Below are 111638 nucleotides of genomic sequence, written 5' to 3' on the forward strand. Positions count from 1 at the left end.
CTACACTATACTTTAAACTGGTACAGAAATTTGGATTTTAATGTCAGCAAACTTAAAGAAAATTAAAGTATTTAAAACCAAATGTTTAAATGTCATGGCATAAAAGACAGTGATCTGTTTTAGACGGTTATTACTTGGTATGGGTTTGGCTTGGAAAATGGGTTCAATTGGAAGCCTTTGGCCATATTTGAATTTTAATAAAAATGCTGCCTACTTACTCTGCGGAATTAGTAGGCAGAAACAAACTGGGAAGTGCCCCTGGTCTGATGAGTTCCGCTACCTTGTCAATATGTCCTGCCATAGTATATTTTTATACGTAAAGTTGAAGGTAAAACAGTAGGTGAGAGACTTTGATAAATGTAGTGTATCAGAAAATGCTGCCTACAGAGGTATAAGCTGGAGATATGCAGAGCCTTAATCCCCTTATTAAAGAAATTATAAAATAATTACAGTGATAAGAAATGTTTTTATAGTTAATTACATTAATTTGCCGTTTTGAAAACCTCAAGCAAATAACAACAGTAAACTGTTTTTGATTGTGTAATGCACCTAAGAAAAACTAACACGTGAAACACATGAAAACATTAAAATGTTTGGGCATGTGCAGAGATGCTAAATAGGACATTTCGACAAGGCAGCAAAACTCATCAGTACCCCCCACAATTATATTTTAACAGTGTAGCTACCACTCTGTCATAGTTTAATAGGGTTTGATTTTGGTCAACATCATGCCTGAGCACTTCAGTGTTCCAAGGACATGGATTTAGTCAGCTATGGTTTCTTATGTCACAAACCTAGGGAACCAATCCTGTTAGCTTGTGGGGCTTTTGAGCTTCAGGTTAGTGGTGACAGATGTGAGGACTAGCTGTACGTTCACATTCTGTGAATGTGCAGAGTTATATCTAAGCCACTTCTGAGGTAATAGGGGAATCTTTTTTATTTTAAATATATTTTTATTTTAATTAACAGAGGTGAGTTTTTAGGGGTTTAATCGATGACCAGGGGCAGTCTCCAGTGAGCAAGGCAGCATACTGTTGAATTAGTACTTGACCCTGGTGTCGCCCCCTGACGGCGGAGCGGAGAAATGCTGAGAGCCGGAGACTCCGAACTTTTCTCCAAGACATTTGCTCCTGGAGCTCCGGGAGAGATTCGGGCCGCTTTATCTCTCTCTCTCCTTCTCTCTGAGACAAGCCGGGGGCTGACGAGTGGAGCTCTTTAGACGGTGAGAATTTGTTTCTCTTGGTGGCGGCGAGCTTAAATGTGTCGGAACTTGTGTTTAAATCCATTAAATTGTGTTCTGCGTGGGGAAGTCATCAGGACTGTTAGCTGAGTGGCTAACGTTAACCTCAGTGCTCGGTCGCTTCTTTAGCAGGCGTTTTACGTATTATTTCTTTTCATTTCGGATGTCATCTGGATTTAAGTGGCTTAAAAGGAGTTAAATAGACCGAGTTAGAAGAAGAAGAGCGAGTTTCTCTCTTAGCTGAATGAAATAGGGGGAGGAATAAAAATGAAGTCTGAGAGTAAACAGGGATTTGATGGGATTCAGGTGTGTCCTCCCTTCTACGGCTCACTAATCGACAGTCACCAGATTTATCGGGCTCTTAAACTTGAATAATGTGTCTTTTTACGATATTTATTTATTTTTATTTAACCACTACTTTTAAAGTATGTAATTAATGTTTTCTGTGCTAGAATACCCGATTTGTCACATATAAACCGTATAGTTTCCAACGGTGCTCTTGTATATTGGTGCTCATGATTCTCCTGCCAGCGTGTAGAAACGAAAGTATGTTGTCGTGTGTTGTTTTTCCATGGAGTTATGCTGGTGACATCTCTCCAAAAGTAGATTAAAGCATGGGTATTACTTTATTATGCCTTGAATGATTTATATGGGAATGAGATCTTAAAACTAAGAAGATATTATTATTATTATTATTGAACTAATACTATTTTAATGCTTGGGAATTGCTTAATAAGGAGCAATTAATGAAATATCTCATTCCCATACTTTAATAACATGACTCCAACGTTGTTAGGCCATTACCACACTTAATTAATTAGTTCCCCCACAATGTTCCCATGCCTTCTGGGCTTATTAAGGTGTTCACATGCATTATTAAGTTGTTTCCACGCCTTGTTAAGTCATTCACAAGTGTTAGGGTCCAGTTTCCATGCCTGCGTTTTATTATGTAGGTGTGTCACTATTTGAGCACCGTTTTCCCCCTCTTTCTAAACTGTTAAGATGGACAGGCAGATTTCACTTTCAGTAACCTGTACTCCGCGCTCTCTTTCTGTAGGCAGCTTTAAATCAGTGTCAAATATAGTAACAGTGCACATGTTTTCATTGTTTATTCCCCCCCGGATGTTACATTACACATACACCTTTCTTTAAAAGTGGTTAATGCACCTCTTCTCGTTTGGCCCAGCTCCAATTTCACAGCTCAGTTCAGGAAAGTTGCCACCCCTTCCTGTTTTTGTGGAATAAACCAGATTATTTCAACCATTCTTCTGCTTTCGGTTGACACTTTCAGTTACAGAAGTCGGGCTGAATGCTCCAGGCACACTCCAAAGCCAAAATTTTTTGGACCCTCCTTTTAAGCCAGCGTTTCTTCTACAAGGAATGGTTTTAATAAGCAGCTTGTCCCACTAGTCCCTCTTTTGGAACGACTTTATATTATGTGATATTGCTTTAAAAGTTTGTGTTTTTTGGCCCTGGGAGCATTAGTGAGGTCAGAAACTGATGTTGGGAGATTTTAGCTCTGGATCACACACTCCAACTTAACAACTCCAAACACCACTCCAACTTAACCTAAAATTATTGGGTGGAGCTCCATTTCTGCAGAGAAGGCAGCTGCATTGCTTGACAGCAAGGGATTTATACCTCTGTAGCCCATGCTTGGATTTGAGCATGGGGAGATTAGGCTCATGTGCATGTCATTTCATTCAAGTCTTACAGAAGAGGAAATGTAAACGACATTTCGTAATATGTCATTGTAGGGGGTGTTTAAAAAATGTAGACGAAGTGTGTGAGGCTGGGTGTGAAAGCTCAGTTGCACTGATTGAAGAATTTCACTGTTGCACTGTTTTTTTTAAAAAAAAAAATAAATTCTGGTAGTCAGTGCTGAGTGTCCGTGAGCCAATAAGGATGCTCGCTTCAGAGTCTCGACTTCTGATTAGCTCAGGGCGTTAAGATAAATCACATTGCAGCACAGAATTTTGTTCTCTGTCATTTTCCGCATGTTGTGCGTAATGTATATGGGTTCCTTTAAAAGGCTTAGTGTATGTGGATGTGATATATATGTGTGTGTGTGTGTGTTTTAGGGCCCTGAGGGTTGAGTTAAATTTAGTGCCACAGCTGTTGGGATGGAAGGAAAGGGGATGCCCCTTAATGTTTTTTACTCCATAGTTTTTAATGTCAGTTACTTTAAGAGGCAACCCTACAGTCACTTTTACTTTCACTCTGTTTAGGAGATCAGAAACCAAAAGCTTAATAAATCTGCACTGTTTCAACAAATATCTTCAATAATTCAAACCCATGAGTGTTTTACACTTCAGTGTTTATGGCTAGTGCGATTTGTGCCAGAGCTTAGAACGAGACATACTCTGCCCCTTTTACACAATTGAACACAGTTCTGGGTCTTAATGAAACATCTGTGACCTGCTTATTGTCAAAATAACACAAGGATCCCCACAGCAGCGTTTTCAGTTTTTACTCAATGCTCTTATTTCTCTGCACTCTTTGTGTCTGTTTTGCTGTGTTTAACCCCATCTTTGCGCACTCATATAAAACTCAGATCCAGTGCCGTGATTGGACAAACTCAGACGAGGGGGCAGGGCAATAAAATCTTAGCCCTTGACGTCAGAAGTTGTTTCACATGTAATCAAATTTAATGTAATAACTTGTCGCCTTTTAAAATCATTTTCAGTATCACGTCTAAACTAAAATTAAGGAGGAACAATGCAGTCATATTTCCGGTGGTTAACATCCAAGTGTGTACACTTTCACAATTCAAGGTTATTAATGGGAAGTTATAAGGTATGCGTGTGATAAATGTTTCCTGGTCTGGTTTTTGTTTCTCTGTATACTATTTAATGTTTTGACATTTCCTTTCTTCACAGGATTTAAGCCTGGACACTCCACATGTGTTGAACCTCCTCCAGTGCACAACGTGAAACGCTTTACAGAGGAGAGAGAAATGTAAACCAAGTGAAACGGAATGGGAATCATCTTCCTCCAGCCAGAAGAAGAGACTTTACATTTGTTACTGACTTTACTGCACCTTTACTCCATCTCTGATGCTCTCACTGCTGCTCGCCACTTAACATATCACTGAAATTTAATGATATGGACAGCACTTTGCACTGTCACTCCTGGGCACACAATTACAATTGTGAGGAAAGCCATATTAAAATAAAGCTCCAAATCTATTTTAGTTAAAACAGGAGCCAAAGGGACGTTTGAAAGGTCCAACTTCACCTATTTTTGAACCAATGACAGCAGAAAAACTGATAGTAATGATCTTGCACTGGATATAGGCTTTAAGACTGTGAATGGAAGGTGATTGTATATGAATCAACAGCCTCCACCTGTTGGTGAACCTGAGGATTTAAGCTGGGATTACCTAGATCAAACTGGAAATTGCCCTGAAATCAACTGGAAAGGCACAAGCTTGCTGGGTTTATGATGAGCATATTATACCTGCGTCAGCCAAAGCTCCCTAAGTTTTAATGTGAAGTGAGTGTCTGACGTCACCGGTGACGGCCAGAAAAGCTCAGCTTGGTCAGTTTGGACATTTGTTTTTCTTGGACAGTTTGCAGGGGGTGGAATGGCAGGAAAGGACTACAACCATCTCTTCAAACTACTCATCATTGGAGACTCCAGTCAGTACTTTTCTTGTTTTATTATGGTCTCTGTTAAAGCAACAGTGATATTCAGACTCAGAGCCTGGATTGCTCCACATATAGAGCATCAGAATCAGGCTTTAAACGGGCATGATCTACCACTTTTCCAGAAGTGAATGCAGTTCTGGCGTCTAAATGAAATACTAGTGAAATTTTTGATCTCTTGCTTTGATCAAAATACCACAGGGATCAAACTCCACAGCAACATTCTCCCCCTGTCTATACAGATCTGTTCAGAACAGCTGGCTTCTGTTTAAGCTCATTTTTGTGCTCTCACATAAACGTCATAGTAGGGCCAAAAGTTTTGAGAACCTAAAAAAAGCAGAATCTATAAGCAAGAAATTAAATTTTGAAAAGGAGAGGAATGTTATAAATATTGAGAGTTTAAAAAAATGGTTTATAAAGAGTATAGAATGTATTCAGCGGGCGTGGTTTATCTCCAGCAGCCCGTGGTGGATTAGATCCTGCCTTTCAGTCAAAACGGCCAGAGCTGAGAAGCAACATGCTTTTAGAAGCGGAAGTGAGAGAGTGGAACTCAAATACGAGAAAGTTTTGGAACAGAAATTGATACAAATTAACAGAGTAAAAACGGTCCTTCTTTCCGAAATGTAATTTCTTGGTTATGGATTCCGTTTTATTCCAGGAGAGGCTCTGAACAGGGATCAGAATGGCTTGTTTTATCCCATGTTTTCAGACTTAGGCAGGACATGTTTCACAGTGAGTTTGTTGGTGGGTTCCAGATCCCCATGATAATGTGCACGTGCACTGAACGAGTGAAGGTTTTTCATAATCTGTCCTGTTTTAAAGTGCAAAGTTGACACAAATTTCAGACTTGTCACTAACAAACACCAACATGTCTCCAACGTTATAGTCTAAGGCTTTCTTTATGAATTTAGTGTCACAAGGGTCACGGGGTTCAAAAAAAGTTGAGAAACATCACTTGAACCGCAAGGCTGAAGTGAAACGTGTGTGTGTGTGTGTGTGTAGTTGACCTGTCCCTGAGCGTAACACCAGTGAGTCATAGTTGCTATTAAGTTTGCGCTTTAGGAATATGAACCTGGGTGGAGCAGGAAAACTTTGCTCAGTAAGTGACTCTAACAGCATGACATGATACGAACAATGCCCTAGTGCTGAGACTGTATCACTGCATAAACTACATAACCAATGGTCTGCTGGCGCTCCTTATTCAGAATGAGTTCACCTACTTTAAGGTGCACCCTCATTGTAGGCAAAGCTTTCTGTAGTCTACAGAGTTTAAACTGAGCATGCTCAGTGTCTAACAAGGGCCAATTGGGTTTGAAGCCCCCAGCACTGAGCTGTGGAGCAGAGAAATTTAATTATTTGAGTCAGACGAGTTTGGGGGTTGGTTGTGATCCAGAAGTGGAATTCACGTTAAGATTTATGTGACTGAATGCCATCAAACCCTCTCAGAAATCTTCCATTATTTAGTGTTAAGCCTTCCCAGGAGAGTAGGAGTACAGAAATTGATGAGCATTGTTTTAACCAAGGCAGAAACTATTATTGTTATCAGTATCAGGATCCTTTCTGAGGTCAGTTAATCTGGCTTAAATGCTGTTTAGATAATAGTAAGTATGTAAAGTAAAATGTATTTATACAGATAAGAGCAACAACATGAAATACAACACAACAAAGGGCAAGAATGGCAGTGACATTGTTGCGGTGTCCATTATCCAAAAGCCCGCTTAAAAAGGCAGGTCTTTAATTGCTATTTAAAAGAGTCACAGTATCAACCGATATTATCATAGAAGGCAATGTGTTCCACAGCTTAGGATCGACGACCTCAGATGCTCGATCTCCACGAGTCTTTAAATGAGAACGTGGAACAGACAGTAAATTTAAATGACTCGACCTAAGAGAATGTGCTGATATGCAGTGGTGAAGCAGACCAACGACAGACAGAGGAGCCTGGCCATGTTTAAAAAGTTTAAACTGAATCCTATATTCAATATGAAGCCGGTGCAAAGATACTAAGAGGGGTAATATGAGACAGGCTATTGACTTAGTAAGTAATCTCGCTGCTGCATTCTGAATCACCTGCAATCGGTCACGAGCAGACAAACTCGAAGAAAAAAGATCATTAGAGTAATCAGTATGAGACTAAATAAATGCATATATAGATACATATGTCAATGTCCATAAAAGCACATGTACGTGTAAATCATGTTATATTCATTCAATCATTCACTGTCTGTAACCTTTATCCAGTTCAGGGTGGCGGTGGGTCCGGAGCCTACCCGGAATAACTGGGCACAAGGTGGGAACACACCCTGGAGGGGGCGCCAGCCCTTCACAGGGCTAAATCACGTTATATCAGAACTAGAAAAACGTGTTGAAATATAGATGGTAAATTGAGGCAAGATTTGACAGCGCAAGGTGATTATTCTTAAAGATTGTAATTTTTGGTTATTTAAAACAAAACTCTTGACTGCTTCAGTCTATTTATCTTACCTGCAGTTAGGTTTTACAGTAAAAAAAAAAAAAAAAAAAAAAAACATGCAAAATCATCTGGAGAAGACTGTAAGTTAATATAAAAAGTTTTTATTTTTTGGTCCATTTGTCACTGGTCCATTTTTACACATTGTAAAGAGCAGCTGATGTCATCAAATGATGCAGATATGCTTTATTCATGTCTGCACTGTTTAAAAAAAAAACAAAACACATTTTGAACACAGCAGCTGTCCTTCACACTGTGAACAATTAATGATGAATGGACCAATAGAAATGCTCCAAAATTACTTTTAATAAAATCTTTTTACATTGACTACCAAAATTAATATGCTATTTTCCTTCTCTTATTTTGAAGATGTGTGTTTTTCTTTGGACAGTGATGAAATGCTGTGGTTGACATTGTGCAACACTGATTGTCTCCACACACATTTCTGTAAAATGCACTGTCCAGGCCTTTGTCCCTGCAGTCTGTTTCCTAAGTGTTTGCTTTGGCAGAGTTTAGCGAGCGTCATTGATTAAATGGATGGAATCTGTTGCATAAGGCGATGCCAAGATCTCCACTCTAAAGCATGGTCCTGCAGAACAGAGTTTCTGTGCTGAAAAAGAGGAGTGTGAATCTTGCTCTTCTCTGCAGGATGTTATTCAGTTCATCAGAAAAAAGCAGCATAAGAAAATGTGACTGGAAAACTAGTAACACATTAAGAGTGGAATAAAAAATGGTTGAATAAAATGGTGTTAAGCAGGGCTGTGCGATATCGTGTCATTTGCGATAATATGGTCATAATTTTTTTTGAAAATCAGTATCAGTGAAAAAAAATCAGTGATTAAAGTGATATTCTGACTTGTTTGTATAATGACATCATGCAGTTACCCATAATATGCCATACACTCTTTACACGAATCGTTTAGACACAGTGGAGAGTGGCGGAGGCATCTGCTCCAAAAGCGGAGTGACTTCAGTTGTGTGGAGGGGTGTGGTTACTCAATATCAGACATACAATAAACCACGGAGTTATGTGAGAAATGAATCAGAATTAGAATCAGAATAACTTTATTGGCCACTGTGCTGCACACAGGCGAATTTGTTCTCCGCATTTAACTCAATCCCTGCAGTGAAACACATTTACACACACACTAGTGAAAATTCTTAAATGTGTTTTTTTTTTAAATGTTCAGTTGCAGGTTGGAGCTATACAATATTTGGCCAACAGTGACGAGAATGAGCTAATCTGGCTCCTCACTCTCTTGTTTTACAGATGTTGGGAAGAGCAGCCTCCTCTTGCGATTTGCAGACAACTCCTTTTCTGGTGAGTGACTTCATCAGTTGTAGTTTGCAGAGTTGCAGATGGGTGTTTTAAGGCAGTATTGTGTTTATACCTTATTACTATCATTTCATTGTTTCTGCAGTCACTGTCCATTCTCTCAGCTCCACTGACCATACAGGAGCACTATGTAGTTCTACGGTTACAGACTGGTATCTGGTACAGTTTGGAATGTTTCGCTGCACACTATGCCCCTGTTAACCCCGTTCTACAATGGTCATGATTTGGCTAGCTCTGTCACACTAGTTATGTTACTGTCCACCTAGAACTGGAATTCTGTGAAGCCGCTTTGTGGCAACTTCAGTTGTGAAAAGCGCTATATAAATAAATTTGGTTTGATTTGATTTGTACAACATATGGACATTTCTGAATATTTTTGCTGACCTTAATATCACCTGTTGTGTTTGTGTGGTTGCTTAAATAAGAACGAACATCACCAGTACTTTATCAGTCTCTCGTTCTGTTCTCTGGTTTTCTCTGGTTTTTGGGGCTGTTATGTCAAATGATTTGAGAACAGTGGTTTTATTTAGTGCTGGACAATAATTCAATGTCAATATATAATTGCAATGTAAACTGTTTCAATAAAAAGATATGATATTTAAACTCATTTTCAATATTTCAGTGCACATTATTTACAGAATGTGTCACAGACTGACGGTCATTAGAGGGTGCTGTCATCCGTTCAGCACTCATTTTAAAGTTTAAAATATTAATATTGACAAAGGCAATAGATTGATGTTTCATGGTGATGTCGTGTATGTTGTTTGTTCTTGGAAATTTTTCAGTGGATTGTATACTGATATTGATATCGTTATTATATTGGATCGACCGAAATTGAGTAATATGTTGTGATATCATTTTTGGTCGTATCGTCCAGCCCTAATATATTTTTTTTTTAGTTTTTAATTAATTAATTAATTTATTTATTTTGATATTCAGATTTGAATGTCTGGGCGTTGCTCTTTAGAAGTATGTAAGCACTTATTATGCTTTTTTATTATCATTATATTGGTGGCAAAACATTTTATTAAAATGACAAAGACATAATTTATCACAGTTGTTTCTGGGACAATACGTTGACCACAAAAATGGCTACTGTGACAGGCTTAGGTTTGTCTGGTCATCTGTCATCTTCTAGTCTTACATCAGTGGTCACAGTGGTGTAGCAGCACTGCTGTGTCTGATCCACATGTACAACACAAACACACAATCACGTCAGTGTCACTGCAGCGGGGAGCGATCAATTCACCAAAATCATTCCTGCTCAGAGGTGGTCCTGTGTGGATCCAAAACAGAGAATGGACAGTAAGTGTAGAAATAAGGAAGTGGTCTCGATGTTATGGCTGATCTCTGTGTGTGTTAATATGTTTTGTCTTGTATCTTCTGTAGGGAGCTATATAACCACTATTGGGGTGGACTTTAAAATACGGACAGTTGATATTGACGGAGAGAGAGTCAAACTCCAGATCTGGGACACAGCCGGTCAGGAGAGATTCAGAACCATCACTTCCACGTATGCACTAACCACATAACCGCAGTGTTCATAAAACTAAAGGTCACAAGGCACATATTAAACTTAAAATGAGCGTTTTGCCATGAATCATATTTAATCACATGTAGTCTGTGTGACTTTGTGGCAGTTTAAATTTCTTCTCAGTAATGTAGCTAATTTGATGGAATAATACATCATACTGGGTGAGTGTGTGAAACTGTCCACAGGTGTGTGTGTGACAGGGTGAGGGTGTGAAACTGTCCACAGGTGTGTGTGTGACAGGGTGAGGGTGTGAAACTGTCCACAGGTGTGTGTGAGAGTGTGACTGGGTGAGTGTGTGAAACTGTCCACAGGTGTGAGTGTGAGTGTGACTGGGTGAGTGTGTGTGAGTGATACGGTGAGTGTGTGAAACTGTCCACAGGTGTGAGTGTGACTGGGTGAGTGTGTGAAACTGTCCACAGGTGTGAGTGTGACTGGGTGAGTGTGTGAAACTGTCCACAGGTGTGAGTGTGACTGGGTGAGTGTGTGAAACTGTCCACAGGTGTGAGTGTGTGAATGACCTGTGGCTGTAAGATTTAGATCTGTACTTTACTAATTATTCATGAAATGACAAAACTTCTACTGAAAAAGATCAATGAGGACCATGATCACCTTTTTACTCAATCACATTTTAGACATTAAGAGTTTTTCTGTTTCTCATTGAGTTGCATCAAAGTCATTTTAGACCAAAATGATCCAAAAGGAGAACATGACTTCAGTTCCTGTCCTGACAGATCAGCTAAAAAGTTCCCCCTCTGTTATCTTTCTAGTTGCTACTTTTGTTTGTACTTCCACTCAAGTTGTTTTTTAGCTCCCCTGCTGTTACTTTTACTCGAGAATAATCAACACCAGTCTCCTAGCCTCAGGGGCAAACTGTACGTATATTTAATTCTAAGTCAGCTTTTCAGGTTTGTGTTTCCTCCCACACAGGTATTACAGAAACACCCATGGGGTCATCATTGTTTACGACGTCACGAATCCAGAGTCGTTTGTTAACGTTAAACGATGGTTGAATGAGATCTCCCAGAACTGTGACAACGTGTGTAAAATATTAGGTGGGTTTTTTTTTAATGCACACAGGATATAATCAAAGCCATAAAACAGAAAATACACACATGGCTCCTTCGGTTAAAGATGGCACATCCCACACTGTTCACTGTGTGCAATCATAGACTGTCTCAGTGGAATATTAGGCTTTGTGTTTGAATTCTCAGCCCAAATCTTTCACTCTGCTGTTTTTTTCCAGTTGGGAACAAGAATGATGACCCTTCCAAGAAGCAGGTGGAAACTCAGGATGCTTTGCGTTTCGGGGAGTCAGTAGGTGTTAGAGTATTTGAGACCAGCGCAAAGGAGAATATCAATGTAGAAGAGGTAATATGTTTTTTTATAAACTGTGACACTAAATCCCAGTGGCTACAAGTCAAGGCAAAGCAATTTTTTTTTTTATTTTTTATATATATATATATATATATATATATAAATAGAGCACCTTTCATACAAGGGCAATTCAAAGTGCTTTACAGAGTCAAAAGAAACACCCAGTTAAATTAAGAGCAAGAATAAAAATCATAAAAGTCATTTAAAACAATTAAAGGCAATAAACGAAAATACATAAAAAGAGTAAAAGAAAATGACTGAAATTATTTAAACCATTAAGATTATACAATGAAAGGAAAAAACAATCTAAAGTGTCATTGCAGTATAAAAAGTTTTAAACTGAGCTGTAGCTGCTCAAACAGGAATGTCTTCAGTCTTAATTTAAAAGTGTCCAAAGTCCGGGCTCTTCTGTTGTTCTCGGTCAGCTGATTCTGTTTAAGAGCGGAATAGTAGTTAAACACTGCTTTTCCATGTTTAGTTTAGAATAATGAAGTCAAATAGAGCTGGACAATACGGCCAAAATTTATAATCACAATATATTTCTGTCAATTAATTTTGGTCAAAACGATATAATTCGCATATTCATATGAACAATAAATAAACTGAAGAACTGCCAAGAACAAACAAGAAACATGACATAACCATCAAACCAACAACTTTGTGTTGGAACAGTTTGGTGAAAATAAGAGGTCATTCTGGGAAACATTTTATTGACACATTTTATTTTATTGTTGTTATTATCATTTACACGTCACCGCTATTGGGAAAAACCTCCTAATCCAGATGTTATTGCTAGCGAATTTTGACCATTTTTATTGATCATTTCATTCATTAAATGTTGACACGTTGTAAAGTGGAGCTTTGCTTTAGTGTTTGTGTCCTTAAAGACGTTTTTATTGTATTCACTTTGATAAACAGCAGGGAAATGAAGATTCAACTGAAAAAAAAAAAAACATTCAACTGAATTGCAACGTCCTTTAATTGTCATTGAACAGCAGTGCATTGAAATTTGGCCTCCACATTTAACACATCTGTAGCAGTAAACACACACATATACCTCTTCCGCCTCTATTCTAAAACGATATATATATATCTTTATTTTGTTATATATATATATTATAATTGTCCTTCTCTGAGTTTGTTTCTTAAAAGTTAAAATGTCCTAGCAGCTCCAGCGCAGAGCTAATGACACTGGAACAAAAAAGAAGGACTGTGAAATGTTACTATGACCTGGATTTGTAAGACTTGTGTGCCTCTTCTGCTCTGTCCAGATGTTCATGGCCTTTACACACATGGTTCTACGGGCGAAGAAACAGAGCCAGAGTCGAGCGGAGAAGGAGAGGGAGAGAGAGGACACCGTTCACATCAACTCTCACCGGGACCGTGACCGGAGAAAGAGAGGGAAGAAATGCTGCTGAGAAAGAGAAGAGTGAGAGCGAGGGAGAGATGGAGGGATGGAAGAGTACAGCGCCTTCAGTCAGCTGGCACATTCTACCAGAAAAATTGCTTAACTTTGCACTGAAAAAAAGAGGTAGAGAAAAATGAGAGGTAGACACAGCCACTGTCAAGTGCCGAATATGTTTTTTATGTGTCTGTTTGTCTGTGTAATTTTAGTACTAAAAGGGAGTTGACAGTCCAATGTATTACGGTCTTTAGATATCTACTAAAGGAAAGACACTAACAGACCTGAAATGATCTACTGTGATTACTCAATGGGGGGAAAAAAGACCTGTTTTATGTCAAATAATATAAAAAGAGATGACGAACCAGTCATGTGTCCAAATTAATAATAAGCAATAAAATACAACTTTTAAATTGCAAATATCTTTTGTTGGGTTTTCTTTGGTTTATTTATTATTTTGTATTAATGTATAATAAATTATTGTATTAGTTTAAATTATAATATGATTTTATATAATATTTAACAAAAATATGACTGCACCTTCCATATATTTAAATGTGACATAACCTTTTCCAGAAGTGAGCACAGTTCTGGGTTCTTAATGAAACATCAGTGACCTGCTTTGGCCAAATTACCACAAGGATCAAACCCCACAGTAGCATTCTCCACCTGTTTAAACAGCCCTTATCGGAACGGCCTGTTCCTTTAAATGATAATGAGCTGCTTCTTGTTCACCCTGACCCGAGTGCACAGCATTGAGGAGCAAAAGCTTTAATTTTTCCCTTCTCAGTTCTCAAAAATATTCTCTCTTGATTTTGGCTTTTATGCTCAGTCCTCTAATTTCTGCTCGCATATTTTCATAATTTTGGCTTTGTTCTCATTTCCCAGCACGTTTTTCTCTGTTTTTGCTTTCTACACTCTTGTGTTTGCTGTTTTTGATCTGTGGTCTTATTCCTCCTCCCACATTTATTCTCAGTTCTCTGATATCTTCATTCATGTCTGTTTCATGCAGTTTAACCTCATGTTTACGTGGGCCCAATGCTGTGATTGGAGATGTTTATTTGGGGGGGTGTTTTCTGACTGAGACTGGGTGGTCTTTTTTACTGACAATTTGGTGTGAAAAGGTGGAACCTGTTGGTTAGTATTTATTTCCCCACCCTCTGAAGCATGATGATGTTGTTCAAAACCCTGTTTGGGAAAAGCCTCTACATTTCCTTTCCAGTTTGTGGATGTTTTTAAATTATGTAGATTGATGAATCAATTTTAAAATGCTCAGAGCCATTAAATAAGAGAGATATTTCAAACACTGCCTGTCCAAAACCTCTCAATAATATCCTACGCTCACTGTCCATTGTACCTGCTTCCCTTAACGTACAGTATGTTTTTGTACTGTTTCACCTGTTCTTCAGTTCTCTGGACCCCCACAGAGCAGGTGTGATGTGGTGGTGGATCATTCTCAGCACTGCAGTGACACTGACGTGGTGGTGGTGTGTTATTGTGTGTTGTGCTGATGCGAGTGGATCAGACACAGCTATGCTGCTGGAGTTTTTTTTTAAAACACCTGAGTCACTCCACCACATCTCTGCCAGCTTTAGACAAGCAAGTGGGATGGACAAACACAGGAAGTAGGAGGATAATGGCAAGTAGGAGGTTAGGGTGGTGTGGTGCCTGCAACGATACCCTTCTATCGCTGCTGCACTGAAAATAGTCCACCGACCCAAATCATCCGGATGACAGTGTCCTGTGTCACTGATGAAGGACGACCGACACACACTGTGCAGCGACTTTACATATACAAGGTGGAACAACGAGGGAGGACTGTCTCACAGAGTGGATAGTGAGTGTCCACAGGGTTTAAAAACTCCAGCTGCACTGCTGCGTCTGATCCACTCACACCAGCACTACGTCAGTGTCACAGCAGCACTGAGAATGATCCACCACCACATCACACTTGCTCTGTGGGGGTCCTGTATTACAAAACAACAAAGCATACCTGCAGTGGTTTTATCAGTGAAGCAGATAAAATGCACAATGAATGAGTATTACTGATTTTATTATTAATCATACAATATAAAAATAACTCGTGAGTATTTTTACGGTAATTAAATCATAAATATTTATTTAATATATTATAATTATTATATTTATATAATACTTAATATTTAATTAAAAAATATAATACATAGCTTTTATTTATACAGACAATTTGATATAATTGTAGTGACAGCTTCTCGGGGTATTAATTTTTCTATTATTATTATTATTATGATGATGATGATGATCTGGATGAATGCAGTGTGTGCTCTGCGGAACTTTGCTGCGGTTGTGTGTTTCTGAAAGCGGGGGACAGAGAGGGCCATGGCGGCGGAGAGCGAGTGAGTACAGAGCTTCAGTGTCTGATTTAAAGAGTTATTTTAATCATTTTTCACCGTAATGTTCATCTTTAAACACCTGACACTTACCCCAGTCTGTAGTTAGGTGTGTGTATTGTCATTAGGGGAGCGTTAGCAGGGCCAATGCGTTTAAATGATCTCCACAAATAAACTCTTTAACCGTGTTCTCGATGCGAATTTGTCCCGGTGGCTTAATTTAACACGATTTTTAGAATATAAATATAGCTGATCATTTAGGATTCACTTCGGTTTATTTAGACTGTAATATTACTAGAACCTGATGTTGTTAAAGCTTCCAATTGGAATATTCCGTTCCACCTTAAATGGTGCTTCAGTTTCCTGCACGATTTAAGGTGGAACCGATAATTCCAATATGAGGCCAACTTAAGTCCTACAATTGCTCTATGTTGGTGATTCGGGACTTGTAAGGAGAGGTAAATATAATGGAAACATATATCGCTACGCATCTAAACTAAAGCTAAAAAATAATTTTCAGCACATTTCCATGTCCCTGTCAACAACAGGGGTTTGTGTTTCTTTGCTTACCTTTAATTTAACCAGGCAAGTTATTAAGAACATAGTTTTATTTAATCTTATTTAAAACGAAAGACAAAGGCTACTTGAGGAAAGAAAGATTAAAAGAGGGTATATATATATATAAAGGGGAAAGGAAAACAGATAAAGTATAAAACGTTTGCTACATGATTACATGCACAGGAGTAAAATTAATAAACTTTTTTTGTAATAAAATATTACAAAATAAATAGAAGAAAAGCAAGTACATGTATTTAAAAAAACATGTCTGATGTAATTTTTTGAAAGGTGAGATTGACATAAAAGTCTTTCATTTTAGTGTTTGCTGGAGTGTATTCCAGTTTTTGAGGCAGACGACTGGAACGATAAAGAAGTCAGAAGTGGAATTTGTCGTAGGGACGTTCAGTTGGATGCAGTGATGAGTTCTAAAGGGGGCATTTGTAACAAATCTGAGAGCAGAATGGTGCAGAGCATCAAGCTTCTGAAGAGTACTTTTGCATGCCGTTCAATAAACAGTGTCACCGTAATCAAACAGCGGGAGTATAGTCTTAAAGATCTCCTCCAGTGTAAATCAAGTGTTTAACTTTGTGGACATGCTTGTGTTTGTGTGATGTCTGTGATTGTGGTTCTCATGGTTGTGATGTCTGTGATTGAAATGAAATTCATGCTTTATATATAGAGCGGGACGATACGGCCAATATTGATCACAATGTATTTCTTAATATCCTTTCAATATGATATAATTCCGATATCGATATGAACAATAAAAAAGCTACAGAAAAACTGCCAAGAACTGATGTGACATCATCATCAAACAACAACCTCTTGGCTTTGTCAATATTAATATTTTTAAACTAACTTTAAAAGTGAGTGCTGAACTGATGACAGCGCCCTCTAATGACCGTCAGTCAGTGACAGACGCTGTAAATAATGTGTAAATGTGAAAATGTGCTTAAAAATCATATTTTAGTGAAACATTTAATATTGTGATTATACATTGATATTGAATTATTGTTCAGCCCTATTTATAGTCACTGTAAAACATTACAAGGGAATTTTACCACTGCCTTTAACACACCCATGGCAGTGAATTAACACACTGATCTCACAGAAAAAAAATCAATGCTCATGTCGCTGTAAGTGTATATAATGTCTGACTTCCTTTAAGTGCAGTTTGTGTTCTTTAACAGTGTGCTGTGTGAGATAGAGGTGCTGCAGTCCATCTATCTGGATGAACTGGAAGTCACACAGAAAGATGATGGGTAAATCTCTATAAATTATTTCCAGTCATAATCATAGCTTCACTACATATCCTGCTTTAGTTAGCTAAATCTGTATTATTATTATTTAAAAGTGCGCTCTGTAGATGATGCCTTTAGGGCACTCCAACTTTTACATACAGCCTTAAAGATGTTATATTTTTCTCTTTCTTTCTTTAGAGGATGGCAGGTCAGTTTGGTCCTTCACCCATCCACCGGAGAGGACTGTCTCTCCCAGTTCGTCCGTCTCACTTTGACACTGGACCTGGACTCAGAGGCATGTGCTGGACATTTACGTGATGTATAAGGAGTTCATAATTAAGGGGAAAACCGTAAAGCTGTTCTGTGTTTCAGTAAGATCTACCCTTAGACTTTTCGTAACTACATCAGTACACAGGGCCTTAAGCTGCAGTGCAAAGCACGCATACAGTGTAATATGAAAGAGTGACTGTTCCTCAGGGGGCACAGTGTGGGAATGCAAGACTTGACCAAAGTGTCTGTAAGAACAGCCTGTCCACAGTAGGTTTTTGTAGAGCTGCAGTGTATAAGCACCTGGTTACAAAGACAAACATACATTTTAGAGGGGTGTAAGCCTCATAAAACACTTCTCTTTTGCTTGTAGTATCCTTCTTGTCCTCCTTGCATCTCCATCCACAATCCACGAGGCCTCTCTGACGACAAGCTGCTCAGGTAATTATATAAATGTACTTAATTTATGTGCAGTTATATAGAATTGTGCACCGTTGAACTCACATGGGGTGCGTTCTCAGAGTACACAACAAAGCTGTCTGGGTCAGTAAATGTAAATGCCTTTGTTCTTCTGCTCCACAGTTTACAGCAGAGTTTACAGAGGGAGGCTGAGTCCTGCTTGGGGATGCCAGTGCTGTATCAGCTGATTGAGGTCTGTGCTGTTTGTGCTGTCTCACTCTCTCTTTCTGAGCAATTTCTCCACCTTTCACTGACTCATTATCAATCACCTTTTCTCTGCTTCGTCCTTACCACAGAAAGCCAAAGAGATCCTGACCGAGAGCAATATTCCCCATGGGAATTGTGTCATCTGTCTCTATGGTTTTAAGGTGATGATTTTATTGTCATCTTTATTAGGAGCATGAAAATGCACCAGGAACACAAGGCTTTCATATTATTGCCCCCATAACAACCCTTTAACTGTAGACCAACATGACTAATGTTCAGTAGTTTGCAAGCACTAAGGTTTTAGTAACATTGTCACTCTCAGGATTTCAGGTTGATGTCTGGAATACGCTTTGACACTGAGACTCTGTCACTGAGAAAACAGCTCAGGATTTGCTCTGTCTGTCTCTTTATATATTTGTGTAATGAACCTGAAAGAGATTTCTTTCAGGGAGATACTACTACTCTAGTGTAAGTTACAATAAAATTAACATTCATAACCTCTCATATCTGAAACTCTCATATCACTAAAAGTATCAAACTATTTGTATGGCACTGTGGAGCAGCAAGTAGTGTCTCTGTCACAGCTCCATGGTCCTGGAGGTTGAGGGTTCGTGTCTCATTCTGGGTGACTGCTGTGAGGAGTGTGGTGTGTTCTCTCTGTGTTGGCGTGGATTTCCTTCGAGTGCTACTTTTTCCTCCCACGCACCAAAAACACACTCAAAAGTGTCCATAGGTGTGAGTGTGTGAGTGAATGTGTGAGTGTGTGTCGCCCTGTGAAGTACTGGCGCCCCCTTCAGGGTGTGTTCCCACCATTTGCCAAGTGATTCTGGGTAGACTCCGGATCCACCTCTGCCCTGAACTGGATAAGAGTTACAGACAATGAATGAACAGTAATACATCGTGGTGCTGTAGGTAATATCACTACCACACAGCTGAGGTTGTGGGTTTAATTCTTGCCTTGCGTCACTGTCTTTTGGTGTTTGGTGTGTTCTCCCTGTGTCTGTGTGGGTGTCCTCCCATGGTCCAACAACACATTTGAGCTCTTGCAACAAATATTCATATATGTGCAATTTAAAAAAAAAAAAAAAAAAAACTTTTCAGTCTGAAGTGACATTGTTGTATTTGTTGTTGTCTTTAAAGTAAAGTAGTCACTAAACACTCACCATATCCAAAAAACTCTGAAGATAGATTAAAATATTAATCCCCTGCATTTGGAAGAACGTAGTGTTATTTTTTTCTTCTCTTATAAACAATTTCTGGATCAGGAGGGAGAGGTGTTCACGAAGACGAGTTGCTACCACTATTTCCACTCTCACTGTCTTGGACGCTACATCACACACTCCGAGCTGGAGCTGAGGGAGAGAGAGAGAGAGCTGGAGGAGGACAAGAGTCGAGACAGAGGAGAGGAGCAGGTAGAACCAAAAACCCATTACAGAACCAATTGAAGAGGGGAACTGAAAAACAAAATTTAACCATGGCATTCCTGAAAGAGAAGTGAACGCTTTAATAGCAGAACTGGAATAAAAGTTTCATGCCTGTTTCTGATAAAGTACGGTACTCACTGTAATCCAGAAACACTCCAAACAAATCTGCAGAAGCTGATGCTAAGAACATAAGCCTCTTTATTTCATATAAATCTAAGGAGATGGGTTGTTGTGGAGAGTACATAAAATTAGTGGTGTATGCATTGTGACCCCTGGTTCCCATCAACACCACTGCAAAGATAAATCTTAACGTCTCTAAGATTCTCTAAATTTAAGCGACATGGAATTATCTTATTTACGTCCCAGTATAAGTTATGAGGAATTCCACTGTTAATTATTCTAAAATGTTTATATTTTTCTGGGTTTTTACAGTCAGTTTGTTTATGATAGATGTCTCACATCGTGTATCTTAAAACACGTGTTGTTTAACGAGTAGTGGAAAGTAGGCTAGTTTACGTCGATTTAATTCTCACTACACTATATTACAGTGTCGCAGAATCCACTGATGTAGACTCTGATAATGTTATACTTTTATATTAGAGTTCAGAGAATGTTTTGGGCTGATTGGTTTTGATTAGTGTTCTCTGCATGGACTCTGATTGAATAAGAGTGCGTTAGGAACCTCCCCGTGTGTGGGAAAGTAGGGAAATGTGAGCTGAGTTAGAAAACGAGCTGTGAACAAGTGAGAAATCTACAGGTGTATGGCATGAAAGTGGTCAATAACAGCTAAAAAACATAAAGCTCCAGTGGGTTATCAATATAATGCATTATTATTATTATTAGATTAATAACACTGCCTATTTTATTGGCAAAATTATTACAATATACCCTACTGAAGCCAATGAGGCAGCCCTGGGTGACCGTTATGAATTACCAGGCCGCAGGTGTTTCTTTCAGACCTTGTTCACAAGCATCTGGATGTTCCTGAAAATGTATATTTTTTCTCAGTTTTTAAAAAACAACATCAACACCAACCATCTGCATTTTCACAAATCTCTCCTTCCACACCAAATACGACTAGAAAACACTTTGATATGCAGCAGGGGGCCACCATTGAATCTGAGATATTTATCAGATGAAACTCAACAGCACCACCAACGTGCATTTATAAATTTGTGTCAGATTTAAAAAATCTGTTTCTAGGTGATTAAATCATTAATTACATATTTTATAGTGAATTGTGAGCATTTTACAGTGTACAATAAATAAAAAAATTGCAAGTATTTAAACAGACTGTTTCTATGGTGTGTTTAGGAGCTGTCTGTTGTTTGTCCTGTGTGTCGGGAGCCGCTGTCGTACGACATGAACATGCTGCTTTCATCACCTGCTCCAGTCTCCCCTGAGGTATACACACACACACACACACACACTCTTCACGCCTACAGTGTCACAGCCCCGTGTGTGTGTGTTCAGGGATTTGTCTCAGCTGGAAATGTCACAGAGACAGAGTCTGTGTTGTGTCCAGTGCTGAGCGGTGGACTCTAACACTGTGGTATTGTCTTGTATAGACTTTTCTGTAACTTTGGAGCATCAGCTTGCTGAGATGCCTCAGAGTCTGACTGAGTAACTTGTGAGAGCACGTGTCTTAGATAGTCACATGCTGTGGTCACACGAGCATGTTTATTTGTGCTCGTCTAAAACACAGGCCTTTCTCTCTGGCAGCAGGAGGACGAAGCCCTTGGGGCTGAGTTTAAAAGAAAGTGGGAAAAACTCCAGAAAATTCTGGACCGTCAGAAAGAAAAGGGTGGTGTCATTGACCCGGAGGCGGAGTCTAACCGCTTCCTCATTCACATCAACGAGGTAAGGCGTGAACTATTAGATTTAGTTCAAACTTTCATTTTAGTTCAAACTTAAACATTTTCCCTTGAAGGAAGTGGAGTTGATCAGTCTATAAATACTTATATTAAGATTGTTTATTTATGTTTGCCTTTGCACTTTTGGTTATATTTTAACTACATATTAATGTCTATGAAAGTAATATTTATTTTGATCTACAAAATTAGACAAGTAATTAAATGAATTTTATCAGCCTGTATTTTTGTTTGTACACATTTTAAGCACTAATTATTTGTCATTGCCAGTTTCGTCTGTTAGCTAGGACTGTCCCATCCACACATAATGCCCCCTAATTGGGAGAGTGAAGGCAAGCGCATGCTTCCTCTGAGAAGTGCGAATCCATCCTCTTTTCAAATTACATCCTCTTCAATCCATACTTTTTTGCCACTAACCAGACAACATAACTGAACTTCGCAACTTAAACATTACATTTTTGGGAGAAGGAACCTAGTGTAAATTCAGCTTTTTTCTTTGGAGAGGAGATCTTGTGTAAGTTAGATGTTTTGATAAACTTGACAAACTGTTGCAGGTTTATGTCCACCACAGTCTGAAATCTGAACAGTCTTTTTTTGTTCTTAAGGCACCTGCCTACTCTGAAACCACTCTCCCTGAAGACCTTGAACCCAGTCAGCTTTTAGACCCTGTTCCCCCTGAGATCCCCAATCAGATCCTCACTCCTCAAGCCCGGAACATCTCAACCCAGCCCCAGCTGCGAAATCTTCATGGCCGGAGGCAGCAGGGGGAGTTCAGAGGAAGAGGGAGAGGGAGAGGGAGAGGCAAAGGAGGAGGTGAGAGGAGGGAATGTTCAACTGTCGTAGAGAACCTCACCAAACTGAGCCTCTCGTCAGTGGAGTGTGACCGACGTTTACCCCAGAGTAGTGTACACCCTCAGAACAACGCAGAGTGCACAGAACAAGGACAATCACTTGAGGTTAAAGCTAATGAAGACCATTCCTCCCCAAACCCAACAAGTGAGGAGTGTGTCTCCACAAGCACAAGCTTCCAGGACTCTTCAGCAGATAAACAAGAACAGCCAAACCACTCCAACACAACCACTGCAGAAAATGCCACTGAGATGATCGTAACTGACTCACATCCCGAGCGAGGTCTTCGAGACAGAGGAAGAAGACACAGCCAGAGGCCGCCGCAGTACCAATGGCATGAAAGACCCCCTAGAGGCTCAAATCAATGGGATAACCCTGGGAATCCATACCATCACCGAGGTGGAAGGGGCTACAGAGCCAGGGGTGGAGGCTTTAGTCATCATCATCATCATCATCATTATTATCATTATTACAAAGGAGGTGGCACTCACAGAGGAACTGGGAAAGGGACCCACCCGAAAAGTGAAACTGATTTTAAGAAGGAAGGGGTTCTCTGACAGTGGCAGAAGGGAGGAGTGCAAACACACACTCTTCTCCCTCATACTCCAGCTGTACCTCCTCCTTCAGAAAAGTGTCATAATAAAATACTGCACAAGCACTGCACTTGAACTCTGTCTCTGTCTCTTTCTGCCAGCATACTGCAAAAAAAAAGAAAAAACACAATCACAAGATTTTAAGTGGATGGTTAAAATAGTAACCATAAATTACTAAAATTAGCAGAAAATTTAGAAAAGCAAAATTCAATTCTTGTTGATGCTGAAATCACTCTTTATTCAAGCCTGATCAAGATGAAAGGGTTACAGATGATGAGTTGATGGATGAATATAAAGGTAAATTATTTGCCTATTGACTGCTATTTTGTTAATTTATTAACTGATTTGATTTGAATATTTGGGTTTTTTCCTGAAATAAATAGAAAGGATTATATAAATACATACACATATATATGATTTTAAAGCGTTAATATATTAGTTTTTTTCTTTTTGTGAGTTTATGTTGTATTTTAGTGCATTGTTTTTCTCTCTTGGCGGGACACGTGTTTGGTTTGTTGGGGAGGGGTGGGCTTGGTGTGTCTGCGCATGCGCGAGTCTGGAGCGTTCTAGGCAGTGTGTTGTTTGACGGAGCTGCGGCCACGGAACAAACCGCGATATTTTTCCTTTTCTGCGCTATTAATACCAATATTATCGATCCTATTGATTCTACCTGTGATCTGATGGAGGATCGGGATTCGGCGCGTACTCGCGACGCTGAGGCGGGAACGCGCGCCTCTTTTTGCTCCAACGGCAGCGGCTGCGAGGAGGAGGAGCCCGAGGCCGCGGGTGAAGCCTCGAGCTCGAGTGTGCATCGACATGGCGACGTGGGCACCCACAGCGCCTGCAGGGAGCAAGAGGTGTCGGTAGAGATCGGAGAGACTTATTTGTGTCAGCGAGCGGATAAAACATGGCGTGAGTTCGGTTTATGGATATTAGCCTTCAGAACAATCACCGAGCTACAATATGCGGGGATTTTAGTGCCTTATTTTGATGTAATATTATCTAAGATCTCGTGTTTTGCTACTAAATCGCAGTAATAAATCTCTGTAGATGGATAATGAGACAACCACAGCTTTTATTTGCAGTTTAGACCCAAAACGCCAGTAAAAAAAACATTTAATTGCATTTTTACCTAAAATGAACGAATTGTTGATACTTTGAACCTACTTCTGAATAATGGACCTGTTTCACACACCAAAAATATTCTAAACGCATTGTGCATTTTATCAGCTCCACAGAGAATTTACGTGCAATGTGCAGTTACTGACTAGTCCATTTGTTACTTGTTCCATTTACCCCTGTTCTTCAGTGCTCAGGACCCCCACAGGTGTGATGTGATGGTGTGTTAGTGTGTGTTGTGCTGGTGCGAGTGGATGAGACTCACTGTACACTCCAACCTCATTGGTCCTTCTTGTACATGTAAAGTCAGAGACAGTAGCTGATCCATGCATACTAGCGCAACACAAAATGATGACAACACTGCAACTCTGAGAATTATCTTCCACCCAAATCATACCAGCTCTGTGGTGGCCCTGTGTGTGTCCTGACTACTGTAGAGAAGGTTGAAAGCAGGCAAACGGTATGCAGAGCTGGACTACTGTCTGTAATTGTAAGTGCTTCTGTATGGTCAGTGGAGCTTAGAGAATGGAGGTGTAGTTATTTTTTGTCCAGTAAGTTTATGTTAAGTTTCAGAGTTTAACAGTTTTTGCATACTAAATTAAAGTTAAATCTCTCAGACATGTGCCTCCTTTATAATGAATTCTCACTATCCCTTTACCTTGGTCTGTTGACAGTTGACATACTTGTCTTTCATCACTTCTGTTCCTCTCTGAACCTTACACTGTTGCTTTAATCTTCTCCACGTAGACTCGGCGGAGGTGATCCAGTCCAGACTAAATGAGCAGGAAGGCAGAGAGGAGTTCTATGTGCACTATGTTGGGTGTAAGTTGTTTAAACATATGCAGTCGCATCCTGCTGCAGTGGATATGCTAAAGTCACACATATATATTCTGTATATGGTTCATCTTCATTATTATTTCATTGTAAACACTTTTTGATACTTTAAATGAGAGGCATAACAGCCACTAGTATCAGAATCAGACTCTCTTTCCTTTTTCGAAGTGTGATGAATATGGTCTCTGTTTTCTGCCACTCGTAAACAGTTAACAGACGGCTGGATGAGTGGGTGGGGAAGGGGCGCTTGGCGCTGACGAAGACAGTGAAGGATGCAGTGAGGAAGAGTGTGGAGGAAGGTGGTGGAGAGTTGGGGGACCAGCCAGAGAGGAAGATCACCCGGAACCAGAAACGCAAACATGACGAGATCAACCATGTTCAGAAGGTAGACACAGATGAAACTCTATATATTTAGTATCTTCAAAACCACACTACAGTTTTGTTTGGAATCATGTAGTGTTATATTTCTGATGTGTTTTAAGTATAAGCTGTATTTTTTTTTTTTTTTAGTAATCATAGTTCTATTTGAATATTTTTCTTGATCAGACCTATGCAGAGATGGACCCCACGACAGCCGCCCTGGAGAAGGAGCATGAAGCGGTAAGAGTGAAGCGGCTCATACCTTCAGTCACACAGAAAACCTACCTCTCCATCAGCCTAATGTTCTCCTCAGTTATACCTCGTCTTCTACAGTTCCATTCTTTCAGTGAATTTCCCTGAATTTAATGAATCTTCCCTGAATAGAAACACAAAACACCCTCCCTCAGGTTTCACAGATACAGTTCATACACTGCAGTAAAGAAATTATTTATTTATTTATATATTTTCACGTTTACTTCAAACTTTCTCCATCCAGATCACCAAAGTTAAATATGTGGACAAGATCCAGATTGGAAATTTTGAGATTGACGCCTGGTACTTTTCTCCCTTCCCTGACGACTACGGAAAACAGCCCAAATTGTGGATTTGTGAATACTGCCTGAAGTACATGAAATACGAGAAGACATTCAGATACCACCTGGTCAGTGCATATCCTTTATGCCGTGAGTGGTTTTGTTGCTGTAGTGTCACTATGCGTGCACACCCAAAGCGAAAAAAATCGCTCAGCGTCGCCTGTGCTGTTGGGAGTGTCCAGCAACCTGTGAGCAGGCAGCGCCCCCTAGTACAGCAACCAGTGTATGAGCATAGGTTTTATTTATTCACAAAATGATCACAACCTTGACTAGACTTTTATCAGAACCTTATATAATAAAAACCCCTGAAGTTACAACCCTACAGCTATGTTATTGTTTATGTAACAGTCACTGAACATTATTTTTTTACTCAAATGTCAACTGTAATTAGGGCATAATGTAATTTATCAAAAATGTAGCTCTACTTTTTACATCTAAAGCAAATAATATTTACACTTTCAGTTGTAATAAACAACAAAACACACTGTAAACTTGAACTTTAAACAAGTCTGGACATTTTGACAAAGGAGCAAATTTTCAGCAGGAACCAAAGTGAGTGGAGCGGTTCTAAGGGAGCGTGAAGACTGCTTTCTGATTGGTAGTCGCTGCCACGCGTCACTGCTCATTGACTCTGCCGTGTTGCTTTCAGTGTGCACACACAGGTAGAAAACCACAGTGGGTGCCAGGCGTTCTGGTCTGATGCTTATTAGTCCAGCATTTGTGCATTATAACATGGGTTATTGTCCTGCTTGTCCTGCAGACCCAGTGCCAATGGCGGCAGCCGCCCGGAAAGGAGATTTATCGCAGAGGCAATATTTCAGTTTACGAGGTGGATGGACGCGACCATAAGGTAAGCTGAAGTTGAAATAAAAATAAACTACACAAAAATACACAATCAGAAATTTAGTTTTGACCTCAATTTTCTTGTCAAACCTTTTTTCTTTTCGTGCCAAACATTGGTGTGTGTCTGTTTAAGATCTGGTTACTGACTGTGTGTGTGTGTGTGTGTGTGCGTGTGTGCGCACTGTGTATGCAGATCTATTGTCAGAACTTGTGTCTGTTGGCAAAGCTGTTCCTGGACCACAAAACACTTTACTTTGACGTGGAACCATTTATCTTTTACATTCTCACTGAGGTCAACAGACAGGGGGCGCACATCGTGGGTTACTTCTCAAAGGTTAGGAGTGACTGTCCTTTCATTTTATTATTTCCTATACATTTGTGTGTCTCTGTCTGCGTGCATCTCTGTCTTTGTCTGCGTGCATTTGTCTCTGCCCGCGTGCGTCTGTGCGTCTGTCTGTCTCTATATGCATACGTGTCTGTCTGTCTGTCTGTGCTTCTGTCTTTCTGTCTGTGCGTCTGTTTGTCTCTGTCTGCGTGTGTCTGTCTGTCTGCATGTGTCTGTGCGTCTGTCTGTGTGCACACTTTAGTATGGGAGTTTATTTTTTTTGTTGTTGTTTTTCCTGTTTTTAAACAGGAGAAGGAATCTCCCGATGGGAATAATGTTGCATGCATCCTCACCCTTCCCCCGTACCAGCGGCGTGGATACGGGAAATTTCTCATTGCATTCAGTACGTTTGAGCTTCTGTTTTAAAATCTGAACTGTTCCCCAAATATGACATGACTCACTGTGTAGTTAATTTGATTGTTTGGTTATTTATAACCTGTGTGGGTATAACATATAAAAATCTTGTCCTGCAGGTTATGAGCTGTCAAAGTTGGAGAGTACAGTGGGCTCTCCAGAGAAGCCTCTCTCAGACCTGGGGAAGTTGAGTTATAGGAGTTATTGGTCGTGGGTCCTGCTGGAGATTCTGCGAGATTTTAGAGGAACACTGTCCATCAAAGATCTCAGGTAGACTCTTCAGTGCAGGAGTACCAACAAATATTGTGTGAATATTGAAATAATATGTAGATATCCTGATGTTCACATGCCTCAAACTAAGTATGTGTACAGCAGAGATCTTGCCAACAACATATAGGATTAATAACAGGATTATAATCTGCATATTGAACGATTTCTCTCTTCTGTTTTCTCCCCTATAACGTGCAAATAAAATATAAACACACACATGCATCATGAGCTGGAACCAAAAGTGACTTCACTCATCCTCTGATTGTGGATTCACATGTGCATCTTAAAAAAGCCCTTTATTTCTACAGTCAAATGACAAGCATCACACAGAGTGACATCATCAGCACACTGCAGTCTCTGAACATGGTGAAGTATTGGAAAGGGCAGCACGTGATCTGCGTCACCCCCAAACTCGTAGAGGAGCATCTGAAAAGCGCACAGTACAAAAAACCCCCCATCACAGGTACAGCTAACAGCCAGCTCACCTCATTCTGTCTTTCTCTCATGTCTTATCGGTGTTCATGAAACAAAGTGCACCACTTCTTCTGGGAATCCGTGGCCACATCTGTCGACCTGACTGTCTGCTGAGTTCCTTACATACTATAATGTGTGGCCTTTAAGAGACCTGCAAGTGCAGCAAACAAAAGACTCAGAAACAACAGCTCATTTTCTACTTCAGGGAAAGTTAGCCTTTATTGTAGTTTAAGAAAAGTATACAGCAACATGAATACTGAATCTGATAAAGAATGAACATGAATGACATAAACATGTCTCCAACCGCTTGGCGACTCAAGTGTCCGTAGTTGTGAGTGTGTGAGTGAGTGTGTGTAGCCCAGTGAAGGACTGGCACCCCCTCCAGGGTGTTTTCCTGCCTTGCGCCCAGTGATTCTGGGTAGGCTCCGGACTCACCGCCGCCCTGAACGGCATAAGGGTTACAGACGATGAATGACTGTTTTTTCTATGTTTATGAATATAGTGTCCTTCAGTAATCCCTGTGTATTGTCTCCCTACAGTGGACACGTTGTGTCTTAAATGGGCTCCACCTAAACACAAACAAGCCAAGTTCTCCAAGAAATGAGAGCATTAACCACAGGCAAGTCTCTGACAGCATCAGGACAAAATATTCAGATGACAACCAATAAACACAACCTCACTCTCTGTTTCAAGTGTTGCAGAGGGACAATGGAAAACTGTATATTGATTTTTTTTTTAATAAAAGAGACTGATATTCATTTGATTGCATCTCTTTCTTCTCACACAGTTACTCTTTAGGTTGAGTTATAGACCTCTATAACCTTTTCACATTAAAGTCCACAGACCCACTGTTGAATAATTTATTACACAATATGGAATTACCTATTGCTCAGGTAGCGGCTGCAAGGTGTGAGCTGAAAGCTGAGACTTCGTTTCTTGCAGGAGTTAAAGGATGCATTTGCGGACGAAAAAGGAAAACGAGTGTTGAATCTGTAGACCTCCCATTTTTATTTTTTGCTACAACAAATCTCTCATAAGAACATGGTTGTAGTGATACGTTGTTCTTAGTTGGATTGTTAATTCTTTTTTTTTTTAATTTACATTTTTTCTGCAATGGCATTACCTACTGAAAGAGGCTTGTGACGGGTCTTTTAATCTGAATAAAGATATTCCCACATTAGATTAATTCCTAAACTTATTAGACTACATAACAATGAAGCAAATAAGGATTGACAACAACAAAAAAAGGTTAAAAAGAAAATGAGGGTTCTAAAAACTACATGACCTGGCAGATCATCAAACCTGTGACTGTCACATGAATATTGCTTAGATCTTTTCTCAGTGAAAGATAAAGAAAAGTCAAGCTTCCCTCTTGCTTCAGATCTAGACAAATGCATAGCTGCTGGTGTCCAGCCTTACACTATATTAAAAGCTACTAAACACTGGGTGTGAGATCTGCAGAAGTCTTTTAACTCTTTGCTAAGGAAAAAAAAAATATATGAACTTTATTGTTGCTGTCCAATTAAATAAAATATATATCTCCCAAAATAGTAACTTTAAAGGAGAAGGAAAAAACTTTTAGTGGAAGTTAATGTAAATGATTTTGCTAAGATTAATTTTGAAGCGTTTCTAAAATTCATCATGAGATTTTTTCACAGTGTGAAGGACAGCTGCTGTGTTTAAATGATGTAGTAAATAAACATCCACAAACACAGAGATAGAGGTTTTTAATTGGACAGTGATGATATGCAAACCAAGTAAAACACCCTGGTTATTGTCCAGTGATAATAAAGATGCTGAATAAATAAAGATGCTGTTTTTTTAGGCAGGACTGGCCACCCCAGAGCCCCGACCTCAGTGTCACAAAAAATGCGCTGGGGATTGATTCCTGAGAATGAGAAAATGAAACCAATTTTTAAGATGGAAGTCTGAAAGGAATGGAAGCAAAGGAAGGTTATAATTTTCTGCTCTAAAGATGTAATTTTATTATTTAATAGGAATTAAATAAATGAATGTGTGGACTCTGAGGGAAAAAACATCAGCTGAGGACGAGTTTGAATATGATTTCTGGAGTTGTTCTGGAGTTTCGTATGAGCTCTTTAACGGCACTGTTGGACTGGAACAGAGGGGCCATTTGGGAATTCACGGTTGTGACGTGGCATCTTTTTATTGGCTGTTGGAACCAGGTAGCCCCTCCCCTCGTTTTCTCGGCCTCTTCACCTGTAGCATCAGGGGACCTCAGAGCACAAAGCCTGGAAGACCATGACGGACTTTTCTTACCAGAGAACAGACTCTAACACAAAACCTCTCCCAATTTCACTTCATTCCGGGGATAAATGCTAATGAAGGACTAAAACTCGCTCCCGGGCTGCTTTTAATCTTCTCTGGGTAAGAAAAACAACTTATATCTTCACCGTTTTAGTTTTCTTTAAAAATGCTGAGGTAAAATCTGTTAGTCTTCTTTGTTATTTTTTCCTGGAATGTATAACTTTAAAACTCACCATTATATCGCACACATCGCTTAAATAACCTTACAACTCATCTATATAACCTTAAATCACAGCTATAAAATATTATAACCAATCGGTATACCGCCAAACCTCACCTATACAAGATCTAAGATCACATAAATTAGATTAAACCTCATATGTATAACTTTAAAACTCACCTAAATATGACTCTAAAAAAAGCTTAAAACCTCACAAATTTAACCTTAAAAAAACTACCAAAAAATCTACATAAACCTTACTTAAATAACCTTGAAGCTCAACAGTACTTTAATACTCAGCTAAATATCATTGTGAATCCCCTGTATAACTTTAAACTTCACAAATATGAGAATATAGCTCACCAATATAACTATAAGCCTCACTTATATAAGATTAAAGTTCACTAGTATAACTTTAAACCACAGCAATATAACAATAAACCTCATATATGATCTCTAGTTACTGATGATTTAAAACTAAGCTAAAAAATGCTAGATATTTGCCGCTGATCAAATCCCTTGTGCAAAAAGAAAGAAACTTAACTGATGTTAATTTGAAACCACTACTTTTTACCAAATCATTACTAATGTGTAATTTAAATTATATTAAATTACACTGAATACACACTGAGTGAACTAGTCGTATGTTATTTCTGTCACTCTTCTAATAAAACTGAAATATATTTCTCTGAGCTGCCACCTCAGCTCTAAAACACATTAAAATGAGGTTATATTATTAATGAAATATAAAATAAAAGTCACTCATATAAATAAACAGACAGTGTCAAAATAATAATCACGAAATAAAAACGATGCAGTAGCACAAAAGTTCTCTCTTTATATACAAGGGATGGTTTGCCACTGGCCACAGTAAAGATTGTTATTTAATGTACAGTAATAAACACTGTGGACCCAAAGATCGCAAGCACTTCACTTTATTTTTCTATATTTCAAAAATTCTATTAACTGATGAGAATATAATGTAAATTAGGGCTGTGCGATATCATATCCTTCACAAAAATATTGTCATCATTTTTAAAACCATAAAAAAATCTATATTGTTATGGTGAAGTACAGTGGAGTGTGGCTTTGAGTTGAAGGAAAGAGGCAAGCTTCAGTCATATGGAGGGGGTGTGCTTACAGAATATCAGACGTACAATAAACCACGGACTTAAGTGAAAAATGACAGAAGCCTGTAACAACAGAAGGAAACAAAACTGATCTGTTCCACCTCCTCAAGCAGAAGCCCTCGGCTGAGGACAAGAAAAATCAAAAACGCTGTAAGAGTTCAACAGCCAGTGAGCTCTAAAATAGTATATGTAAATGTAGTCAAATAAAACTATAATTTATTAAATTAATAAAAGTATGTTTCTGTGTTTTTTTTTCGTATCGCCAAGAATATAATTTTCGCCAAAAGCACCAGAAACATCGTGATATTATTTTAGGGCCACATCGCCCAACCCTAATGTATTTACATATATTTGCATATACCCTCAACTGACCTCAACTTTTGGATTTGGATCAATAAGACCTCTTCTAAAACTCTTCCTCAATCGGAACCCAAATTTATCCCCTTTTCATTTTCCTACGATTTGAATTAGTGTCTGAAACGAGCTAGAAACCTGCTCTAGAAACCCTGAAAGCACTGAAAGCTATAAGGGATATCGTAGTTCTGTTATATTGGTTTAAAGTAAACTTTTTTGAATATGCTGATAATATACATTATGAAAATTTACAGATAATCATTTAAAAGACATAACCTGATGGTGTCGTCCACAGAGATGTCGTCCTCTGGGAGACAGATGCTCTTTGTGTTGATTTTTACAGGTGAGTCAACTTTATTTCATCAGGTGTTCAGTTCAGGCGTAACAGAGGGGGGATAACCTGCCAAGTCTCAGTATGGTGCAATCTATAAGAGAATGAGTTTATTGTTGGTTCTTGGCCATAATATTTTGAATTTCCGTGAAAGAGAGAAATCAACTAAATCTCATACAAAGCATTAGATCTGCTCTGTTACACCAGCTCAAAAATTAAAGCCTACACTACACTACACTACACGTCAGACTCTGCACCAGACTCTGGCATAGCTAAGAGCTAATGGAGTGTAACTGAAGACAACTAATGATTGAGGGATTTGGCAGAAACCAGGGCAAAAAAAAAAAAAAACCAACAATCCATTTTCACAAGGCCCTCCTCGGTGGCTTTGCTGTAGGCTAAAACACACAGTGCTGTAGGATTCCTGGATTTATATTGTAAAAGACATGAATTCATTCATTCATTGTCTGTAACCCTTATCCAGTTTAGGGCGGTGGTGGGTCCAGAGCCTACCCGTAATCACTGGGAGCAAGGCAGGAACACACCCTAGAGGGGGCGCTAGTCCTTCACAGGGAGACACACACACACACATTCACTCACACACTCACACCTACAGATGCTTTTGAGTCTCCAAATCCACCTACCAATAAGTGTTTTTGGAGAGTGGGAGCAAACCGGAGCATCCGGAGGAAACCCACGCGTACACAGGGAGAATACACCACACCCGGAGCAGGACTTAAATCCACAACTACCTGCAGTGCCAATGTGCCGGCTCTTGTAAAAAACATATGTAACTTAAATTGGGCAGCTGAGGCCTAGTGGGTAGGGAACTGGGCGTGTAACTGGAAGGTTGCGGGTACGATCCCCAGAGCCAGCAGCTCATTGAGCAAGGCACCTAACCCCCAACCTGTTGGGGGGTTGTCCACTGCTCCAGGCATGTGTGCTCACTGCCCCCTGGTGTTCTCTAGTGTGTGTGTGTAAATGTGTGTTTCACTGCACGGATTGGGTTAAATGCGGAGAACAAATTTCTCTGTGTGCAGCACAGTGGCCAATAAACTGATTCTAATTCTGATATGATTTGATGCAGATGTTTATAACTGATTTCTCACAGTTATTCTTCTCTATTACAGGTTTGTGTCTCACACAGACAACTGAGGCCCAAGGTAATGATCACTACTTATCTTCTTCTTGTCTGTAGCTATGTCTCTTTACCTTTTCTTCAAACCTGGGGTCTGTATTTAACCTTACAGGGGATAAATTATGAAAAACATATGAACTTTTCACTGCACATGTGCATTTATTTTGGGGTCTGGAGTTCACTTTATAATTGCCCCGCCCCCTCGCCTGAATCTCTTCAATCACAGCGCTGGACCCATGTTTATATGAAAGCGCAGAGACAAGGTTAAACTAAGCAAAATTGCCACAATGAGTGCAGAGAAATAAGAGCACTGAGTAAAAATGGAGAAGAAAGAGAACCAAGTAAAAACAGTTAAAACAAGAGCTTCTGCTCCTGGGTATGCAAAAGTAAGTTGAGAAATGATGTGTGGATCCGTTAGGTGTAATAACCACTTTGTGATACTGTAATAATTATTAATTGCATTCATAGCATTTGGCAGATGCATTAATTCAGAGTGACTTGGTGTTAAATCAGGTTATAAATGTAGGTGAAAGCAGTGTTAGGAATAACAGTAACTGCCAGAGCAAAAATAAATGGCTAGAAAAGGACACACAGAATGACCACATTTTAAATTTAGCCATATGCATTTGTTCATAAAAGCATTTAATGTTCTTCAAAGAAGGAGTGTTTGGGAACAATGTTTATTGTTTATATCTAGGGTGGCCATGGAGTGTAAAATTTCTGATAAATTTACAGTAAATTACTGATAATTTTTCCATGGGAACTTTAGCTCGGGATCTTTGGAAATATTGCAGAATATAAACTTTCCATGGAAATTTTGGGAACTTGGTAATTTATTGGAATTTATACTGTTTTTTTTTTTTATCGACACCGACATGAAGGCATAACAATACAAATAATAACTGACAGCTGTGATGTCATAGTTGATGCACGTGGCATTTATCTGTTGTGTCTCAGTAGTGTCTCAGTAGCCCTTCAGTGTGTAATGTTAGGAGCTTTGCTATTCATCTGGTTTGGAATCATATCTAATTATTTTAGCCAAGATTATGTGTCAGTATATTTTTTACCAACTATATGTAAGTTTCTCACCTTTAGCTTTGAATATTCCCATTAATTCCCATAATTACACTTTGATTCCCATGGTAAATCCCACTGTGAAAATTCCTGGAATTATGCAACCCTATTTATATCTTTATATGTCAACCACTTTTACTGCCCTTCCTTGGTATTTGGAGATGTTTTATTGAAGTTAATATTCTCCTGACTGTATTTTTCCCTGCAGTGTGTGGAAGGCCTCCTCTGGGGACCCGTATCGTGGGTGGCTCTGAGGCTCGAGATGGAGCATGGCCGTGGCAGGTGGACATTCAGATGGGAAAAAACGGGCACGTGTGTGGAGGATCTCTCATCTCCACAGACTGGGTTTTATCTGCTGCTCACTGCTTCCCAAAGTAAGCCCAAAGAGCATTACAGTGTTCCCCAAAACACTCTTTAACTGTGGTAAAAATTACCTTAAAGGGGACATCCACTGGTTTCTCAAACTTTGTGCATAGTTCAATTTGAGATGTCAATTTGAGGGGTCAACATGTCTACACCATTATTGCATTTTATTTTGGCCTCAAATAAACAATTATGGCCTTTAAAAAACGTGTGCATCATAGTGAAATATAACATTTTAAAATTGATGAAACCATTAGGGTTAGGGTTATTATTTTTTAACCTTAACACAAGCTTTGGATGTGGCTCGGTGAATCAGACTTTAGAACCAGAATCATTCATTCATTCATTGTCTGTAACCCTTATCCAATTGAGGGCGGTGGTGGGTCCGGAGCCTACCCAGAATCACTGGGCACAAGGCAGGAACACACCCTGGAGGGGGCTCCAGTCCTTCACACTCACACATTCACTCACACAATCACACCTACGGAGTGTCTCCAATCCACCTACCAATGTGTGTTTTTGGAGTGTGGGAAGAAACAGGAGCACCCGGAGGAAACCCATGTTGACACGGGGAGAACACACCAAACTCCTCACAGACAGTCACCAGGAGCGGGACTTGAACCCACAACCTCCAGGTCCCTGGAGCTGTGACAGAGACACTACCTGCTGCACCACCGTGCCGCCCTGTACTGGATAAGAAATATAAAAATAAAAGAGATGGGAGCAGCTACTTGATTCACACACTGCCGTCACACTGTGTGGATCAGACAGAGCAGAGCTACTGGAGTTTTTAGACTCACAGCTGTTTTGAGAACAGCCTAAAAATATCCAGCCCTCGATGACCTTATCTTTTAGTAGTCTTTCATAACAGATAACGGGCGAGAAGACAGCCAAACCTTAACTAACCCTTCACACAGTTATTAGAACTGATATTTTAAACAGTTTAATGGTGACTTAGAGTAGGGAACATGTTAATAATAATATTTACGGAGGATACTATTGTGCAGGAAACCTACCTACAGCTGCCAGAAATGTCTCTTCACTGATTGATCCTTCAGGTCATTGTGTGGATTTGATCTTGGTGCTTTGTTCAGCTGCTGAACTTTTATATATTCCACTACACACCTCCTCTAGCTCCGGATGGGATTAAAAACCTGGGGTTATTTTTACTGCTCGTTTTACAGAAGGTAAAATGCTCAGGAATCTTTCCTGAAATGGGAGCATGCACTCCAGGAAAATGGCTGAAATGGTCTGTTCAGACGAGATTAAAACTACTTAGATATTCCAGTAATAATCACTTTACGCCATGTTCCACAGGTAAAACTAATCCCGTCCGAACAGGGCTTTAGAATACTAACAAACCATGTCATTTGACCATGGGAGTCCAGGTTTATGTTTTCTATCTCCTCTCAGTCCTTCAGATCTGTCGCTATACCATCTCTATGTGGGCCGTTATCAGCTGAACGGTTATAACAAGTTTGAAGTGTCCAGAGGGGTCAGCCGGCTCGTGGTGCCAGACGGTTACTCAGAGCCTCAGAAGGGCAAAGACCTGGCCCTTGTCCAGCTCAGTTCTCCGGTCAGCTGGAGTGACAGAATCCAACCTGTCTGTCTGCCCCAAGCTGAGCTGCAGTTCCACAGCGGGATGCTCTGCTACGTCACAGGATGGGGGGACGTCCAGGAGGGGGGTGAGTAGGGATGAGCGACATCATCGAATTACTGTACTATCTACTGTTTTATGCAGAGCAGTATCAGTGTGTGTACTGTATATCACCACTGTCTAAGAAAACCACACAGAGCAGCAGACTACTCTAAAACTAAATATGAATTCAGTCTTGTGTGCATTGACATAACACCGAAAAGAAAGGAAGAAGAGGACTTACTATATGATTAACACTTTTTGATCAGTTACTTTCCACTTCATTCCCTGTTGGAAAACAGGCTTATATCTTCAATTTGTATTTTATTTTTTCTTAAATGAGTTTTGAAACATTGCCTTCCATTAACCTTGTGTCAGACCTTTATGGCAGATCATTAGAAACTACTTTACCTGAAATCAGAATTAGATTTCTCTCCCAGTGTATGTTGAGCTCTGGGAATAAATTAATTTTAAAAATGAAAAGGTGCTTTTTCCTTCCCCAGAAAAGTCTCTTCTTTAAGTATGAAGTTTTGTACCAAAAAATAAATAAATAAAAATTGAAACCCTGCTGAAGGAAAACAGTTTATATCAGTAGTGTATAAATGTGTGGATTTGGTCTCAGAAAGAAGCCTCAAGGATGTACATATAGATGGTTTAAGGTTGACTGAGTAAATACAGCAGAACACACTTGAGCTGAAGAGCTTGAGGTCACTGTGTCTCTGTGGGAATGGTATCTGTTGCTAACTGAGGCGCGTAAAAACAAAGGGGTCATTTGGACAGAGCAGGGGACTCATGTTCTTGAGGGCAAAGAGGTCAGCGCAGAGACATTGCTGAGCAAAGATGAGCTGAGGGAAACTTAGAGCTTAATCACAGTGTCACAGGTTGGAATGTAGAACGATTTCTGTCATTTAATTCTGTAAAGGAGTCTGATCTAGTAAAATGCAAGAGATGGGAACATATAATCTCTGTCCAGATAAAAACATGTATCTCCCAAATTAGTAACTTTAAAGGAGAAGGGAAAAAACCTTCTAAACTTTCAATGGAAATCAACGTAAAATGATTTAATTCAGAGTAATTCTGGAGCATTTCTATTGGTCATTCATCATTAAATGTTCACACACAGTTTGAAGGACAGCTGTTGTATTCAAATGATGTAGTAAACTACACACACACACACACATGTAATATCTAAATTTACATTGGAGCTGTGTGACAGACACTACATGCAGCACCACCGTGCACCTCTAATATCATAATGTTATGTTATATTATATAATAATAATATTATGCACACTCTTAAATATAAATGTGCTACAAATGGTTCACAGAGCGATGCCATAGATGAGCCACTTTTGGTTCCATAAAGTGGAACCAAAAGTGGTTCTTTTATGGCATCGCTCAAAGATACTTTATTTTAGCAGCTTTATTTTTAATAATAAAAGGCAAAAAGAGACAAAATATAAATGTAAAACATTATACAATTCAAGACCAATATGAGGGGTCTTAATTTAAACATCGTTTAGCTCTGACCACTGTCTGATTGGGTGAAATGTTTTATATGTGATGTAATTAGTGGTAAAGACATTTACATTTTTTTCACTGTAAATGTATGTAATCACTGTAAATGTAGCAATGGATATTACACTGCAGCTGTTACTAACTCTGTACTTTAGCTCTCACTCAGCAGCAATGAAACAGCAACTGAACAAACTGGAATTCACCAGAAATGAACAGAACACAATTTAGCCAAAAAAGAAGAGCGGTAAAGGCCTGACACGTCGATGGAAAAGAAAACTACACTGTAAAAATAAATCTGTAAATTTTACGGTAAAAAGTGGCAGCTGTGGTTTTCAAAATTTCACTGGAATATATACAGTCATATTTTTGGCAGTTGTAAATTTTACATTCAAGAACTGTTTTGTTTACAGTAATTTTCTGTTAAAAAACAGATATACACCCTAAAACCCCCATAGTATTTACATAAAAATAACAAAAAAAAAACATTGTTTTGACATAAAATTAACATGTAAAAATTGTGACAAATGAGAGAATGGAGACCGCATAGCCAAACCGCATCCTATATTCAGCCTTTAAAAAAGAGGTATTTCCAAAAGGAGCAAAGACATGCAGCATCTGGTTGCTACACTCCAGCACTCAGACACAGTCTGAACACGTTCCTGACCAAGACACATCTCCTCACAACATGCACAGACACACAAATACAAAATAATTGGCTCAATAAAACCCAAAATCAAAAAGTCTCAAAGAAAAACAAACACAGAAAATCACAGAAAATATGGAGGAGCAAGGCATGCTGGGAGCTCCCTAATGAGTCTGAGTTTCTCCCAGTCATTGGTCACTTGTACCCCCCCTAATGTTTGGTGCATTTAACAGTAAAATTAAAAATTTTTTACAGTAAAGGGATGTAAAATGTGTTTTGGCTGATAAAAGTATTTATAGCATTGCACTGTTACAGAAACTGTTTAAACCTTTTTAGAGTTTATAGCTATTTAATTTCATGGTTTTACAGTTTTTCACCGTAAAATTTACAAACATTTTTTACAGTGTACAGTACAAATAATTAAAAAGACTGGAGTCAAGTAAATGTGTGTAGGGCTTTTATCTGAGTGTGTACTCCCTTCTCCATAGTTCCTCTCCCTGGTGTTGGGACTCTGAGAGAAGTTCAGGTTCCCATTATTGATCAAGCATCCTGCAACAGCATGTACAGTGTCCAGTCGTCTAACTCTGATCGCGTGGAGATCCTCTCAGACATGATCTGTGCCGGTTACAAAGAGGGAGGGAAAGACTCCTGTCAGGTACCAGCTTGCACACTTGATCACACATTTCTTCAGGAAAAATATAAGGCTACAAATAATTACTGAGTACTGTAAATGTATCCAAATTATTTCTATACCAGCGCATTCAGAGCCTCCTTTCAACATTAATCCATACTCGAGTACTAGTATTATTACTTATCTTCATTTTTTCTTACTTATATTATTAATATCTCCTCAAAAACTAACTCTTAGAGTACATTATAAAAAACAAGTGCAAAAAAAACAACTGCTTGAGTACTGAGTCATTTCTAGAAGTGCAGGGTAACGTCTTGGAACATCCCACTGGAAACTGGAACTAAGAAAGAATAAACCTTTGAATGTAAAGTTATTTTGTTCTAAGCAGCTTTGATCCATTTTAACCCATAAAAGCCTGTGATGACATATGTGTCACAAGCCTTTTCTAAGGTCTGGAAACTTCCCTACACAGCTTCATCCTTCAGTTTAAATCTTGACCTCCCTCAGTGACTTTTACTGAACGTCCTGGATGCAGTCACATAACAGTGTGTGAGTTTGTGAATGTGTAACTGCATTTACAGAATGACGGTGTGCGTGGTGAGGACATCGAGACCAGAGAATCGCTTATTTTAAAAGTATATATTTATGTCTAAAAGGTGTGTTCCAAAACTTTTAAAAATCCAGATGCTTTAGTCACCGTGCCTGTGTATATATGACACTCAGATCTCATTTCAAGAACAAAGTATTGAAATACAAGTAATAAAATGGTTGTTGTGATGTTTATGACACAGTAATATTTTAACCCAAAAATAATTACATAAGCAAGAAATGTGGAAAACAAATTTTTGTTCCATGTTTCTTTGGTCTGTTTCATATTTCTGATAATTTGGCTTCATGGTAAACTAAGTCTGGGCTGTTATGGGTATAGTAGTATATAGTAGGGCGGCACGGTGGCACAGCAGGTAGTGTCGCAGTCACACAGCTCCAGGGGCCTGGAGGTTGTGGGTTCGATTCTCGCTCCGGGTGACTGTCTGTGAGGAGTTGGTGTGTTCTCCGCGTGGGTTTCCTCCGGGTGCTCCGGTTTCCTCCCACAGTCCAAAAAACACACGTTGCAGGTGGATTGGCAACTCGAAAGTGTCCGTAGGTGTGAGTGAATGTGTCTGTGTTGCCCTGTGAAGGACTGGCGTCCCCTCCAGGGTGTATTCCCGCCTTGCGCCCGATGAATCCAGGTAGGCCCTGGACCCCCCGCGACCCTAAATTGGATAAGCGGTTACAGATAATGGATGGATGGATAGTATATAGTATGGCTGCCGTGTTGCGAGCTCCCTCTAGTTTTTTAAAAGGGACTATGCACTTAAGATTTTCACTCACCTTCCACACCTGTATTAATGTGATGTGATAATAAAAGTGAACTGAATTTAATTGAATTGAATATAAACTGATCTATTTTTCAAAACAACTTTTACTGGCGAACGATAACAAATGTTCTTACATTTAACATATGTTAAGGTGACAGGATTTAACTTTAAGTAACCATTGGATAATTTCTGTTGTTCTAATCATGTTTAAACATTCACATATTAAAAAAAAAACATAAATTGTACTTTTAGATGATGTTAGAAAAAAGAAATTAGAGAAAGGGGGTTTTCAGAACAGTGTTTAAGTGCTATACAGTTGTTTTAGTTTCATAGTTCCATTGTTTTATTTTATATATATAATGTAACTCCTTGTTCCAGGGAGACTCTGGAGGACCACTGGTTTGTCCAGTAGGGAATGGGACGTGGATCCAGGCAGGGATTGTTAGTTTTGGACTGGGTTGTGCTCAGAAGAATAAACCTGGCGTATATGCTAAAGTCTCCAGCTTCGTGAACCTGATCAGCTCCACGGTTCCGGACGCTCAGCTTCTGGGTCAAGCCCACGTCTGTAGAGGTGAAGAGTTTTTGGTGCTGAGTGTCAGTTTAGTGTTATTAACCTTCTGGACACAGTAGATCTGAGTGGATGAGCACAAGGAAGTATGTCTGGAGTCAGAAGATAACAGGACACTACTCCCAAAAGAAAAACTAATTATTTTTAATAAACCATTTTTCATTAGGGATACCTGTACCTTAAAGATTAACACCAGTGGCTGTTGAGCCTTGCCTCTCTGGTGTTGCTGTTTAAGATATTGAAAGCTAGTTTATTGTTGAGCAAAATTTTTCTTCTTAATTGTATATGCTAACAGCATAATAATCACCCCCTTTCTGGAAATAATGATTAATTGTGCTTAATATGAACTGAGACAACAAGGATACAGATCAATTCTGACTGTAAAAAGGTGACACCTTTGAGATTTTATATTGAAACATTTGGAGTTAAATATATGTGAAAGTCTTTTGCTTTGTTGTTCATTACCTATTGTTTAAATAATCAAACCTCAAAAATCAGGCCTTGTCTCCAGTGTAAACTCCAATGTGTTTTTTTGCCTCGATACTGGACAACAGCATGTAAAATGCGAATGTAATGCCTTTCCTTTTCTCTCTGAGACATGTTTGCCAGGAGAAATGTCAATATTTTTATGTGGTTTTATAAAGTGAAACTTGATGCTAATTAGTGAATGTTAGTCTGATATCACAATCGGTAATGAATAGTTTTATATCATTTGTTGATATATATCAGACAGTAAATGTATGTAATATGATGGCTCATTTACTGCCAAGCACGGTTAATCAGAACATACTTTGTTTGATTTTTGGGTTATTTCTTATAAAGAAATAATTGCTTGATTTTTTATGAATGAGGTAAAATTAAAACAATACCATACCCTGCAATTGTGTCAATTTAAATAATTTGTTGTGTTATTGTGTAGCACAGATTTGTATTGCCTCATTGATTTGATAGAATTTTTATTTGTTAAAATTCCTGACCCATTATTATTATTTTGTCCTATGACATATTATTGTATTTTAATGTATTGATGTTCCTTCACTTTGTCACCAACATGAGTTACTCAAATACCTTCTTCCTCCATGAAGCAGAATGCATCATCTGAAGGGTTCCTCATCTTTAAACTAGACTTGTGGGACACAATGGCATCATTTTAGTAAGCAAGAGGGTGATTTTGTAATGATGGTTGAAATTGTATTTCGACTGGAGCATCCCTTTTAAATGAATGAAATTACGACAAACAATATAAAGTTTACTAATGGCTCTGTATCACGTAAATTATTTATTTCACACTTTACTGACTCCTCATAACTTATATCAGCTTAACAGGAGCTCATTCAGCAAGCATGATTACTCAAGAAACAGGGTCTTGAGCCTCATCCTAGGGTTTATATGGAGGGGTAACTGAGTGCATTACCAGGATTTATAATGTTTTCTGTCTCATCTCCCATTTCTTGGTTTCTGCTTAGTCTATGTCAGGAACGCAGTTGAATATCAACCCGGTCTCACACCTGCTCGAGGTATAGTCTCATATATAGGAGACCACAATTCGTAACATAGTCGCATATTTCTGACATATTATGCGACAATATCACAATCATAAATGTATGGGTAATTACAATACTACAATACATACAAACACTATGCGACAGTAACACGAAAACTCTTCCTTATTACAGGTGTCATTACTCATATAACAGAAAAGGCATAATGCGAATTACATATCATAGGTTGTTATTCCAACAAAGGCATAAAGTAGCTTTAACTCTAACAAGAACATTTCTTTCACTTAAGGTTATTTTGACAACTTTTCAAAATGTTAATACTGTGACATTTGACATTCCTCTAGCTATTATTTGCTTCGATATTTTAGCAAATAATGAATTAGTAATGTTATATTTTCTGTAAATAAGTGGTGTTAACGGATGGTAATGACGCCTGTAATGAGGAAGAGTTTTCGTGTTACTGTCGCATAACACGGGACAATGATAAGAGTGTTTGTATGGTAATTACCCATACACTTATAATTGTGATATTGTCGCATAAAATGTCACGAATTGCAGTCTCCTATACATGTGACTATATCACGAGTAGGTTTGAGAGCGGGTTGTGAATATATATAATTTGACATACTGGATAGAGCCACCTACAGGTCAATGGGCAGCAGTACAGTAACACTTAAGATTTCTTTCGGTCTTAAAAAGAGGAGGATACATTCAGTGGATGATTTTGAGCTTAAACACGCTGTAATTTAACTGCAAATCGAGATAATTACATCAGTCTGCACCTTTCACGCTGGTTACAAGTGTATATTAATCATGGCGTCAAGTGGTAAGTGCTTTCTGATGTTTTATTTGTTTGGTTATTTCTACGTTCTTCGGGTTCTCGTTGGTTTTTTTCCGTTCCACCTTAAATGGTACATTAGTATAATGAAACGACGGCATCGTTTAAGGTGGAATTGTTAATTCCAGCGAGAAGCCGGTGAATAGAATGTAAAAACTCAGGTTTCTATTTGTAAATGGAATGTATAAACACGTTTCAGGTCTTCTATCAGAATTAGAGAAAATACAATTAAAGAAACCTAAGTCCTAAATATATATGGTCGTTCTTTGTTTATTTTAATTTTAATAAAACGAGAGGGGAGAAGATGTCGGTCTCCGCCATTTTGTTGCGCTGTTTGTGACACTGACCTACTTTCATAACACAACAACGTTTATTTTATTATTGAACAGGTTTTGGGCATAAAGATTTTACAGAAATAATCAAAACCTTTTCTTCCTTCTCAGATTATTCCCAGACTTCTAGCCATGGAGGGTAAGTTATCCATTTGTTCTGGTCGATTTCTAATTGAATTACGCATTGCCACATGCATTAAATAAAACACACTAAATATTTTTGCTTTTGAGGATAATTTGAGCCCCAACTATTGAGGAATGGTATAGCATATAAAACCTGGCCTAAATTTCACCCAGTCCACGTTTACATTAGCCAATAAATATTCACTGGCCATTAAAATAAAATGTATTTGGGAATTGTTTTTATATATGTTTCTGTATGATTCTCCAGTAAAGATGCTCTTTACTTCTTGTAAATATAATAAACTGTCGTTTTTCTGTTTATAAACAAAAATGTAATAAATCAAAAGTATGTTTACTTATCACAGGAACCATTGCAGGACTTCATTAGAGCACCTATATAAGGTCCTACTTAAACACCCCTCTTCAGTCACAATATTATTTTTAACCTCGATAACATGTGCATGTATTTTATATTCTGTAGAGAACATAGCCTGACCAAAATAATTAGTGTCGTGGCTGAGCATTTAGACTCTGAAAATGTTCCAACCACTTTGTCAAACTGGCAAATTCAGACAGACTGGATTTAGTTTGTAAAAAAACCTTTGGAATCGGTTCTGTCAAATTTTGAGGCGGGGCTTTCAAGCTGTAGGCAAGCAGAGGAGTGGTGGGTGGAGAGAGAGATGGGGACATTTTGCATATTAATATACAGTATCTATGTGTACTGAATGAAGGTGAAGGCATACAGTCACATCTACGCCTCTTTTAAGACTTTGGGGTGGTTTTTTTTCTTGGAAATAAATTATAATGCTTTATAATTATTTTATTTGTTATTATTATTATTTTTTTAGGATTTATAATGGTTTTCACTGATGGCCAGAGAGGTTCTTTTAAAACAAGCTCATGTCTTTTACCTTTATGTTGTCATGCACATCTGTAAATGTAGTATCAGTGGGATAATAATGGCATCTCCATGGTAGACTCATCATTGGAACTGTGAGCAGAAGTCAGGATATAACACTGTTATTTTGCACAGCTATGGAGGATATGGAAGTGAGTCCAGCCAAGGCTACAGTCAGCCGTCTGGACAGAGCTACGCTCAACAGGGATTTGGAAGTTATAACCAGGGCTCTGAGAACAGCCCTGCTGCTTACAGCCAGGGAGGATACGGCTCCAGCTATGGACAGTCCCAACCAGGTAGGACATGGCTGGGTGAAGAGGCAGAGAGTATTACAAAGAATATTGCACTTATATTGTTGTATGACATATGCTTGTATAAAATAAATAAATAAATTTTGTTCAACAGGTGGGTATGGTTCCCAGCCATCATCCCAGGGCTACAGCCAGTCCAGTCAATCTTACAGCTCTAGTGGCTACAGCAGCAGCAGCCAGCCCCAGCAGAGTGGAGGCTTCAGTCAGCAGTCTTCTTATTCAGGCTACAGCCAGCAACAATCCAATCCTCCTCCTGCGTCCAAGTGAGTATGAACCTATGAGTTTAAAGCTTGGTGGTCATTTGGATTTGAAGTGGTAATCTGATGCAGTATTTGCAGTATATCTCTATTGACATCCATCAAAGACATGTTTATCATCTGAAGTCAGGTTTTTAAAAATTTTCCTCTGGCTCTAATTATCTTTTATAATTAACGTGATGTATCCTCTCCCAAAATTGTAGTCATTCCCCATTCCCCAGTTAATCATTGTGAACGCCCATGTTGACTAGCATTGTGGTGAGAGATGAGGAAAGGGGGAGCAATTTTAAACATCAAGAATGAGCGAGAAAACACAAGAGTGCTCTCTAGAACGTCTGGCATCTTGTATGAAAATGTAATAGTACTCAGGAGCTTATTGTGTAATGATCTGTTTTCAGTTATGGCAGTAGCAGTCAGTCCTCAGGCTATGGTCAGCAGCAAGGAGGAGGGGGCTATGGGGGGCAAAGTAGTGGCTATAGCAGCAGTGGATCTCAGGGTGGAGGATATGGAGGCAGTGGAGGACAAAGTGGGTCATATGGAGGAAGTGGAGGACAACAGCATTCATCTCCACATGGAGGGGCTGCTTACAGTCAACCCCCCAACTACAGTTCACCTCCTCAAAGCTATGGACAGCAGAACCAGTATGGACAAGGAGGAGGTGAGTGCTAAATGTTAGTCTCCCGAGGCAGTGTTTTGGTATGAATTATCATAATTGTACTCAGTCCTCTTTCAGTGCTTTTATGCTGTGATGTGAGTTTTAACGCTCCCTCTTTCAGGGTATAATCAGGATATGAGTGGAGGTGGAGGAGGTTACGGTGGTCAGGATGGAGGCTATGGCTCAGATAGTCGAGGACGTGGGCGTGGGGGAGGAGGTTTTGGAGGACGTGGATCAGGGGGATTTGACAGAGGTGGTCGTGGAGGCCCCCGAGGCAGAGGAATGGGGTAAGCACATCCTTTGGTTTTTTTGTTTGTTTGTTTGTTCTTTTTTTATATTTATTACTTTTTTTGTACTTTTTTTTTAATTTATTTTATTTTTTTGCTCCCTAAAACACATATTTATCACTGGCCAACATCTCTGTTTCATATTTGAAGAAAACATGACAGAGACAGATAATATGGGTTAAAAGATTTTACTTGAAATGGTGTGGTATTAAGGTTCAGCGATGGGTTCTGTTTATATCTGTACTCCCAAAATGGAACGGTGCAAAAATATGGTATATATCGGGGCTCGCATAATGTGGTTGGTCTAAAACTGTAATGTGGTAGTTCAGAGGGATCCTGAAGGTAACCCTTGGAGGGCAATAGATATTGGTGAACAGCAAAGTGGCTCTGCAAAAATCCAAACTGGATTTCTGTAAGTGAAGCATCTCTTTAACTATGTCAGAACCTTGTTTTTAACATGTCCTGGGCAGTTGAAGATCATAATGAAGAAACAGCAAATAGATGGTTTGTAGTGCCTTAAGTAACAAGTCTATGCTGACATAAGGTTTGGGATACATTTATAAGCATCATCGAATGTGCTGTATTATTGTTAACATGTCCATCAGGCACAGATTCATGTTGCATGATGATGTGAAAGGTGCAGAGTTCATAGAGTGAACAGAGTGAATACTGTTTATATTTAGGGTCCATACAGACTGTATTTTTCTCATGGAAGTATATTTAAAAAAATAGGTGTGTCTCAATTGTCAGCATTGGCATTTTCAAAAATGTGTGTGTCATGGTTAAAATGGTGCAAACCATCACCTGTTAAACTGTCAAAACTAAAGTGCATGTCATAATCTACAAGGATAATAAAAAAAGTAGGTCTGTTGTGTGCTCAAACAAAACAATACCAGCTTACATTTTATTGGCCCTAAAAGAAGCTGTTGCTTTTATCAACTTTCCACATCATTCCTGTGCTCCATGACCCTTTACACTTTGACCTCCATCCTCTACGTCAGGATCATTGTGTGATATAATGTTTTAACGAAATCTCTAAATCTCCTTCTAGGCTCTTGGTTCTTCAAGGTTCTCCTATTTTTCCATTTAGAAGAATCTGAGATTTAAAGGATTAGTGTTTTTTAGAATATATCTGGGAACAATTAAGGGGAAATTATACGAAATTGGGGGAAAATTCCTCAGTGCTGGTAGTCATTTTGTCTTTGCTGAATGGTAACACCAAAACATGACCTCTAAATGTAAGGTATGGATAAAATGCAGGGAGGAGTTCCATTGATGTAAATGGTTCTTACCCATGGTAATGCAAAAATGTACCCTTGAACATGATTTGTTCAAAAAATATCATTTGTAATTTGGTCTTTTAATGATGATTTTATACTAATGGTTTTAGACCAAACTAAGAGTTATGAAATGATTTTAAAAATAGTTAACATTGTATCAAGAGTGCTCAGAGGCAGCTTTGTGAACAATAAGCCCCAGTGGTCATGATGAAGAAGCATTTACTGCATGCTATCCAGTGAGAGTCCAATATGGAGGCTCTGGTTAATTTAAAGATGACAGTAAGTAAAGGGGAGGGGTGGAGGCTTAATAGAAAGTGATGAAAGGGGAACCCTTCCCAACGTCAAGAGTGAAATGGGGCACCAGCCTCATCATCCTTCAATTCGTCTCGCTTCTCTTTCCCTCTCCATCAGAATGGGCGATCGTGGAGGATTCAATAAGTTTGGTGGTAAGTGACAAACTCTTAGGAACTACAGGGGGTTTGGAGCGTGCTTGAGTTTAAGAGGGAGTGGGATTTGGTAAAGTCATGGAAGAATGGTAACGGTAACTTCTTTTCTGATGGATTTGCCATGGTTGGAAATTCTGTGGACAAACTCGGACAGGAAATTGTAGCCAAGCCACTTGAAGATGATGTGCAGTTCAGATGTGCTTTGGGTTTTATTTGTGGAATCACATGGCATCACTACCCCATAGTTGTGTTAGGCCTTGTATTATTGGTATGGTCTCTGAAAAGCTCCTAAATGAAGATTCAATACACAAAACACCTTTCTTTTTTTGTTTTGTTTTGTTTTTTTTTCTTTGTTTTCCTCCCAGTGGTGTCTGAAATGTTTTTCTCGTATACAACATAATAGTTTTTGAAATATGTTCTAACGATAACGTCTACCAGTGTGGTAGCATAATCCTTGCATCATTTTTTTTTTTCTTTTTTGTGTCTGCATATGGTCTGGCAGACAGCCTGACAATGGACAGTACTCATGGACTGGAGTAAAAATACTGTAGGTTCTCTCAACCATTGAGAGAAACTCTACAGTGCCATTCAGAATGATACAGGTGCTGAACCATTTTCAATTACATTTAAAGCCAAATACCTAAAGTATGTTCATATAGTTCCAGTTTGGCAAGTGCTACATTTATGGAAGTGGGGGGAAAACCAAACCTAGAATACTCAAACTGGACTGAGCTTTTTAACAGTAGTCTGAAACACTGTGTTCTTGAATGCTAAATCAGTTATGGTCTGTATTGGTGCACTTAATAACCACATCTACATCACAAGACCAACATCTGAACAGACTAACAGTAAGAAAGGATTTGGGATTCTGGACATTGTGTCAGTCAACTGATTGTTTCCAAATAATCTGAGTATCTGTGAAGTCAAATGACAAAAGGAATTTGGTGTTTTTTCTCAAGTGTCTTGAGAACTTTGGGTCCGGATCTGAACTTAAACTGAACAGAGTTTGGTATTCATGGTATCAATCATGGATGGTGAAGGTTCCCCCTGATTCTTTTAAACATAAAAATGCATGGTTCAGAAATAATGGTTTGGTTAATGGTGGTCAAAGATGGTTGTGTCAGTCGTGGTCAAAAATGGTTAAAACGGTCCTCTGAAGATGACGAACAGAGAAGCAAAATACAGAAACTGGTTCATTTCAAAAAAGGAAAAGGTCATATGGTCAGCTTGCTGAGCATATAGTGATGGGGTATTTAAACAGAACACCTTAAAGAGAGCAAACGGTGAAAGCGGGCATGTCATTGTAGACTTGGTAGAATTACCGGGTTTTATAATGTACATTGGGAGACAATGGTAATGGGAAAATTCTGTAATCGTGGACTGTTTCTTGTCAACACTTTTGATGTTCAACAATACGGTGTGAAGGAGAAATGGCGGATCAAACTCAGTTGGTACTGAGTGGGGTGTTTTTCCAACGTCATCCATTTGGAAGAACGGCTAATGGCCGTTGTATTGCAAAACAAAGGTGATTGAAAATATTCCATTTTTGCCTTTGTCTATGGTTCAATGCAACACTCAATAATCAATATTAGAGCTGTTTGCACATCTGAATTCAAGAGGATTCATCATGTTCAGTTGGTTGAGCAGCGAATAGTCACTACAGTGGCAAAAATGCATTCTGATGGGGGGCGGGAGTCAAATGGTGTTATGTATTTATTTATTTATTTATTTATATTCGGTATTTGCTTGTTTGAATGACTTGTCTGCATGTCTTGATATTTAACATTGTGGTATTAACGGAGTTGTACATTTCAACCTATACAGTTAAATTGTTACATAGTATAGACTCTGCATTAAGTGTTCTAGAAGTTTCTTTTTAATATTATTTACCATCACATTTTTTTTGTAAATAAATCTTAATTGTATTTGTGGGTACCACTAATAATGCTCTCTGCTTCACTCCAAAGGACCACGGGAACATGGACCTAGTGGGCCCAACAGTAAGTGAAATCATTACTTTACAAACACCAATGAGTAGAGGTCGGCAGTATGACAAAAGAATTCCATTGAATAATACTTAGACATTAAAAGTCAGTGTCTGTAACCCTTATCCAGTTCAGGGTGGTGGTGGGTCACACCCTGGAGGGGGTGCCAGTCTTTAGCAGGGCAACACACACTCACACATTCACTCACACCTACGGACACTTGAGATTCCAATCCACCTACCAACGTGTGTTTTTGGAGCATGGGAGGAAACCGGAGCCATACTCCTCACAGACAGTCACCCGGAGCGGGATTCGAACCCACAACCTCCAGGACCCTGGAACTTTGACAGGGACACTACCTGCTGCTGCACCACTGTGCTGCCCTAAATGTGACAGATCAAAATACTTGAACCCTTTTATATAATGCAGTATTAGTGGTAAAATGAAAAACACTCATTTAAAAATCAGTGTAGGGAATTTGAACTGCACTAAATTGGTTTAAAACGGAACAAATGCAGATGTTTCTGTAATGAACAGGCAGTGGATCAGTTCTTATGTACTGACCTGCTCCATGATATTCTCAGGAGTCTATTGTAGAACACTACAAGAGTAAAATGTTATCAAATTGCCCACTTCTACCAATATCCTTAATTCACAGTTATAGTATACTTAAAGGAGGCTTTATGATTGAATCATGATGTTTATCTTCTACAGTGCAGGAGCAGGATAACTCTGATAACAACACCATCTTTGTGCAAGGCCTGGGAGACAACTACACGGTAGACTCTGTTGCTGATTTCTTCAAACAGATTGGCATCATCAAGGTATGTGAGGAACATGGCGGGGGGGGAGTAACCCTTTCTGTGACTGTGTCAGTGCTCCCTTTCATTCTCTGATTTCCTCTCATTCAGATAAATAAGAAGACTGGCTTGCCCATGATAAATCTGTACACAGACCGAGAGACAGGGAAGCTGAAAGGAGAGGCTACGGTTTCCTTTGATGACCCTCCTTCTGCTAAAGCTGCCATTGACTGGTTTGATGGTGGGTCTATAGCTGATGTAATTTTTTTATGAAATTGATTATGTTCCTGTCTCTCAGCTACAGCATTATTCATGATACCAAGTAATACATGTTCAGATTAAAATATCTGTTATTAAATGTATTTATTAATTGTTGTTTTGACTTGGGATTCCAGCTCTCATCATTTTTATTTATTTATTTATGTATTTTTTGGCCTTATGCTCCAAACATACTAATCTCCCTTTGCTTGTTTGTAATATTTAGGGTAGCCTAGTGGATATCACATGTCTTGAACGTCTGCTTCATGATTTACAGGTAAAGATTTTAATGGAAACCCCATTAAGGTGTCCTTTGCCACTCGCCGGGCTGAATTTGGCCGTGGAGGTGGAGGCATGAGGGGTGGCCGGGGACGAGGAGGTAAGCTGTGCGTTTTTATTTGTACTGTAGTATTTATTTATTTATATGTTAATTTCCACTATAAATCAGCTAAGCATTTGCCCTTCTCTTTGCTGTTAGGACCAATGGGACGAGGAGGATTTGGTGGAGGTAGAGGTGGTGGTGGTTTCCCTGGTAACAATGGTGGCAACAGTGGAGGACAGCAAAGAGCTGGAGACTGGAAATGTTCAAACCCGTGAGTGTGTGTTTATATGCATATTTAATGCACGTCTCAGTCCTTTAGCTCAGTGATTCCCAAAGCAATGCTCACAGGCATCCATTTCTATTCACTCCTATGAGCTGTGAGTGTAATCGAGATGTGAAGACTGCTTTGAGAACTAGTGCTCTTCCAGCATCTAGTTTTTGGTTTTCTGGTTATTAAAGCACTTATATGATCTGTTTTCTTCTGAAGATCATGTGGAAATCTCAACTTCTCGTGGCGTAATGAGTGTAACCAGTGTAAAGCCCCTAAACCTGAGGGTGCTGGCGGAGGAATGCCACCTATGGGAGGTAAGGGTCTGGTTGTTTTTGAGTGAATTACATAAGAAGGTTTTTTTTTTAAGTGAACAATAAGTATGGTGCTACAGAAAGTTTTTGTTACCTACTCCAGCAGCTCTGAACAGGATATTTTTAACATTAGTCAAGTCAAACTTATGACCTGTCTCTTCTCTTCCCTGTCAGGTGGTTATGGTGGGGATCGTGAGCGGGGAAGAGGCGGGTTTGATCGTGGTGGTTTCCGAGGAAGAGGTGGTGACCGAGGGGGCTTCAGGGGAAGGGGAGACAGAGGTGGATATGGCCCTGGAAAGATGGACTCACGGTGAGAATCACTTAATGTGAATTCAGCTGCTTTGTGAACACAGGTTGTGACCGACGGAGTGGGATGCTCTCAAGCTCAGTAGCTGTGAGGCCCTAAAATAATATCACGATATTTCAGGGTATTTTTTAGAATACGATATTCGTGGCGATAAGACAAACAGTAAATAATTTTTTATCAATTCCAAGAACATAATATTGCAACAAAATTAATTCTATTTTAGTATAAGTGTAACAGTTTCAAATATTCTGTAGAATGAAATACCCTTAAAACTTGACAGTAAATAAACAAATACAAGACAGATGCCAGGCTAGAGTCTGGTTGTTTATCTGTTTGGGTTAGAGCAGAGCTATCACTGAGTTCTCGTGGCATTCGTTTTGTTTTCCCCTTATTTTGTTACAGGCTTCTTATATTTTATCATGTTTTTTGGTAACCAAATCACCTACACGCCTGAAGTTGCCCTTCTATTTTGGAAAAAAAATCTTCCATCGCAGAGCCACTTTCCACCGTACTGCTGCTGTGCCAAAATGACTCACACATGAACGTTTGCTACATTAAACCCTACTGCACGACATCATTACATAAACACGTCAGAATATCTCTAATGTCAAGATATGGATATTTTTATCATGTTAAAATTTATAACTTTATTATTTAAAAAAAATGACATGGAATTTGCCTGTTTGCTGAAATACTGAACTGCATTGAGGTTTAATATTTTGTTGTTTTTACTTGTGTGTTTTTCAGGGGTGATCACAGGCAGGAACGCAGAGAGAGACCGTATTGATTACAAAGAAAGATCTGTAAACTCCGCCCTATTCACACTCCGTTTAAACCCGGGACCAGAATCAGCTCCGCCTCCAACTTTATATGTTTTATACACTCTTATACAAATACATTTAAGAGCACTGTTCCCAAACGGATTGAGTTTAGCCCTGAACATGAAGAATAAACTATATTAAAACTAGGCCCAATCCTCTCTGGAAACTGCTGCGTGTTACTAATTTGAGGAGGATTCCATGGTTGTGCTCCCTCTAATCATCTTCACCTTACGATGCTTTGTGACTGTTTTTCCCTCTAACTTTATTCATGTGGCTTATTTAGTTATTTGTAAAATGTGCGTGGTTGCTTTTGAAATTTGTATACAATTGTGTTGTAGAAAAAACATTTATATTTGTATTTTTCATTTCATTTTATATATATATATATATATATATATATATATATATATAAAATGAATGACATAGCTGAGGGTTTCACATTTTATAAAACAGAAGGAGGTAAGGCACGGCAATATAGAAAAGAAGTAAAAAATCTCAAATGGCTCCTTGTGCTCTGTATAGTGCATTATAGGTTAGGTTTATGCTGCATGAACTTAACATTAATTTGCTTCATTAAAGTTCAGTTTTCCATTTTGAAAGTTGATAAAGACAATATTACTTGAATAATTTTTGTTACTGAAAAATTAACCAACATTTATTTGGTTGTGGCTCTGCTGCTTAAAACATTTTCCTTAGAAAGGCATGAAAGTGTGTTCAATAATTTTCTAAAATTACCTGAGGCTAATTGGGTTCTTAATCAGTAAGTGTTTGCCTGTAGCTGGCTACTTTTTGCTAACTGAGCAGTTTTCTACTATAGCCTTAATTTAATAACTTAAATATGGTTTACATAATTAAATGGTGCAAAACTGTCATACAGCACTGAAAATCGTACATTTTGTTTAAACAATGAAAACCGCATTTTCCTCCTTCCTGAAGTTTAAACCATCGCCTTTAGGACTGAACACTTTTTCATCACCCTGCAAACTAGGCTACACTGAATGCCTGGACTGCAGTTGAAACAAATGCAGATCTACCTCTGCTCCCAAATGCAGTAGTGGCTTCATTGCACTGTTTACAAGGGTGTTGGGTTAATAAATATGAAAAGCTGACCATGACCATTTACATGTTCTGATGCCTTCTTGACAGATTGTTGGAAGAGCAAGCTGTCATACAAAATATAGTTCAAAAGCATACAGTAAAAGTGGTGGAGAGCTCCCCTGTGTCCCCAGCATTAACTACGCCTATGATCAAGGGCATAACTTTGGTTTGAACAATGTGTGGGGTTCAAGAGGTTATTTTTATAGTAGGCTGGGATTTTTAAGAATGTGTCAAAATGTAAGTAACTACTTCAATGAAGGAAAATGCTGAATTATTTTGTGAGTTAACTACACTAAAATATCATTTAATTTCAGTGTTTGCTGTGCCATGAATCATGGGAGGAATTCCAGTAATGAGTTGTGGAGGTCAGGCTCAGGCAAGTTCAAGTTGCCAAGGCCCAACTACAGAAGAGGTTGACTGGCCTCGCTTGGTTGAAGAGGCAGCTCTTGGGTTGTTTGAAGACAAAACAACTCTGTTTTAGTAGTTATAGCATTTGAACCTTGCTAGTTACATCCCTTCTTATTAACAAGGGCACACTGTGTCACTGGTGTAGCACTGTATAGCACCCACTTGTGGAACAGTTTCTTACGTTAGTGTGTGAGAAACTGCCCAGTTGGGTGGAAATCCTAAACCTGAGTCATTGATTGTGTGTGTGTGAGTGATAGTTTAATGAGGTGCTTTACATTTAAAAATAATGCATGGCACTACATTTTTATTGTGTAGCAGTGGGATCCTAATGTGTGGCCATGTGAGAGTAAGTTTAAGAATGTCTTATTAATTAAACAGCAGGGTTATTCATTTTCACTAGGTGAGTGTGTGAACCTATACACTGGTGACAATGTGTGTACGAATGACTAGGTGAGTGTGTGATACCATGTAATGGACATGACGCGCTCTTAACCTTGGACTTCCAAACCAGGTCTAGTTATCTCTTGTAGACAGTGAACTTAGGTCTGTAATGAGAGTATCACAGTTGAGTATGTTATACAAAGGCAGGCTGTTTAATGTTCGGAAAAGAATAGATGTTTTAATAAATACAGCACAAATACATTCTCAATATATCAGTGATGGGTGAGTGTGGGATGCAATTTTTTTTATAGACTAACTTTATTCAAAGTTATGTCGAGTTAGTAGCCTCAGTATTATTTCTTCTCAGACGTAACAACGCACGGTTTTTATATTAAATTGTTTTTACATAATTACTTTGGGGGTTTTCTTGAACTCGATGGTCAAAAATGGAACAGATCACACGGTTCGGGATTCCATTTAATCAATTGACTTATTCGTTTGATTTGGTTTGTGCATTGTGTTTGTAGTTAAATGCGCTAGATGGCGGCACAATCCCTCAAAAATATTTAGTAATGGCTATTTTTATAGGTATACAGAAATTTGGTCACTTACTGGTTGAAATATATTGATCTGTTTGGTTCAGGGGTTACGTATGTTCTCATCAGCTCTGTCTACACAGCTTCTAATTTGTAGTTTTGGAGACATTACTGGCTAAACGCAAGAAAACACCATTACCCATAATGCACTGTGTTTACAAGTCTTGGCGGGAAAATGCGCGGGATTCAGCGGTAGGTGGGAGGAAAATATTTTGGTATTATTCAACTGAAGTGTGTAAGGAATGACAATAGCAACAACAACAATAACTGTGATTCTATTTATAAAAACTTGAAAAGAGTATTTCAACTCACCCTCAGCGGTTTCATAGAAGTAAATAATAAAATGGGGCTTTTTTGATAAAATTTTGTAAATCTAAAGTGTTGTCAATTTATAATGAAATAGTAAAATAAGTTATGAACTGTTATATATTATGGTACATGAAATAAGATATAATAAACAGTCATTGGTTTAAAATGGGAGTTCACATTTTTACATGACACTTTCTCAAATCAAAAGGTGATTCCTTGGCATCTCGGATAGTTTTATTTCAGTTTGTAACTTTTTATTAATAATTAATACATTTTTGATATCATAATGAATAATAATAATGATGTCTTTAAAATTTTATTTTTTCATTCATTCATTCATTCATTCATTCATTATCTGTAACTGCTTATCCAGTTCAGGGTCGCGGTGGGTCCAGAGCCTACCTGGAATCATTTGGCGCAAGGCGGCAATGTTTTCAGGAAATTGATACTGACAAAAAATTGATACTGGGTAAATTGCACTCAGTTGTGAAATAAGGTGAAATACCTTTAAGGATATTAACAATAAGGTATTTTAAAGCTCTAGGGACCTGGAGGTTGTGTGTTTGAGTTCCGCTCCTGACTGTGAGGAGTTTGGTGTTTTCTCTTTGTGTCTGCGTGGGTTTCCTCCTGGTGCTCCGGTTTCCTCCCACGCTCCAAAAACACACGGGAGGTAGATTAGAGACTCAAAAGTGTCCGTAGGTGTGTGTGAGTGAATGTATATCTCCTTGTGAAGGTCTGGTGCCCCCTCCAGGGTTTGTTCCTACCTTGCGCCCAGTGATTCTGGGTAGGCTCCGGACACACCACCGCCCTGAACTGGTTAAGGGTTACAGACGACGAATGAATGAATGAATGAATGAAAGAAACAAATTTTTTTCTGTTTTTTCCATTTCCCCCCATTTTTACTAGGACCCAGTTTGAGTATACTGCATACTTTCTGCATTCTATAACTATTCTGCAAGAACAAATATTTTGATACTGTATTTTTAAAATTAATATTTAATGTTACTGAATGTTATTATACACAAGTAATATTCTGTCTCACCTTTATCACTAAAAGGCCCATCCATTTTAATACCTTAAAAAAAGCCTTGATGGGTCCCAGCTAATAATTTATTTGGTATTTTGGTATAGATTTATGGTGGAATTTTAGATTTTCCGTGGTTCATTGAGCATGTCCTTTTCAAAAGACAGTACATACTGTTTAATTACATCTCTGAAGTGTTTTGTTTAGATGAAAGGAGAAAATGGTTTGTGCTTGACACATTCTGTACTTCTCTGGGAGTGGAGGGATGCTTGGATTTGTCTAACCAATAAGAACTGAAGCTCGAAGAAAAGTCTAAACTTATTTATTGCATGCTAATAAATAACCAGTGAAAGATAGGGGTGGGCTGCCAAAAATAAATCATCATCACTGACCGAGATCATGCATTCAGAGTGGAGTTTTTTCCAACCAGGCTTTTCAAAAATGTAGAAGACCAATTGGCAGAGAGCTATAGCATCTGGAATTCCTCTGTTAGGCTGTTTTAAGGGAAACATTTGGCAATAAATATAGTTTTCCCCTTACTGCAGTTGTAGTCTGTCAGCAAAGAAATGTTAGGTGACTCTGCTTTTCCTTTTTTAATAAATTGAGTAATACAATTAATATAAATGAAATGTCTGTGTTAAGTGTTGAATATTACAGGGAGCATTATTATTCATGTTTGTCAGGCAGTGCATTTATGTAATAAAATATGGAGAATTTAGTTCAGAAAGACCTAAAAATCCAATTTATTAACATTGCGTTTTTTCATGACGTGTTGTAGGCAGTGAGTTTACACATTTTTTGAATGTTATAATTTATGGGAGATTAAAAGACGTTTTGGTTTATGAATAAATTGGTAGTTTAAAAATATTTTATAACCTCAAATAGTTATAGGCACTTTTAAAACAAATATATATACAGTGTTTTATATACTTTTTTAAAAATACGTTTATTTTGGGCTGTATGTGTGTTTGTTTATTTTTTCATGAGGCTTCACCTACAACCACCCCCTGGTGACGTGACGTTTTTGGCTTCAGACCGGCACTTTCGCCATTTCGACTCCCACAAGGACAGTTATCAGATTTTAAAAAGGCATGCAGCTTCATGCATTTGCGTGGATCAGAAAACGGCAACGATTATAATCAATTACAACGCGTAAGATGTTGTTTTAATATCGTTAACGGTAATATCTTTATTTAATAATTTACAATTGCGCCGACATTCCGAGTCTATGGTGAAAGTGCTGGAGGCGAAACGGAGAAATGTTATTCTGGTGACTGATGGCGGACAGGCGAGGCTCTCAGGTCGGTTCGCTGATGGTCGCTGTGTGTTTAACCCGGTTTTTCTCTTTCAAAACGTGCCTTTAGGTGGGACTTAACGCCCTCAGTTGCTCGAGGATGGCACCGGAAAGCGGGCGGAACCCTTAGGCAGCGGACAGCTGGGTCCTGGAACTATAAAAGAGTGTTTTTCCCCCGTTGGAGTAAATTCGGTTCCTCCGCTGGAGCGGCCTGCGGAGCGGCGAGTTAGCACTGCTCGCATTTTTAGCTTTTAGCTTAGCATGTAGCCCGTGTAGCCTCTGTTTTGCGGTCGTTTGTTGGTCGTTAACTCTTTAGTTGCTCAGTCTATGGCTGTTTTTATCTCCACTCGCTTAGTAACGGCCGGGTTTTAAAACAGGAGCTGACTCCTTTTCTCTGTTTCCGTTAATACGTTCAGGATGTGCGCTGCAGAATGTAACGTTAACTGCTGCTCCGTTTTTAAGGTGGCCTGGGCAATTATGAGGCAACTTCATCCTCATTTTAGACGCTTTCGTGTATTTAAAAGCCTTAAAGAAATTACTCCGTTCTGGAACTTCAAGCGGACCGTTTTCCTGCGTTAATTGCGTGTGAAAGGCAGAAACACAGACAATATGTACTGTTTTGTGAACCCTTAGGCTCAGCAACTCATTGTTATTGTGTTGGAGCATCACAACAGAAACCTGTTAACTCTGCTGTGAGTGTCTTTCTGCACTCTGCGGTTGTCTCTTATGGCTTTTTGGTTGTTTTAGATACAGATTGCTTTACATTTAAAGGTGAACGCCTAATTTCTGAGGCTCTTGGGCTCTGAACGCTGTTTTCTAGTTTGGGTTCTTTAACGTAAATGTGCTCTATTTGATCTCCTTACTCTTAGTATATCGATATAGTCTGGGGACTTCTCTGATATGTTATATTGTCATAGATGTATAAGAGAAGTGTACCACCCAAAAAGGGTGTTCGTTGTTGCTGTTTTGTTTCTTTGTAAATAAGCACGACACATTTAAGGTAAAATCTGCATCTCTCCCATTTAAGATCATTGTCTAATACTAAAGAAACAAACTTTGGAAAATAAAACTTGTCCTGAATTTTCGTGAAGATTTAAATGATCTGTCATTTACAACATGAGATAAAGTTAAAATGTGATAAAGAGTTAATGTTAAGGCACAGTGTGTTCACAATATTGGTGTGATATCTGTAGGTAAGACTCTAGGCTAAATAACTTAGTGTTTCTGTTGAAGGATCATAACATAATCCTGACTAACTCTGCTATGGGTCTCTCATATTCAGCTGTTGTCCCTTGTTGCTGTGTGATTCTTATAGTTGTAAATTCACTTTAGCTTTTAAGGTGAAATCTGCATCTCAGAGCTACAAGCATTGACCAATCTGAAACCTTAAAAGCAAATGTCCCTTCTGTTCTACGTTTTTCAAACTGGCTTGGTGTACAAAGTGATGTGAAATTATGGACAAGGATCCGAAGGCGTAACAAATCAAATGTTGTGGAGTTTGAGTCCTTTAAGACAAATCTGAACAGTTTTCCACCTTATTCCTAGATTATCAGCCTAGCTTGGAGCTTGGCCTCTTCATTAGTATAAACTTGATTTTTCTTTGATGTTATTCCATGCTGAACTCTGAGTCTGAAGAGAATCTTCTCTTTCCCTCTGTATAGTGATATTATGGATCCAGACAGTGGGGCGGACACCCAGCGAGCTCTCAGTCTGCAATGGAAGAGCTACAAGCTTGTACAGGACCCTGCAATTCGCAGGGTTGCTCAGAAAATCTACAGATACGATGGTGTTCATTTCAGTGTGCCGGTAAATGTTTTTATCATTTTTCTGTGAGGATAAATGCCAAATCAGAGGATGAGCTGGTGTGAAATGTATTTTTTACCTTTGGTTGTAGTGCTTAGTGTAGCCTTCATGGAGAAGTTGCACATTTAGGCAAGTGTACTCCCTTCGTCAACAGTTTTATTCTGATTGTTGTGTTACACCTAAGACTTTGCAAATTACTGAATATTAAGACATGCTTGCAAAGCCTGCACTTTTTTTCAGTTGCTTTCTTATGTTTGTAAAATTTCACCAGCAGTTATAAGATTTTATTTCTACTTTTTCCACATAATATGTAGGCATATATTTTTAATATGTGTAGCATATTTAATAATGCTGTAGGCTGGCATAAGGCTTCAGACTGGCTTAATACTTTATCACTAGCCTTACATTATGAACTATAATGGCCACCTGTCCTTTGCTGACCCTCAGGACTCAGGGTTCCCACCTGTGGGGGAGTTACGTGACCCTCGACCCCGAAGAATCTGGTCCAGACACACAGAGCTGTCACTTCCTTTGCCCAAATTTAAGGTAAAACGGTTTTAATTTTTTACCCTTTCCAATCTTCAAAATTTTTAATAAAATTCAGGTTCAGGGTTATTCCCAGTCCTCATCACTTACTGTATTATTACAGCATGCCTCTTTTTCATATGAACATGACCAAAACAAAAGGTTTTCAGAAACTGACCTCATTTAGTTTATTTGGATTTCATACAATAACAAAATAATAAGAGAGAATTAAATTATCTTAAGTTCAAAATCAAGACTAAGATGTGATGACCTGATTGTTAAATTTAACCCAGACCTGAGCCTGACCGAATTGGGAAAAAAAAACAATGTTTGGTTGGAAATGTCCAGCTCTAAAGCTAGTATTGACTCCTCTGTGATATTTAAGAATTACATTGTGAGGCTACGTAGGAAGTGACCTTTTCTTCCAATTACTATCTGTACTGTAGATGAGATTTGCACATGAATCACAGATGTTTCTTCTGTTCTGTGTTGTCCTAACACATTTTATATGTTCTATTCCTTTTCCCTATAGTTGGATGAGTACTATGTGGGCCCTATTCCATTGAAGGAGGTGACGTTTGCTCGACTGAATGATAACATAAAGGAACCGTTCCTATTAGAGATGTGTGCAAAGTTCGGCGAGGTGGAGGAAATGGAGATCTTGTTTCACCCTAAGACCCGGAAGCACTTGGGCCTGGCCCGTGTTCTCTTCACCAGCACCAGGGGAGCCAAAGACACAGTCAAACACCTGCACAACACATCGGTGATGGGCAACATTGTCCATGCCCAGCTAGACATCAAAGGTACTGACCTGTCTGAATTATTAGCTTTTTGTCTGTTTTTACTGTGAGATGCTGCATGTGGTGTTAAAGGGTTCCACAGGTTTTTCAGAATTTCTACATAATGTAATGTTTGAAATGTAAAAAAAAAAATCTAATGGCAGTGGAGTGGCTTCTTTGGTTAATTTGTTTTTAAAACCATTAGTGAATGTACCATGGATTAGTAGTCAACCTAAACAAATATGTATACACTATACATATTCATTTCTGCCTATATAGCACACTGAAATACTGATGGCAACTTAATGGTTAGAGAAGAGGGCTTAGGAAAGGTTGTTGGTTCGATTCTTACAAGTGGCAAGTAAATTGGGGGTGGTGGGAGTGAAGGAACAGCACTAAACAAATGAAAAGGTACTTGGAATTACTGCTTCTGTTATTTCCTGAGCTGAGGTCTGTAGTATGAATGGACTTTGTAATACAAAGATTGTTAAATAAAGTTTAATGAACACATAGGGTTGCATTTTGGATGCCGTCAGCTGCCAGTTAGTCTAGTTAAACCGTCCAGTGTAACAGGCTGATGTCTGAGAAAATGCAACATATTTTCACTTTTATTTATGAATTTTTTTAAAACAAGTGTATAAAGGTGTGCTCTATATTATTACACGGTGTTAAGGCCAATCGATTAATTCTTCACTCAATTAATGCAAAGTATATGTCATAGCCTGTGCAAGTGAAGTGTAAATGGGCCTTTACACCGTATTTTGTAGTTTTGATAAATTTCAGCAATAATTTCCTGGAGTGCCTGGCATCTTTCCCGTGCTCTCTTGTGCCTTTTATTTTGAGGGCAATGATCTCTCCTTGGAAGGTGGGTCTCTCTGCTAGCTACTGGGTTTCAGTAAGACTATATTTATGGATGTTTCACATGGACAATCTGTGAAAATATGTTTAAACGGTGTCATTAAAACCTAATCGCCTTAAATGTTAAAAACATACCATGGCACTTTGTTTCAAAGCACAAAATCTGATAGTGAATGAATTAGTAGGTGTTTTCGTAGCTGCCAGCAGATCTGTTCCAGCTGTTGAACAAAACAAATTCCTTGAAAAATGAAAATATAGCCCACTTTGATCCTTAAAAACTAAAAACTACACTGCAATCCATTAATCTACACTGTTTTTAGGCAGTTTGACACACACATGCAGCATACCCAAATATACACTTAGATCTTGCAATTTGTACTTAAAAATCTAATTTTTTTAACATGACATTGAAATAAAACAGTATACAAAGTAGTAGAATATGCTTGAAGATGTTGCCTGTGTTTGTTGAGTATTTGTGTGTTATTTTGTCTCATAATAAAATTAAACAAAAAGGCATTGCAGCAGTCAATGCTGCATGATGACACAGGCAAACGATTTTGTGCAACCTATAATATATCCAATTTCTCAGAAACAGAATAACTTGTAATATATGTATAATAAATGAATAATATCTCCCATTCATATTATTATTCCTATATTTTGTCATTTGTATTTGTATAAATTATATACTATTTGTTTTGTTTTTAATGCCCTGCCTGTGTTTCTCCAATAATTATTAAGTTTAAATATATGTTTAAGCCAGGATTTTTTGCATCAGGCATTTTATGTGTGCTTGTATATAATGTGATAAGGTTTGCTGAAATGTTTAGATGTTGTGAATAATTCTAGAACGATGCATTTTACATCAACCCACTATGACACTTTACTGCTACACTTTATTAACTTTGTAATGATTGAAACAGATACAGAAATCTCATACCTCAAAAATCATAACAGCTGTCATTCCTCTTTTAGAGATGACTAAGTAGTACTCCCTTCAAACTGAAACTGAAAAAAGGGTCTTTCTTGAGGTTAAGATCCTGTAGTGAAAGTCATTTGCATATGTTTATGAAAAAATTTATTTATTTTTTTTCTTCTTTTCTGTCCTCTTCCCACCCATTGCTGTTTCCTGTGAAACTTGGTCCCACACACGTCATTCTAAATAAGGTTGTGTAGTATTTTGCTGTGTCATTGTAGGGCTGTACAGTAATTCAATATCAGTATAAAATAACAATAAAAAATGTTTCAATTACAATTATATAATTTTAAAACACATTTTCAGTATTTCAGTACACTTTTACATAATCTGTCACTGACTGATGGTCATTAGAGGACGCTGTCATCAATTCAGCACTCAATTTTAAAGTTTGTTTATAAATATTAATATTGACAAAGCCAAGAGGTTTTTGTTTGAGGGTGATGTCATGTTTCTAGTTTGTTCTTAGCAGTTTTTCTGTGACTCTTACGTTGTTTATATCGATAATAAGTTTTTGTTGTATAGACTGAAATTTAGAAATATATCGTGATATAAAGTTTGGCTGTATCGTCCAGCTCCATGTCATCATTGCAATGTTCCTTTTAACAAATGGCCAGGGATTTATTGTGTGCTTCAAACACCCAGATGAAGCTCAAATGTATTCTTTTATTTATTAAATGTAAAGGGATCTGGATTAAAATTAATAAATAAATAAGAGTACAGTCTTTAATAAATAAGAGTACAGAGTCTTTGACTCAAGCATGCCTCAGGCCTACCAAGCTTTTTCTAATGTATTCTAGGGTACATCACAGTTGTATCTTCTGCTGAGTAATATCAGTACAATACTTTGTCATTTTGTTCAGCTCTACTGCCTGAATGGGTCCTCACCAGTATAGTTCTGTATTTGCATCATTCTCAGTACCATAACTGATTTTGTAATTGATTCTGCAGGTCAGCAGAGGATGAAGTATTACGACCTGATTGTCAGTGGCTCGTACACACCTCAGACGGTGCCAACAGGAGGCAAAGCCCTCACCGAAAAATTTCAGGCCCCTGCCCCAGCCCAGCCAGATACAGTAAGTGTGAATTTAGTGTTATTATAAGTTACTGCAGTTTGATTATGGTTCCTTTAAACAGCTGTTTGTCTTGGACTGGACCATGTTGTGTTATATTTACACTCTGTGTTGTTGTAATTTAAAATAATTTGAAACATTTCCCCCCCAGTCTTCTGATGTGAGGCGGAGACACTCTGTAGATCAGGCGCAAGCTGTCCCCCCTCTTGGCAGCACCACCCCATGCTCTGTGGACACTGGATTTCCAGAACAGCGCCTGGACACAACCCCATCCTCACACGGGGGGCCATACACCCCAGGTTCTTCCTCCTCCTCACAAGGTGGAAGCACTCCTTACACATCACGCTCTGGCACGCCCTTTTCCCAAGATTCAGGTTACTCTGGGGGCAGGTGGGTGACAGCCATCTTTTCTTTGTTTTTCATTTGAGGTCCATGTTGATACAGGTTTTTAGAAATAGGGAGCAGAACTGCATAGAGTATTATTAAGAAATGTAATATCTGTTTGTATAAGAAAATGTAGTAGACTTTTGCTGGTTATGTGCACAGTATTTACTTAATTCACACAAATAAAATAAATATATTAAACTCATCACCTGATTTAATTTCCTGTTATTCCTCTTTTTGCAGACATGCAAGTTATGGTGGGGCTCCTCATAGTAGTGGTTACGCTCCACAGGACATGCTCCCCTCCTCCTCCTGCTCCTCCTCCGCAGTGTCCTCCTCATCCGGGTTCAAACATCCCCGTAACTTTGAAGACCCTCACACAGCTGCCCAGCAAGACACCTCCATGTTCCACAGAGGTCGCCCTGGGTTTGCCCCTCCACCTTCTGCACCCTTTAGACCCAACGAGCCAACAAGCTACCCTCATAATGCATATCATAACGCTGGTGGGGCAGGGATGCATGTACCCCAGCACCCACATGTGCCCCCCTCAGGCTCCTTATATGAGTCTCCCCCTGTAGTTGGAGACAGAGAAAGGGACAGAGACAGAGAACGGGGGCCTAGAGACAGGGAGCGAGACAGAGACTCCTCCGGAGGGCGCTACGGAACCTCTCGACGCTCCTCTTACCACCACCAACAGGATGTGAACTCTTCATCCACGTCCTCCTCCAAATCCTCGTACCATTCCCATCACTCCCACCACTCCCACCATCCTGAGCGGAGGGAGGAGCGTGGGGATGGAAGGCAGTACAGACGGGAGAACTCTGGCTCAGGCTCACGCTCCGGAGAACATGGAAGACACCGGAACCACCACCACCACTCGCACAACCATCACAGCCGGCGGAGGAGCAGCCGAGACAGAGAGGGAGACTATGCCAACAGCTCAGACCCTCGATACACAATTGGAAGCCATCTCAACTCGAAAGACTTACCTGCTCTCGATACGCTGCCTCCATCGAGGCTGGATCCTTCACCTTCTTTCCGTCCTCAAGGCACAGGGGATCGAGGATCTACAGATAATGACTATCGTTCACATATTCACCACACACCCCTTCCCCCTCCGCCACCTCCTCCGCCCCCTCCCCTCCCTCCTGCCTCTGTCATCGCCGCTGCAGTTGCAGAGACCCTAGACTTTAGTCATGCTAGCCCCCCTCGGGAAGAGCAGTGGACTTTACCCAAACGCCGTCCCAGCACTCCTCCCCCTCAGCCTCCTGGCACTCCTCCACCCTCCTCTCCTCCTCATGCCTCCATCCCTTCGTCCTCCACCTCTCCCTCTTCCTCCACCTCCCTGCTTCATCACCTCCCCTCCTCCACAGCGTCCCTCTCTCCACCTCCAGCCCAGCGACGAGACTCCTCCTCACCAGAGCCGGACTCCACCAATGAGAGTCTACCTTTCCTTCACCACAGCAGCAGCTTGGACTCGCGCATAGAGATGCTCCTCAAGGAACAGAAATCTAAGTTCTCCTTCCTTGCGTTGGATGATGAAGAGGAAGAGAGGAAAGAGGAAGAACGGAGAGGGACAGTGAGTGCTGAAGGAGAGGCGAGTAAGCAGAGGGAGGAAGATGGAGAGAGGGCCAACCTCAGAAGGCATGGGGAGGTGGAAGGAAGCCAGAGAAGAAGAGGAGGAGACAGGGATGGGCGACGGAACCGGGTGAAGAAGCAAGGTGGAGGAGGAGAAGGCAGGAAAAGTCCTGTGGAGGTGGAGGCCCCCAGTGCTTCTGCCTCAGGCTTAGTATCGGACTCTCTGCAGGAGCAGCCAGCTATGTCTCGAGAGGAACGCACACATGTGGCCTCTGATACGCACAAGCCTGTAGGTGCCCATACTCCTCCCACCTATAATGGAGAAGGACAGGTAAGTAATCAGACCTTGTGATAGAGTATAGGGTTGTAGCTTTTCCTTAAAGCTGAGCTTACAGCCAAGGGAGAATGTGTTTTCCATGAATTCATACATAGTTAATAGGGACGTCCTGATCCTATCTCAGAGATTGGTATCGGGGCCAATCACAGCATTATTTTACTGATCTCTGTTATTGCTCTCAATCTTAAGTCCGAAACCACACTCCCACTCCCTCCTCCTCCTCCTGAGGCACGCTTTGTAATTGTTGTTTTTTGATTCTGCTGGCCACCGTAGCTGGGCATCATCACGGTTGCAGTGCCTTGTACTGAGGCAGTATTCTGAGGGAGAGAGATGGTGAGGCGAGTCTGATTTGAATGTCTGTGGAAACTTGCCTGCTAAGGGTCCTCCATTTGGCATCCTTCGCTGCCTTAGAATTCACATAATCCTGTGCGTCCCCACTGTCAACAGCAGCATTCGTTAGAATACAGTGGGTTTAGAAGTTTATACTTATATATACTTTGAAAAAGACTTAATGGAAAATAAATTATGGGTTTAAATATGTTAAATATGTTGTGTAATTTTTATTTATATAAATAAATTATTATTATTAATTATAACAAGCCTAGTTAGTTTGGGATGTGCAGTTAGAAACAGTAAAGTGTGTGTTGTGTATCACACCTGAGGGCAGTCAGCTCTCTGTATCCTAGCAATGTCATGATGTGTTGCTCCTTGGAAGCATGTCTCAAACATTATTTGGTTACAGGACCTTTCACATCTAAAGGCTGCCTCCAAAGGCATTGACCAAGGAGACAGTACAGGCAGCAAGGCATCTGAAGTTACTGCTTTCTGTTTCAGACACAACCCACGTCGCCACTTCCTGTATCTGCCATTTCAAATTAAAAGCCCTCTGCTGTTTCAAGCGGTACTTTATTTCGCGGACACACTTCTTTCTGACTGTTCCACACAAACGCTTATGCCTTTGAGTCAGTTTTAGAGCTGGAGCACAAGGGTATCTGATTAGCGCGCCCAGTCGTCCCATGTTTGGAAGATAAAAGCTGTGTTACCTTTTGAATAGATTCGGGACGAGCTTAACCCCATATTTTTGAGGTTAAGACCATGATTTGTGAGACACAAAAGCCTCAGCCACAGCGATGGGCAGATACTCCACAACAGAGAATATACCTCTCATTGGTCATCACTTTTATTTAACCAATCAGCAGCCAGATTTATCTGTCCATCATTTATTGTTGCTGCCAATGGAGTCACTGTCCCGCCTTCAGGAGTTTGTTTTGCGGGATAAGACAAACACAGGAGTCCATAATAATCAGACAAATCAGTATATTAAACACAGGACGTAACAGTAATACAATAGCAGCAAATATGTTTTAACCAAACTAATTATAAGATGTTTTTATTGGACACAAGTTAAATATGGTAATGAAATGAGAGACATCTTAAATCAATGTGATAAGCAGATACACTGGGCTGGTAATAATAACTGTAATGTACTTGAAGTGTGCATTGCATAACAGTATTATGTAGGAAAATATATGTATCGTATCGGGACACGAATCGGCATGTACTCAATATTAAAAGACTCACTAACAGTCAGGTCTCTTTGTAAGGCTCATTATTGCTGTGTGAGTTTTTGCATTGAAACACATCTTAAAGGACTTCAAAAAGGCACCAAAACAGTGAATAATGAATCCACTCAAATTGCCTTTTCATGCAGTAGCTAAAGTGGTTATACTTTACTTTAATAGCACTTTTTCACCAAAAGAAATCTGGTTCTTCAACCGGTTCTGTTCCTGATTCTTGGAACATGTGTGCTCTCCTGTGAATTGACTGCGTTTCCTGTGAAGGAAACCATAGATACTTCATCAGCGGTCAGTGTTGTGGGGGTGTTCAGTGGCTGAATTAAGCACCAGAGCTGTAGATAAATGGACAAAATCAGGACAGGTAGAAAAGTATCCAGCATGCGTTGTGTCACACTGAACACGGTAGAAACGCGCATAAACCGAGGGTGAACCTGTGTTATTTCCTAAATAAATTTAACTCTTTGTAAATTTCCAGTTCAATGCACAGTAACACTTTATTTGAGGCTCTGCTGACTCAAATAAACAGCTCTGCAAACGGTTCCGCGTTGGTTGAAAAGTGCAATAAGAGGTTTTGTTGTAGTGTGCATATGTGTGTGGCTCTGCTTGCTGAACTGAAATAGTTTGCTTTGTTCATTTAGGTTTGTTTGTAATTAATGTGCCCATTTTGGACTGGTTCCAGCTTGTATTTAAAGAGTACAGTGGTAGCATGAACACATTAACGACATAAACGAGCTTGTTGGAATAGTGTCAGCACATTATTGGAACTCTTTGCCATCTATACCATATGCGTTGTGTCTCCCCCCTGTTCATTTATACTCAGAATGTCTGATTTGACATGTATTTAAAGCTGAAACATGTCTCCAACCCACGCGCAGAATGAACTCTTCATACTGTACGTGACTTAATTAGGCTGGAGTCAGCAAGGCAGAGAGGTCTGCAGGGAACACACAGGGCAACCAAGGCATATTCCCCAGCTGTTAGCCTGGGAAAAGATAACTGCTGCTAGGCCAGGAGCCATAAAACCACAAAGGAATAAGGATTTATGTGAGAAGATGATGAGACATAATGCGGGAAACATCTGTACTTTGGGAATACGTGGTTATAGACAAGATGCCCATGCTTGGACTGTTTATGCACAAAAAATTTTACCTTCGTTTAAAGGTGTAGTACATAATTGTAATCAAAAAACATATTTTATGAAATTCAGAAGATCTTTCTTAACCATCTGCTGCTCTCCATTCAGTTTGCATGTTACAAATGAGTTTTTGTGGTAATAACTTGCAGACAAGTTACAATTCAGCCATGTACAAACAGTCGTTATTTTCCCTCAAACGCACTGTTCCACCTTAAAAGACACTGAGCTTAGAGGTGTTTTCCCCATAATCGTAGACATTCCTTTTAAAGTACAACACAAATCAGCTGGATGAGTAGTGTTCAGAGCATCACCAGGGTCCAGAAGAAATGCATTATTTTTGTGGTTTTATGGCACTCTGTGTATAATTTTTGCAATGAACAATTCAGCAATAACAGCACTTTTATGTAAGGAATGCTATGCAGGTTTTTTTTGAAGAAGAATACGTTTTAGGTATACAAACCTTTATTGACCAATCAGACATGATTAAAGATATGCCTTCATTCTTTAACCTAAAGATTTTGGTGATTGATTAGAAATTAGAGTGAAGGTTCTCCTTCCTGCTTGGAGTAACCGCATGTCTCCCCTTCTCCCAACACACCTGATGCAACTAACCATCTCCTTTACAAACCTGTCCTGAGGGGAGCTTGGCTTGTTAGAGCAGAGCAGGGAAAACACTGCAGCTGAGAATTGCTACCCAGGACCAGCACTGAAACACTGTTGGAGGGCTCATATCCAAGTGTTATTATGATAATGTTCAGCCTTTATTGTAACCACTATTTCAGTTTTACAGTATGTGTCTTTGTCTTTCTGCAATACTTGTCTTTATTTGCTGGAGTGCACCAGAACAACTATTGACTATTATATTAAAAGCTGCAATAAAATGTAAACACCACTTTAATAGCTGTAATGCTGCCAGTTTATTTAGGAGTTAGCTAGCAACCATTCAACCTTGCTGCAGGTTTATCGGTGTTGGAACTAGGGGTGGGCGGTTATGGCCCTAATATAATATTTCAGGTTATTTTGGTGATATTCTTCGCTGTCACACAGCTCCAGGGGCCTGGAGGTTGTGGGTTCGATTCCCGCTCCGGTTGACTGTCTGTGAGGAGTTGGTGTGTTCTCCCTGTGTCCGCGTGGGTTTCCTCTGGGTGCTCCGGTTTCCTCCCACAGTCCAAAAACATACGTTGCACGTGGATTGGCGACTCAAAAGTGTCCGTAGGTGTGAGTGAATTTGTGTGTGTGTTGCCCTGTGAAGGACTGGCGTCCCCTCCAGGGTGTATTCCCGCCTTGCGCCCAATGATTCCAGGTAGGCTCTGGACCCACCGCGACCCTAAATTGGATAAGCGGTTACAGATAATGAATGAATGAAAATGAATTTAAATTTAAAATGTACTTTATTACAAATAAAAAATTCCAAACATTCAGAAGAAACAACAAATAAATATGAAAACAACCATAATTTACCAAGATTCTGACATTGAATAAAACTATTTAGAATATTGATATTTTTTTTTCCTCCCCAACTCCACACGACTGTAGTCACTCGTCTTTTGGAGTAAATGTTTGAACGCAGGGCAAATTTCCACCATACCTGTCGCTGTGCCTAAATGACATAATGAATGTATGCCGTATTTCGTGTAACCGCATGATGTCATCATGTAAACAAATCAGAATATCATGGTAATCAGGATATTGATATTTTTTATTGTTTAAAAAATGTGCAATGTTATTGCACACGGTACAATAAGGCACAACCCTAGTTGGCACTAAACAGTATTGAACTATAGTTCTAGAGCAACAACATTAAAGTGTTTGTTTTGAAAGTGGATTTTATTTAGTTTTAACCTGCCCTCAGTGTAGTTTGTAAAGCTTAATCATTAATCTCTGTAAAAAATCTCATGAAAATCTGTGCCCTTTTAATCCAGGCTTTTTTTTTAGAGAATTTGGGAAATTATACAAATATATTTATATCTACATTAATTCTTAAATTATGTGCATAATCCAGCTTCAGTAGGGCCTAGCTGTGTCACTTTATTTTAACAGAGAAGTCCAGTACTACATTTTTGGGCTGATCCAAATATTTTCCTTCTCTGTCTTTAACAACAGCAGTCTCCTCATTCCTCTGGAGAAGACATGGAGATATCTGAAGAAGAGGATGAATCCGCCATCTCTGCTGTGATTTCACATCACGCAGCTGCTTCGTCGTCCTCCTCACCCACAACTTCTTCTCAGACAGTCCATCCCTCACAGACTTCAGAGCCCTCCGCTACTCCTCCTCCTGACAGCACACAGCACTTCAACTCCACCATGCCACCTCCTCCCATCCCCTCTTACCCTCCTCATCTGCCTCCTCCGCCTCCTCCTGGCTTTTCTCTTCAGCCTCCTCCACCTCCAGGCATTCCTCCTCCGCTGCCTCACATGGAGCTGCACCCGGAATATCCTCCACCTCTTCCTCACCATATGTATGACTATGCCAACTCTATGGAGCTAATGAGCCAATACAGTGGCATGTCTTTCCAGATGCAGACGCAGATGCTCAGTCGTCTGCACCAGATGCGCATAGCATCTGGTAACGACTCAACGGAACCCCCTCCGACCTCTGAGTACCAACCTTCCTACCACCTCCATTCTATGCCGCTCCCTCATGCACCTCCTCCACCTGCACATCATCCATACATGGACCAAGACAATACCACAGGTAACCACTATGACCAGGACCACCGTTATATGCCCCCGCACATGCCCTACCCATACCCAGACCCTCACGCTGCACAGTTACCTCCACCTCACCACCACACCATTGCTCCGCCTCACTCTCCTTGGCCTCCACACCTCGTGCCACAGCACTTTCCATCACACTTCCCCGTCACAAACTACGGCACTGCGCCGGATGTGGAAGGGGAGGAATTTGCACCTGCGGAAAACCCGATGGCTGTGATGAGCCACAACCCCCACGAGGCCACCGTCCAACAGGTGCTCTCCGTTCTCATCGAGGAGATGAAGAACATCATGCAGAGGGACCTCAACCGCAAGATGGTGGAGAACGTGGCTTTTGGCACCTTTGACGAATGGTGGGAACGGAAGGAGAGAAAGGCCAAGGTAAGACCTGGAGGAGGATGTGTGTTTTGTATGTGTGAAATGGGATCTGTTGTTGTAGATATTTTAGGACTTCTGAGATTTTCTTTGAAATTCTCTGTTCTCAGCCTTTCCAGACAGCCATGAGAACTGTGTCTGTAGTGCGTGAGGAGGAGAAGAAGGAAGAGAAGACGAGCAGTCGTCCCCGTGAGCCCCTCATGTCTCTGGTGGACTGGGCTAAGAGCGGGGGCATGGAAGGCTTCACACTGAGGGGGGCGCTGAGATTGCCATCTTTCAAGGTGCCTTGATTTGATGAACGGAAAACCACACCTCACATTTAATAACAGATACATGACATTACAAACATTGACGTTTATTTAATTTTACTTTTGCGACATAATAAAAGGTGTGGTTTAATGTCAGTGATTAAAGACGTGACTTGGTCAATGGCATAAAACTTCACTCTAGTGTTTTACCCTTTCTGTAAAAAGCAGTTACAGGAACAGTAGCAGTAAGGACTGCTGGTAAGAGTGACTGATGTGGGTGGGTGTTTTATTCCCCAGGTGAAAAGGAAAGAGCCTCAGGAGTTTGCAGATGATGCGTCACTGAAAAGAGCCAGGCCTTCCACTCCACCGGACGAGGAGGATGAAGGTGAGCTTCTTTGTGTCTTTTAAGACGTAAAATGACTAACTTCAAGTTCAGTGAATTAAGAAAAGTACAGACAATAAAAAATCTGATTTTAGGGTTTTGCTCGAGGGCATGAGATTCTTTAAAACTAGACGTACATTTCCTGAAGGACATACATAGTGCTTGAAAAGTGTGTGTGTGTGTTTGGAATCTTTGAATGAGAGAGAGAATGAAAGACTGGACAGTGCAGTTCCTAAAGAAACTGCTAGTATGATTGTAGCAGTAGTAAAGCTTTAACACCAGTTGAAGGGGAGACACATTTCAGACACAGATTTACAAAATCAAAAACATGATATTCAGACAGGATCTATGGTCTTGCAAAGTTTATTGCAGTAGGAGTAGTGAATGCTGTATCTGAGGTGGTTTCTTATGTATCTATATTAGGGTAAATATATATCTGTGCAGGGCTCTAGATTGCGACCAGAAATATTTATTTGTAAGTAAATTAATTAAGTCACCATTGGCGACAAATGGCAACTTTTTGATGATGATGATGATTATTATTATAATTTTTAAATGACTGATGATATAACATGAAGCATCCAATTACATGGACAAGTCTGGCTATGAAAATATGCTTGCGCAATTTTCACCAAAACCGTGACAGCTGAAGCAGTAGCTAAGCGGAGCTGAGCATTGAACACAGTGAACAGCAGCGTGTAGAAAATGGCAAAGCCAAAAATATCCCTTTTTTTCCCCCACACAATCTACATCTCTGTCGAACCTTAAGAGGCCATCTGCTGAACCCCAGCCTGACTCTGTTTGCACCAAGGCAATAGTGGGAGAGACAGAAAAAGATGAACTTTAACAACCATCCACCTCCAGCAAAAATACAACCACAGAGACATTTCAATAATTTTTGGCTTCAGGAGTTTAGGTGGCTCAGGTACAATAACGTAAAGCAGACTATGTACTGCGAAGCAAGCAAAGGTATATAAGACAGCTGTGTGGTTTTTTTTTTTTGGTTTTTTTTTGGTATGAGCTGCTCGGTCTGCCTCAACGTTTAGGTTCTCGATGTGGCAGATAGGGGGCAGAATCACGTTACCACTGCTTGGTAGTGTGGTTTTAAAGCGATGAACATGAGTACAAGTACATGAACACAAAGGGTACATAATGGAATCAAAATAATAAAACAGTTGATATACTGAACATATTGATGTAATCAATATAGACAAGATTATGTCAATTAGAAGATTTGAATGCTGATTTCGATTAATTTTTGATTAATTGCCCAGCACTAATCTTATGTCGGAGACATAAAACTCCTTTATGGCCTATTATTATGCTTATTATTATTTACAAAAAGCTATTGGCACCTTTGAATGAGTGCTGTATGAAAATCATACACAGAATCACTTAGAAAAACTGAAACACACTCCAAGGTCTGCAGCTTGGTAAAGTAACTGTTTAAGCTTTCAGTGTATGTTAATAATTGACTCATTTAAATGAATGGGGAAATCTCATCGCAGCAAAAATGTATTCTTTACCATTTACCAGTTTAAGTTTCTAGGTGAAACGATAAGGATTTTAAGAGCTCAGACATTTGGTGACAACACTTTAGAACCCCTCTGTATTAAAATCTTTGCAAGAGAGAAGAATAAAGTTAAAGACTTGGAAGACGAGTGGCTGTTGGTCTGAAATTGGTCTGTAGCTTCAGTATTACAACAGTTTACGATGTATTTCAGTGCATTCTTATGGCAGCGTTTTGTCCAAATAAGTAAACTATAAAACTCACATTTCTGAAACCTGTTTGAGCCGTTTTTTGACCGCCTTACATCTCCTTTCAGACTCGTTCCAGGGTAAAGGTCCAGACATTGCTGGCCGACCAGAGGAGAACCGAGCTCCTGACAGAGAGGCAGCTCGCAGGAGGAAGAGAACCAAGGCCCGAAAACCTTACGACCTGGACAGTGAAGGAGAGGAGACGTCAGATGAGTCGTCTTCTGAAAAGGTGTGGGCATGTGTGTAATTCTGGTTGTGCATATTTTTCTGCCTTCTGTCAACCATGTTGTTGTGTGGTATGGACGCTAGGGGGCAGCAAATTTCTTTGACTGCTTTGATTCTAGACCTTTCTGGGAAGCAGTTCATATTAGATCTATTTAAATACCCTATTTAATCTATTTAAATATTTAACCCCTCTGGTTTAACATCCTTCAACTCTCTCTGTATTCAAATCAAACCTCAAAAAATATCTTTTCTCCCTTGCTTTAATACTCCCCAAACTTAATCTATTCATACTGGTTCAGTAACTTTTGTTAATGTTTTGTATTTGTATTTATCTGTATTTGACTCTTGTATGCGTCTTTAAGTTCTTGAAAACCGATTTATAAATATAACATATTAGTATTGAATGTGATAGGGATTGTTTGGACGTAATGCCTTATTGTAAATATTGAGTGACACACTGTTGTTTTTTAGGAGGATGAAGAGGATGAATCGGAGGGTAAGTGCCATTATCTCTTTGCCTTTTTCTCATTTGACATCTCTAGTTTCTCTAGTTAAGTGGAATAGTGTTTGTCATTGGTGCAAAACTTTAAATAATAAACTTTTGATAAAATGCCTTTTTTATATTTAATATGAAATCTAGTATTTATATTATTGTTGTTGCTGCCGTCTAACAGATGAAGCCCTCAGTGCAGACAGTGACGATGAGAGTGTCTCTTCTTCATCAGAGGGTTCGTCGTCGTCGTCTTCTTCATCCTCTTCCTCATCTTCATCATCAGATGAGGAAGATGAGGAGGAAGGCGCACAAGTAGAAGAGAGTGAAGGGTTGGACACGATGGATGAGTCTACGATGGACAGTATGGCTATGGACACAGAGAAAGAGGCAGACAAGTATGTACTTATTTGGTAGGGTTTTGATTGATGTGGATGGGAATGAGACACTTTGAAGGACAAATGGTTTTCTTTCTTACAGAGAGAAAGCAGGCATTCAGTCCTCTGCTTTGGCTGCTGAGGTCAAACCAGGTAAGATGATGAACCCAGATACTTGCTTTTGGATTTTACAGTGAGCTTTTGGGAAGCCCTGATTCATCACTCTTTCATTTGCTGTTTTCCTGTATGCAGAAGAAAAGGTGACCACAGCTGTGCCAACCGAGCAAAGACCTTCGTCCCCACCTTGTCCCCGTCCTTCCTCCCCCATCCTGCCTCCTCTCAAGAAGCGGCGCAAGACCGTGTCCTTCTCGACGGAGGAGAACGAGGCCAAACCTTCCCTGGACTTCTCCGCTGGGCCTCTGTCTCCACTCGCAACTCCAGCTCCCTCTCAGTCTCTCCTCCTTTCTCCTGTGAAGCCTCAGCCTCCAGAAGTGCTCACTTCAGCCTCACCTGTAGCCACGCCCACTTCAAACTCACCTGGAACCACACCCACTACTGCTACTCTGCCCACATCCTCCAAACCTCTACCAATGCTCCGCCCCTTTGCCTCTACCCCAGGTGAGGCTAGTACCCTCCCCCAATCCCCTACTTCCGTTCTCACCGTCCCTCCTCCTGTGCGCTCTCTCCGACCAGAGGAGCCCAGAAAAGGTCCAGGCCTTCATCAGTCCCCACACACGCCTCCTTCAAAGTCCCCCTCCAAACGAGGAACAGGAAAAGACTCTCCAAAAACACCTGTACCTCCTGTTGCTCCTGTATGTCTCACAGTACAGAACTTACCCCTGGACCATGCTTCTTTGGTCCGAATTGCTTATGAGGAGCCAGCCCCTGTCCCAACCGCGGCAAGTCAAAAGGGCCGCGCTCGCGGCCGCCAAAGAACAGGCAGTCAATCAGCTTCTACCCCTCCCCACGTTTCCTCGTTACACCCGATATTACAGGAGGAGGATGATGAAGATGAGCATCTGGAGCAGAGGCTGAGACATAGGGAGCAAGTCGGAGCATCCAGCTTGCTGCAGCTTGCCACCACAACCACTCCTGATCTCTCTGTGCTGGCTGATGTGGCTTTGAAGATGGATCCCGATGCGGATGTAGACTCGGAGGAGACGGAAACATCAGACGAGGCAGAGGAGCAGAAACTGGAAGGAGAAGCGGATGGGGATTTACGTGCTCAGCTCCCCCTGCTGGACACAGAAGGGATGTTTGTTTTTCAGGAGCACAACTACTCCAAATATCCAGCTCTCCTTCCTGCTTCTCCTCTCTCCTCAACCCAAAAGAGGGCGAAACAGGACTCCACCTTCCTGCTCCCTGCAGACTTCAACCAGCACGGCGTGCAGGAAGCTCCTGAGGAGGTGATCGGAGATGCACATATGGGCCGGGGTGATGCAGTCGAACTCTATGGAAACCTTGCTGGTGTGACCTGCGAAGGCGAGGCAGCGGATTCCGCTGAGACTAACATCCTCAGCCCCACATCCAAAAAGAAAGGGTCCTTCAAGAGGGAGTTGGAGCTGGAGAAAGGGAAGAGTAAAAAGAGAACTAAGAAGGACAAAGAGAATGTGGATGTGCAACTCTCCAAGCAGCAGAAGGAGGAACAGAGCAAGAAAAAGAAGAGGAAGTTAGAGGTGTGTGTGTGTGTGTGTGCGCGCGCGCATCCTTGTGGTCCTTGTCATGAAACATTGTGCATTTTGTGTGTGCATGTTTTACTTTTGGAAGATATAACGTAAATAACAGTCACTAGTTTCTGCTGGCAGCGTTGAAATGAGGCCCCAGATGCAGTAATGGTATAGTTATTTCTCCATGCAGCTTTCCACAGTTTAGTTGCAACATACTGTGGGCATGCACATGATCTACTTGTGATTTATGTGCTGTCTGTTCCACAAATGCCTTTTCTTTACTGTTTGTGTCCTGATTCTACTCCCTCGCATCCATTAAGCACTAAAACAGCATTGAGTGTTGTTTGTGTTTATGTATACACTGATGCAAATTTTTTTTCTCTGCTCTAACAGCCTTTTACACACAATGCAGAGCAAATGAACTTCACAAAAATGTGAAGCACTCAAAAAAATGCATGTGGTAAAGACTGAAAAAGTAACCACATTACAAGCCTAGTATTGTGCACATCCCTTTTGGTCAGAAGAATAGTTTTATTTATTTTTTTAATACACAAGTTTGGATGCAATTTTAATTTTTTTTTTATCATCTGCTTAAATTAACATGACTTTATTTAGTTGGTCTGGTTGTTTCTGACAACGGTGGCATGAGAACCTCTGTAATTGAGTGAAAATGTAAATAGTGTTGGTAAAATGCCACATGAACAAGAACAAAAGTATTTGCTTAAGACATGGCAAGGGCATGTTGGACAAGAACTAGGGAGGTCTGATTATGGAAAAACTCCTACCAACTCATAGTCTGTAAAATAAGATATCATCTGTTTGTTGACTGCATTAGATTCCACATCTGTTCAGGTTTTCTGCTTTTCCTACATCCTACAAGTGCAGGCTTATTAGAGTTATACTGCCTCCCATTTGTCTGTCTTCATCCATGGCTTGAGATTTAACTTTGAGAAAATGCCCAGTTATGTTTTTATGCATGCAGCAGACTCACATTGTTGTTGGCTGCACAGACGGTACATTGTCTTAGAGGACAGAAGGGTAGTCAGAGAGGAGAATCATTTAAAATCATCTTAATTAAAACAAAGGGCAGCATGTTGGAGCAGCAGGTAGTGTCTCTGTAGTGTCACAGTTCCAGGGTCCTGGAGGTTGTGAGTTGGAGTCCCGCTCCGGGTGACTGTCTGTGAGGAGTGTGGTGTGTTCTCCCTGTGTCCGCGTGGGTTTCTTCCGGATGCCCCGTTTTTTTCCCAAGCTCCAAAAACACGCTGGGAGGTGGATTGGAGACTCAAAAGTGTCCGTAGGTGTGAGTGTGTGTTGCCCTGTGAAGGACTGGGTGTTTTCATGCCTTGCGCCCAGTGATTCCAGGTAGACTCCGGACCCATCGCCGCCCTGAACTGGATAAGGGTTGCAGACAGTGAATGAATGAGATACTAAAACAAGTCCCAGCTCCACTATCAGACTTCTGGAAATTTCTATAAAAAATTCTGTCCAGTTTAAATGTTACATTAAACCGCTTCTTATTAGAATTTGTCATTTTTCATTATCATTTTAAGGGAGAGGTGCTGAGACCTGTTGTTTTGAACAGACGGGAAGAGAACAGTGCTGTTAGTGTGTAGCATTTTGACCAAAGCAGGTCACAGACAGTACATTCAGGCCCAGAGCTGTGTTCATCTGTGCAAAAAGGGTTTAAGACGTCACCTTTTAAAACACATTAGAGACCATTAAGTTCACTTTCAGTCTGAATCTAACACACCTTCAGCAAATCAGGGATGTCTAATAGAGTTTTTGGATGGAGCTAATACTGATACAGATCCAAAACATTGTCTATAACTTTGTCTGTCTCTAGATTGCCCTTTTATTTTATTTTTTTTCTACAAACCCTGTCTCTGTGCTCTCTATGGTCAGGACCTGGAAGAGGACGTGGACGTGGAGCAGCTAGAGTCGGGCGAGTTGTCCAGCTCCAGCTCAGAGTCGGCCGACTCAGACTTTGCTCTAGACTCTGTGGAGTATGAGCGCGAGGAAGTGAGGAAGAGCGAGCGGCTCTTCCTCCAGGAAGCTGGAATAACGCCATCAACTCAGAGGAGACCCAAACAGGCCCCAGCAACTCCAACAACTCCAGAGCTTAGGCACAGGTTTGATCAGCGATCAGAGTTCGAGCAGATGACCACACTCTACGACATCTGGAATGCTGGCCTTGACCTGGAGGACATGAGGCTGCTGAAGAGCACCTACGAGAAGCTGTTGCAGGAAGACCACAACACGGACTGGCTCAATGACACACACTGGGTCCCTCATCCTGATATCCTTTCTGTGTATTTCAGTGCTGTACACTGGGGGGCGTTTGTGAGTGAGTGATCAACAAGACAGGTGAACAGACATACCTGAGAACATGAAAAGGCTTTGTGGATGTTTGTATTTGTTTTCTAGTCTATATTTTCCTTCAGGTTTCTAAGAGTAGATTTTGGAAACCCTCAGATTAGATCAGATTAAAGATTGTGTTGATTTTCAAAGTGAATATAATGAAATGCATCCTCTACAGAGTGCAAACTCATATGGGGAATTCTTCTGCAAAGATATGTTTCTCTGTTCATTTTTATCTGCAAGAAATAAAACCTAAAGTTTTGGAACTTCATAACATAATTTCACTTTTAAAATCAGCTTTGCCTGGCCACCCAAACCTTAGCAAGTGAAAATTTAGAGACATTTGTATTAAGATTATGCCTAAAAAAGATAAATCTACAAATGAATCTAAGCTAAACAACCCCCCACAACGTTCGTCCCAGATCTTACTCAGACTTTATCCTCCTTGAGCTCTAGTAAATGTTCTGGGTAAATTCTGAGTCAGTGCATGTGAAAAACGGTTTCTCCTGCACGCGCTGCACAGGCTCCGCACCCTCGACTAAAGCACGTGTTTCATCTCCTGCTGCGAGAGCGCAACTGAAGGATAGAGTAGAAACAGTAGAAATATTCTGCATGTCCAGTCTTTCTTAAACTGTGACCCTTGACCAAAGGCTGCACTCACCAACATCCCGAACCCAAGGCGTAAGAAGAAGGCTCCAGTGGCACAGCTGAGGGAGCACGTTACTGGCTGTGCTCGCAGCGAAGGTTACTACGCCATCAGCCGCAAGGAGAAGGCTGTCTACCTGGATCTTGAATTCCCCGAGGCTGTGCAGGAAGCGGTGGACTTCGACATTGCTGTAATTTACTTGTGGATTTTTTGTTTTCCCTCAAATTTTGTTTTTAATATCAGTTTGCTTCTCAAGCATAGCCTGTTCTTTATTCTCATAATTCTAGAAGTGTTTTATTATTTTTTTTGTAGTAACCAAATAAACTCTGGACATGAAATCTTTGGTTGAATAACAGAATAATAAGCCTGTGGTTTAACTTAAATTCACATGAATTATTAGTTTATAGTTTTATATATCTAGTTTATACTCCAGCTCAACATTTAGCTTCCTAGATGTTAAAAATAAATGTATGTGTTCAGTGAAACATCTGTGAAAAACCTTCCCAATTCCAGTTTGTTTGTTGGGAAATAATCAGTTGGTTGTTACATCTTACAAATGAGAAATAGTTGCGGTGAGCTTTAAAATTGAAAAACAATTTCAGCAGGCAATTATGTAATCACTGTGACAGGCTCACGTTGTGATTAAGTGTATAATTACACAGTGATTTGTGAATGCTAACGTGAGGGAACAGTTACTAATTGTTAACATCAAGGCATTGCAAACTTTAGCAAAGTGCAGTAAAACACTCTAATGTGCGCTTCTTTTTTTTTTTTTTTTTTTTTTTTTTTTTTTTTTTTTTTTTTTTTTTTGTGCAGGGCTCCAACCGTCTGCTGTCGGAGAGGCGTTCAGAACAGAGACGCCTTCTCAGCGCCATCGGTACGCCGGCAGTGATGGACTCAGACCTGCTCAAACTAAACCAGCTCAAGGTAGAAATTCATCTCCCGTTGACCTTGGGTGTTTATCTCACATTCTGCTGTGGTTACAGCTCCATGTTCGTCTCGCTGCTTCCTTCTAATTGTTGGAAAATGTAATAAATGTTTCTGTTTCATTGGAGTTTAAGATGGGGAACCTCAGGCCCGCCAGGCCTTCATACTTATAAGTAGAAAACATAACTGCCCGCAGCAAACCACGTCAAGCATCACTTACTGTAAAATATCACCACTAATGTGAGTTTGATTTTGTAGCAGAAATAGAGTACAATACCAGCAAATTAAGAGTGAAACCCATACACGCACAGACAGAACAGGTTAAACAACAGAAACATTTTCTGAACCACCACAGTAGAGGAGCCCTTCTTATATAAAACACATGAAAATAGATAGTAATTCAGCATCTCAATTTATTACAGAAACACAATGAAAATACGATTACACACACTCGCTCACACACTCCAGCTCACTTGCTCGTAGCTGCTTTATGCCTCTCTCCCTACATAAATGTGTTCTCTTAATAAAATGCCATTGATGACACGCTGTTAACCAGTGGCTCAACCGTACGGTGCTCAGCCCAAGGAGGGTAATTAGAGCTTCAGCTATAGTCCCAATCCCTACCTTAAAAGAAACCAGAAGAACCAAAGCTAGACTGGTTTAGTTACAAACTGACAATCGTGCTGTTACATAAGATATTTTCAAAATATCATAATAGAATAATTTCCATGAATAGAAAATTGTTTTCCACCCAAGCCTTAGGTGCGCTGAAAGACATATGGATTTACAGATTGGGTGTGTTCGTGTTAATGCTGAGAGGGTGCTTGACTTTCTCCTGACCTTCTTCACTTTCCTCTTAAATGTTAGCCACAAAGAATGTTTGTTTTCCTGCTTCATTTTCCTCGCTCTGTCTTGAGGTAGACTTACTGTGTGTAGTGTTTTGATTTGATCTGTTGGTTTTGTTTTGACTTTAAAGGCAACATAAGTCTCTATTTAAAAACTTAAGAGTCCACTTCAGAAAGTCATCATTTGTACATTTCCCCCCCTCTAATTCTGCCTGCTGTTTATCTCTGTGTCTGTGTGCAGTTCCGGAAGAAGAAACTGCGCTTCGGTCGCAGTCGTATCCACGAGTGGGGCCTGTTTGCCATGGAGCCCATTGCAGCAGATGAGATGGTTATTGAATACGTGGGTCAAAACATCCGGCAGGTAAAATTCATCCTGATTCACTCTATAGAATCATTCAGAACAACTCTGTGGAGGCTAGCAGTCCTATGTAGCACAGTTGCTCTCAGTGAGTGGGCAGCTCCTAAGTTCCCACCAATATTTTTTCTCGGGGCATCTGTGGGCTGATGTGACAGATCTGGGCAATTTGCATTCTCCAACATGGCCTTGCATTAGAGGTTTGAAAATAAGCAGTGTGTGAGCCTCTCATGCTTGCTGTCACTCTCCAGAGGCTGGTGGCACTGTGTGTGTCTCACCGATGGGTGACATTGCTGAAGAATAGTAACAGCAACAATTTGGAGATTAAAAAAAAACAAGCAAAATATCCCAGTGAAACAATCCACAAGCCTAAAAGACAGGCCTCTCACCAATCACTAGTGTGTTCAGATATGTCATTTTCCTTCCGTTTTGTTTCTGTAATAAAAGTGTCTTGTGACTTTTGCCTATGTACATGTTAAAGATACATCGTGATTGTGATTTTAAAATGATAAAATAAAGTAATAAAATATATTTACTTGTATGGCATTAGGAGGATACTCGTATGCAGAGTGTTTAAAATTCTCATCCCATTACAGATGTAGGTGAATGTAATATTAGGAGTCTTGCCCAAGGACTCTTAACAGTGAACCATGATGTGCTTACCTGAGCAGGGACTCAAACCTGGTCCTCTGAGTAGAATGCAGCGTTATCACTTTTCAAACTACACCTGACACCTCACTGAGCAGCCTGATTGCTTGAGGGTAGTGTTTGAATCTTGGGGTCCAGGAACTTCTCTTATACAATATGAAAGATGGAAAAACTTGTGTGTGTGTGTTTATATGGTGTTTGTTGTAGTGTTTGTTTTCTAGACTTTCTAGACTTGTTGAGCAGCTGAGTAACTGCATTTGTTTCAGCCTGTCAGCATTAACTCTGCAACAACTGCAATACTGCATTGCTTTGATGCTTGTGTTCATGAGTTTACACTGAGCAGAATGGACTCGCCCACAGATTAAACAAAATTATATATATGGCCACAAAAATAAAACACGCAAACGTTAATTTGAGACATTTTTTTCACCGTCACTCTCCAAGTCACTGTGACAACTCTCTCCAAGTCACCTCTGCCCTGATAGCAACACACGCATAAACTTTAATATGGCACATTTTAAAGTACAATTTAAAAGCAAATATTATGTTTACTGACTTCCTGCTACCGAAAAAAAGTAGCGAAGGCCACAACTGGGTTGCTTGTTTTCTTTCCGTATGATAATTGAAGAAAAATAAATGGAATCGGTGTCTTAAAATATCATGCTCGGTGTAGAGAATGTATTCTGTATTTTCGCTGAGAAAACAGTTGAGCGTGTAATGTGGCCATGGCTTTCCAAACTTCACCTGTCCTTGACTGAAACTGCTTTCCAGTATTGAGCGATGCTGACTGCCAGTATCCTGAAGCTGCTGACGCTCAGTTTGACATTGAGGTGAGGGTGTATCTGCCTCCTGTTTCCTGTAGAAAGTGATGGGGTCTTCAGATTTGCTGACTCTGAAAACACTACTTTCCTGACATCTTTGTCTCAACCCATAAACAATTCCCTTCTGATATCTGAATTATTTTTAATTGTGTTGGTTTGTGTCTTGATGGACGGAGACAGCACCAAGATCATAGCAAGATATTTCCTCAGACATGGGGACATATAAAAGTAAATCTACTATACTACTGCAATGTGTACTACAGAGTGTAGAGGAAGATGTTTGTGATTCATTTTATGTGACGTGTAATGCAGGCATCTAATTGAGCTAATACAGCAATAGATTCGCTGAATTAGGCCAGTCAAGTTGTATGTTTACCTGGCATGAAATTGAGATACCTGCTGGAGAGATTGAGAGGGTTGTGAGGACAGCATGGCTTGTTCCAAAATAAGGAAAGCTGATGCGAAAAAAGAAAAGAAAAACAAGAAAGGGTTTATCAAGGCTCTTATTGTACTTTTTTTAAAAGCTGCATTTTTGTTTGTCGTCTTCTGAAGATTCTTTATTCCTTATACATTTATTATAGGCCTTAAAGGTGTAGTTCACGATCGTAATCAAAGGACACTTTTTGTAAATTATTAAAAAATAAATAAATTCCTCTCCATGTGCTGCTCTACAGTCGGTTTGTGCTGGAATCCACTCTAATATGTTTACGAAGCCCCAGTGTCTGTAAATGGGTAAAAATAAACAAAGTGTCTGGGTCCAGTATGCTAGGCTTTCTCTCCCTCTCTCTCTCTCTGCTCACGGCAGAGAAACGCCATCTGGAGGATTTTAGACAACGGAGAGACAAATGACTTTTCTAAACACTGAAAAGCACCAACCAAAATGAGGATTTTGCTCTATTCCTGCACCATAGAGGGGTAACACTGACTTATTTTTAGATGACTTAAGGTGGAAGTGTCTCCAAATACGGGAGAGGGCTAACTGCATTAGCGACAGTGCTACAAAACTAAACAACTCGAGTTACACAAGTTTCTGTGGGAATTCAAATAGTGAATAAAAACTTACAATTTACACATCAGACATGTATAAACAACAGTCCCTTTTTTCCTCATTCCACCTTAAAAGGCACACAGCTATAGCTGCCTTTCCCTGCAATTGTAGAAGTTCTCTTTAAGTTAATTTGTCTGGGCTGTCTTTTATATACAAATAGAGCTGTTTGTTTACTATGTGTTGTATGAGCACTGCAGACACTAATGTTAAATTCTAGGATGGGGTGAGATTTGGATTGTTGGATACAGCAGGAAGGCAAATGCCGATAACCGCTGTGTTAGATGGGACATGTCGTTGGTCGTGACGTTTTTCTCTCTTCTGGGCACCTGCCCTCTGCTCTCATTTCCTTGCTTGATTTTCCAGGTCATTTCCAGGTGAGTCAAACTGGCTGGGAATGAAAGGAATACAGTCCTGGATCTGAATTTACAATCGGCTTGAATCGGATCTGACAAAGGCTTTTCCTTTATTTCAGTGACGTAGTTCTGTGTGAGTCAGGGGAATTGTCTGCAGAGCTTTCTTTTTCGTAGTGATTGGTATTGAAGTGTGGCAAGGGGGTGATGGTCAAACGTCAAACTCTGTATTATGGGATAATTCTATGGCAAGACTCCTAACATTACATTTTGCTGAACTCTGTAAAGGAATTAGAACTGCAAGCTGCTCTGGATATTACCATCTGCCATTTGCCATAAATGTAAATATGTGTGCATAATAAACATTTGTCTTTAAAATATTTTGATGATATTCTTTTCATTTACATGTAACTACTGAAATTGAGACGTTTTAACACAGGAAACAAAGTTTAAAACAGGACAGGCAGTTCTTTTCAGTAACCTTTTGTTCTTGTGTCGCCAGATGGTGGCTGACAATCGGGAGAAACGTTACGCTCAGGAAGGAATTGGAAGCAGCTACTTGTTCCGTGTCGATCATGACACCATTATTGATGCCACAAAGTGTGGAAACCTGGCTCGCTTTATTAACCACTGCTGCACTGTGAGTACACACACACACACACACACACTTTTCACACCCACACTTAGCTGTATGCACTTTTGGAGCACACTCAACAATATCTTGCATGCAATTCTTCTAAAGTGACATAGTTGTGAAAGCTATATGAGAGTGTTGCTGTAGTAAAAGCATGTTCTGGGCCCTCACACATACATACAAAGGCCATGTCTTGTAAGGAACACAATGTGATATTTGTAACATACAATTACAGCTTCAAAATTATTATGATGCTTCACTCACCTGTAATGGACAGAATGGAGTATCTGTCTTGGTTCAGCACTGCAGATACTGCACTATGAAACTTTATTAGCAGGGTAGGAAACTTAAGTGAAGTGTGTTGTTTTAAATGTGAAATGAGTCCTTTTTTGTAAGTCATGCAAATGTAGAGTGTTTGAATTAGGGATGGACGGTAAAGCCAAAATTTATATGAAAACATTTTTCTTAATTTTGTTTGATACAATATAATTCCGACTTCAATATGAACAGTAAAAAAAATCCATTGAGAAACTTCCAAGGACAAACAGGAAACATGACATCACCCTCAAACAACAACCTGCAGGCTTTGTCAATATTAACTTTTTTAAACTATATTTTAAATCGAATGCTGGACTGACAGCAGCGCCCTCTAAAGACCATCAGACAGTGACAGATGCTGTAAAGGATGTGTACTGAAATACTGAAAATGTGTAAAAATCATATTCTTATTGAAACGTTTCATACACACACACTGAATTATTATCCAGCCCTAGTTTGAATTTTCTTCAGGAGTGCGTTTTACTGCTAGGAGATTTCTGAACCCTCCTCTTAGACGTTTTAAGATGGGCTTTGAATGAGTAGACTATATTTTAAAAGTGGGAATTATGTAGTTTCTTGAATGAAAGATGTTTGCTGGATGAGTAGAAAGTGGTTATTTGCTTTTTAGTGTAAAATTGGGGGTTCACGTGCAGCATGTCTTTTCCAATCTGACTTTGTAGTCCAACCACTTTCATGATGCAAAAATGATATATGAAAAATATATGTTCCTGAAAATCAGATTGTATGGCGTAGAAAAGAAAAAATAAATTGGAATAACTAATGAAATAACATTCCTCCCAATTTTCTGTTTTGGGTAGAGCCTCAAATTATTAGAACATTGGACTGATACAGTTTACACTTTGGACCCGGCAGATACAATTATTATAATGATTTGTTTGAAGACACAGAGTAAGCAGCTGCAGAGTTTGTTGCTGCCCAGCTTATATAGTAAACACAGCAATCTGATATTTTGAGCCTCTATAATTGAAGTTGTTCTGACTATGGAAACCTTCATTAAGCTGCTGCAAGGCAATGATTGTCTTGTTGGTAGATGTCCAACAGCAGTAATGCAGATAAATTAGGGGTTACTTGTGATACTTTAACAGACTTTATAATGAGAATTAATGCATGTCTAGCTCCAGCTTTTACTGGAGATAGAAAAAAGAGGCTTCAGTGGGGTTATTTTTTTGTGGATTGTTATAATTTTGTGCCAGACCTGTGTGGATCATCTGAAGTGGTTATTAAAAGAAAACCCAAAACCTTATTTAAAAAGGGTTTGTGGCCCAGGTGACATTATCACCAAACCTCCTGTAGTTATTATCTTTCATGTCTGACTCTTTAAATCCTGTGTACCACTTTACAGGATATTTCAAAAAGAGAAAAGAGGGCTATAAGCTGTGAGTGGGCTTCCAGCCTTCCTTCCTGTGGAGGCTTCCCGCATCAAAGCCTGACCGCTTAGGTTGAGTTTAAAGAGCATTTGATATAAACCAGTTGGCTCAGGCTCTGTCTTTCTCTACTCTTTTATATGGTCGTGTATAAAAGGTTTCTGTGTCACAAGATCAGATTACATGTGGTGTTCATAAAGTGTTACTAAAGTGCACTTTAAAGCAATAACAGGTTGTATAATATTACCTTAATATTATAGCTTCACTGACTTGTAATAGGGAGTATAGAGCCTCCATTGTTGCTATTCTGGGCTCTGCACTGCAGAAACTGCACTATGTAATGTTTGGAGGAGGGTAGAGCTGGTAAGGGTTGATCAGACAAAGTAGTGAAGCTGAGATTTTATTTAAAAAAAAAAAACAATAGAATTTAATTTTTATTTATTTATTCAAATTTTTACATTTTCTTTATTTAGAATCACATCCCTGCAACGTGACAGCAGTTTATACATGTGATAGTACTTTCAATTCCTATACAATTTTGTCTGATCTTTTCTCTTTTTCAGAAAACTCAAAAACAACAAGGTTATTGTTGTTGTAAATAAAACAAAATAAAACGCACACAAAAATAATCTTCACATAAAGGAAGGCAGTTTCAAATTCTGTATGGATACTGTTTCCAGAAACTACAAAACATCTCAACTTTTGCATTGTCACATTTAATATTCACGTTTGCAAAATCACCTAGAAAATGAACAGAATTATTAATAATACAGATTACAAAATGCAAATCATTTCCGAGCACAAGGGACCCCATTGTTCCCTAAACAGATCTCTCTTTTGAAACCCCTCCCTCTTGTATTCTCCAGCCAAACTGCTATGCCAAGGTGATTACCATCGAGTCGCAGAAGAAGATAGTCATCTATTCCAAGCAGCCGATTGGAGTGAATGAAGAGATCACGTACGACTACAAGTTCCCCATCGAGGAGAACAAGATCCCTTGTCTTTGTGGCACAGAGAACTGCCGAGGGACTCTCAACTGAAGTGTGGGGAGAGACGGAGATTACATTTCTGTTCCATTTTCAGCTTCTCCAACCCTTCACCAAGCCGGGGCTTAACAGAGAGTTCATATTTAGTTACAGCATTGAGCAACATGGTGGAATCAGGAGACGTGCGTGACTGTATTTTTTTGAGCTGTGCAGCTGTTATTTAGTGACACATCTCTGCAGGGAAGCTGGCACCATCACTGATTTACAAAAAACGAAACCCACAATATCAACCCCACCCTTTTCCATTCTCTCTCTCTCTCTCTCTCTCTCAACCCCCCCCCTCCCCTCTCTCTCTCTCTCTCTCATATGACACCCTTCCTATGTTCAGCCTGTAGTTTTCTTGCAGCTTAAATCAGTTTTGTTTTATTGTTAGAGGCCTGCGTGCTGGACATTGGTCATGCAACCTCACGTGAAACTGTCTGTATTCACGTACGCACAAAGCTAAAAAATGACTTTCTATGCGCCTCTGGATGAGGATCATTAGATCCTTCTCTCTAAATATAAGATCGCTTTATTCTCTTTTTTTTATTCCCTCCCTCTCCTTGTTTCAGTGAATATTTTTTAAATTGGTTTTGTGAGCTGTGAAAGTTTTACAGTGAAGTCCACTCTCTGTGTGCTCATACTCCTCTGTGGCCTGTGCGTAACCACACTTACAACCGTGCCCTACGTAACATTTTTAATTTTTATTTTTGGACATTTTTTTTATATGGGCATTGTCCTCTCCCCGTAGTAGAAAATGTCAGAGTTTCAGCTTCTGAAGCTGTGGCCAGTGTCCTGACCTCCTCACCTGATTTTCCAGGTTTTAGTCAAGAGGAGGTCTGCAGTGTTAGAGACAAAATAATATTTTACCCATTAAACAAAGGTAGAATAGAAAGTTAGGACTTTTTTCCTTTCCTGTTGGACCAAGGGAAACAAAGAGCCACATCAGCATTGGGCTTAAATGAGGAATTAAAAATAACGGTGCGCTTACCGGCACCAGCCCTATAACCAGATAATACCAGAGCGGTCAATGGAAACCACTTCATTTTGTAAAGTAGGATTAGGACGACACTGGTAACATTGACACACAAAGGAGCAGGAGCCCAACAGTCCATCGGCTCTCAGCTCACGCTCTAATGGGATCTGCCAGTGAACTTTTTTTTTTTTCATGTTCTTTTCTCTCCTTGGTTTTAGTCTTTATTTTTAGCTACTTTTAACTTCATGAGCCCCAAGTCAGCGGTCCGATCCTTCTCTGTAAAGACACCATGTAAAATATGTAGAGTTACAACAGTCTTTCAGTACAAACTGACCCTCAAACAAAGCTTAAAAGTTTTTTTTAAAAAAAAAAGGACAAAAAAAAGAAACATTGGAAGGAATCTGTGTAAATATTGTAGAGGTGTTTGTTTCTCGTAGAAACACGCTGGTTCCAGTCTGTAAATATGTTCTTCCTTTTCCTACTTTCCCATTGCGAGAAAAAATTGTACATACCTATCATTCGTTTATCTTATTTTTTTTCTTTTAATTTGATTATTTTAATATTATTTGCAATATTTCTCTTGTATTAATGCGTTGGACCCTTTATTAATGGTGCATTAAAATATTTTTTAAAAAACTGAAATCTCAGCCCAGCGCTGCTTTTGTTATTTTTGTTCTAAGCTCCATGTCCGAAGATTTCTTTTATATCGGGCAACTTTGCAGCGTATTTTTATTCTCGGCTATCAGTTGTTAAAATAATAAAGGTAATAAATAACAAGCCCGGTTCTGGATGGGTGCCTTGTTGGGGTGGAGGTGCTTGTGTGGTCTAATGACCTCCAGGGCGATTTCATCAGAAACTGTTAGCTCCCAGTAGGGTCTCCCATGGTGAATAGGTCTGGAGTGAAGGTTCAGGGCGTCTGATAAGGATGCCTCCCACTGGAGATACACCAGGCACTTCTAACTGGAAGGAGGCCCGGGGTAGACCCAGGTCACGCTGGAGGGATTATATCTCCCGACTGGGAACGCCTGGGCATCCACAGAAAGACCTGGTGGAATTTACGGGGGACAGAGCCATCTGGTCTTCTTCACTCCCCCTTTAGCCACTGGGACCCTGAATGGATTAAGTGGGAAAATGATGACGACTAATAAACACCTTTCATAACAGTAAATAAGTATATTTAAAAATGAAAATGTATACACTTATTTATTGAGAAAGTGCCTGTGGATCTAAAAACACTGCCTCTAAACTCCTTTAAAGTTTCATATGTGGGTTTTGGAGAACAGAGCAAAATATGATTTTAAAACAGTGTCAGAGATTTACACAATTAAGATATTTAAACTCTAGTAAATAGCAGCCTGTGGAGGGAAGCTAAAACTGCTCTAAGATGTTGTTTTCTAGTTAATCTGTCATTTAAGAGCCACACATTTTGATATTTTGTAAAATCCTCTTGACAGATTCGGCCTGTAACACTATTCCCTCTGCTTTGATCTTCGGAAATAGAGGCGCCTCTGGGACTTTGTTGGGAACCAGCAAATCACTCAATTATCTGCTTTTAACAAGATTAGATTACACACTTCAAGGATAATGTCACAATTACCTGTGTGTGTGAGAGAGAGAGAGAGAGAGAGAGAAAGAAAGAAACAGTGAGTTCTATAGTTAGGCACACATCTCTTCACACATTCATATGTGTTGTGTGTGTGAGTGGTGTAGCTGTGTGCAGTGTGTTATCAGAGTAACAGTAGATATACTGTGGAACAAATGTCTGTCTCTCAACGCAATTCTGAGTGTAAACTCTTTCTGGACATTTACAGGATTCAGAGGTATGTTTCATAACGACATGTAAAACGTCTTCACACAAAGTGACCAGGACGGAAGGGAAACCTCCGTTACAGTTTTCACAGTTGTGTAAAAACACACACTGCAATGAACTGGCACGCAACCCAAACTTCCAACTCCTCCAAATGCATGTAATTCCCCCAAACCAAAGCTCTCAGACATGTCTGAAACATTCTTATGCCCTGAGTGTGGTTCTCAATGACTACTCACTTCATCTTTTTATCAGACACAGCATTCAGAAACAAAGACACTTTCCCCAAAGAGACAGTGGACTGAATTTTCCACACAACTCTGGAAACTACATGCTCTTTTCCCAGAACCTTACTGGATGCTTTGAATCCCTAGTGTTTAATAAAGTGAAAGGTGACGTTGAAACCTGCCAACTAACTGACGACATACTGTTTCTGTTAATTATCACTTAGCCCTTCAGTGCTGTTTCTGACCACAGTGTAACTGGACATTTTAATCAGTGGACTCTACAGTGATGCTGTGACTATGGAGAATGTGCTTGTGGAGTGTATGAGGTGCTGAGGTTCGTGCAGGAAGCAGGGCAGAAACAGACAGAGTTCAGTCAGTCATTAGTCTCAAAGACTGTTGTAGGAGTCACACAACTAAATCAGAACAGAGTTTTTCTTAATTACACCCTTATTCACTCATTCATTCATTCATTCATTGTCTGTAACCCTTATCCAGTTCAGGGCGGCAGTGGGTCCGGAGCCTACCCGAAATCACTGGGCGCAAGGTGGGAACACATCCTGGAGGGGGCGCTAGTCCTTCACGGGGCAACACACACTCACACATTCACTTACACACTCACACCTACGGACACTTTTGACACACCTACTGCCATATTAATTGAATAAATATTTCCGACATTAATAAATAAACAGTTAATAACCTATTTAAAGAATCTTAAAAATACCTTATATAAATGTTTTATTTTTTATGTTTTGTACGAGCTTACAACTGATATGTTATTAATAAATAAGCAATGGTTAATTGCTTGTAAATAGTTAAGTAAATTGACTTTAAAATAAAGTGTCACAGGGCAGCACGGTGGCGCAGCAGGTAGTGTCACAGTCACACAGCTCCAGGGGCCTGGAGGTTGTGGGTTCGATTCCCGCTCCGGGTGACTGTCTGTGAGGAGTTGGTGTGTTCTCCCCGTGTCCGCGTGGGTTTCCTCCGGGTGCTCCGGTTTCCTCCCACAGTCCAAAAACACACGTTGCAGGTGGATTGGCGACTCGAAAGTGCCCGTAGGTGTGAGTGAATGTGTGTGTGTCTGTGTTGCCCTGTGAAGGACTGGCGTCCCCTCCAGGGTGTATTCCCGCCTTGCGCCCGATGATTCCAGGTAGGCTCTGGAACCCCCGCGACCCTAAAATTGGATAAGCGGTTACAGATAATGGATGGATGGATAAAGTGTCACTGAGATATAGATGGCAGAAGCTGCCTGATAATACGACAAATGGCAGAGCGAAGACAGAGGAGAACAAGATGTAGAACCTCTCTATTGTATTATCTAATAGTGAAAATGGAAAAAATGCACAGCTCACTAAAACAGCTGTGTTTTCAATGTGGAGAGAAACTGCTCCTCTGGGTGCTCCAGTTTCCTCCCATGCTCCATAAACACTTGTTGGGAGGTGGATTGGAGACTCAAGTGTCCGTAGGTGTGAGTGAATGTGTGAATGTGTGTCGCCCTGTGAAGGACTGGCGGCCCCCTCCAGGGTGTGTTATATTGAGCTCTAATCCATTTCCCTTGTTCTCCTGCCCCCAGGCAGTTTCACCACCCTCACCACTATCCAAAAGCCACTTCCTTTTAGACCGTGCACACACACAATCCAGCGAAATGTGGATATACTGAATATAGAATTAGAATCACAATCACTTTATTGGCCCCTGTGCTGCCCACAGCATTTAACCCAATCCGTGCAGTGAAACACACATTTATACACACACTAGTGAACACTAGGGGGCAGTGAGCGGTGGGCAGCCCTAGCCATGGTGCTCGGGGAGCAGTTGACGGTTAGGTGCCTTGCTCAAGGGCACTTCAGTCATGACCTGCCAGGTCTGGGGATCGAACCAGCAACCTTCCGGTTACACCACTTACACAGGTTTCTAGTGTGATTCTGAGAGAGGCTTGGGGTGAGACAGCTGGAGAGAGGAGAGATTAGGAGAATGGATGGAAACTGGCAGTGTATTTTCCAGAGATGGTTCTTTGTGAGAGCACACAGGTGTTAGGATGTTCTCAAAACGAAAATCAATCTACAGGACACATCTTAAACATAAACCACTCTCACATGTGTAAATATCAGTAGAAATTGAAGCGTGGGTTTCAGAATTGAGAAACGAATTCCCCTGAATAGTCAGGTGTTCTGAGAGCTGCTGGTTTAGTAGTGTTCCTGAAAGTGTACAGTGGACAGAAAGCAGAACCACTCCTGTCTTTTAATGGACATTTATAAGAGCCCTAACTACCCCACGCTCCTGATAGCCTCTGAGTCAGTCTGGCAGCTTGAAATCATCTTTATTGGTTCACTGGAAGCAGGCAGTGTTCTAGTAGTTGCTGGGAGACTGGGGGTTGGGTGTTGTTTCTTTAGTTCCAACCAGCAGCAGTGAGATAGCACAGTGGAAAAACATCATCCATCAATACAAACTGACTTGTTTCTAATTCTTTAAACAACTCAGTGCTGACACCATGACCCTGCTACAAACCCGAGCATACACCAGCTAAGCCGTGTATATCCATTTTTGTTTTAGAATTTTATGACCTTATCTGAAACCAGCGACTCTCTACGCTACGTACAGACCACAGTTTATTGTCTAATTGTGGCTGTCCTTTACATGTCCTCCCATTGTAAACAGCATCTTTGTGTTATTGAAAAGCACTTTAGAAATGCCATTTATTATTATTATTATTATTATTATTATTATTAGACCTAAATGAATGTGACAAAATGTGCAGACCAATTTAGACCAAGATAGAGCAAGTTACACAAGCATAAACAAACATAGACCAACTTACACCAGTGTAGACCACCAGCTTAAAATAACATAGGACAGCTGAGACCAACATAGACCTGATTATATTAGAAAGTATGCTGAGCGTTCAACAGTGAACAAGGAAAGAAACGTGTAGATATCGTTCCCTCTGCTCAGGCTTCTGTTACTGCAAACTGCCAAAGAAAGCGTTGTCGTCTGAATCAGGAGCCGTGTGAAAAATTTCTCTCTTAGGGTTTTAAAGAAAAGTGAAAGCGTTTACCCAAAACTAGAGCGCAGAGCTAGAAAAATAATCCTGGATTCTTCCACAAAGCCGCCCTTCACCCTAATAACAGCTTCAGAACCACAGAACGTCCAGCAGAATCTTTAACAGCAGGAGATCAGCCACAACCTCTGCTCGGTCTGCTCCACGCTCCAGAAATCAGCTCAAATGTAGTGGATGTATCTAATATCTCTCACTTCTTTTTATCTGATACTTCCTGAGATTGTTTTGAGGATTGTAAGAGATTGCACTATGGACCCCAAAGCTACTTGGTTGGCTGCTGCACTCAGAGTCGTCATAGTGATAATAAAAGCCCAGACCAGGGCGTCTCCCACTGAATGGAGGAGATTATATTAAAGAAGGGTGGTGCAGCAGGTAGTGTCTCTGTCACAGCTCCAGGGTCCTGGAGGTTGTGGGTTCAAGCCCCGCTCCGGGTGACTGTCTGCGAGGAGTGTGGTGTGTTCTCGCCGTGTCGGCATGGGTTTCCTCCGGGTGCTCTGGTTTCCTCTCACGCTCTAAAAACACATGTTGGTTGGTGGATTGGAGACTCAAAATTGTCCGTAGGTTGTGTGTGTGTCGCCCTGTGAAGGACTGGCACCCCCTGCAGGGTGTGTTCCTTCCTTGCACCCAGTGATTCCGGGTAGGCTCCGGACCCACCGCCGCCCTCAATTGGATAAGGGTTACAGACAGTTAATGAATGAATGAGTGAATAAGGGTGTAATTGAGAATATCTCTGTTGTGATTGTCCTCCAGCCCCCAGGCAATGTCACCATCCTTACCACAATCCAAAATCCACTTCCTTTTAGACAGTGCACACACAGTATACTCCAATCTCTTCTGGACAATCACTTGCTTTAGGATATCAGCGCAACATGGACAAGGTTAAGTAGTGTTCAGAAATAGATCCCAGTGTTATATTAATGGTAGCAAAAATAGAGATGGTGAATAGAGATTAAGTATTTTGACGTTTATTTATGTATTAGTTCAATGAGGATATGTCCACATTACTTACACGGGTTTCTAGTGTGATTCTGAGAGCGGCTTGTGATAAGTGAGACAGCTGGAGAGAGGAGAGGTTACGAGAAGGAATGGAAGAGAAAAGTTCTTCTGTTACGTATTTGTCTCCTTATACTGACCTGTTCAAGGTGTAGTCAGGTATTCAAGCTCTCAAACCGCACTTAGAGAGACATCTAATGGCCTAGATGTGTGGGAGATTCTCTTTTTCAACCTACTGTGAAGATGCCCACACCCTTGTGGGGGACCCTTTCCATGGAGCATAAATTGGTTCCTTTAAGGACCAACTCTTACTCTCATGTGAGTTGCACTTTATAGGACAAAGTAAAAGAATAAATACTCACTTTCATAATCTCTGTTTGCTCATTTTTATGTGTTTTAAAAATGACTCATTGTTCTTTTAAGACAATTTCCAATTTCCACTGAAGCTCATCTCATGTATCCAGTTTGTTCAATGGAGGTTCTATGGAAGTGACTGGTCACTACCTGTATGTTTATGTCCTGTTTCAGCAGAAACTGCAATAACGCTTGTGTCGCTCTGATGATCTGAGTTATTCAGAATGTTGACCAAATTACATTGTCACTTTCGTTACTAGCCACGTTTATCTGGGATTTGATCTAGATCTCCTCTGTTGGCTGTTCTCTGGAGTCACAGAAGTCCATCCAGTGCATTTGGAATGAGCTGGAGGAGGCACCCATCTCCCCATCACTGTTCACGCTGCTGGCCAGCACATGTTCACCTTTAACCTCCTGAGGCAGGTTGCATGTGTGTTTGAGTGAGATTCAGTGAACAGGTGGGGCGCAAGGCAGGAATTCACCCTGGAGGGGGTGCCAGTCCTTCACAGTGCAACACACACTCACACATTCACTCACGCCTAGGGACACTTTTGAGTCGCCAATCCACCTACCAACATTTTTTATTTGGACCATGGGAGGAATCCCACGCAGACACGGGGAGAACACACCACACTCCTCACAGACAGCCACCCGGAGCGGGACTCGAACCTACAACCTCCAGGACTCTGGAGCTGTGACAGAGACACTACCTGCTGCACCACCGTGCCGTCCCATATTCAGTAATTTATTAGGGGCTATTAATCTTATATTTAAATGTGTGGGATGACATGGTGGTGCGGCATGTAGTGTCACTGCCACAAGTCTCCAGGGTCCTGTGTCTGTGGGCAAAATCCCAAACCTGTGCCACTGTCTGTGGGGAGTGTGGTGTGATCTCCCTGTGTCTGTGTGGGTTTCTTCCCTCAGTCCAAACACACATGGCTATGTAAATGTGTCCTGTAATGGTAAACAAACAGTAAAAAGCAACACCCCTTCGGCTTGTGATCATGACTGAAACCAAAGATTCACTGATTCATCATTTCATCAAATTGTTTCATTTAGTTTCAGTTTTATCTTGTGATCTTTCTGCAGCAGGTTTTAGCTCATGCAACATCCTCTGAGCAGCTGATGCTGCAATGTCACCCTGACAGTGCTACAATTGTGCTCCAGTTTCACATGGAGCTGACTGCCATCACCTTTAATCTTCCTGACTGGTTCATGCCAAATCCATTTCTTTCCCAATAATAATTTAACTGCTATGTATTTATATAAACTTTTACCATTCTACAGTACGTCATTTGTTTGAATACACTAGGCCTGTCATTGTAATTACATCATCGACTTAACACACAATACACTGACTGTATCTACTCCCCAGACCACACAGGAGCACTCTGTAGTTATCTGTTTCTTAGCATATAGTCTTATCCCCCTTTCCCCCTGTTCTTTAGCACTCAGGACCCCCACAGAGCAGGTGTGATGTGGTGGTGGATCATTCTCAGTACTGCAGTGACACTGACATGGTGGTGGTGTGTTAGTGTGTGTTGTGCTGGTGCGAGTGGATCAGACACAGAAGTGCTGCTGGAGTTTTTAAACCCTGTGTCCACACATTGTCCACTCTGTGAGACACTCCTCTCTCGTTGGTCCTTGTAGATGTCAGAAACAGTAGCTCATCTGTCGCTGCACAGTGCATGTCGGTCATCCTCTAGTCTTCATCAGTGACACAGGACGCTGTCGGCTGGATGTTTTTGGTCGGTGGACTATTCTCAGTGCAGCATTTACACTGAGGGGTTTAAAAACTCCAACAGCACTGCTGTGTCTGATCCACTCGCACCAGTCGTCAGTGTCACTGCACTTCGGTGGGCCTTTTACAATAAAAGGAGCTGTGACGTGGACGAGGACATAGATTTACTGGGGGTCCAAGTACATTTACATAATAAGTAAACAGTGATAAATCCTGATTGTTGTCTAAAGTAAGATTTAGAAGTCCGCAAGGCTCTATTTTAGGACAGTTATAATTTACATTATACATGTTACCGCTAGGTACAGTTATAAGAAACATGACATTAACTTTCACTGTTATGCAGACGACACGACATATTAGCCAAGCCCAATAACAAACACTGACTAAAAAAATAGGACTGTGTAAAAGAAAGACTGGATGTTGTGTAACTTCCTCCTTCTAAACAGTAACAAAACAGAGGTCCTGCTTTGGGGTCCAAAGGTGGGAAGAATTAAAAAATGATCAGATTTAATTTTAAATCTCGCTGACTTTCCAGTTAAACCTGGTTCAGCAGCAAAAAATATTGGGTGTCATAATTGACCTGGATTTATCATTTGATCAATACAAAGGCACAGCTTTATCACTAGGACAGCTTTTTACATCTTCACAACATCACCAAGATTAGAAATGCCTTATCCCTTCAGGACGCAGACACTTTAGTACATGCATTTATTACTTCAAGGCTTGACTATTGTAACACACTACAGTCAGGATGCACCAGCAGAAATTTAAGTAAATTTCAACTAGTTCAAAATGCTGCAACCAGGGTCCTCACTAAAACTAGAAAATTTTAACATATCAGCCCTGTTCTATCATCACTTCATTGGCTGCTTTGTGACATCATCAGTTGTAAAAAGCGCTATACAAATAAATTTGATTTAATTTGTTTAAAGGTAAAATATGAAAAAATGTTAACACGCCTTACTCTAAAAGATAGTAGAGGTCAAGATGGAGTTATATTCCACAGAGTATGAGTTAATACTGTTCAGGAATGAACCAGTGTGTCTGAGGGAGAGAACGCTGACAGATCAAACATACTCTTGGTATCTGTGCCTTCATCTTGAGTCTGTTTTTTTCTCTTGTGGCGGCTATAATTACCTGTCAATGTCTAAAGTACTAAGCCTACGGGAGTCTGGGACTCCAGGGAGAGGAATTTCACTCAGGGTGGAGAATACATACCTCAAAATCCCTTTAGTAAACACAGAGAAGTGAAAGTGCCTCGTAAACAACAACAACAAAAAAAGGTAATTGCACCCTCCACTGAAATTTGACTCAGTTTGGGATTACTCCAGCTTTAATGAGTGATGCAATATGATCATTACGCTTGGTAAAAGGTATGAAGAACTTAAAACTATCATAACCGAGTTAATGTGATGCACAGCCTTGGGACAGTGGAGCACCACAACATCCTAACACTTTCATTCCTTTCATTTTTGTGTGAAACCTTGGACCGAGTTCTTCTGTGGTCTGGGGCTCAGTGGAAACAGTCACGAAAATTCTTCACAAAGCCAAGGAAAACTCAATGCCTCGAAGCCTTGTCTTCACTGATCTGTCTTCAGGACTGTCTGAAAATATGTTTAAATTTGGAAGGGCGTTAATTTTTAGGGGTCCCCGCTAAAAAAGACGTCTTTACTTATGTCGTCATGAAATTGTTAAGCAACACAGAACCACAGACCTTCTCTCTGTAATGGTCATCTCTTAATATTTTGCACGTAACACATGCAGCAGACCAAAACAGAACTTGAAAGAACGACAGAAGTTAAGTGTCTGGCACTGGTATCTTGTAATTTAATGTAATAATGCTGTGTTGAGCTGATAGTGAACAATGAGTGTTAAGTATAAAATGAGTATAAAATGAGCTGAGACACTCTGGAAGTGTCAGCTAGAGATATATAAAGCTCACCAGCTATGGACAGTGGAGCAGAAGAACTGCTGGAGCTTCATACAGTATCTTTGGAATGAGTTGGAGTGGTGTCTGTGATGCAGAACTAAGCTTTAAAAAAATCAGTACTTGAAATTGCCATAGCTCTTGTGGCTGAATGCAATCAAATTCTCACATAAACATTCCAATATCCAGCCTTACTGGAAGAGTAGATGATGTCTTTGCATCTGGATTTCATCCTCAGCGGTAGAACGAACCCCAAGGAGTCTCGCGGCAAATTACATCTCAGGCCAACTCAGATCAGACCAAGTCTGGACCCCAGACACCTACAACTGAAGTATGTTTCTGAAAACGCTGTTGTTTGTGTAGTGTGTTCTGGTTGAGAACCTCAGGAAACACCTGTATTCAAGTTCCTGGTAAATAACATCCCCCTCACACTTTACTCAACAGTGTTCATGTATTTTTGTTTATTTTATATAAACACTGGAGACTTTCAGTTAATTTTCTTGTCTCATCCGTCCCGTGGCAGCTAACATATTCCATTTGCAATTCCCAATGATATGAATGTATCCATGCCATTTCAGGTTGTGCTGTTTTTGCCGGACCGTCTACAGGGGCGGCCTAGAAGAGACATTTTCGCTGACTGACTGACTCCTAATGCTGAAAGGCGCATGCGCGAGTAGGAACTGTTAGATCATGGTTCTTCACAGAGAGAACTTAAGGTGGCACTACTACACCGTCTGATGTAGTTCAGCTATATTTCACATTCCAGTTCATGAATTAAATTTGGAAACATTTGGCACATTTCCACTGACACAAACTGGTTCATGAACCAGAAAAATCCTTTCTCAGTTGGAACCAAAAAACAGTAGGTTCTTCAGCGTGAACCGTGGCTAAATAATAGGAAATAAGACAGGAACACGCTCCGTTTTTGTGTGTTTCTGGGGCTGTGTATGGCGTGACACCATGCGCTTTCCCAGAGCCTCTTCCCAGAGCCTCAGCTCAGCATTTACTCAGTATTATATCTCACAGATAGAGGAGCACTGCTGAATTTGTCTTATTTCACATGAGTGTGGGTCTTTGTGGTGGGGAGATATTTTGTGGCTTTAATGTGTTTATAACACAGACATTGATATAAAGTACCAAAGCTTCTCCAGACCTTCCAATGACAAGGGGCTGTATTTTGGTCTTTTCCTGTTTTTGAAATACCACAAACACCTCTGTGATGACAGCCATTTGGCTAATGGCGGTCCGGCTAATCTAGGCTTTACTAGTTTCTCTTTGCTCTTGTTTTTCAAATACAGTGTTCAGCAAGTCTCCATGTGTCCCAGTGGCCAGTGCTGTGCATAGTTACATACCGCCTCATTGCACGGCTCCAGGACTCTGTATGTGTGGGGTTTGGTGTGTTCTCTCAGTGTCTGTGTGGGTTTCCTCCGGATGCTCTGGTTTCCTCATACAGTCTAAATGATGATACATGGATTGGCTGTGTGAGACTGTCCACAGGTGTGAGTGTGTGAAACTGTCCACAGGTGTGTGTGTGTGTGTGTGAGTGTCTGGGTGAGTGTGTGAGTGACTGGGTGAGTGTGTGAAACTGTCTACAGGTGTGAGTGTGTGAGTGACTGGGTGAGTTAGTGAAACTGTCCACAGGTGTGAGTGTGTGAAACTGTCCACAGGTGTGTGTGTGTGTGAGTGTCTGGGTGAGTGTGTGAGTGACTGGGTGAGTGTGTGAAACTGTCTACAGGTGTGAGTGTGTGAGTGACTGGGTGAGTTAGTGAAACTGTCCACAGGTGTGAGTGAGTGAAAACTAGAAAACAGTTGGCACTGAGAAGTCTCATGTCCACAGCATCCCGCTGGGAGTTCTGTTAGTCAGTGCTTTTCAGTAGAGATAATACAAGCAGTGTGTGCACAAATGGACATCTGTAAATGGAGTGCAGTAATTAGAAAGTCTGTCTGGATGCTTTACTTTCTCTCTCTCTCTCTCTCTCTCTCTCTCTCTCTCTCGCTCTCTCTCTGGCTCTCTCGCTCTCTCTCTCTCTCTCTCTCTCTCTCTGAAAGGAAGAACATGTTTCCTGTAAGAAAAGTGTGTGTGCGTGCATATTTTGTCTGATGTGTCTTCAATAATAAGACTACAGTCTAAAGTGGAGCCAGAGAATGTTATTTCGGAGAAATGAGGAACTGCTTTGTTTTTAAGGTAAGAACGTTGTTCGACATTAAGCCTGTAGACCTAGACTTTTGGTCGAATGAGAGGTTTTACTGACTTTCTGAATGAAATGAGTGAACCCAGTCTCCTCAGGGGCAGGATCAACAGCTTCAGCTTTTTTTGTACCAGTTTTTCCTTTAGAGATAAAAAGGCATGAAGTGTGAAAGCTGAAATATATCACAGGTCTTATATTTTCCTCAAAATGCTCAGTTAATGGACAGTAACTCTGTGCTATGCTGTGCAGCTGTGTGTCCCCTGTAGAGGATATGTATTCAGTGCTGAATAGGGATAAACAAACCTGGCTCTGGAGTGTTGCAGCTGTGTCCACCCTGTGTTGATCACTTTTGATCCCTAGTGATGCATCTGTAACCATCCAGAACATCATATCTGGCCTCATTCTTTGTGGAAGATTAACACGGAACCCCCTCCTCCCCATCTCTCAGCACAAAGCTAACCAACATGCGGGCCTCAAGCTAACATAACAGAGCTGTATACATGTGTTTTACTCTCAGTGTGTTGAACTCCAGTAATGTTGCGTTAGCAGCAGTGTGAAACGAGACAGTTGCTGACTACACGTGACTCAAAGGAATATGTGTGGTCTTCCAGGCCAGAGGCACTATGGGTAATCAAGCCATGGGAAGGTCTAAATTAGTGAAAACATTTGGATAACAGACAAAACCAACAGAACACAGATGTGTTAATATCATGTGGACTCTAAGATACAGAAGGTTTACAGAAACATTTATTTCATATTAGTCCACTGATCTGCAGTGCTGAGTAACACACCACACATCTGACGCCTCAATTATTGTGTAGACTTGCAGTGTATTTTTAGCGCCGTTAAAATGGCTCTCTGTAAAGTGTCAGAGCTGATTGCAGCACAAACCGTTGTCCAAGGGATTTCAATTATACGTCCAGAGACAACGTAGCTAGGGAATGAAACTGTAACACTGCTAAAGACAAAAAACATTTTCAGTAAAACCCAACACACAACACTTCGTTTGACTGATTTACAGATCAATCATGTACAAAGACAAAGGAGAACAAGAGTTTTCAAAACTAAAGTTAAAAAAAATAATCAACAGACCCAGAGAACATGGCACTAATAATAATCGCACGAAGTACATATATTTACCTTATATGTAGTGCTCAGCACTGCAGAATCTGCACAGTGTAACTGTTGGATGTAGGTAGGAAACCACCCCAAACCCTCTCCCTTCCCACTTCACTTCGGGACAGAATGAATTACACTAGGGGGAGCCCCAGGAGTTTACCTAGTGTTTCTTAAAGCTTTCATCTTCGAGACGCTTTAGATCTGAGCACATCCACAGGTGTCTGTGTCCATCCTTCCTTCGACTGTGATGCTGTCGGCTGCTGGTTACATTAGTTGTACAGTACAGCCCTGGAGTCTAGGGCTAATGTCTGAGAAAAAATACACACAACAAATCGTTTTCACTCATTTTACTTTTAAAAAGCAGTATAGATTTATGAACAGTACATTTTTAATACTTTGTTGCTGATGTTCAGCCATAATCAGTCATTTCCTTTGTTTACATTGGGCAAGTTGAGTCTGGTCTCTTCTTCTCTTCCTGTTATGTCTTTAACACCAAGCACAGCCGTGTCCCCCTGGGGGAGGCTCTCTGTCAGTGACTAAGCTTCAGTTTGATTGGTTCAGAGCAACAAACTGTAACGATGCATGAACTGTTTTAAAAAACGTCAGTGTGCTTACAGCTTTATCACCCAAAACAAGAAATCAGATAGTGATAGCAACACACACTCACACACTCACACCTATGGACGCTTTTGAGTCTCCAATCCACCTACAAACAAGTGTTTTTGGAGCGTGGGAGGAAACCGGAGCACCCGGAGGAAACTCACACAGACACGGAGATAACACACCACACTCCTCACAGACAGTCACCCGGACTCGAACCCACAACCTCCAGGTCCCTGGAGCTGTGACAGAGACACTACCTGTGTGTGTGTGTGTGTGTGTGTGTGTTTTAATTATTTTTTTTAACTTACCTTGTACCCTGAGATTTTCATCTAAATTAAAGGTGCATTCAAAATATTAAAGGTGAGTTCAAAATAGTCTGTTTAATAGTCCGTTAAAAAGTGTGACACTGTTGTAACCTTAACTGGTCAAACATTAACTTGACCACAGCAGACTGAAATGAACTTGATAATGGTCAGACTTTTACGAGTGGTCATTACTGTAAGGATCAGTGAGAGACTGTACGGCTCTGGAGCAGCAGATGAGGTGGCAGGCCTGAAACTGATTCAGCTGAATTTCAAGGTTTAAATGTGTGTTCTAATTAGCCCACACCTGTGGGGAACTGTGTCGGCCTGATTCTTCAGTTGTATCCTGGAGAGATCTTGGTTTGGTCAGCTGGTCTGTGACTGGAAATTTGATCACCGTGTGCATAAACATTCCAGCCTGAGATAAAAGTCATCCAAACCCTTACTCTTTAGAAGGTCATTTGTGAAAGCTGCTGGGATGAGCACAAAAGGAACCTGGCTCTTCACTGTGTTGGTGTGATTTCAGGGCCAATCTGAGACAAGCCTAGTGTAGCCTAACCTCACTTGTCCTGCACTGTGCTTCTATTGAGTGTCTATGGAAGCAGATCTGTCTCATCAGAATTTGCAATATTACCACCTATGAATTTGTAGCACTGATTTTTTTCACACTGAAATTATGAATCTGAATTTATTGCTTTTGAATTTAAGTCTTCAGATTTCCACCTCTCTATATTTTGCTTCGCAATTATGCATCTGAATATAATTGCTCTACTGAACTCGCAAATTTTCAAGAACACGTTTTCACTGTTATTATTCAAGGTTAATAAATTCAGATAAAAAAGAAGATTCAAGCTTAAAAAAAATCAAACAATATATTTCAATGTTGCTCATATTTTATAGGCCAAATTCAGATGCCAAAAAACGAGTGAAATAATTGAGTACACATCCGGGATACCAAGGATAAGCAATCAATTCATTAGGATTTTCTGTTTCAACTTTGGATATACAGTCATGTGAAAATTAGGACACCCCATGAAAGCCTTTGTCTTTTTGAACATATTTAAACATATGGACATTTGACTTTTGTTTGAACAGCACTGATAGATGGAGCTTATACAAATAAAACCGAAGAAATTACTTATAAACAAAGGTTGTGCAATGTAAATGGCTTTGGCAGAGAGGATCTAGCAAATTTTTCATGGGTGCAACCCACATACTCAGCTCTACTGCTCATCCCACAAATGCATGTTCCTTACAAATGTGAGACCATTGAAAAGGGAAATTAACAGGCTTTTCAACGGTATAAGATTTATTGCCAAGAAGCATTGTTACAACAAATAAATAATCTACAAACACACATTTCTATATAAATATTTAGAATATTAGAAATAACCAGACATTGTGAATATACACACAGACATTCAGTGTTTAAACAAACACAACTTTATGAATTAAACTCTGCACTTTGGGATATATTTGTACTACACCTTCTGTAATATCACTTTCAGATTGTTGATAATCTGACAATTAAATAATAAAAATGCCATAGGACATATACTCCAAAGTTCATGTTTCCACATATTCTGTCATATCACATGTTATGTTCACAGGGTCGTGACAAAAAATTTCCACAGTAAAAATTCTTCATCCTCAGGATATTAATAGTCTGTTATATTGTGCCTTCAGTGAGCCATTCAGATTTTTGAGACACTATACGGTTTTTGAGACCAAAAAAAAGATATCTGCGGAAGCAAGCTGAACTTGTAGTTTTTCCACAGTATGGAAGTTGTGTATATATTTTGCCACCTAGCGACGACAGAATGCAACTACTGCAGCATTTAAGGTGAAACAGAAAATCCAAATGAATCGATTGCTTATCCTTTGTATCCCAGATGTGTACTCTTTTAGCAACTTCGAAATATATTCTTTGAATTTATTAAGCTTGAATAATAACAGTGGAAACGTGTTTTTGAAAATTAACGAGTTCCATTCAAGAGCAATTATATTCAGGTGCATTATTGTGAAGCAAAATAGTCAGAGGTGGATTTCTGAAGACTTAAATTCAATTTCAAAGTCTGATGAGACAGATGTGCTTCCATAAGTGTCCTTCACCATGATGCAACTGTGTGAGACATTTTATCTTTCTGACCTTCCTGACCACTGCATTAAAAATAGATAAACACACAGCCTTGACCCACGGCCTTGAGCTGCATGTGGGTAAAGTCTGTTTCAGAGAGTCAGTGTGGTACTTTGACCATACAGTGTTTGCCTGGCAGTTTTCACGTCTCTCATTGTCAGTCTTTAACCAAGAATCAACTGCAGAACATGTGACTTGCAGTGACCAGCTTGGACAAACCAGACAGATGACAGCTGTGTGTTAAACTTATTCATACAGTTTCACAGTGAAGTCTGTCTGATATTTATTTCATTTCTCTACAAGTGTCTGGAGTCAAATTACACATTTTTAGTGAATGAAAACAGGTGACTAGGTGGCGCTGGCACACAGCTCCAGGGTCTCAAGGTCCTGAGTATGACCCTGTCTCAGGTCACTGTCTGGGAGGAGTGTGGGGTGTTCTCCCGGTGTCTGTGTCTGTTACCTTTGGGGCTTAAGTTTTCAAATACACACACATTTGACAGGGTGAGTGTATGAAACTGTCCACAGGTGTGAGTGGGAGTGACAGGGTGACTGTGTGAATCTGTCCATAGGTGTGAGAGTGTGAGTGACTGGGTGAGTGTGTGAAACTGTCCACAGGTGTGTGTGTGTGAGTGACTGGGTAAGTGTGTGAAACTGTCCACAGATGTGAGGGAATGGGTGAGTGTGAGAGTTACTTGGGTGAGTGTGTGATTGACAGGGTGCGTGTGTGTGTGACTGGGTGAGAGTGTGAGTGACTGGGTGAGTGTGTGTGTCTGTCCGTAGGTGTGAGTGTGTGAAACTGTCCACAGGTGTGAGTGACTGGGTGAGTGTGTGGTGAAATTGTCCACAGGTGTGAGTGTGTGAGTGACAGGGTGAGTGTGTGATTGGCAGGGTGCGTGTGTGAGTGACTGGGTGAGTGTGTGAGTGACTGGGTGAGTGTATGAAACTGTCCACAGATGTGAGTGTGTGAGTGACAGAGTGAGTGTATGAAACTGTCCACAGGTGTTAGTGTGAATGACTGGGTGAGTGTGTGAAATTGTCCACCGGTGTGAATGTGTGAGTGACTGGGTGAGTGTGTGAAACTGCCCACAGGTCTGAGAGTGTGAGTGACTGGGTGAGTTTGTGAAACTGCCCACAGGTCTGAGAGTGTGAGTGACTGGGTGAGTTTGTGAAACTGCCCACAGGTGTGAGAGTGTGAGTGACTGGGTGAGTGTGTGAAACTGCCCACAGGTGTGAGAGTGTGAGTGACTGGGTGAGTTTGTGAAACTGTCCACAGTTGTGAGTGTGTGAGTGACTGGGTGAGTGTGTGAAACTGTCCACAGTTGTGAGTGTGTGAGTGACTGGGTGAGCGTGTGTGTCTGTCCATAGGTGTGAGAGTGTGAAACTGTCCACTGGTGTGAGTGATAGGGTGAGTGTATGATTGACAAGGTGCGTGTGAGTGACTGGGTAAGTGTGTGAGTGACAGGGTGAGTGTGTGATGCCCTCCAGGGAACTGCCTTGTTTTATTGATTCCGGGTGGTCTGTAAACCCACTGCAACCACGACCGGGCCATTGCAGTTACAGAAAACAAATGAATGCACTAGCAGAAGTGAGTGTGTGTTTGAGTAGGCTGTGATATTTATAGCCAGTGTGTAATAGTCACGGGTCTATTGTGCCAGTGTGCAGTGACAAAGATTTTTCCATTCTTCTAAATTTGACAACTCTGTGTTGAGAAGGTAAATAAGGGACACATTTTTGCCAAAGCATCTGTTTTGTGTGGCCTTTGTGACTCATCCGTCTGAGTGCTGCTGAGCTGTAGACCGTGGAGAGAGAGGTTTAATGTTTGACGTCAGTGTTATAAGCAGATATCCAATAACAAAGGACTGAGATATCTTACTGTAACAGGACACAAAAGGTCCATTCAGCTCTTATTTGGATAATTCATGAGCAGCTGTGCCTTGATGTTTTATACTCTCCTCTTTCAAAGCTTAGGGCTGGATGCACTGTGTTTGTGGGCACCCTGCTCTACACTAAGCAACCAATTTATCTCCTATGCAAGACATCACCAAATGGTCCAACTCAGTCTAGACCTTCCCTCTGGATCTATCACCAGACTGTAATAATTTAATCTGAATAAATTTAATTTTTTGGTAATATTTTTTACAGACACATGTCTTGATAGATTACAGACACAGCTGATGCGGTAAATACGGCAGTAGCCTCAGTCAAATCGATTGTGCAGTAGTTTGCTAGAGCAAGTGAGAGGGACGTGAGAGCGAGGACAGTGGGGTCAGTTCACTAAAGAGAGAGAGAGAGAGAGGGACGTGAGAGCGAGGACAGTGTGGTCAGTTCACTAAGGAGAGAGAGAGAGAAAGAACACTGGTCAGTTCACTAAAGAAAGAGAGAAAGAGAGGGACGTGAGAGTGAAGATAGTGTGGTCAGTTCACTAAGGAGAGAGAGAGAGAGAGAGGGGGGCGTGGGGGGAGAGATGAGAGGGAGGACAACTTTTCATGTTAGGTGTTTCTGATAAACTGGTACAAAGTAGATGACCAGGGTTGTGCCATGAGCCAATGCTTAAATGCCAAAAGTCAAAGGCACCCATGCAAAAACATTGCATAAATCTAATCCAGCAGTGGATGAGCAAGAACAAAAAGAGCTGAGGAGAGTGAGAGAGGACATGACAACGAGAATGAATGAGCTGACGCAGCAGTATTTCAGAACACACAGGGACCAAAACAGACAGTGACCTTTTTGTTGTCCAGGAACTTTAATTAGATGTGCACAACAAAAGTTCATTTATATAAAGGTCTGTTCTTGTCCAGTGAAACAGCCCAATTAGCAGCAACGGGAAAAAAATTTAGCTGCTTCCTCTAATGCCTTTATTCAGAATCAAAATCTATCTGTAGTTGTTTATTAGCCACAAGGATTCTTCTCTTCTGGTTTGTCTTTGATCTCATCCTTGAGCTGGGATGCTCCTGTATGCTGTTTGTCTTGGGAGACGGGAGACGTTTTTTATTATCTCTATAGAAAAGCATAAATAAAAATGGACACCCTTGAGCAGGTGTACATGAGCCTCCAGTGTCAGGCATCAGCTAGAAAGCCTGCAGTGATGTGTGGAGCATAGGAACCGCATTTTCTGGAGTGATGGAGTTTTGTCCGGTATCGCTGAACTAATCCTCCAACATTGGTTCCTGACCTCGCTAACCTGACCTCTTGTAGCTGAACACAGTCACATTCTCACTGTAGGCCTCTGGCATCTAGTGTAAATCTGTGAAAAGTAGCTGTTAGTGCAGTAAAATGTGACAAACTCATTTTAAGGTGTAGTTCATGATTTTAATAAAAAACAATGCGTATAAAGCTCTAACTGTCTCCTCTCCATGAGCTGGTCTGCAGTCGGTTTGCGCTGGAAACCGCTCTAATGTGTTTACGAAGCCCCAGTGTCTGTAAATGGGTAAAAAAAGTGTCTGGGTCCGGTGCTAGGCTTTCTCTCTCTCTCTCTGCTCATGGCAGAGAAACGCCATCTGTAGACTCCAAATGCCGAAAAGCACCAACCTAGATGAGGAGGTTGCTCTATTCCTGCTCCATAGAGGGAATAACACTGATTATTTTTGCTGTTTCGGATCACTTAAGGTGGAAATGTCTCCAAACTAACTGCTAACTGCATTAGCGACAGTGCTACAAAACTAAACAACTCGAGTTACACATGAATTTCTGTGGGAATTCAAACAGCGAAACAACACTTACAGACAATTTACACTTCAGCCGCGTACAAACAACAGTCAGTTTTCTCAAACACACTGTCCTACACACTTAAAAGCTTTGGAACCTAAACAACCTGAGAGAAGTGTGTTTGCCCACCGGCATTCCCTTTAATATCCTTCATTTATTTACAAAGGGATTCTGATTTGGCTAGCTACAGTATTGTGCAAAGTCAGAGACTACCGTTCAGATTTTTTAAACTCTGTGCTGCTCGAGAGCCCAGAACTCAACATTCCTGAATGTGTTTGGGATTACTCTGAGAAGTGGAACATTATTAATGAGAAAATTATTCCAGAAAAATATCTTTGAAAACTCTTGGTACAAGAGAACAGTGCCTGAGCATTTATCCCATCTGTGGCAGTTTACCCACACACACACACACACACACACACACACACACACACCTAGAGTGTTGGGCAGCCTTGCTCAAGGTAGAGGGAGGATGAATCACTCTTCACACTCCTTGCCCTCTTTTTTCCTGCCTGGGCAGATCAAACCAGTGACCCTTTGCACTAAAGCCCACTTCTCTATCCTGTATGACACAGCTGCCCACAAAGCCCAGAGTTCATTGCTGAGGTAGCTTTTCTGGCACCTGTTGTGTATCATTGTAACACACCACCCAAGCTGCATTATTATATCCTTCATCTACAGAATTCTGGGTCTTAATAACACATCTGAGGGCTGCTTTTGCCAAAATACCTCAAGGATTAAAACCCACAGCAGCAGAATGGCCGGTTTCAGTGCCTGTTTAAATCAGTGGTTCCCAATCTTTCTCAGCACTGCCCCCCTTTTGTAGATAGGAATACAAAAGTACAACACTCAGACACACGTATATCTTTTTCTTCCAAAGCCACTAGAATTTATTTTAAACATTGTAATATATGCAGCCCCCATCCAAGGAACCACTCTTGTTTAAGCTGGTTGGTTCTCTTACTTCTTTATTTGTCTTTTTTTTATTTGTGTAACTCCACCTCTGTGCTCCCACATAAACGTGGGTCCAGCGCTGTGATTGGAGAGACTCACATGAGGGGGCGGGGCAATTCTAATGTCTTAGAACTTAGAACAGAACATCTCATTTTCTCCAGTGTGGTACTGTTTCACAGTCTGAGGGTTGGTGGGCTCCAGATCTCCAAATGAATGTGTACATGCACTGAACAAGTCATATGTCCATAATATGCGCCCTTTAAAAGCCATGGTTAATTTTAGCACGATGAGACAAAAGTCGTCCAAACCAAAGGCCACTAACAAGCTGTCGTCAGAGTCACTCAGTCACTTTTGTGTTTGGAGCTCCACTGTGCCGCATGTGGGACAAAGGCTATTTATTCCCTGGATTAAAATAACTGTGCTATTTATCACACAATCAGGCCAAATGTATTCTCTCTTCAACCAATCAGCTTTAGAAATGAACTAAACATGTTGGGAGCACTTG

The 111638-nt window shown here is 40.3% G+C and overlaps 6 protein-coding genes across 11 annotated transcripts; all 6 read left to right on the forward strand.

Annotated features, from left to right (window-relative positions):
• The first annotated feature begins 1083 nt into the window (after positions 1–1083).
• On the forward strand, positions 1084–13404 carry si:dkey-16l2.16 (ras-related protein Rab-35). Its single transcript, XM_066642754.1, has 7 exons — positions 1084–1222; positions 4120–4881; positions 8628–8678; positions 10083–10206; positions 11155–11279; positions 11471–11595; positions 12873–13404. Exons 2-7 carry the CDS (start codon positions 4827–4829, stop codon positions 13017–13019), a joined length of 627 nt encoding a protein of 208 aa, XP_066498851.1. The 5' UTR covers positions 1084–1222; positions 4120–4826; the 3' UTR covers positions 13020–13404.
• Positions 13405–15285: 1881 nt separating this feature from the next.
• Positions 15286–22906, forward strand: rnf25 (ring finger protein 25). Of its 2 annotated transcripts, none has more exons than XM_066642448.1 (10): positions 15286–15378; positions 17121–17192; positions 17370–17466; positions 17812–17879; positions 18021–18090; positions 18194–18265; positions 19370–19516; positions 20843–20932; positions 21251–21388; positions 22005–22906. In XM_066642448.1, the coding sequence occupies exons 1-10, from the start codon at positions 15362–15364 to the stop codon at positions 22803–22805; spliced, it is 1572 nt and encodes a 523-aa protein (XP_066498545.1). In that variant the 5' UTR covers positions 15286–15361; the 3' UTR covers positions 22806–22906. The 2 variants fall into 2 exon arrangements, with proteins under 2 accessions (XP_066498545.1, XP_066498546.1); XM_066642449.1 differs by having other exon boundaries at positions 21254–21388.
• A 455-nt stretch (positions 22907–23361) lies between these two features.
• On the forward strand, positions 23362–28819 carry kat8 (K(lysine) acetyltransferase 8). Of its 2 annotated transcripts, XM_066642357.1 has the most exons (11): positions 23362–23753; positions 24708–24782; positions 25004–25179; positions 25341–25394; positions 25651–25815; positions 26508–26597; positions 26784–26924; positions 27225–27318; positions 27449–27599; positions 27908–28062; positions 28613–28819. In XM_066642357.1, exons 1-11 carry the CDS (start codon positions 23522–23524, stop codon positions 28675–28677), a joined length of 1398 nt encoding a protein of 465 aa, XP_066498454.1. In that variant the 5' UTR covers positions 23362–23521; the 3' UTR covers positions 28678–28819. The 2 variants fall into 2 exon arrangements, with proteins under 2 accessions (XP_066498454.1, XP_066498455.1); XM_066642358.1 differs by lacking the exon at positions 25651–25815.
• A 3505-nt stretch (positions 28820–32324) lies between these two features.
• Positions 32325–42053, forward strand: si:dkey-16l2.17 (serine protease 33). The gene is made up of 6 exons (XM_066641636.1): positions 32325–32388; positions 33507–33539; positions 34797–34962; positions 36365–36636; positions 39237–39403; positions 41116–42053. Exons 1-6 carry the CDS (start codon positions 32325–32327, stop codon positions 41365–41367), a joined length of 954 nt encoding a protein of 317 aa, XP_066497733.1. The 3' UTR covers positions 41368–42053.
• Positions 42054–43483: 1430 nt separating this feature from the next.
• fus (FUS RNA binding protein) lies at positions 43484–53648 on the forward strand. Its single transcript, XM_066642068.1, has 15 exons — positions 43484–43633; positions 44089–44116; positions 45134–45294; positions 45404–45572; positions 45965–46224; positions 46343–46508; positions 48200–48234; positions 50202–50234; positions 50934–51043; positions 51131–51260; positions 51555–51656; positions 51756–51870; positions 52087–52184; positions 52356–52491; positions 53236–53648. The coding sequence occupies exons 1-15, from the start codon at positions 43621–43623 to the stop codon at positions 53273–53275; spliced, it is 1596 nt and encodes a 531-aa protein (XP_066498165.1). The 5' UTR covers positions 43484–43620; the 3' UTR covers positions 53276–53648.
• Positions 53649–53754: 106 nt separating this feature from the next.
• setd1a (SET domain containing 1A, histone lysine methyltransferase) lies at positions 53755–89360 on the forward strand. 4 transcript variants are annotated; one of them, XM_066641822.1, is made up of 21 exons: positions 53755–54644; positions 60081–60225; positions 60670–60768; positions 61280–61550; positions 64312–64436; positions 64585–64823; positions 65061–66726; positions 71548–72540; positions 72645–72815; positions 73080–73167; positions 74991–75151; positions 75619–75643; positions 75822–76035; positions 76118–76167; positions 76267–77690; positions 79584–79977; positions 80697–80875; positions 81502–81612; positions 82699–82818; positions 86182–86319; positions 88883–89360. In XM_066641822.1, the coding sequence occupies exons 2-21, from the start codon at positions 60088–60090 to the stop codon at positions 89054–89056; spliced, it is 6780 nt and encodes a 2259-aa protein (XP_066497919.1). In that variant the 5' UTR covers positions 53755–54644; positions 60081–60087; the 3' UTR covers positions 89057–89360. The 4 variants fall into 4 exon arrangements, with proteins under 4 accessions (XP_066497919.1, XP_066497920.1, XP_066497917.1 ...); XM_066641823.1 differs by lacking the exon at positions 53755–54644 and adding an exon at positions 58224–58277; XM_066641820.1 differs by lacking the exon at positions 53755–54644 and adding an exon at positions 58356–58426.
• Positions 89361–111638: the final 22278 nt, after the last annotated feature.

This window comes from Hoplias malabaricus, chromosome 13 (assembly GCF_029633855.1).
Source record: "Hoplias malabaricus isolate fHopMal1 chromosome 13, fHopMal1.hap1, whole genome shotgun sequence".
NCBI classification, from domain to species: domain Eukaryota; kingdom Metazoa; phylum Chordata; class Actinopteri; order Characiformes; family Erythrinidae; genus Hoplias; species Hoplias malabaricus.

Excerpts from the sequence above, each read along its gene's own strand:
- si:dkey-16l2.16 (XM_066642754.1), top strand. The coding sequence starts at position 4,827 with ATGGCAGGAAAGGACTACAACCATCTCTTCAAACTACTCATCATTGGA. Across the intron at positions 11,280-11,470 it reads CAACGTGTGTAAAATATTAG|TTGGGAACAAGAATGATGAC; the intron begins GTGGGTTTTTTT and ends GTTTTTTTCCAG. Across the intron at positions 11,596-12,872 it reads AGAATATCAATGTAGAAGAG|ATGTTCATGGCCTTTACACA; the intron begins GTAATATGTTTT and ends TGCTCTGTCCAG.
- rnf25 (XM_066642448.1), top strand. Across the intron at positions 17,467-17,811 it reads CACTGGACCTGGACTCAGAG|TATCCTTCTTGTCCTCCTTG; the intron begins GCATGTGCTGGA and ends TTTTGCTTGTAG. Across the intron at positions 20,933-21,250 it reads CTGCTCCAGTCTCCCCTGAG|CAGGAGGACGAAGCCCTTGG; the intron begins GTATACACACAC and ends TCTCTCTGGCAG.
- kat8 (XM_066642357.1), top strand. The coding sequence starts at position 23,522 with ATGGAGGATCGGGATTCGGCGCGTACTCGCGACGCTGAGGCGGGAACG. Across the intron at positions 27,319-27,448 it reads GAAATTTCTCATTGCATTCA|GTTATGAGCTGTCAAAGTTG; the intron begins GTACGTTTGAGC and ends CTTGTCCTGCAG. Across the intron at positions 28,063-28,612 it reads CAAAAAACCCCCCATCACAG|TGGACACGTTGTGTCTTAAA; the intron begins GTACAGCTAACA and ends GTCTCCCTACAG.
- si:dkey-16l2.17 (XM_066641636.1), top strand. The coding sequence starts at position 32,325 with ATGGTGTCGTCCACAGAGATGTCGTCCTCTGGGAGACAGATGCTCTTT. Across the intron at positions 33,540-34,796 it reads ACAGACAACTGAGGCCCAAG|TGTGTGGAAGGCCTCCTCTG; the intron begins GTAATGATCACT and ends TTTTCCCTGCAG. Across the intron at positions 34,963-36,364 it reads GCTGCTCACTGCTTCCCAAA|TCCTTCAGATCTGTCGCTAT; the intron begins GTAAGCCCAAAG and ends ATCTCCTCTCAG.
- fus (XM_066642068.1), top strand. Across the intron at positions 48,235-50,201 it reads AGGATTCAATAAGTTTGGTG|GACCACGGGAACATGGACCT; the intron begins GTAAGTGACAAA and ends TTCACTCCAAAG. Across the intron at positions 52,492-53,235 it reads CCTGGAAAGATGGACTCACG|GGGTGATCACAGGCAGGAAC; the intron begins GTGAGAATCACT and ends TGTGTTTTTCAG.
- setd1a (XM_066641822.1), top strand. The coding sequence starts at position 60,088 with ATGGATCCAGACAGTGGGGCGGACACCCAGCGAGCTCTCAGTCTGCAA. Across the intron at positions 60,226-60,669 it reads GTGTTCATTTCAGTGTGCCG|GACTCAGGGTTCCCACCTGT; the intron begins GTAAATGTTTTT and ends GCTGACCCTCAG. Across the intron at positions 75,644-75,821 it reads TGAAGAGGATGAATCGGAGG|ATGAAGCCCTCAGTGCAGAC; the intron begins GTAAGTGCCATT and ends GCCGTCTAACAG.